This window comes from Pantherophis guttatus, chromosome 3 (assembly GCF_059756535.1).
Source record: "Pantherophis guttatus breed Tessera chromosome 3, ASM5975653v1, whole genome shotgun sequence".
Lineage (NCBI taxonomy): Eukaryota > Metazoa > Chordata > Lepidosauria > Squamata > Colubridae > Pantherophis > Pantherophis guttatus.
This window is the reverse complement of record NC_142065.1, coordinates 124970325-125114503: the sequence shown is the minus strand read 5'-3', so window position 1 is coordinate 125114503 and position 144179 is coordinate 124970325. Positions and strand designations below refer to the sequence as shown.

The 144179-nt window shown below is 38.2% G+C and overlaps 3 protein-coding genes and 1 pseudogene across 4 annotated transcripts; 3 read left to right on the top strand and 1 right to left on the bottom strand.

Annotated features, from left to right (window-relative positions):
* Positions 1-39312: 39312 nt before the first annotated feature.
* On the top strand, positions 39313-58602 carry UBE2QL1 (ubiquitin conjugating enzyme E2 QL1). The gene is made up of 2 exons (XM_034411801.3): positions 39313-41202; positions 57266-58602. Exons 1-2 carry the CDS (start codon positions 40399-40401, stop codon positions 57395-57397), a joined length of 936 nt encoding a protein of 311 aa, XP_034267692.1. The 5' UTR covers positions 39313-40398; the 3' UTR covers positions 57398-58602.
* A 14777-nt stretch (positions 58603-73379) lies between these two features.
* Positions 73380-108254, bottom strand: NSUN2 (NOP2/Sun RNA methyltransferase 2). The gene is made up of 19 exons (XM_034411800.3): positions 108018-108254; positions 107501-107661; positions 106429-106533; positions 103474-103579; positions 102187-102258; positions 101169-101253; positions 99527-99719; positions 97203-97277; positions 94833-94963; positions 92661-92734; positions 91785-91915; positions 90010-90106; positions 86217-86368; positions 84234-84326; positions 82597-82732; positions 78216-78290; positions 74742-74880; positions 74103-74142; positions 73380-73875 (listed from the first exon to the last, which is right to left on the bottom strand). The coding sequence occupies exons 1-19, from the start codon at positions 108186-108188 to the stop codon at positions 73518-73520; spliced, it is 2394 nt and encodes a 797-aa protein (XP_034267691.2). The 5' UTR covers positions 108189-108254; the 3' UTR covers positions 73380-73517.
* Positions 90901-91062, top strand: LOC117662526 (U2 spliceosomal RNA; annotated as a pseudogene).
* A 466-nt stretch (positions 108255-108720) lies between the features above and the next one.
* On the top strand, positions 108721-134082 carry SRD5A1 (steroid 5 alpha-reductase 1). Of its 2 annotated transcripts, XM_034411799.3 has the most exons (7): positions 108721-108751; positions 122068-122167; positions 122436-122789; positions 126075-126241; positions 129016-129117; positions 131474-131624; positions 133834-134082. In XM_034411799.3, exons 2-7 carry the CDS (start codon positions 122124-122126, stop codon positions 133898-133900), a joined length of 885 nt encoding a protein of 294 aa, XP_034267690.2. In that variant the 5' UTR covers positions 108721-108751; positions 122068-122123; the 3' UTR covers positions 133901-134082. The 2 variants fall into 2 exon arrangements, with proteins under 2 accessions (XP_034267690.2, XP_087746342.1); XM_087890216.1 differs by lacking the exons at positions 108721-108751; positions 122068-122167 and having other exon boundaries at positions 122210-122789.
* Positions 134083-144179: the final 10097 nt, after the last annotated feature.

Genomic DNA, 144179 nt, shown 5'->3' with positions numbered 1-144179 from the left:
ATTATAACACTCTAAAGCAAGTAATTCTGCAGCAAGATGATGTAACTCTGTGTAGGTATTGGCAGAAGTTCAGAGAGTGTGTTTAGGACTCTGCAGAAGTATTATAAAATTATAGGGTATATTGTTGGGATTATGTGTCCAATCGCCACAACCTAAGATTTGAGCTTCTGAAGAAATATTGGAGGAAATAGTTTTAAAATAGTTCTTGCAGAATTTCTGGGTTCAGTTAGGTTGTGAGCTCAAGAACACTATAGTTAGTAAAAGGCAAAAGATGTATAGACACACAAAACTCAATGTGTATATACTATATTTAATAATTATTTCTCTCTCACTCACTGACTTTTCTTTTTTAGCATTTATAGATAATAATATAGTGAAGATTTTGGCACTAAACTCAAAGATCTATATTCTTTTTTCAGACCACAAAATAACTCAATGAACTTTTGTCTGATATGGTCAATATTCTATTAATGGTATACTGAGAATTTGTTATATAAATTTAGTAACTTTTTTTGACCACCATTGACATTTCATCTTTTGAAATGAAATAAGTAAATTAAAAAAGAGAGAAAAAGAACCCACTATCCTAACTCTTTTTCATAATTCCCTGATAAAGACCCCAACTTCCAATCTGTGTTGGTAAGTGACTTGTCCCATGCTGCTTTCCTATTCAGCAAACTTCTACTCAAAGAATTGTTTTGGCAATTTGTCCACAAACTAAACAAGGTCAGGTTTATCAGCCCATATTGGATTTATGAAAACCAAAACTCTTCTCAAACAGCCAGAAGTTCATTTCAGTCATCTTTAGCATTAGTCGTTATAACACCTTTTCCTTTCTGCAGAATCATCTTAATAGTGTTTTATTCTACTTCAAATGCCAGTATAGAATCTGATACTGGTATCAGCCCACTCTAACCCCTCCTTGTTTTAGGAAGACTTTTTAATAAGCCTTTTCTTATAAGAATCTAAACCAGTGTTTCTCAACCTTAGCAACTTTAAGACATGTAGACTTCAACACCCCAAATTTCTCTGCCAACATAGAGTTCAACTGAAAGTTGAAGTCCATGTATTTTAAAAATTGCTAAGGTTGAGGAGATTCTGGTCTAAACTAATCCCTCCCCAGCCTCTTATCAGCAGCATTCAACCTGTTTTGAAAAGTGATAGACAAAGAGCCAAATGAGATGCTATTGCTGAGAGTAGGTTCATAATGCAAGTTTATAGCACTCCCACCAGATTTAGAAATTTCCAAAAGGAGCAGATCTTTTTCACAGAATGAAGATCAGACTGAAATAATTTCACATAATGGCTGACAGTAGTTGACAACAAATTCATAAACAACTGGAGTTACTACTAGCTACCTCTTGCTTCAACACTTTGCTAGCTTATATCTTCTCCATGTTCCGCCCAATTATCTTACCTTGTTTCTCAACCTTAATCATTTTAAGAACAGGTAGACTTCAACTCCCAAACTTGCCCTGTTCAAAATGGCCAAAGTTGAGAAACCCTGTCTTAGAAATTAAAGAGTTCTAAACTAGAAAAGGGACCTAATGATGGTTTGAAAACAAAAAGTTAAGAAAAGGATCCCAGAACAAGGAAAGGATGCAACATTGCTTCATATTCCAAGACTACTACAGAGGGTAGATGAGGAAGAGATCACAACGATTCAATACTTCAAAATTAAATTGATTCATGTAGGCAAACAATATGGGAAATAATAGCCTATACAGATAGTCCTTATTTAGCAACTTCTTCAGATAGTGACCATTTGCAATTATGATGGTGGTGAAAAAGTAACTTTGTGACCCACAGCTTCTCTCCATCAATCATCTGTTTGCCATTACAGTCAGTTAGCATGCAATGTGCCCGGTCTGACCTCCTCTTCCTCCCCCTCCTCCTTCCCCTCTTGCAGAGCAGAGAGATTGTCTAAACAAGTGATTTCTTCCTGAGCTGCTTTTCTCTGCAACACAACGTGTCCCTAGAAAGTGCTAACTGCAAGTTAACAAGCACAGCTCTGTGACTTTAATTAGTTGATTGGAACCCTCTGATGGCTCAGACTGCTATCCGACACTGACCTGCATCTTTCCTTTCAATGTGTATTCCTCATTGTGTGCCTTACTCTCTTGTAATATCGTCCTCGCCAATGGATGTAGATACAAACATTAATTCTCAGTTTGCTAATTATCCCAGCACCAGGGCATTCCCAATGTGGTGAGGAGTTGTGGTAAAGGGCTATAATAAGATTTGCTCCTTCATCCAATTTCCTCATGAGTCACGTTCCCTGCCATTTAGGCTTATCCAGCTTTTTGGGGTTGTACACTTCTGACACTGTAAAACAAAGGAAACCTGAAGTAAAATAATAAGCATAGTTGTAGTCATGTTATTTTTCACTTAGCAACTGCTTTGCTTAATAGCCGAGCCCTAATTATAGTCTTACCGACTATAAGTACTAATGTACAAGGACTAATTGTACATTATTTAAAGATAGCTAAAAAGAAAACAGATTTGTAATGTAATATAACAACTTTGAGGGGGACAATGTTAAAAAGATCAGGATAGTATTTACTTAACAGGTAGGATAGTCTTCTTGGAAGAACTACATAAAGTTAGTGAACAGTTGTCAATCATTACAGTTATATGGTTCTGCAAACAGTGCACAGTAGACTTTCACACATCAAGTAGGTGATTATTAAAAAAGGATTCCTTTTTACTTTTCAAAATATAAACAAGATATAGTTATATAAGGTTTAACAACCACACATATTAATGGCAATATACTTACCTATAAAGGTACAAAATTCCTACCTCCAGAAAATGTTTTTTTTAAAAAAAAATGTTTTCAACAGAAACTGTGATAGGGAGAGGCAATATCAACTGGGATTCTATCATGCAAGTCTGCAAGATCTAAACAGATTAAAATAATTCAATTAAAAATTAGGAAAAATTGTAGTTTAATATCATATGGTTTATATGATATTTGGAAAATTCAACATAAAGATGACAAGAGTTCCACTTTTTATTTCAAAAAGCATAATAGATTAATCTGATTTAATTATACTTTGATATTAGCAAAACATAGTGGTATTAAAAATTTTACCCAAGTCTCAACTGGCCTCAATCATTCTCCATTTTCGAATAGTTATCTGCCTCTGTTGAGAAAACTAATGGAAATTAAATCCTATGTTACTATCAAGTAAGCTGTATAGTAAGTACTAAACGAAATATTGAATAATCATTTAATAGACAATCTTGATGAACACCCAAATATACTAGAAGACTTTAAAACAATGTGAAATGTGTATATTAAACAGTTTTGATTATTTTACAAAAGTCAAAACAAAAAGTGTAGTTAAACTAAACAGAGAAAATCAGTGCATGATTAAATATTCTCTTTTTTTCTTTCTCCTCTATCTCTTACACATACACACACACATACACAAAACAGGCTCTTTGACAACATACAACAACTTAAAACAAAGTGAGATCTATGTGATTCAGGTACCACAAATGTTAAATTTAAAACAAATGTTTTCTGAACATAGAAAAAAAGTATTAAAACTCATAATAAATTGGCTGAGAAAATGACAATATCAAAACATAATAACGTTTAAAGCAAGATTATGGAAAGATTTTAAATAAGTCAAAATTTATTACAAAAGAATAAGAAAGATTTTATTTTCAGTTATCCAAATGGAATAAGTGAATTAAGCCAACACTGAGTATATGCAAATACTGGTACCTTCTGTATCTCAACGAAGCAAATCTAGCTAAGACAAAATCATCTGGATAAAAGTTTTATATTTTTAGAGCATATATTTAAATCCCTGCCTTCTTTCATTTCAAAAATACTTGAAAATGACACATGGAATAAATGAAACATGGAAATCAACTATCACATTATCTAAACTCATTATCAGACACTGCATTATTAAATCAAGATTATAAGATTTTTATTTTTATTCTAGCCAATACTGTCAATAACTTTTACTTACCCCTCTCTTTATATACACACACCAAGACACACATGCATAAAAGTCAAATTGATTGCATTAGTTGTCCAATATACATATAACTGATTCAATTTCAAGATTATTTAATAAGAAAATGTAATGGTTAAGTTTCATGAAATTGTTAAATGATTTTGGGGGGAAGGATATTTGTAAAGTTTTCCGTAGACTGAAATGGACATATTAACACTTAGTTTATAAATGGAAGCAGCCAAGAAGGAAAGAAAAAAAAGAAAGAAAGAAAGAGAGAGAGAGAGAGAGAGAGAGAGAGAGAGAGGGAGAGAGGGGGAGAGAAAGAAAGAAAGAAAGAAAGAAAAAGAAAGAAAGAAAGAAAGAAAGAAAGAAAGAAAGAAAGAAAGAAAGAAAGAAAGAAAGATGGGTAAATAAGATGATAGTGTCAGAGTTCTGACCGATGCCCTAATTAAACCATGAGCCTCAAGGCAAGCTTCAAAAGAAATCTAGCTATTTATTAGGAGCTTCATGTCGGCACGGACGAAGTGAAGCCAACTCTGACCTCACTTAATTTACGTCCTGGTTCTGACCCTGTTTCCCCCTCACCCCAAGGTGTATCATCAGTCACATTCTCACATCGTGAGTTGTAGAGGGCCCTCCCTCCGGCCACTGTGGGTCTGCGTGGATATGACCTTGACGTGGCTGGCTGGATGGACAGACAGTTGATTTTGGGGCTTTTATTTTCAGGTCCAGTTGAAAGCCGCTCCTCTCCCCTTTACTTTTATGTTAGCCAAAGAACCATTATTAGTAAATTAACATGAAATAAGCAAATGAACAAAAATTCAAGCATGTTCTGAATGTTTATGCAGATAACATTTTACTTCTCTTATCTAGCTAAAAGTAAGCAATCACAAAAATGCAGTGAGTTAAAAATCATTCAATGTTCCTCTCAATAAACTAAATCTATTTTTAAAAATTGTTTAACTATTTCCCCCCAAAATAGAAAGTCACAAGGCCAACAGGGTTTACAGGCAGGCTGAAGGCACAATTCTCTAAACAGGATTTTACTTTGCGGTGAGTGGCAGTTTCTGCTCCCAGAGCATTCTGTAAGTGCAAAGCACTATTTTTCCTCTACCACCTCCTCCTTCACGAAGTCTTCTACTTTGCTTTCATTGTAGAAAACTTATAAAGCAAAGGAGCAGCTCCTTTTAAAATGCTGTAAACAAATTCTTGGGTTTTGAATTTGTATTCTGCCAGAGTAACTTTCCTAGCAACATGAGTGAGGTTGATTTCTTGGTGTTTCTCCAAATCCCCTTTTTTGGGCAAAATGGAGAATCACTGTATCACTCCTCTGCTACAGCAAATTAGATTAAATTCTCTCTTAAATTCTCTCTAATTTAAGAAGCCATGCTCAGCATGCTTTCCCTGTTTGTTTGTCATTTAGTTACTCTTGCAGAATCCTGAGATACAAATCAGACTCCAGCTTAATTCCTACATTCTAGAAGAGATTCTAGAATTCAATAAATTCTAGAAGAGATGTTAGTGACAGGTCTAATATCCCTTTTATAATTATTCTTCAAATTAATAATTATAATCAATAATTTTGAATTAAGAAACAATTATGCTTTTTGTATCTTTATTTTGTTTGATGTCTGTTAATCTATCAAATCTTATGCAATTTCTAAAAAAGAAAATGGAAAGTAGGAGTAAACAGACATTCCTAGAAATCAAACGTTTGTCATGGAGATGATATTTGCTATCATTTTTTATTAATGTATTTATTAAATGTTGGACCTCAGATTAACAAGTACATACTGTGACTATACCTGACTAATGCCATCAATTCTGCTGAGGTTGTTAAATGAATCGCCTGATGTCACATAACCACTGGATGCTCTGACCACTATATCTTCAAGGACCAGTAATAAGTCTTCTTTTTCAGCACCATAAGTTTAAATTATCACTGAATAAGGCAGTCATTAACTGAGGACTACCTGTAATAGTAATTTCCAATGTAGCTTTCAATTTGCATACTCCCAGTCAATCCCTACATGCAGTTTGCTTCCATTCCATAACTTATATACGGTTTTAATTTCACTTTTTGTTGGTAAACAGCTTTGCAGATAAGTGGCTGTGTTAAATTCTTCTCCCCCAGAATATTCTGAGGACTTTGAATCAAGCAGAAGATACCTATACAGATAACATGACTTTTTCATGACCGGCTCTCATTGTTGCCTTCTGAAGGGGGCTTCGAATAACCAGATTCTGTAACAGCTTTTTTCCGTATAGTATCAATCTTGTTAATTCTCAAGACTCTTTTTTCTGCTATGCATGCAAAATAGATAGTGTTAATATAAGTTTTGGTATCATTTTTGTATAACTTGGCATTTTGGTGCTGCTGCTGTTATTATATTATTATTGTTATCCTTGGGATGGTGACATGATTCAGTGGGTGATGTTCCTTCTTTCAAGGCCAGGGCATTGGAATTTCATTTTAATGTGTGTCTTTGTATATACAAGTAAATGTATGTATGTAATAGTAAAGGTTATCTTATCTGCCTTTGATTTTTTTTCCAATTCTTTTTTGATTATGGTTGTAACAATAGTTTACACATTTATGACATTATTGATCAGATATTTTTCAAATTACCAATTGCATTATTCTCACCTGCTATCTGATCTTCATTTCTTCAACACTTGTTATCTACATCAGTAGGGTACACTTTTAATTTCTTAAAATAATTTATTGTATTTTTCAAAGTATAAGATGCACCTTTTTACCCCCCAAAAGGGAGTGAAAATTTAGGTGCATCTTATACACCGAATGTAGCCCTGCCCACCCACTGCCCCCCCCTTTGGCCTGTGCCTCGCAGCAGTTACCTCCTTTGCTCCTTGCAAGCAAACAGCAAGAAAAAACAGCCCCTTTCAGCTTCAGCATAGGTTAATTAGCACAAGTTGATTAGATCAGCCTCCCGACTCTCAGCTGATTTGCTCTCAGCTGTTTAGCGCAGGGCTCTGTTGCTAGCTGCAAAGAGTGCTGGAGCAGATTTTTTTTCCTCTAGCTATGCTGAAAAAACGAAACTGAAAGTAAAGCAGGCTCTTTCCTGCAATGTGACAAAATGAGGCAGGGAGAGATTTCTTTTTCTTCACCAAAAAATGGGAAATTTAAGGCAAAAGAGGAGAGTTCAAGATTTTAAAACACAAAAGAAAAAAAGCTCTATTTAACTAGGGAATTGTAATAATTGAGATACTATTAATTGTATATTGTGTTGAAAGCAGAAATGGTTAAGTTGTGGTTTGGAGGAATATATGGGGGAAATTATTTGGTTTATTATTATTGGTAAATATAATTAATTGATTTGTAAGAAATTGGATTGCATGGAAATAATTGGAATATTCATGTCCATATTGATTAATATTCAAAAAAGATAATTATAACTAATTGATTTATATAAAAATGTTGAATTTGTATTAAACAATTGTAATATTAAATAATTAACCAATGTGAGGATGGATATAAAAATAGATGACAATGGGAAGGGGTATAATATAGAATAGAAGGGAAAAATTGAATTTGATTAAGATTAGAGATGAGAATGAAGGGTAATACTGTTTTTTTTTTTTAAATAGATGAATAAATATGGCAAAAAGGAAATATAGAAATTGTAAATTTAATTGAAATGACTAAACACTGTTTAAATTTGTGAACCAGCCAAATACTCTGTTCAAAGAAAATACATTGTATGTTTGTATATGTGTTTGTCTAAAAAATTTTTAAAAAACTTAAAAAAAAAACCAACCAAAAAAGGTAGGTGCATCTTATACTCCGGTGCGTCTTATACTCCGAAAAATACGGTACTCTTAATGGTTAAGAGATAAGCACAAATGTATTTGAGTAACAGTCTATAAATGTTAGAAAGTAGTTTTTCCTGCCTTTCACTTGGATTGTCATGGGACCACAAAAGTCTGAAAAAATAATAACTGGCTTGTTGGATTCAGTCCCAGGAAAACTATTTCCTTTTGCTTTCAAACAATCACATTTTTATTCCCTTTCTTTCTTGCAAGAGGAAATAGTCAATCCAATTCATCCTTTATTTTCTTAATAACAGCATCATCTCTGTGACCAAAACTTTCATGCCATTTTGTAGGATTATAATGATGCATGCATCCTGCTACTCTGTTTGCTTTAGGATGAAAAAAGTTCCAACAAATTAGCTGCAATGTGTTTTCATTTCAATATTACATAATAGTCTCCTGTGGCAATGCAAACTTCATTTTTAAGCACAGTTGTACAACCATATCACATAAAACAGAATAAACATATATAATTTGCTTCCAATTCAGGTAAAAAATACATTTCTTGAAACATTCCTTTTTCTATTATGATTTATTAGGCATTCCAGTTTAATCCTACTCTTTCCACATACTCCATTAAATTAGCTAATTTATTTGTCCTTGGTAAGAGTCATCAGGGCTTATGATTGCATTTTTATTGCAGATATATTGACTTGATGAACCACCACCCAAACAAAGATGTTTTTCTGTCCTAAATCAAATTCATGTCCAATTTCAAGTATGCATTTCTTTGCTAAGATAAATATTGTTTGTATGCCTCTTGTTACGTGTGCAATGCTGCAAAGGCTTGATTTTTGTTTAGAATATGTGATCTCTTTAATTCTGTGTTAGATGGGTCTTGGCATTGTAAATTCTCTTTTAATGCATCCCCTTCTGTTACAATAATGACAGAGTGTATTTTTCCCTTTTATCTTATTTAGAGAATTCCTTTAGCTGCATCATTCAAATCATGCTGGCATAACTCCAGTCTGGCAATTACATTCTCACATAAACTCTTCAATTTGATTAACTCTGATATATTTATAGTTTTGTGGTAGCAGACTTAATGACAATTCCTTGATTAAATCATCAAAAAGGTTCACAGCAGTTTGGTTTAGTGTCTTTTGAATAGAAAGATACTCTGATACATATTCCACTAAACTTCCATTCCCTTATAATTTCAGAGTCATGAATTTAATTCTTTCCCATCTTCAGGTATTTCAGTTCCAAAAACTCTATGCTTTCTCTAAAATTTTACACAGGCACTATAGAAATGAAAACAACTGCTACTCAATTAGGATGTTTTAAGTCCTAATGAGTAACCACAATGTGCGAACTGAGTTCAGCTGCATGCTTGACCAAGCATGTGGAAATAAATGGAATGTTTTTAACTAGGGTGCTCTTGGTGAACTGTGTTTAGTTCTGGCTCCCTGCTGAGCCCATGACACTTTTGTTGAAAAATTGCTGTTTAGTTTGCACCCAGCACACACCCAGGTCTCTAGATCCAAATCACACATGCTACTCAGTACAACATAAGATATTTACGGATATTTATTTATTAAACATCAGCAAATATCTAAAATGTTAACTGATCAAAGAGGATAAAAGGCAGCGAGAGAAGCATGAACAAAAGGCAAAAATTTGATAACAACAATTACATTTTCTATATCCATATCTACATAAAAAGGGACAAAAATTTCCAAGTCATTGGAAACAATACTGTGGCTTGGACAGTCCGAAAGGGAGTACCCTTTGATTATTTCAGCATTAGCTCTTTTATGAACAAAGCAGTAGCAGAATAGAAATAGAAAACAGGACACCAAGTGACCCTTCCTCTATTCTGCACTCTAAGGAAAATAATTTGGTAGATGGAGTGATTTATCGAACAAAACAAAGGCAATTAGTTAGGCAATGCTGCAGCATTCTGTTGGTACTGATGTGTATATTGAATAGAAAAGTCTGGTATATATTTCATTATTAAACTTTTGCATTTAGAATTTTCTGTGCATATCTGTTTTAGTTTCAACAGACTAAAGAACTTCAAAAAGAATACTAATAAAAGCTTCAGATCTGAAATGGGTCAAGAACACTTGATTGGTCTGATGGCAACTGAAAGTAAAATTTCTTACTTTGAACACATAAACTGATATTTGCAAGGCAGAAAACAAGGATAAATATAAAGCAGTTGCTTTCTCTTTCAGGGGAAGTATGTTCTTCAAATGAAGAAAAATATTTTTAAATAAAAGTAGAAAGAATTTGGATGTTGTATGGTTCTTTCAGATACATGTTCTATTGGTATTACCATCTTGAATACATAATTTTAACACTGCATGCCCTCTACCCATCTCACCACATGGCACCTGGGAAGATTATATCACCCAGCAAGATTCAACCAAGCATGGGGCTCAAGACAACCTACAAACCCCTGCATGGCCTCATGGGAGTCTGATAACCAATCAGGATACATTACTTGACACAGGAACAGGAAGCAAGTTCAAAGCCCAACAGAGGGTATAAATCTCTCTCTCTCTCTCTCTCTCTCTCTCTCTCTCTCTCTCTCTCTCTCTCTCTCTCTCTCCCATGTGCTCTTTTTGCCCAGGACCTCAGACCATGTGGTCCTGTCCACCATTAAACTATCTTTCCAAGCATTCTCCATGTTTCCAGTGTCTTTCTTCCCACTTGGAACTGAACCCAGATGGACATTTCTTCCAACATCAACATATAAACAAGTTTGAAAAATAAAAATGAAGTTATAAACCATTTCAAGAAGGTGCAAAGGTATTTATAGAAGATATGAACTATCAGAAACAATAATACCAGTAAGGTATAAGAAAGCTGGAAAAATATAATTGAACCCCTCAATCAGAATGCTGCATTTACAATTCAGTATTTTGAGATAGTTAAGCTGTTTACTTAACTAGTTAATGATAGTTAATGAAATATCTATTAGATCATATATATATTGCTTCTTTGTTATTGAAAATTAACAAAGGATACATTTTCAAAAATGAAACCCAAATCATTGTCATCTTGTTAAGCTGAATTTTAACTATTGGTACTACTCTTGCTTGCTATTGCCACAGTCATTCTATTTCTATTCGTAGGCTTTTATATTTTGTAATCTTCTCCAATTCTTTCTCTTCTCTTCTCTTCTACTGTCTCCAGGGACTGACACATTCACTATCAAGATTTTTTTCTTTCCTATTGTTAAGTCTGGGGTGTTATGTGGCAGGTGCCTACCTGTTTGAATTCTAAAGTTCCAGAACAATTTAACTTCTTCATTTTCTATGACTTTTTCTATTTTATGGTCCCAGCAGTTCTTGCTTGCAGGCAAATGATATTTCTTGCAGATTTTCCAACGTGCCATTGTTGTTACCGGTACTTTGTCATGTTGCTGCTTGTAGTCAGTCTGCACAATCTTCTTGCAGCAGCTTACCAGGTGATTCATTGTTTCTTCAGCTTCTTTGTATAGGCGGCACTTATTGTCTTTTCCTGTTTTATCAATTCTGGCTTTGTATGCATTTATATTATTATTATTATTATTATTATTATTATTATTATTATTATTGTCATCGTCATGATGATGATGATGATGATGATCATCATCATCATCATCATCATCGGTACGTACCAAGAATAAAATAAGTGTGAGATACAATAGCAGGTAAAAAGCTAAGTAGAATCCTGATAGGCAATGCTAGTCATAAAGCAGTGCCAGTATAGAGCTAATCCTTCTTACCAAGACAGATGGGAGACTGTGAGTTCTAGTTGCCCTTAGCTTTGGGCCATCAATCTCTCTCAGCTTCACCCTCCTCACAGGGTTGTTGTTGTGGGGAAATAGGAGGAGGAAGATGTGTTGCATATGTTAGTTGCCTTGCGTTATTTGTAGAAGTAATACATGGGGAAAACATAAACAAACAAACAAACAAAGTAATAAATAAATACTGAATGTTGTTTTTCCAATATGGGGAAGGGGGGGTTGTGGTTATTTCTGTTGTTTACATTTCTGCCCTAACCTGCTCTGCAACATACCTGGACACTTGCTGGATAGCGTACGTGAGGGGAAAAGAGTGACAAGAGAATTGAGGAGAAACAGGACTTTTAAATAATTAAACAGAAGAGAAATATCTAGATCAGTGATTCTCATCTTTGGCAATTTTAAGATGTGTGGACCCAGAATTCTGGGAGTTGATGTCTGTTCTTCTTAAAGTTGCCAGTTGAAAGAAACGTATCTAGATTAATAAATGGCAATCTACCATATCCTTAAGCAAAACAACCTCCTGCTCACTTCTTACCAACCAATTAAAATAAACACAAGTCTCTCTCCCCAGTTCAAACTAGCCCTTTTATCTGGGTCTTTTCCAATTTATGTGTAGTCAACAAACTGGCTGTGTTATTTCCAGATGATTTTGATTCCTCAGCACCTATAATTCATTTTAATGAATAATCCAATCTAAAGCCAAAGAGAGTTTATGCATAATAAGTCAGCAAAATAATTTGCTTATGCATTTCCATTATTTTATAAAGGATTATTCAAATTTAGTTAATGCTGCTATTTGATGTACAGTTAGAAGCAAAGCACATGTAAGACTTCAAAATGGCAGTAAAGCTCCCAAGAGCAACATTTATGGATGTAGCTCTTTTGAACTGTAGGATTTTTAACTTAATAGATGTTATAGCTATATTACAAAAAAATCTATGGCATCTTTGTCATTTAAGGTTCCATCGGATAAGAATATTTCTTCAGTACACTCAGCATCTTTTTAATACTGCAACTGTGGAAGTCACTGAAGATGTTTCATTATTAGTTTATTTCAGGGGTGTCAAACTCATGTCGTCACGACGGCATCATATGATGTATCGCAATTTTTTTTCCTTGCGCTAAATGGGGCGTGGATGTGGCCAGTGCATGACGCATCTGGCCCGTGGGCTGCGAGTTTGACACCCCTGGTTTAGTTTGTTCTAATTCCTTTTGCATTTCTTCAATTGTATGTCCTTTACTCTATCACCTTTACACCCCAAGAAATTAGGCATGAACTCTCTGAAATGTTTGCCGTGCCCACATTACTATTGTAAGTTAAACTGCCTCAATTACCCAATCATTCCCCCGATTGTGGCTTTTTCCCCTGCCTCCCAAAATCATTGCCACATACTTAACATGTCTACGGACCGGAGAGCACTGAATAATACTTTGGAGGAAAAGCAGGAGAAATGTTGCCTGGATTCTTAGCAACTAATATAAGAGCAAATAGTATAGTTCATAAGTATTTAGCTTTTCCCATTTGGACGACTTACTGGAAAATTTGTTGGACTCTTGCAAGTGCTGGATTCCCAGAATGGTACCACTTCTGACTGAAAGATTACAACTTTAACACAACTAAGAATGTCTGAGGCGAATACAGTGGTACTCAACTGCTTTGAAACTCATCAAATTTGGTATTCGATGCATTTTGATGCAAAACTTTTGTCCCAATACTCATCATTTGTTTGGTCCTCAACGCACAAGCTAGAACTTGTCTGTTAAGTTGGGTGAATGAGGACGCAGCAAGCCAGGCAGTGAGTGACAACAGCTCTTTATTGTAGGGTGAGAACCCAGCATCTGACCAGGGGAAACAACTCCCTTTATATATCTTGCAGCTGTGGTGGTCAGCCAATCAAACTGCCCGCCCAAAATCTACATACATAACACTCCTCCCCTCCCAGAAGTCACTTGGGGTGGACATTAGCATACATAGTCTGCACCCTAGTTGACCTGCGCAGTTCAGTCGGAGGTGTGGCATCAAGCAGGTCGGAGGAACTCCCTGTTTCTCCCTGCTCCGCCAATGGAACCTCCAAGAATTCGTTGTGGGCGGCGACTTCATCAGCTGGTCGATCTTCCGCGATGGGGCGGCGCTGGATCTTGAGGCCAACAGCTAAGTCCTCCGCTTGACTCGGGCTTGAGTTACGTCAGGAGTTCAGTTGGTAGTTAGGGAGCGGTTTGTCGAAGATGTCTTCTGTGTTGGCGGTTAAACGCTTCCGTAGCTGATCAATGTGCTGCCGCCAAATCCTCCCATCTCCCATGTCTATCCTATAAGACTTGGGCCCGGTGACCTCTGTGATTGTCCCGGTTTCCCAGAGGGGCCCGTTCCCGTAATTTCTAGGGAACACTGGCGTCCCTACTGTGAACTCTCTAAGCCTTTTCTCTGCTCCTCTAAAGTTGTCAGGGGAATAACCGGAGTGCAGCCTGTTTAGAACTCCTCAGAGCTTTCTCCCCATTAGAAGTTCCGCCGGGCTCCTGCCTATGGCGGTGCATGGTGTGGCGTGTTGGGCCGTTAAGAATTTGTCTATCCATTCTTGCCAGTCTCCGGGGCCTAGGCGTGAGATGGCTTCCTTAGCCGTTCTCACAAATCTCTCCGCCAATCCATTGCTAGCGGAGGCGGAGAGTACGTGTCTGATCCCCAACTCTGCTAGGTACCCCTCAAACTGCGTGGCCATGAACTGGGGCCTGTTGTCTGAGACTAAGGTGTCCGGTAGGCCATGGGTGGTGAACAACTGCCTTAGCTCCCTAATGACGGTGTCGGTGGTAGTGGTTTTCATGAGTCTGATCTCCAACCATTTTGAGAAAGCATCCATGACGACCATGAATACCTGCCCATGGAATGGCCCCGCAAAATCTATATGTATCCTGGACCAGGGACCCTGGGGCCATTCCCATTCCCTGACCGGTGCTGTCGGGGGGTCTGGCCTAGACTCCTGGCAGGGCTGGCATTTCCCCACCCACTCAGTGATGTCCTTATCATTAGGGGCCACCAAACGTAATCTCAGCTTGTCCACCCAAACGCTTTGGAAGCAAACAACAACCAGAAGGAAACGAAGCGGTTTGCAGCGTCTTTAATCAGGTTAAGCACAGCAACACAGGCAGGAGCAAGGCACAAGCCGGCATCGACGTTTAAAGTTAGCGCTACACGCAGCCGCTGTGTAGCGCTTTTTATACACTTATTAACAAGCAATTTACCATCTGGCAATCAAACAGTTAACACCACACCCCCTTCCCACTAGCTTGCTCATCGGTAGGGCGCACTTCTGTTACGTCACAAGGAGGTGCCATTCACAAGCTTTATACCCCACCGAGCTCCGATGGAAGCGTTCGTTTCTTTTGTGCTTGAGTGGCAAAGACCCTCCAACAGCTGAGAGCACGCCACCAGAGTTTACAGCTGCTCGGCCCCTTCTCATCACCCTCCCCAACAATGGCGAGACCCATCTGGGGCTCAACAGGCGGCTCCCCTCTACCAGGAGTCCACCTGCAGGAGATAAAACAGAGACATTAGTTACAGAAGATACTCTACCCACTGGGTCCCGGTTTATCTGGATGTTGGCTATGATACCGACGGATTAACCGGCATGGACGTCTGGGGCTGCCACCCAAGATGCTTGTGCTAATGGATAACCTTTCCAACGTACTAAGTACTGCAACCTTCCCCTACGTAGTCGGGAATCTAACACTTTATCTATCTCATACTGGTTGGTATGGCTCGGTCCTGGTGGATCAGGCTGAGTCCTAGCTGTATCCACACTGACGGGCTTTAGGAGGCTGCTATGAAAAACAGGGTGTACTTTTCGTACAGTGAAGGTAATTTGAGCACTACAGTGACGGGGTTGATCATGCGTGTTATAGGGAAAGGACCTATATATTTGGGCCCTAATTTTTTACTAGGCAACCGTAGTTTTAAATATTTGGTTGATAAATAAACTAGATCCCCCACTGAAAACGGTTTTGGATCTGCTCTTTTTTTATCGATATACAGTTTGTATTCACTCGCTGCTTTTTGTAGAGCAGCCTTAACCTCTGGCCACATTTGTCGGATTTTGTCTGCCCAGCCGGAAGGCGTAGCTACACCTGTAGCTGGAGGTTCTACTTCAGGTATGGCAGGGAATTCTCTCCTGTAGATGATTTGGAAAGGAGAAAAACCTGTACTACGATGGCTGATGTTATTGTACGCGACTTCAGCGAACAGGATCAAAGCAGACCAGTCAGTTTGTTGGTAAGAAACGTAACAACGGAGATAACGTTCCACTGCAGCATTAGCCCGTTCTGTGGCCCCGTTTGTACTGGGATGGAAGGCTGAACTTAACCCCTGGGTAGATCCTATCCGATGGATAAAAGATCTCCAGAATTGAGCGGTGAATTGGACACCCGATCTGATATAATTCGCTTCGGGACTCCATGAAGATGTAAATATGTTGGATGAACATGTCTGTCAACCGTCGAGCAGACAGTAAACCTCAACAGGGTATGAAGTGCGCTTGCTTTGAAAATAGATCCACTACCATCTAGATCACAGTATATCCATTGCTAGAAGGGAGGTCCACTATGAAGTCCATCGCCACCTCCTCCCATGGACAACTAGGATCAGCCACTGGCTGCAAACGTCGTATCAGCTTCCCTGACCATGGTTTCACTGCCGCACATGTGGGGCACTCTTTCACATATCGTTCAATTTCACCACGCATCCGTGGCCACCAAAACTGACGTCTGATCAGGTGAAGAGTTTTAAGGAAACCATAGTGACCTGCTGGTTTGGCATCATGACACCATCATAGGACTGTTGCTCGGAGTGGCTCTGGAATGTACAACCAATCCCCACTCCACCCCAATCCGTCTCGTAGGACTACCGATGTCTGGTTTTGGGTTAACCACATGTCCTGTTGGATAGCCGTTCGTAGGTCTGTTAAGAAAGACGATTCTTTTCGTAATGCTGCTGCAACAGGTTGTCCAGTCCCAATGGGCGGTATAAGGGATTCCACTACTTCTTCGCGCTTGCTATTGTATTGCGGCATACGTGATAGCGCGTCAGCGAGGAAATTCTTCCCTGCTGGTAAATATTTGAGTTTAAAGGAAAACCTTCGAAAATATTGTGCCCAGCGTAGCTGTTTTGGAGATAGGCGCCTAGGCGTTTGCAACACTTCTAGATTTTTATGGTCTGTCCACACTTCAAATGGGAGGGTTGCCTCTTCCAGGATGTGACGCCAAGTTATCAACACCCATCGGACGGCGAAAGCTTCTTTTTCCCAAATCGCCCACCCTCTCTCCGTGGTGTTCAATTTGTGTGAGGTATAAGCACAAGGGCGTATTTCATTCTGCTCATCCTTTTGCAGCAACACTGCTCCCACGGTAACGTTGCTGGCGTCAGCCTGAATGATGAACTCACATGACAGATCAGGATGCTTGAGTACTGGTTCTCTGGTGAAGAGATATTTCAACTGCTCGAACGCACTTTGACATTGGGCTGACTATTGCAACACCTGCCTTGGTCTTGGGTTTACCATAGCTGGTTTAGTGCGTAACAGGTCCGTTAATGGTAGAGCTATAGTGGCAAAAGCGGGGACAAACTGGCGATAGAAATTAGCGAAACCAAGGAAACTTTGGAGTTGTTTCCTTGTTTTAGGAGCTTGCCATTCCACAATAGCCTGGACTTTACGCGGATCCATTTCTATACCATCGCTCGATATCCTATAACCAAGGTAATCTATTTTCGACTTATGGAATTCACATTTTGAGAGTTTTACAAACAGTTTAGCAGCCAACAGTTTCTCCAAAACCTGACATACTAATTTAATGTGTTCTTCCAAGTTGTGGATATAGATCAGGATAGCGTCTAAATAAACAAGAACTCCTCTGTAAAGATGCTCATGCAGCACTTCATTAATAAGCTGCATGAACACTGCTGGAGCGCCTTGGAGTCCAAACGGCATAACCCGATACTGGTAACTACCAAGGGGACAATTGAAGGTAGTCTTCCATTCGTCTTCCGGCTTGATCCGAACCCGGTAGTATGCTTCCCGCAAATCAAGCTTTGTGAAGACACGACCAGTTGATAATGCGGCTAAAAGATCCTTCATAAATGGAAGAGGATACAGATGTTCTACGCACACTCCATTCAAACCCCGGAAGTCAACGCACAAACGTACCCCGCCGTCTTTTTTCTCCCTGAAAACTGGGGCAGCCATCCTGGATCTACTAGGGACGATGAAGTCTCTGGCTAGGTTTTTGTCGATATATTGTTGCAACTCAGCTAATTCCGGTTGGGTCATGGAATACATTCGTGGCTTCAGCAATGTAGCTCCAGGCACCAACTCGATGGCACAATCCGTGGGCCTATGGGGGGGTAGTACCTCACATTCCTCCGCACTAAATACAGCTGCAAGGTCTTGATAAACGTTAGGGAATTCCTGTGCATGCGAAACCTCTGTGGATGCACAGCTACTGTCCTGCCCCCCACCTGGCTGTACAACCAGAGGGACGGGGGTTGGAACGGCTGGTCCCAGAGGGATCCTGAGTTTACGGTAACCCCCCTCCCACCAGATGTGTGGTTGCCACTTATTTAACCACGTCAGACCCAGGATCACCGGTTCTATCATTTTCTCGACTACGATGAACCGAATGGACTCCTGATGGTCACCTATTGCCAACAACAAACGTTCTGTTACGTGGGTAGCGGGCGCCCCCCCCAACAACGACCCATCCATCTGTTTGAATTTGACAGGAACTTTTAGCCGCCTTGTCCGTAGACCCAGAGCATCTACCACAGCTTTATGAATCAGGCAATGAGTACATCCAGTGTCTACTAAAGCTCCATACTGAAGACCTGTTGTGCAGTGGGGGTTCCTCAGCACCACAGGTAGCACAAAAGGGTACACAGGTTCGCTCACCATTGGGTCCTCTGGCTCGTCGTCATCACTGTCGCCTAACACCACTGGGAACTTCCCTGCCATTGGTGTTGGTATGACATCCTGGCCTGGGTGTCTATGACAGTCTTTGGTCTTTGGAGCACTTGCGTTCGTTCTTGCGGCTGTCGTGGTCGACCCCTGGTTGGCACCCCCGCAGCCTGTTTCTGGGGTTGTACCCACAGCGGTGGTAAAGGGCACTCGGCTGCCCTGTGGCCCACCTGATTGCACCAGAAACAACGGCAGGCCAGTCTCTGAGATCTGTCAGACGATTGCACCGGGCAGAGGGGTTTGGAGTCACGTGGTTTGAGGCTTCTCCGCTGGCTTCTCCGTGGCGGTCCTTCTCTGTCCCACATTAACCTCCGACCGAGGCCTAAACTCCCGGAGCACTATGTCCAGTTCAATAGCTGCTTTGAACCAGACAGCTAAGCGCGGAGCTAGGCCTCGGTACGCACAGGCTTGCCTCAATTCGTGATCCAACCCCATACGAAACTGCTGGACTAGCATTCATTCTGGCCAGTCCCTTAAGCAACTAGCGAGTTTCCGGAAGTCCCATACATAGTCCTTAGCTGGAAAACCCCTCTGTTTGTGGGCCACAAGATCACCTTCTGCAACTTGCTCAATGGACTCATCCTCAAAAGTAGAACGGAGGGCCTCCAAGAACTTGCCCACGTCTACTAGTTCTCTAGCATGATTGCGGTGTAAACCAGCCACCCAATCTGCAGCATCTCCTGTCAACACGGCCGTAATGGCCACCACCATGGCCCATTGAGACAGATACCAGCGGCCATACTGATCTAGATGACTGATCACCTGGCTTAGGAACAACGCCACACAGTCTGGGCTCCCGTCGAATGTAGTTTGCAGTGCTGGGGGGCCCCAAGTGGGTTGAGGTGCCCACATCCCAGGAACCAGAGGCCACGCTGGAGGCGGAACAGGTGGCCTGTTCTCCCCATCACTCCTTTTGTCTCCAACGGCCCTCCTGTCAGTGGAGAAAAACCGGTCTCCCACAAGACTTTGTGCCCTTTTTCCAGCCCCTACCTCTCTTCTATGCAGTGGTTCTCAGGGCCTCTATTGCTGGACTCCCCCTTGGGCATCCGGTGTTCCCAGGCCCCGGTCTGGCCCTCCGCACGACCTGGTTCTTGTTCCCTTCAAAATGTAGGACTGGCAATGCGGAACCGGACCTCTGACCCAGAAAGTCCATTGTCCTGCCAAGATATGCCCTGTAACGGCTCCGATCCGGTGGCCCAGAGCTGCCAAGAGGGGGCGTCCTGAAAACTCCCCTCCCCAAACCTGTCAGGAAGGGCTTCCATAGCACTGGATTCAGGACCGTAGTTGCAGAACCCAATCCGCTTCCTCGTCATCTGTCCAGCGCCTTTCCCTCCAACCCCTGAAAGACGGACCCAACAGGGGAGGAGGTGGCAGTTTAGACCCAGTGTGGGTGGAACTGGGCCACCAGTCGCCACCGGAAGCCTGTCCAGAAAGCTCAAATCCCTGACTCTGCGTACCAGCCGGGCCACAACAATCCTCCTCACGTAGCTGGCGCAGTTTGGGTCTGACCACCGGCTGTTCAGGGGGTGTGGTTTGCAGCCCCTCTGCTTCCACGAGCACCTCCTCCACGGCTGCCTCTAGCGGTACCTCCAACTCCAAGGCTCCTGGTGCCATCCCCTCTGCCATAACGAAATGCCACCAACACACAGAACGCAGCTAGAAAAGGTGGTTGGGATGGTGATTGCGGGGAGCACTAACTTTCTCTCGGCTTGTCCATCCAACCGCTCTGGAAGCAAACAACAACCAGAAGGAAACGAAGCGGTTTGCAGCGTCTTTAATCAGGTTAAGCACAGCAACACAGGCATGAGCAAGGCACAAGCCGGCATCGACGTTTAAAGTTAGCGCTACACGCAGCCGCTGTGTAGCACTTTTTATACACTTATTAACAAGCAATTTACCATTTGGCAATCAAAAAGTTAACACCACACACCCCTTCCCACTAGCTTGCTCGTCGGTAGGGCGCACTTCTTTAATGTCACAAGGAGGCGTCATTCGCAAGCTTTATGCCCCACCGAGCTCTGATGGAAGCATTCGTTTCTTTTGTGCTTGAGCGGCAAAGACCCTCCAAACAGCTGAGAGCACATCACCGGAGTTTACAGCCGCTCGGCCCCTTCTCATCGTCCTCCCCAACAATGGCAAGACCCATCCGTGGCTCGAGGCGTAACTCCTAGCTAACCCCTTCATCCTCACGATCCCGGGGTACCCCTCATGCAACAGTTTCAAAACTTTTTCCCTTAGGCACAAGGGAACAATGACCCGATCACCCCACAATAGACAACCCCCTTGCATTGTCAGTTCGCCCTTTTTGTTAGTGACATGTTTGAATTCCCCGCCCTCAGTGTTTTCCGGCCACCCCCTCGTGATCCAACTCGTGACTCTCCTAATCACATGGTCTCTGGTTGAAGCCCTCGCCACCTCCGCTGAAGTGATGGGCCCCAAGTTCAAGACGTCAATCAGCAGGACTGGAACTCCGGGCGTGGGGTCCGGTAACGGGCAATGGCTGAGGGCATCGGCGTTGCCCATGCTCACCCCTGGTCGATGTATCAGGCGATAGGAGTATGCTGCCAGGAAAATGGCCCACCGTGTCATCCTGGGAGATAGGGCTGCCGGGGTGGGTCGGTCCCCTGCTATGAGACCCAGAAGGGGGCGATGGTCTGTGATGAGTTTGAAGTCTCTGCCGAACAGGTATTTGTGGAACTTCTTGACTCCTGAGACAGCTGCCAGGGCCTCCTTATCAAGTTGACTGTAGTTCCGTTCGGCGCTCGAATGAATCCAGGAGTAGTAGGCAATGGGCGCCTCTAGACCATTCAGTAGTCTATGGCTCAGGACAGCCCCCACGCCGAAGGGGGATGCGTCACAGACTAGCACTAGGGGAAGCGTAGAGTTGTACTGAATTAGAAAACTCTCGGCCACAGGAGTTTCTTTACAGTAGCAAACGCAGAAGCCTCAGCCTTTCCCCAAACCCATTTGGACTTTTTGGCCAACAGTCTGTGCAGGGGCTCCACTACTGTTGCCTTGTCCCTTAGAAAAATTACGTAAAAGTTCAATAGTCCCAGGAATGCTTGTAGTTCTGCCTTGTCTTTGGGGGTGGGGGCCTCTTGGATCGCCCTAATCTTGCTCTTGTTGGGGTGTATGCTGGTTCCGTCTACCCAATACCCCAAGAATTCCACAGAAGGGACTGTGATCATGCACTTGTTGCGTTTGACCCTGAGTCCTGCACTTCTGAACTTCCCTAGCACATGTCTCAGCCTCTCCCCTAGTTGCTGTTTGTCTTCTGCGGTGACGAGCACATCATCAAAATATGGGACCACCCCGGGGATCCCCTGTAACAGTCGCTCCATGGTGCTCTGGAACAGTCCTGGAGCTATGCTTACTCCGAATTGAAGTCTGGTACACTTGAAAGCACTTCTCTGCGTTACTATAGTCTGTGCCTGTGCGGTAGCGCCATCTACCAGCAACTGCTGATATGCCTGCGCAAGATCAAGTTTAGCAAGATCTTGCCAGGCCCTAGGGAATGCAGCAGATGGTGTACGATCGGAACCAGGTAAGCGCTCTGTTGGAGAGCCTTATTGATCATACGCTTATAGTCCGTGCAGATGCGCACAGACCTGTCAGGCTTAATGGAGGCCACAATTGGGGTCTCCCATCGGGCATGATTGACTGGCACTAACACCCCCTACTTTATCAATTTGTCCAGTTCCACATCGATCTTGGGTTTTAGGGCAAAGGGCACCCTCCTGGGTTTCAGCCGGATGGGGGCAATATTGGGGTCAAGGTTGAATGAAATAGGGGTCCCCACATACTTACCGAGCCACTCATCGAACACGTCCTGGAATTCCCGCATTAGGTCGTCCTTCAGGGTACTTCGCACGTTGTGGATTCCGGTGAATCCCATGCCCAGGGCTCTGAACCAGTCCATTCCCAGGAGGCTTGGGAGATTTCTGCTGACCATGGTGAGAGAAAGCTTCTCCCGGAATTCCCGTACTCTACCTGGAACTCGCCGATTCCTTCCACGGGGATGCGGTTCCCCTAGTAATCGTGCAATCCCAGCTGCTGGTGCCATAGTTGCCGTCTCTGGATGCTGGGGACGGCCTTCTTTAGCTTGTCCCAGGACATGATGGTAATTGGGGATCCAGTGTCTATCTCCATTACACACTCATGCCCCTCAATGTCGACCGTCGTGTAGGTCTTCTCCCCGGGGGATGTGCAGGTCCAACCGATTCGAATGGTGCAGGCCTCGAGATCCTCAGATTTCGCGCTCTTCCTGTAGCCACCCTTCGGATTGGTTCTCATCTGCTGCGCCGTCTCTGATTGGCTAGCGTTGCTCTGCGGCTTGTAATGGGGGTTCTGCTTGGCTCTGCAGACTCTAGCAATGTGCCCCTTCCACTTGCATTGCCTGCAAATGGCATCTCAGAACTTGCAGGTCTGGCACGGATGGGGTCCCCCACAACTCGCTCAGGCATCTCAGTGGCCTCGCCAGTCCTGCCGGTCCTGTTCAGTCCGGCAGACCTCCTCGTCCGACTCTTCATCGCTCCCCATGCCAATGGTTTCGTGGTGAACCGGGGCTGGCTTCTGTGCCGTTCTGCTCTGCGTCGTCCCCTGTAGTCTCTCGGCTGCCTTGGAGGAGGATTCGTGAGCCCTCACCTCATCCAGTGCGATGTGTAGTGTGAGATTTGTCTTCGCGAGCAACCTTCTCTGCAAGCGAATATCTCTCACTCCACAGATTAGTTGCTCTAGCAGCATCTCATTGAGGTCTCGGTACTCGCACTGGTTTGCGGCCTTGCGCAGGGCAGCGATGTACTCGCTGATCGATTCTCCCTCATGCTGCAGCCGTTGCCGGAAGTTGAACCGCTGCACGTACTTCGATGGCGTTGGGGCGTAGTGATCCTTCAGCAGTGTCTGAAGCGTTTGCCATGAGATGGTGCGGACTGAGTTCAGTTCCGACAGGGCCTTGGCCATATCGAACACCTTGGGTCCACAATGGCTCAGGAACAGGGCTTTCTTCCACACGTTGGGTAGCCCCTGTAGGTCGCTGGCCACCAGGAAGCATTCAAAGTGGGACATGTAGAATCCCCACTTTTCTTCCGCCTTCTGGTTGAAAGGCGCTGGCGGTACGTAGGCAGACATCGTCAGTAGATTCTCCAAGTACTTCGCTCGCTCGCCTGGCTGGATTCGGGTTTGCAGCTCTCTTGTCAGCTCGTGGCTTCAGCTCTTTCCATGGCTTCTGGCCTCAAAATCCCACCTTCGTCGCCAATGTTAAGTTGGGTGAATGAGGACGCAGCAAGCCAGTCAGTGAGTGACAACAGCTCTTTATTGTACAGTGAGAACCCAGCAACTGACCAGGGGAAACAGCTACCTTTATATACCTTGCAGCTGTGGTGGTCAACCAATCAGCTGATGGTCAGTTAATTCAAACTGCCTGCCCAAAATCTACATACATAACATTGTCAGTGTCAGCTGCCTTGTGACTCTCTACATGATTCCTTGTGGCAAAAAAATGTTTGGTACTCCTTGTCATCGGGTCTCCTGGAACCAATTAACGATGAGTACTGAGGTACCACTGTAATATGAAAACATAAATCAAACTTTTGCAATCTGAATACCTCTAGACCATCCCAGTTATAGGTTAAAACATCTGGAAGGACCCAGGCTGGAGAAGTGGATTTTGCAGGCTTATAGGGAAAGCATCATTCTAAATAGATCCGTCTGTCACTTAGCAACCAGTTTGGCTATCTGTATGCAGTTATGAATGTTTCTTCTTTTTGTCTTTTATAACAGTAATTGTGCACACTAGGTATTTCCCAGTGCATTACCAAAACAAAACACACTTCCCGCACATTTACGTGCATGCCATTTTAGTGTTTTAAAAGAAATACTATAATTCTTTACCTATTTTAATACAAAGTAGTGGTTAAAAGGCTGAGCTGTGAGTTCTTAGGTTAGTCCTGACTTTAATAATGAATTTGGTGGGCAGCTTAAGACAAAACACTAACTGATTCACTTTGTCTCCTGTTACAACATGACAATAATACAATTCGGTTAAGTTACCACAAAAGTGTGAACTCTGCTGAATATTGTAAAGCATTTTATACTTGCTCTGCATTATTTGATGATGAGAAGTGATTTGACAACACACTTCTTGCCATTTTGGCTGTGGTTGCTGCTTTTGATTACTTGTGGATTCAAGAGAATTTGGAATCCAACCATTGCCAACTGTAGAACAGTTAAAGCATCTGTCATTTATACTATAATGAGAAGGCCAACTCTTGAATTTTCATTTATACCGAGGCTTAATTAGATTATCTTAATTTGTTGCATAAATTTTCTTTGGTACTATGCTTTGAAATTGAAAACACAATATGTATCTGCATAATACAAAGTACAGCTTCCCAGCTTTTCCTTCTTTTAAATTAAACTTGGAAGCACATTTTTTTTAGAACGCTTCAAAATAAAAATTATCCACTGGAAGGACATGAGCCTATACATTGATTTATGAGAAGATAAACTTTATATTTTACTATAATGTTTCATTTCAATTCAGAAGGTTCTGCTTATACAAATAAAAATAGTAATTCAACAGTTTTGGTTAAATCTTTAGTAAATTTGAACTTATTTTTTTTCTATCCTGGAAACTTGTCTTAAACACAAATAAAAAAGGAATCAATTGGTTTAAAAAAGGAATTTGGGTACCTACCAAATATGAACTTGAGAATTTCTCTCCAGACAATAAAGAAAATAATTTTCTAACCTCTATTTCATCCTAACGCAGAGTGCTGACTTTCAGGAGCCTCAATCTTAAACTTTTGTCTATGCTGCCTAGAAATAATGGGAATCAAGTCCAAAATATCTGAAAGGCAATATCTCCAAGCATTTTTATGAAAGCTCACACAGCCTAAGATCTTACTATACAATGAAAAACATCTTTTAAAAAAATATTTATAAACTTCTAAGTCTAATTGAAGCTTTTACCTTACAGTGATTCCATTTCATTTTTGAACTGACAGCTTGCTCATAAAATGAAATATATGTTTTGATAGGCTAAGAACATAAGGGCAATTCAGGAACTGGAGAAATGATTTCACCAATAAATTCCATTTGAATCTATGAGATTTATTTTTAGGTAAATATATTTATGCAACATGATTATGTCGAAGGCTGAATTTCTATTAGCCATTTCATTATGAATAATAAAGAACATTATTTCACTTTGAAAGTATGCATGCTGTGGCCAAGTATTCATGGAGTCAAATGAACAAGTGTGATCCTGCCTGTGATATGCATAATCTACCAGGAAGAACACTGCCACAAAGCACATTGAAGTGAATCAAAGTTCACTTCATAGTCATACATTAGAGCACAAGAGCAAACTTGCATTCTTCTTTATAGGGCTAGTATGGAAACCATCTGGGGTGTTCTTTCTCCTAATAGTCAAAGTAGTGTGAACTTTAGATCTAAACAGATTTCTCCAAGAGAAATACAATTAAATTTAATTATAATAAGTAATGCAGTTAACACATTTTTGTCATTTACCGGTATTTGTAGATTGCCTCAAAGAGTTTAACAGATCTCAAAAATATTTTACTTTAATTTCAAACCTGTCTTTAGCCTTCTGTACATTTTAGGACGGAAGGATGATGGCTAAACAGATAAATATCAAACAGATCAGGTTAAACATGACTTGATTATTTTCAACTAAACCTGAAGATCATTTTTATTTTTTTTGCTGCTGTCTTGTTTTTTCAGAACATTATTTTTTTCTGGTATAACTTTCTGCAAATGTTTCATTAATATAGATTTTTTTTAAAAAAAATACTTTTTATTGCTTTTAAAATAATAACAAAGAAACAGAAAAAACCCATAAAAATAAAAATACATGAACTGACAAAGAAAAGGAAAAAAAAAAACACATTTAAGTGAAAAAATACAGCAAAATAAAAAGGTGTATCACTTTAGCTGTAACTTGTTTCAATTCTATATATATCTATCTAATGCAATTATTATTCAAGTACATATATGTATATCTTTAAAAAATGATATTTACATAAATGCATGTTTCATGATTATAAACAAATTACTGGTGCTTCTTTTCATAAAGCATCAGCTTGGGAGTGCTGTACTTTGTGAAAAGTAAACCAAATCCAGGAAATGAGATTGAATACAAAAAACTGTATTACATGTCTGATTTATAGTGTTTTTCCAACTACATGCCAATTGCTGCAGATTTTAATAAGGTTCTCAAAAAGACTATTATGAATTCTTTATATTATCAGCCCTGAATTTGTCACTCAATTTTCCTGTTAAAGCCTTTTTAGTTTACTAAATAGTCTTAGAAACTAAATTTAACTTTTCTCCTATCTCTGTCACTAGTTAAGCTTTATTTTATTTAAAGGACACAAAATTGATTTTGTGGTAACAGCCTAGTGTGGTTGTGGTTTAAAAACCTCACCCTAGAGATCTGCTAAATTTTAAAGATTGAATCTGATGGAATTTTTGTCCTACTGCATCAGTTGATATGCCAATACTTCAGGGGAAAGTCCAAAAAAGACAAGTTAGAATTGAGGAAAGCATAGATGTAGCTGGGAAATATACATGCAGACAACCAAAAACAGTCACCTTATTGACTGCATGGGAAAAGAAAATGTAGGTGCTACCCAAAAGCAATTATTGTGAAATGTTTTTTTTTCCCCACTGAGAACAGCTCTGTGGAGAAGGATGACAAGTTTTTCCAGTATTCAGTTAGGATTCATTTATTGGATATGTCTCCAGTAAACTATGCAAATGCCAAACATTTTGCAGAGGCCTTTGAAAAATGTCTCCTGATTAAGGACCCAGCACAATCTATTTAATCAGCCAAGGCCCTTGTATGATTGACAAGTTCAAATGGGGTGCTGAAACTTTTACAGAAGAAAGGAAACATAGGCAAATGTATGGTGTTTGCTATACATGACTTTTAATCAAGAAGCAGGAAACATAAAATGGAGTTCCTGTGTATCAAAGTTGCTATGTGGATTAAGCAGTTTTGGCATCAGCTATACAAGATGCAAAATTCAGCTGCTAAGTAATTTTTAGAGGGAAGTATATACATTTTTCATTCAGTATCCCACTCTGTAAAGCTTTCTTCAGTCAAATTTTAAGCAAATTAAAATCTTAGCATTTAAACTGAAATCTCCACACAGAATTCAATAGAAGAATGTATTTCAGCCAAAACACATAGAAAATATACTGATATTAGAAACAATCATTGGGTGACCATGGCATCCAAAGTCAAGAAATAACCATGTACCAGTGATGGGTTGCTCCCGGTTCGCACCGGATCGCAAGAACCGGTAGTAAAAAAATGTAATAGTTCGGAGAGCCGGTAATAAGATTGGCTGGCCACGCCTCCAAACCGGTTCCCGCCCGATCGCCGTTCGCTTACCCCGCCCACCCCCAATCTATTGCTGCCTCCTGAGTCCCAGCTGATGGCTAGAGGGAAAAAAACTGTTTAAACTCTTGCCGCAGGGCTTCAAAGGGCCGCCCTACAGCTGATCAGTGTTAAAAGAAAACAAATGAGTAGACTGGTGTCTGCAAAAATAGAAAAAACAGCCCCTTTCATCTTCAGCATAGGTTAATTATCACAAGTTGATTAGATCGGCCTCCCGACTCTCCGCTGATTTGCTCTCAGCTGTTTTGCGCAGGGGTCTGTTCTCTGTTGCTAGCTGCAAAGAGAGCTGGAGCAGATTTTTTCCCCCCAGCTATGCTGAAAAAGCAAAACTGAAAGTAAAGCAGGGTCTTTGCTGCAACGTGACAAAATGAGGCAGAGAGAGATTTCTTTTTTCCTTACCAAAAAAGGTAGGTACAAAACTGTAAACAATGGGAAATTTAGGGCAAAAGAGGAGAGTTCAAGATTTTAAAACACAAAAGAAAAAAAGCTCTATTTAACTAGGGAATTGTAATAATTGAGATACTATTAACTGTATATTGCAATTGCAATATAGAAAGCAGAAATGGTTAAGTTGTGGTTTGGAGGAATATATGAGGGAAATTATTTGTTTTATTATTATTGGTAAATATAATTAATTGATTTGTAAGAAATTGGATTGCATGGAAATAATTGGAATATTCATGTTCATATTGATTAATATACAAAAAAGATAGTTATATAACTAATTTATATTAAAATGTTGAATTTGTATTAAACAACTGTAATATTACATAATTAACCAATGTGAGGATGGATATAAAAATAGATGACAATGGGAAGGGGTATAATATGGAATAGAAGGGAAAAATTGAATTTGATTAAGATTAGAAATGAGGATGAAGGGTAATATTGTTTTTTTAAAAAAATAGATGAGGAATAAATATGGCAAAAAGGAAATATAGAAATTGTAAATTTAATTGAAATGACTAAACACTGTTTAAATTTGTGAACCGGCCAAATACTCTGTTCAAAGAAAATACATTGTATGTTTGTATGTGTGTTTCTAATTATTGCTATTTATTCATATTCATTCTTTATCTTAATATCTTTATATTTGTTTGGGGTTGGCTTTCTTCCCTTTCATCTTTTTTATTGTACAGCAATCTTTCTCCTCAAACCTACCACCTCTCTCTTTTTTTTCCTTCTTACTTTCTCTTTCCCCCCCCTGTTCTTCTCCTCCCTACTTCCTCTTCCTTTCTCCTTCTCCTCCTCTCTTCCTCCCTCTCTTACCCTCACTCCTACTCTAATTTCCCTTCCTTCATCCCTCTCTATTGCTGTATCCTTTTATGCATATGGACTACTCAAAGGGCTGAAAAAGTTATTTTTGACTGGTCCTCGCACTTTTGACCAGTCCTCGAACTTACGACTGTCCCCAGATTTTACGTTTTTGCCCTATCTTGTCACCATGGTGAAGAGAAGCAGTTGTGAAATGAGTGACATGATTGTTAAGAATGCTGCAATGGGCATAAATGATGACCAATCATAAGTGCGAAGACCGGTCAAAAGTGCGAGGACCTGTCAGAAATCACTTTTTTCAGCCCTCTGGGTAGTCCTTTTGTGCATATGGACTACTCAGAGGGCTGAAAAAGTTATTTTTGACTGGTCCTCGCACTTTTGACCAGTCCTCGAACTTACGACTATCCTCACATTTTACGTTTTTTCCCTATCCTGTCACCATGGTGAACTTGTGAAATGAGTGACACGGTTGTTAAGAATGCTACAATGGGAATAAATGTGAGGATGGTCATAAGCGTGAGGACCAGTCAAAAGTGCGAGGACCTGTCAGAAACCACTTTTTTCAGCCCTCTGGGTAGTCCTTTTGTGCATATGGACTACTCAGAGGGCTGAAAAAGTTATTTTTGACTGGTCCTTTTGACGAGTCCTCAAACTTACGACTGGCCTCACATTTTACGGTTTTTGCCCTATCTTATCACCATAGTGAAGAGAAGCAGTTGTGAAATGAGTGATATGGTTGTTAAGAATGCTGCATGGGCATAAATGTGAGAATGGTCATAAGTGTGAGGACCAGTCAAAAGTGCGAGGACCTGTCAGAAATGACTTTTTCAGCCCTCTGAGTAGTCCCTATACACATAGCCACGGCCACCCAGTCACATGACCAGCTAGCCACGCCCACCCAGTCACATGACCTCCAAGCCACGCCCACAAAATAAGCCATGCCCACAGAACCAGTAGTAAAAAAAATTAGAACCCACCCCTGCCATGTACCAAATTATTTTATTTTATTTATTTTATTTTATTAAATTTCTATACCGCCCTTCTCCCGAAGGACTCAGGGCGGTGAACAGCCAGGAGATAAAACACAGAGATACAAAATTTAAAATAAATTAAAACAAATTAAATAATTTGGCTGAATTTTAAAATACCCCATAATTAAACAGATTAAAATTTATGTTTAAAATTTAAATTTAAAAGGAGAAGATTTAGGCCAGGCCAGCTTGATGAAATAAAAACGTTTTAAGCGCGCGACGGAAGGTGCGAAGATCCGGGATCCTCCAATGATCACCAGTTATTGATTTAATCTAAAGCCAAACCTATAACATACAGAAACTCTCAAGCAAAGAAAACCTTCTTAGGAAGGTTGCACTGGTCAGTGACAAGTTCTGTTTTGGCTCCAGGTAATTCTCCTTTTTATCTGATTGGATTTAAAGAACTGGATTTAAGGCAGACTGCTTTCACAGTCCAAACACTGCTTTAGGGCCAATTACTAATGCTTTGTTCTGTTGGAGCTATTCTTTTATGATAGCAAAACACATGGGATGGGTAAGGAGATAAAAGGATGCAAAAATACTTTACGTACTGTGCTATGCACGGCATGTTACAATAGCTTTATTTACTGGTATTTATTTGGGTATTTTTAAATCATTCGTCATTTACAGTAATACCTGAGTTGTAAACAAAATGGCAAAATCTAACAAATTATGTAAAAACTGTAAAATATTACATTAAAATAGAATTAAGAAATAATTTTGGCAAGGAGGTTTTAAAAAGTTAATTAGCAATTAAACATTGTGAATCATTGGAAAGAAGTGTCTTTTAAAAGCACTTGAAGTCAGTGTGGCTGGTTGTCCATACATTGTTCACCATAGGCGAACAAGGCCAACTCCAGAAGGTAACCAAAGGGCCTTCCAAGCTGATCTTTGATGTGTGGTGTGTAGTGAGAATTTTGCAGAAGAAGTTGATCTTTCAGCTTTCCTGGGTATAATTTTTTAGGACTTTAAAAATAATAACTAACTCTTTGTTTCTATTCTGTTTACGTGTTTAAGCATTGTAACTGTATTTCAACCCACTCTGAGAATTTCCTTATAAAAAGTGGAGATATAAACCTGAATCCCAAGCATTCCTCTATCACTTTCTCTTTCAGAGTACTAAGAAATTGTTGCTTAATTGCATCTAAATATGAAAATTTTATGTAACCTGATAATCACCAAGAGCCTTAACATCCAGGAATGTATGTAATAAATTTTTTAAATCAATTTCAATCAGTTGTTCCTTCTTGCAGCAGCAAAGTCCATGTTAATCACACTTTGTAAATAATTTTTGTCAGTTCTAAATCTATCATTTACCTTTTATTTTCAGAGTATTGGCCAATATTATATTTCTCTGATTCTTATAATTTTGTAAAGTAAAAGCAGTATTACTACATACATAGACTCTCCTATTCCTGCACATAATCTTTGCATAAACCTCAGTTAAATTCTGTATTTGAATTTTAGAACAAACAATCCAACAATAAAATATTTCCCACTATTACTTCATATGAAACACACATTAAAATGTGGATCCACAAAACATATTTAAATATCACTGCAGATACCTGAAAATAGTTTCAATAGAAAAAAGCCGGAACCACTTGGTGTGAGGAACTGCAGTCTGAACTTTGGCCCAGCATCTGCTGTTGCCAAGACAACAGCATCCAGAAGTTGCTGATATGGCATAAAAACCCATATGTGGCGTATACAGAAGTCTCCTATACTTTCATAAAGAAGTGTTCTGGTTGGTCCAAAATTAGAGCATATAACCAGCCACACCACTTGCAGATCAGGAAGGCTAGGCTACAAGATTTTTTTCCTCTGACATTTATTTTTTAATACACAAGATTAAAAAGAGACAGAAATAATTGTGTTGGTTCTGTTAGTCTTCATAAATGAAATGAGGTATTATAAAAAGAATAATGAATCTGATAATGAGGAAGAAGGGGGAGAAACCCACCAAATTAGAATGATGTGTAATATTAAAAGCTATAAACTCAAACATACAAGATTCACATTTTGCTTCTGCTACGAAGACAATAATGTGGTATCATGCAAACTCTAATTCTTCACCTGCAATTTGGTGATAAATACCGATCTACTGTTCAGAGATGTATTAGAGAGATAATGTGTTATTAAGCACTCAAGGACTCAATAAAAGTGTTTCAAGTGTTACGTGTGATGATGACTGTGCTGGTAGTAGCAAAAATGATTAGGAAGATTTGGACCTAAAAACAGCCCTAGAAGAACAGAAACAATCCAATATTCTGTTTCAAAAGAAGAAAAGCAGAAACTTAGAAGCAAGACATGAACACATTCACATTTTCCAATTATTAGAACTGAAAGACATTACAGATAGTCCTCAGTTTATGACAGTGGAGACCAGAGTTTCCATTGCTAAGCAAGGTGGTTGTTTTAAATAAGTTGTATCCAATGCTATGATCTATTTTGTTTAAAAGTCTATTTAACAGTTATTAACCAAATCACTGCTGTTGTTAAGTGAATCAGGCAGTTGCTAAGTGAATCTGGCTTTCACTTATTAACTTTGCTTGCCAGGCGACAGCTGGAAGATAATAAATGGCAATCATGTGACTTCAGGATGCTGCAATCGTCATAAATATAAACCAGTTGCCAAGTACCCAAATTTTGATCATGTGACCATAGGATGCTGCAATGCAATGGTGGGTTCCACTTACCTTTGCTACCAGTTCAGAACTGCAAGCACAAGTGCGCACTCGCTTCGCTCACACACGGCACTTCTGCACATGCATAGAACCTTCTGCGCATGCACAGAGCGTCCGTGATGACGTCCAGGCGGGTGGGCCGAGCCTCCCACCACTGCCACTACTGGTTCACCTGAACTGGGGCAAACCGGTAGAAACCCACCACTGCTGCAATAGTTGTTAAGAGTGGAGACCAACTGTAAGCCACTTTTTTTCAGTGCCATCGTAAATTCAAACAGTCACTAAACAAATGGTTGTAAGTCAAGTACTACCCATATATTTCTGATACTGTGAGTAGCATAGAGTCATTGTGACACTGAAATCCTTACCATCCACAGAGTTGATGGTTTTTTGCTTGTTTGTTTTTTGTTCCTTCAAGTCAGTCTTGACTCCTGAAAACTGCCTGGACTAATCCTTGTGGTTTTCTTGGCAAGGTTTTTTGGCAGTACTTTGCTATTTCCTCCTAAGATTGAAAGAAAGTGACTTTATGCCTAAAGTGGGATTAGAATCCACAGTCTCTTGATTTTCCGCTTGATGCCTTAACCCCTAGAGATGGCTATCTCTAGAGTTGTTTAATCATCCTTTAAAATAATCAAACCTGGCAGTTATCATTTCATTTTATGGCATAATTAATGTGTAAGAAAACTTTCTCCTGTTGTATTAGCACTTTCTTCATTACATAACTTCAAATTCTACTACAGAGGGAAAAATGAGGTCTCCCTGTCCATTTATTCCACATCATGCATAATCTTACATACCCATACACATAAGACCAATTCATGTGTCCATCTCTTCCTAAGTTATAAAGCTCTGTATGTATGTATGTATGTATGTGTACAAAATTATTAAGACTTATGGGGGATGAAGTAGACAATATATCTTTGTGTACCATGACTGATAGCTAGTGTCATCCAATTTGCAAAACAACTAGCCCACTATTGAAAACAATTATTGGGATAACAGGAAATGATCGAAATACTGCAGAAAGACGAAGTTTGGGAATAGGCATTTAATGTAATATATGTTCAGTTGAACCAAGGGGATACAAGTACAATGGGCAATGGATGATACCAGAAGAATCCCGGAAATAGCTTCGGCAAAGAGAAAGAAGATGCAACAACTGCAAGGAAGTCCTTGGGGAAAAAATAGAGAAAGATGGACGTTGCCATGGGAACTAGAAAGGATGTGTTCCAGGAGGGAAAAGACTATAGGCAAAAATGAAATGGTAAGCTCTAACAAGGAATGAGAAATGAAAAGTAGAGTAAAGTATGTAACAGCAGCTTTGACTAAATGGCATCAAGTACTGATTGTTCTTTTCTGAACCTAAATTGTAGAAGGCACTGGCCCCATTTTTCTGCACTGTGGCTTACTTTTCCTTTCATCTGGATATCCTAGAGAAGAATAAGTTCAGAAAGTATTTCTCCCATGTCCTGTGGAACCATTTTGATTTCTGCTGCCTTCTGATTGTTATGAGTGAGTAGTTTTTGTCATTTCTCTTGACTGTGTAGATCATGAGCTTCTCTAGTTCAAACATGGTTCCAATTGCCTAAGCATAGTCATATAATCTTTTTATAAATATACTATCAATGCACATGATCTTGAGAGGACAGTCATATCAAAAATCATATCCATGTCCTAGGAAAGATGTGCTCAAGATGTAAGAAGAGGAAAAATAGGATGGGTGTCAGCCCTGGAGACCATCTTTTTCTTTGGATCTTCAGGGCTGCCACACTTAGTGCTGTGGAAAAATGGGAGGGGGGGTTGCATAGAGTTGGTGGAAATATACAGCCATAACAACATTCCTTTCTCTGGGAGTCAAGGACGTTCAGCCTGTACCTGGAGAGACGTGACTGGGGGAACATCTCTGGTTGAAACAGGGAAGGGACTTTGACTTTCCTTTAGGTGGGGAAAACCCGGGGGCTTTTAGATTCGGGTTTTCCTAGATATGCCAATATGACATCTCTAATAAAATGGAACTTTGAGGAACTGCTGGCCTTCAAGTCTTCATTGGTTGGGGGTGTTACTTGGAACCCTGACAATGGGAGAGTCAGAAAAAGGGTGAAAGTCAATTGCAATCATTCCAACTTGGTGCTTTCCAGTTGTAGCCATTATTTCCAATCAGGAATTGTTAAGTGAAATGGTCAGGAAAAAAGCAAGGGAAAATCTGAACTACAGAAAATTCAAAGGTGAGCACAATCATGCCACATATAGGAAGCTAGAAGATTGTCCAAGGAAGGATCTTCTTAGCAGCATTGAAAAACCTTGCCTTGAGGATGATGTGGTAGTACATGTGTATGAGCCAGACTGGTACAGATGATCTAATGCTCAGGATACTAAGCTAGAAAGTGGGAAACCAAAAGTTCTAATCCTACATTACCTATGAAAGTGAACTAAGTGGCCTTGGTTGGGCCAATCACTCTCTTTCAGCTCAATCCACCTCACAGAGTTGTTGCTCTGGGGAAAATTGGAGGAGACTATGTTGAATATGTTTGCTGTCCTGATTTATTTGTAAAATAAAGGCAGGATACAAATAAATAAATATAATGTGAAGTGTTTATAAGACCTTGGTAAGATACACTTGGAATAATGCATTCAGTTTTGGTCATCACAATATAAAAAAGATGTTGAGATGATTAGGGGACTGGAGGCTTAAATATATGAAGAATGGTTTCATGCATTGGGTATATTTAGTCTAGTGAAAAGAAGGCTAAGGATGACATGATAACAGTGTTCCAATATTTGAAGGGCTGCCACAAAGAAGGGTTCAACCTATTTGCCAAAGCACCAGAAGGCAAGAAGCAATGGTTGGAAACTAACCAAGGAGAGAAACAACCTAGAACTAAGGAGAAATTTCCTGACAGTGAGAACAATAAACTAGTGGAATGGCTTGCCTTCAGAAGTAGTAGGTGCTCCATCACTGGAGCTTTTAAAAAGAGATTGGACAGCCATTTGTCTAAAATGGTATAGGGTCTACTGCTTGAGTAGGGGGCTGGATTAGAAGACTTCCCCTTCCAACTCTTGTTATACTGTTATTCTATATATTTGACTGAATGACTAGTTCCTTTTATAAATAGACAATGGTCATCAGAGACCATGCAAGCATACTTCTCTTGAAATTGTTGTGATTTGCTTTTTTCTGACTTTTTCTGACATTAGGAGATCTGATTCCTGGGTTGTAATAACTTTCAAGTGACTCAAGCTAAAGTGATAGGACATTAAGACATAGTTTACGTGCAACCCATCTCAAATAGCAGAATTAAAAAGAATTAAAAATACTTTTTAAAAAAGAGAAGTATTATTTAGTTAAAATTATTTTGCAATATAAAAAAAGGGAAAATATTGACTTCAGAAGCAAACCCAACAAATGAAACAGCACATTATATATTATATGGAGTTTAAGTAAATCAGGGACTATTAAGACAAAATTATTTCAAATCCCATGTGATTGTGATATGCAGAACCCATATTACATTATATGATTCAATTTCACTCCAGTGCTGTTTTCTAATCTATTCCATTCCATTCTATATAATTTATATTATTAACAGATTGTTATTGAAGATGCATGTAATGTAAGAAAAGTCAGGAAGAATTTGCAACTGAATATTTATTCAGTTTGGGGATTATTATGTGTATTGGACCTGGTCTTTGGGTGTTAAGTGAATTACGTTGTATGGGTGTATACACGTACAATGACAATAAAGTTGTTGTTGTTGTTGGTGGTGGTGGTGGTTAATCTTTGGTGAGATTCACAGCCTTTGAGGCTGGTTAATAGCTCAGCAGCTCGAGTCCTAACCAAGGACCTAGGAACTGTTAAGGTATCGTTGGAGGATGTAAGCTATTCCGAGTAAGGTAGTTTTTTGTAGAATCAAAATGTTCAAGTCCGGTAAATTTAGAATTTCTAAATAGCGGGGTAGCCCTTTGGGTATTGCTCCAAGGGCTCCAATTACAATCGGGACAACACACTATTTCTTTTTCCACAGTCGTTCAACTTCAATTTGCAAGTCCCGGTACTTTGTGATTTTTTCTTGCTGCTTATCTTCAATCCGTGCATCACCAGGTATTGCAATGTCAATGAACCATACTTTTTTCTTTTCAACTATTGTTATGTCAGGTGTGTTGTGGACTAAGTGCCTGTCCATCTGAATCTTGAAGTCCCACAAGATCTTGAGTTTCTCATTCTCTAAAACTTTCTCAACCTGATGTTCCCAGTGGTTTTTGCTATACTCAAATCCAAACTTCTGGTACAATTTCCAGTGAATGATCTTAGCAACGCGGTCATGGTGTTGTAAATAGTCAGTTTGTGAAATTTTGCTGCATCCACTGATCAGGTGGTCGACTGTCTCATCTTTCTCATTACAGAGGCGGCATTTGCTGTTGGCGGTAACATGTTGAATTTTTGCCTTCATGCAGTTTGTGGCTAGGGCTTGTTCTTGAGCTGCCAAAATAAAGCTTTCTGTTTCTTTTTTCAGTACTCCTGATCTTAACCAGTTCCAAGTTAGTTTCTGGTCAGCTTTGCCTTCAATACTTTTCAAGTATTAGCCATGCAGAGCTTTGCTTTTCCAATTTTCAGCCTCCTGCTCAATTACTTCTTTCTTATATTCTGCTTTTGTTTTAGTTGTCTTTAAAAAGCCTCCTTTATTTACTTCCTTAATCATTGGTTCTTCACTTTTCTGGATGTAATCATTCAAGCTGCGTTTTTCTTTTTATTATTATTATTATTATTATTATTATTATTATTATTATTATTATTATTATTATTCCAAAGAGGGATGCAAAAGGGATCTATCAACCCTGGACTTTCCTAGAAGAGGGAAAATAAAACCTCCACTGCCTGTAGTTTACAAAAGCAGGAGAAAACTAAAACCTCTAGCACTAGCATTATCTTCACCCCTGCCTACCACTAACTGAAATTAACCCACATGAAAAGAAAAGCAAGCTTAATTTTTCAGGCAGGCAAATGATTCTTGAAACCCAGTTGGAAAGCTATTGGGGTCTTGCTTTGGTATGCCAACAGACAGTTTTTCCCCTTTCCCCTTGACCCCAGAAAATGGAATAGAGGGTCCATCTAGTCATCAGCTGAATGCAAAATTCAGGAGCCTGTAGTACAGTGGACTAAAGCACTGTTAACATCTGCTGCTTGCAATTACTGCAAGTTCAAATCTCACCAGGCTCAAGGTTGACTCAGCCTTCCATCCTTTCAAAGGTAGGTAAAATGAGGACCCAGATTGTGGGGGCAATAAGCTGACTTTGTATAAATATACAAAAGTATGAAGGCTATTGCTTAACGCATTATAAGCCGCCCTGAGTCTCCGGAGAAGAGCAGCATATAAATTAAAGCAAAAAAAAATTTTTTTTGAAATGTTCTTGATTAGTACTACTGTTTAGATACAAAGAGAGAAGACTAAATAGAGTTTGATGTTTAATTAGATCCAAATTTGGCAATACAAGACAGGTGGATTAGAAAATATCTAATTATAAACCTGTGTTTTTAATTATTTGGAAAACTTGCTTAATAAGTGGATGACAATATGAAAAACATGATCTAAGTCTATTATTAAAAGCAGTTACATTTAAGTAATTGTTTATATATATTTGTACTTAGGAGAGAACCATCTGCCACTATCTAGGACTGAACTTTCAACCTTCCTAGTGGGGAGGCTAGTGTCTTCACCACTAGGCCACCACACCACTCTCTTCAAAATTATGTATTTTAGAGAATATTGTAGAGAAATAAACTTAAGTCTTTAAGTTGTCATGGGACCTAAGGGCTATTATTCAAACATAAACACTAAATATAAGACAACTAGTTTTATATTTCTATTTTCTGCTTTAAGGGATTCCATCATGTGTTAAGACAACCTGCAGATACCAGATCTCTTCCCCATCCACCAGAGCCCTGTTTCTCACACATGGATTTGACTTTGGGAAAATAAAAAAAATCTTTTGAAGAAAATTGTTGTAAATTTCTATTATCTCGGCGTCCCAGACGCTCCCTTTTTTTGTCCCTTTTCTTGTTTACCAATAAATACAACCAATCTTCGTTTGAAAGCATGACCATAAGTAAAGAGTGTAATTTTTAGAAGCCCCAGAAGACAGATAACCTGCCGTCTGCCTGGCACCGGTGATTGCGGAAGGGGGTGAAGAAAGCGGGGGGGGGCGGGAATCGACGCTTTGGGGCTAAGAGAAAAGAATCGTGCATCGCTCCCGCATCCTCGCTCACAACATAATCCCTACTTGCTCCCCCTTCACTCCACCCAGGGAGAGCCCGGCCGGCCACCACGTGAGCCTTTGCCTAGGACGTCCTCTTCGTGAGCATACAGAGTAGCGGGGTGGAGTTTAGGCCGCTTTTTCTCCTCCCCGACGCCAGTAATGTCAGATCCGCTGCAGAAGCGCGGCAGACTCTGCAAGGGAGGAGAAGGAGGAGGGGTGCCCGCTGCGCGGCTGACTCGGGTTCCCCCCACTTCTGTTGTCGAAGAGGTGAGCTAAAGGGCAGGACGCCAGGCTCGTTAAAGAAGGTCGCCCTTTTTTTGCGCCAAGAAGAAGTCAGCTCTCCAACCCTTCCCTCAGCTCGCTTTCTTTTTTCTTTTTCTTTTTTTAAATCCCGAGCGTAAACGCCTCCAGTCCAAAACGGTCCCGGCTGCCGGCTTCCAAGCGGGAAAAGCCCCGGGAGGAACAAAGGAGAGGAAGGCAACCAGTGCCGCTTGCTACAAACGCGGTTGAAGAAAGAGCGCCGCTTGCTAGCGGGGACATTTTCCAGCAGACCGACATTGTCGAGCGGCGGAGCGGGGCGGGAGGGAAACTGCCTTGGGATCCCTCCTCTCCCCTCGCTGTGCTCTGCGCCGGTGGGTGGGTGATTTTTGATTCGCGCAAAAAGAAAAGGGAGGGTGTGTGTGTGTGGATGATTCTTGGATAGGATCCCGTTTTTATTTTCGGTCAATAAGACCTGAAGGTTATTGTGAAGGCGAGGGGCCTCCTGCGGTACCAGCAGCGTGCCTGCGCGAGTGGGCGGAGGTAAAGGGGGCTGCTGGGGGGCCTTCCCCTTCTTTTCAACTGGGGAATTCAATGGCCACGGCCGCGGAGCTTTGGTGATTCCGGGAAAGGCGCTTCGAATGCTGCAATGCTGCCGGCGGCGCTGCTGAAAGGAGGGATCTGAGCGGCGGGGAAAGAGGCTGGGGGAGCAACGCGGCCAGAAGTACCATCCAGACCGCATCCCCCCCTCCCTCCGTCCTTCCAGCTTCCTCTGTTTCGATCGGCTTTGGAACTCCGGGGGATTCGAGGTCGCCGGTTTAATTAGCTCGGACAGGTGGCCGAACTGAGGTCCGTCTTCCCCTTCCTGTTTTGCCTAGCCGCGTTTCGCCCTGCCGCTTCGGCGACCCCCCAAAGGCAGTTGGAGAATGGCTACCCTACTCCGGAAAATCGGGCTGATTCGTCTTCACAATAGGGACACGGAGGACCCCAAGCACCACCATCACCGGCGCGGCAGCCTCCAGCAGGGCTCCTCTTTGCGAGGCAAAAGCAACCATAAGAATAAGCAGCAGCTGCAAGCCACGCCGGCTAGCGGCTGCGGCAGCCCCAGCAGAGAGAGCTGCAGCAGCCGAGGCGGTAGCCCCGCTCGCAACAAGCCCAAGAAGGTCTTGGAGCTGGCGAAGCAGCAGCCGGCGGCCCACGACGCCGGGAAAGAAAAAGCGCAGCAACACGGAGGCGGCAAGGAGGCGGGCTCCGGGAAAGAGCAACCTTCAGGAGGGGGCAGCGGCGTTAGCCGCTCCGGCTCGGCCTTGGTTTCCACGTCTTTGGTGCCGGCCAGCCGGCAGGCGCACTGCACACAAGTGCGCACCCGACGGCTAATGAAAGAGCTGCAGGACATCGCCCGCCTGAGCGACCGCTTCATCTCGGTGGAGCTTGTGGACGAGAGCCTCTTCGATTGGAATGTGAAGCTGCACCAGGTGGACAAGGACTCGGTGCTGTGGCAGGACATGAAGGAGACCAACACTGAATACATCCTTCTCAACCTCACCTTCCCAGACAACTTCCCCTTCGCGCCGCCCTTCATGCGGGTGCTCAGCCCGCGCTTGGAGAACGGCTACGTCCTCGATGGCGGAGCCATCTGCATGGAGCTGCTCACTCCCCGAGGATGGTCAAGCGCCTACACCGTTGAGGCTGTCATGCGCCAGTTTGCCGCTAGCCTTGTGAAAGGCCAGGTAAGGAAGTTTCTCCTCGCTCCTGAGGAATACTTGCGGTGCTTGGGGGGGGGGGGAAGGGGGGGTAGGTAGGAGAGAAAGAGAGGTGGCCTTGGTGGAATTGGAATCTGGTCGGATGAAACATGGGAGCTTTCTCTAATGGGTCCTACAAGTAGTGCAAACGTATTCTGGCAACTTAATTCTGTTTGGTTTTCCTGTTTAGTAAGGGAGATTTGCTGGATTGGGAATGGCTTGATCTTTATGAGTGCTTGAGCTGGATTATCTAAAATGCTGCAGCAGCTATTTTACACCATCTCCAGATGTGGCTCAGCTTGCTTCACTGCAGCATTGTAGAGGACGCTCATCACTTCATTAGTAGATATATCAATATTGATGGGCTACAGATAAGCCCGCTGGTGACCTTATATAAGACATTTAATCGGGCTGGGTTCATACAGTGTGTTAAATAGAACCATATAACTGGTTTGGCTTTGACTTTGGCTTAGTGTTTTGTGTAAGACCAACCCTTCAATGTTTATACATTGAAGTTTATGAAGTAGTAAATAGCATGTACCCAACAGGTGGAGTCTATAATCTATAAACTATGCTTGAGGTACTGATAGGTCAGGTCAAAAACAGGCACTATTAGGACAGAAATGGTACCTTATTGTTATAGGATATGAGAACAGATTCTTGAAAGCCTGTCAAAGTTTACCTTCTGTCTCCTCTCATACCAAGCAGAATCAAGGCAGGGTTGTTCTAAGTTTCTTTCTCATGTTGTCCACTTCCCCAAGACTAAATTGTCATTAAGCCTCTCTTAATGGCTCCTGCATATCTTCATCAAGATTATCTTCATACACCTCTACATTCTGGTTTACTTCATGCTGGCTGGCCTTTGCAATTACGGAAGTGGGAAGAAGTGTCTGTTGTGATCCACAGACTTTTGTAAAAGGACAGGTGGATAACCTGTGTAGTTATTTTTTTTTTTTTATACAATGCTTCAAGGATTTTTCTTTTGGTTTAATTAAAAGGAAATTTGTGGCATACAGAAAGAACAAAAATATTGTAGTTATAATTAATCTGACACAAGTAAATAAAGACGAGTTATATACTTATCTCCTTTTACTTTCACTGTGTCTCAAAGCACAAGGATTTAGCAAATAAAGTCTTGATTGATGGAATATAGACTGTAGAAAAATAACTTACACAATTCTTTACCGCAAGGTCACCACTACTGTGGTGGCTAAAAATTGGGGGGGGGGGCACATTCATGTGTACAGTTCTGGGCATAAGAACCAGGATCTTGAAATTAGGTGAACTGATAAGGTGATTAGCTTCATGCAGTAAAGTAGTCATTTAATTGGTTCCTTTTGGAAGGACAGAGCCACAACATCTTTGCTCTAAATCGGGAATCCACAAATGTTTTCCCTAAGGGGCTAAATCTTCTCCCTTGGTTAGTAGGCCAAGGGGCACAGAAGCCACTGAACAGTGCTAGCACATCAGCAAGGAGGCCGCTGGTAAGCCTCTGCCTAGGATGCCCCAGCCCTCAACCCAACCGATTACCTGGGACCTTGGTTGAGGCTCAGATCTAGAGAATTGCCTCTTTATCCATTGAATTTTTTTTAATCCATAACACAGATAAGTTTGTGAATAGGCATTTAGTGTAATATATGTTCAGTTGAACCAAGGGAGTACAAATACAATAGGCAATGAATGATAACCAGAAGAATCCCAGTATAATGAATACTTCAGCTTAAATCCCATTGAAATGGAGGAAATGTCTTGGTGCAATCTTTTGATTTTTTTTTCTGTTACCTTTGTTTTTTACATATTTATTTATTAGACTTATATATCTCTTCAATTCAAGAGCTCACAGTATTTGAATACATAGTGTTTCTTCCTATTCTCTAGAACAGTGGTCCCCAACCCCCGGTCCGCGGACCGGTGCCGGGCCGTGGAGTACCTGGCACCGGGCCGCGCAGCGGCCGGGGGACATGAACGCTGCAGCGCAAAGGCTCCTGGGCCGTGCGCAATGGGCCGTGCGCAAAAGCTCCTGGGCCGTGCCCCCACCCCTGCGCGCGCTCAGCGGGCCGCGGCGATAAAAAGGTTGGGGACCACTGCTCTAGAACAATTACCCTGCAGGTTGAGCTGAGAGGGATTGACTCAGATTCCCCCAATGAGTTTTTATGGCTGAGAGTGGACCACAAATTCAACTCTCCCCTGTGCCGGTCCAATATCTAAAGTGCTATACTAGACATTTAGCATAAGGCTTGGAAGTTTTAACCTTTAAAAACTTCAATCTACTTACAAAATGACTATAAACAGGTGACTACTTTTAAATCGTTTTTTAAAAATTCTTAATTGTTAAATTAGATACTTGTATTTTATTATATCTACTGTGAACTGACCAGAGTCTAAGTGGATTGAGGCAATGTATAAATTTTAGAAATTAAAAAAAACAATTAAAATAAATATTTAAATATGTTAAAAATTAAACTGTGTTAATGCACATTAAGCCTATTAATCTCTTAAGACTAAATCAGTTACTCTTTATTAACCTATTAAATGAAAGGATAGAATCTTAAAATTGCATTGAAATGCAGCTCTGGCTGCAGTCTTGTATTATGTATTATACCACCATGCAAGGAGGAGGTCATTCTTTTTGCCTTCACTCAAGTACCCTACTATGGCAATTTATCCCAAAAGTCCACAAATTCCCTGAAACATCTTTGAAGGCTTTAGTGAGAAGGCTGATTTCTTTGGTCAGCCATGTCTGTTCTGATGGCAGACACTATAGCAATCATCACTAATACTTTGTAATTTGTAATATACAAACATCTATTTATTTATTTATCTCATTAATATCTGCAAGATCTGCAAAAAAAGTTGGCCCTCTGCCAAAGCTACCCTTATTAATACACTAGAGTTAAGGTTTGCATGTTAACTGGTAAGAATAGGATACCCAAACAGATATTTTCTCCTATTCAGTTACTCCTGGTTATTTACAGATATTCATTAGCATCAATCAGTAAATAGTTTTCCCCCCCACTATGGTGCCTATTCTCCTAATGCTTTTTCCACTTACCCCTCATCTCCCCACACAATAAAATAAAGCATGCTGTGATTTGCTGAAAGCATCTCAGGATAATGCTGATGCATTGTTCGTGGTCATTGCTTATATTTGATATGTTTTATCATATTTTATATTATATTTATTTCAAGTTGATGTTTTACACTGAGCAGGATATTTTACATAATAGTAAATATTTAGCTAAAAAATTATAAATTACCTGAAACTCTCTACAATATATAAGATCCAGAGTGGTTATCTGAGGTGTTTTTTTTTCCTTTTTAACTACCTTGAATGACCTCTTTCATTTATGTTAATTTCCAAATGGAGAATTTAGATGATTGTTATAGATCTACATAGTATTTAACAGTTTAAGTTCTGTGTTCCTATGTGTTCCAACCAGTTCGCCGGGAACTTTACAACTAGTATGTTGGGAGTACGGAAGACAGTACTGAAGAGTACTGTCATTAATTCCTATGTGTAGCCAAAAATCTTGCCAGATTATTAAATTCACACCATAGCTCTCAAATTCTTTGTAATAGGGTCATTGTAGTCCACATAAAGGAAAAATCCACTGTATCTTATTACAGGCTTGGGTTATAATGGCAATTGGGACTGGAATTTCGATTGTTAATCAGTACAGTCATAAAGCATGACATCATGTGGTTGTGTTGCTCAGTAATAGCAATTTCAGCAGTCCCAGTTGCCATTTTTAAGTGAGAGCCGCACAGATTGTTAATGTGATCACGACTTCCATCTTCCTGCCAACTTTCCATTGACTTTGCTTGTGAGAAGCTGGCAGGAAACAATGGGAATAGAATAGAATAGAATAGAATAGAATAGAATAGAATAGAATAGAATAGAATAGAATAGAATAGAATAGAATAGAATAGAATAGAATTCTTTATTGGCCAACTGTGATTGGACACACAAGGAATTTGCTCTCAGTGTACATAAGGAGAATAAAATACGTTCATCAAGAATAAAAAGATGCAACACTTAGTGATATTCAAGGTTACTAATAAGCTATTAAATCATAGTAGGAAACAAATAAAAACAATATAATTGAAAGATACAAGCAACATGGTTATAGTAATAGGTGGGAAGAGATAGATACTAGTAAGGAAAAGAATAATAATAGTAATACAGTCTTAGTAAATTATTTGACAATGTTGTAGGAATTAGTTGTTAAGCAGAGTGATGGCATTCGGGAAAAAACTGTCCTTGTGTCTAGTTGTTTTGGTGTGCAGTGCCAAACTGTGATCATATGACTGCAAGAAAACTGCAACAGCTGAAACCCCAAGGACTGATCATAAGTACCATTCATTTAGGACTATCATAACTTTGAACAGTCGCTAAACAGATAGTTGTAACCTGAAGATTATCTGTGTATCAGAGTATCTCCAAGTTGGCCAGCATTACAAACCAATTTAAGCTCTCCTACGCCAGTCCCTTTTATGGCACAGGGGAAGGTAGCCAATTCCCTGTGGTTGTTGAGAACTATAAAGATCAGGTCAGTCTCCCACTTGAAATAATGTTCTTCCATTGAGAGACAATGTCAAATGGTTATTGGTTGCCTTCAGCTTTCTAGTAGGAGGGTTATATAGAATTAAATCCAACTGGAATTAGTCTGTTAAAAGTAAAATATTTTCAAGTAATAACAAGAGAAAACATGGAATAATTGAATAATGACAGATTGCAATTTAATATAAATTCATTATATGTGTATCATTATTAGAAATATATAAGTTGACTGAATGTAATAACTATGATTAATTCTACTAGTTTTATTTGTATTAGAATGTATGACAACCCAGGTGCCACACTGTTCACGCACTGATTTGATAAGTTTGTAAAAAATAAAAATAAAAAACTTGAAAAGTAAAATATTTTAGAAAATAACCTAAAAATTGAAACTAACTAGGCTACCAGGTGAACATACTACATGATAAATTACTAAGTTAACACTCTGAATATATTATTAGTGCACCAATAAACAACATTCCATTAAATAGTGGACTATGCACTATTTTCTAAGATGAGTAAAATTATCAATTCAGTCACCAAGACAATAATTTGTGTATTGATTTAAATCAAGTTTCTATTAAATTATAACTTTTCTGAAACAACTGTATGTATTACTTTAATTGGAACTGTATATCTTCCATACTTAAAAATATGAATACATTTATCTAGTTTTTGTCTGCCAGAACATAATGAAATTATATTCCATTAGTGAGAAAATACTTTTTTTGCCTGGTGAACAATAAACAATATGAGTTTCTTAGATTTCAGAGTGATTGATATTTCATTTATCAAGAACTAAAAATGAAGCAGTGGGGGTTTTTTTGTCTCCCTTTATGAGAAAAACCTTGGGGAAATAGATTTTCAAGTTTTAGAAAATATTGTACGTTTGGTTCATAATATTCCATTCCTGCAATCCTTGATCCTCATCCAAGATTATGATAGATGCAAGCAATCCATGCTCATTTTCCACAAATTGTATGACATTGAATACAATCCTATTTCTCCATTTCCAAAATTCTTCAGTAAAGAATTGTGGATTTTGTTTCCCTGATATAAGTATTATAAATATTTATATTCTGTAAATATTTATTCATTTTGGGGAGAAGTGTTTGTATATTTAATTAAACAAATGTATTGTGTCATATTTCATTACTTGACTAAATTCATATCCCTTTATAATACGTAATGTAAATTGGTTGTGCTTGAGTTTTTTATAGCCCGGCAAATACCGGTAGAAAATAGGCTTCTACTTAATTGCTTTCTGTGACTCAACCATTACTCTTCCAAAAACAGATAATGACTTTTGTGATACCTTAAAGATAAATTAACTTTATCTCCTTAATCTTAGCTTCAGTTCATGGCTTTTATGCTTCTTATTTTAATGAGATTATGCTTTGCACTGTATTGCCCAAAGAGATCAGATTCCATTGAGTCCCTGGGATCAAATAATTAGCTATCACTGAAAAAAGAGACTGAACTAATAAATTTACAATTCCTTAACAATGTAGTGGCTTACTCTTTTGTTCTAGCTTTACTCCATCTTTTAATGGAAGGTTATCTTTCACAAATACATAAATAAAGAATGAGCATTTTAAAAATAAAAATTGAATCGGATGGTGACTTAAATATGCATTTTTAAACATAAGCTTTCAATATTTCTTTAATCATTGGTAGAAGGGAATCGGAAATACTCTAAAGTTTATATGTTGTAACTGAAAAATACTTTCTTTAAATTAAAAATATTACAAACTAAAAACTCCTTAAAGTTGATCTCAACTGCTGACTTTTCATGGCAACAGTAGATAATTGATTGGCCCTTGCCTTCTGGGATATTTTTTTTCAGCATGCCTATATGGAATACAGCTGTGGCCTTTTTTAAGGTCTTCTAAATAGCACAGACTGCTTAGATTTTCAGGATGAGGCAAAGTCTAATAAATAGAAGGCTTTTAAAGTTTATATGCTAAAGATGTTTACTAATGAAAAAGACTGCTTTAAATAAATGGCTCTTCCTTCGGAACAGACCAGAATGGCATATTCAGTTTCTGTTAGTGTTATTCACCCTGCAATATTTCACTAGAGAGTTCAATCACTGGCTTTTATTTCCTATATTTTTAATAGAAAAACCCGGTACCTGTTTTTATACAGTATTATTAAACAACCAAGGAAGACTAATGAAATACATTACTGCAAATAGGTACAAAATATTTTATTCTTACTAAAAATGGTATCAGTATTAAAAGTTCAGGGTGGTCAATGATTTCATGATAATCTGAGTAACTGCTGTCAAGCATTTAGAGCCGCTCTGTGTTATATAATGGAGATCATTTTGTTGCTAAGACAGGCTGTATGTACCAAAGCTCTGATCGGTGTGAGAAACACTGATTCTGTTACAACTCTCTTTTCTCATCTGCCAGGAGAGATGTTGAAATGTACAGTATTGTAGTCATTTTTGTGTTATCTTTGTAAGTTGACATCTTGCATCCCTTTATAGTATCTTTAGAATAATTTATCATCTTAATTAGGCAATGCTGATGGGTTTTTTTAAAAATACATAAGACAAGAAGATCATTTATCCCAGGTTTTGCCAACTAGATACCTTCCTGAGTTTTGTATTTCACCTCTTAAAAGACTTCCCAGCCAGCACCATCATATTGGCTGAGAATTCTGGGTGGGAGCTGATGTCCAGGTCATCTAGACTATAGATTGGGGAGATCAACATGCCCATCCAAAAATGGCCAGGTGTAACTGGGGGAGCTTATTACCAGGGCTCAAAAGAACCTAGTGATCTCCAGAAGTTCCCATCAGCTCTAGTCATCATATCCAATGAAAGAAGATTATTGTAGAAGGATTGTAATCCAGAACATAGGCAGAATATTATATAATTTATGATTGCCTCTTCCATGGAGTGCTCTCTTTGTTTAACAGTCAAACTGTACTTGGAATGTTAAAGTGTCATTTAGTTATCGTGATTAACATTGGCCATGGTCAACAAGCTAATGCCCATGAAATTATCTTGACAGCAGAAGGGTTGCAATGCATGTATATTCAGAATTTCCATTTAAGTATGTTATTTCTGAATAAGTGTATAAAATAAGGAGTAAAATCTGGCAGGAAGTTCTCTGGTACAGGCAGCACTGAAATGAATGGAAATTACATAAAATTTGGTCTCTGGTGTAATATCTCCAGAGACCTCCCATAATACTTTCCAAGCTTCAGAGTCCATTAGATTTTGTTTTAGATTTTTTTAAAAGAAAAATATACTGGGAAGTTATAACATATGGCAAGGCAAAGTGCCAACTTCAAAAATAATCTTTATTTCCAGAATGCTTTTGGGTACTACAAATATCCTGATGGCTTTCTTTAAAAAAATAAAAATGATATAAGCCTGCAGCCCATTCTTTCACTAGGTAACCATTCCAAATCTAATTTTAGGATCAAGTCGTGGTTTGGTTGAATTGCAGGTAAAACTTAATGAGATTGGAGTAATGTCTCAAGGACCAACTTTGTAATAGCAATAGCACTTAGACTTATATACCATTTTATAGAGCTTTACAGCAGTCTCTGAGTGGTTTACAAATGTCATCATATTGCCCCCAACAATCTGGATCCTCATTTTACCAACCTTGGAAAGATGGAAGGCTGTGTTGTAGCCTGTCAGGCGCAGGCCCCTCCAGCAGCCAAATCAGAAGAAGAGGCGGTGTGGGAGTCAGGGCCAGCTTCAAGGCAACCTGAGAGCTCTGAGGGGGAAGAGGGGATGGAGCAGTCAGAGATAGAAATAGAGGCAGAGCCTGGGCCATCCATCAGCCCTCAGATGGAGAGTCAACACCCCCAGGTCTGGAGATGGCTGATGGGGAAGAGGAGGAACAGCTGGGTCCAGTGCCTGACGCGTGGATGTGCAGAAGGCAGAGGAGAAGAGAGCAGTGGAAATCTATGGGCCGATCATTGGGACGGAAGAGCAACTGCTGCTACCGAAGCCTGACCCTAGCTCTGAGGATAAAAGGCAGAGAGCAGAGATGAATAGGTATGGCAGACAACTATTCATCTCCCTGCCAGACAGACTTGTTAGCCTGCTGTGAGAGGGAGAGAGACTTTTTGCTGGGACTGCTGGCACTTCTGATAAAGGAATCATTGATGTAACTACAGAGGGCTTGTTGGGTTTGGGAGCCGGGTCAGAACAGGCTGAGTCAGCCTTGAGCCTGTCAGGATTTATTTATTTGTTTATTTGTTCAACTTGTATGCCGCCTTTCTCCGAAGACTCAAGGATCAAACTCCAGGCTGTGGGGTGGGCAGAGTTAGCCTGAAATACTGCATTCTAACCATTGCACCACCAGCACTCCTGTAGTGTTGTTTTCTGCCTAAAAGGACTGTGTCATAATTATTTTATAAAGCAGAGTACAGAATAGAGGGGAGTAGAATCATTCTTCCTCTACAGAACAAAAAAAGGAATGCAGATAATGGTATTTCAAGAAAGAGCTTCATGGCTCAAGGGAGGGAACTATTTTATTTTTGTTTTGTTTTTTTCTGAATAAAGCTCCAAAAATGAGTAAAACTTCTATAGTAAGAAGGGTTGCAAGGAACAGAGAAAGCTGATCAATTCAATAACATTTGGACATATAAACTATCATTATTATGCTTGGCTGAACCATGCTGAAAATAGCAGGATTTATACACAACTGATTATAGATAGGATTTATTGGAATTAAAAAGAACTTGAAACTGAAAGAACTTGTGTGTCTGTTTGTGAATATACATGCACACACACATAGACATATACACAAACACCAATAAATTCTTCTTACTTTCCTCATTTTCAAGGCCATAAAATTCTACACCATATTCTAGTAAATAATGAGCGTAAGCAAACATTTTTTAATTATTCACATTTTAGTATTCTGATCTTTCGTTATGTAGCTATGATGTAAAGTAAATTTCAGAACAAGATAGATAATTTGGAAAAAAAAAACTACTTGCAGAATCAATGAATCAAACCAGCCAATATATTTCAGGCAAATTGTTGAAATGTCATTGGATATGTGTATTGCTGAATCTAGCAAAGTTTCAGCAGTTTAAAAATGTTTAAATAGTTTGGGGGTCCTGCAGATGCCACACAAACAGAATTTGGGAGTTGTCTGATCTCAAGCTTTTAGCTTCTGAAGATGGGTTTCTGAATAACATGAGTGTGATCAAGAGCCTTTCCAGCATAGGCTTTCTGATTAGGGGAATGTCATATCTTCCCTGTTGTACTTTAGATCAGGGGTCCCCAATTGGGCCGCAGCCCATTTGAAATCGGGCCGCACAAGCGGGACAGAGGAGCACCCATGCATAGCTCCACCGCGTGAACAGTGGGAAACATGCATGCAACTCCACTCATGCACGAGTGACGGGCACTTGTGTTTGCACATGATGCTTCAAATGTGTTGTGGGCACTTGTGTTCATGTGCAAAGCTCCACTCGTGCGAACAGCAGGTACTTGCGTCAGTGCTGATTTGTGTAGGCACGGGCATCTGCTGCTTGCATAAATGAAGCTGTGCACATGTGTTCACGTGCTTACAACTTGCATGGAGCAGTCCCCTTTTCTCCCACACCGTGCTGGGCCGCCAAGCCAGAAAGGTTAGGGATCACTGCTTTAGATTGTCTCTTTACCCTTTGCTTTCCATGTTTTTGTTAAATACCTATGTTTCTAAACCTGGTTTTAAATAGATAGCTCAGATTGTAGCAACAATCACATTTTATGTGTTATCATTTTTTTTAATAATAGTGTGTCAGTCCTTGTTCGTATATGCCTTACCCTATTTTGAACATGTTCAGGTAATTGGGGGTGGGGGTGGGGAATCAAGTTAATGCTGCAATCAAGTCAGAAATCACCAAAAATATAAGATTTACAATTCGCTTTAAATAGCAGGAGAATCAAAGTCTGACAGGACTAAGTAAGCAATTCTGCTTTTATGGAATTCTCCTTTTCAGATAACTTTTAAAAAGTTAACAAAGTTACGATAGAGGAAGCTGTAATATTTTTTTAAAAAATTTAATTATGCATTCAACAGTGCTTAAATATGAATATTCAGCTGTTGTCAGCTATCCTGGAAAATTGCAGGTGGTCTGCTTAATGCATGGGCCTTTATGCAGTAACACTGGGAGTTACTACAAGTCATAACATCCTAGGAATAACCTGCTGAGGAAAGGGAAGTGGGGGGAGAGCGCAGACAGGAACACTTCCAGCTTGTTATTGCAAATTGGATGCAATGGGACTATTTCTGCAGGAACTGCCTTGTCATGTGAGTTCTAGGAATAGACTAATAAGGGGGAAGCAGTGAGAGAGAAATTGCTCCCAGCGAATGCTAGAAGGTATCTGATGGCCTGGAATTTGAGTTTATGAGCAGAATTGCCAAGAGGGTTTCATATTCAAATTAATAAGATTAGGGAAATTAAAAACCAAATTAGTAAATCAAGCCATCTTTATGGTTCCAGTATATATCTAAGTGTATATGTGTGAACTGCTCAAGATGAAAAAGGAAGGGGCTTTTTAAACTGTGCAATATGTCCTTTATTTTCAAGGATTAAATATTGAAGTCCAGGTCTTTTCTTATTCCACATAGTGTTTTATTATCAAAATCTTACTGCTTCATTATGCCTAAATAGAAATCTCATTTAAAAATTCATTTCTTCAGCAGAGAGCAGGGGATTTATAAAACCATAGGTAAAGGTAAAGGTTTCTCCTGTCCAGTTGTGTCCAATTCTAGGGGGCAGTACTCATCTCTGTTTCTTAACCAAGGGAGCCAGCATTGTCCGAAGACCCTTTTCCATAGTCGTGGCCAGCATAATGAGGCGCACAGAACACTGTTACCTTCCCATCAAAGTCGTACCTATTCGTACAGTTGCATGCTTTCGAACTGCTTGATGGGCAGGATATAAAACCATACAGAAAAGCCAACACACATGTCTTTTGTGAAACAAGCACTTTTCCCATAAAGAACTTTATGATGCTAGGGACATATAAGCAGTAAAGTCAGTACATTTAAAATCCTGAACAGTGGTGAGTTCTTCCTCCAGTCAACATGCCTCAAAGTCAGTGCAATCATTGTAGAACCTTCTCCAGGATTTTCATTACAGATTAATTCACAGTTTGGTGAGAATAATACTTTTAGAAAGGTAGAATATTTCCAGTCAATCAAACAGCTCATAAGAATGCAGATCAGTTACTCCAGCCACTGCTTTGAAAAACAAAACTGACATTGAATTTAAGAGATTGAATTTAACATATGTTGGAAATGACTAGTACCAAGAAACAATGGGGAAACACCCTGGAAGAGTATATTTGGAAATAGTGGATTAATAGATAAACATATTGAAAAGGTAATACTTAAAACAAGATATGCTGGTTATCAGCTAAATAAAAGATGGAGATGTGGAGGAGAATAAGATGGAAATCAGCTAAAATAAATGATGCTGGTAAATCAGCTTAATAATTGTTGGGAGTAAGGAGGAGTATATGCTGGATATCAGTCAAAATAAAGCATGCTGGAAATCAGCCAAAACACTGGAAAATGCTGGAAATCAGCCAAATAATAGGAGCGATGGAGGAGAATATGCTGAAAACTCAGCCAAAATAAGTAATGCTGGAAATCAGCCAAATAATAGGTGGAGTTATGGAGGAGAATGCTGAAAATCAGCCAAAATAAAGCATGCTGGAAATCAGCCAAAACACTGGAAAATGCTGGAAATCAGCCAAATAATAGGTGGAGTTATGGAGGAGAATATGCTGAAAACTCAGCCAAAATATGCCATGCTGGAAATCAGCCAAATAATAGGTGGAGTTAGGAAGGAGAATGCTGAAAATCAGCCAAAATAAATTATGCTGGAAATCAGCAAAATAACAGTTCGAGGTATAGAGGAGAATACATTGGAGAACAATTAATAAGGGGTGAAAAAGAAATTGTTGGATGACAACTAAAATGAAATGAAAAATTTTGAGATGTCTGTGTAAAAGTTCAAGATTTAAAGATTGGATGAAATGGTCTAGAAACAAGAAGAATAGAAAGAATTTTGATTAATAAATTGAAATAAAAATTGAATTGTATACATTTGGAAATTAAGATTTGTGGTGATAAAATTGTAAGGTAAATATATAGATTAAGAGATTAGATCATTTTAATGTTGATGTAAAAAGGAGCAATGGAGAAAAATTTAGAAAGCTGTATTGAATTTTGATTTTTTGTTAAAAATATTTGTTTTTATCTGTAAAATCAGTCTACCTATTTGTGACCGGACCAAGACTTCGTTCTTGAAACATTTTTTTTTTTATGTCTATGTTTGAAAAAAAAACATTCCAAAAAAAAAGAAAAGAAAAACCAAACTGACAAATGTGCCATGAACAAGCAATTATCATAAAGTGATTATTTCACACCCACGCCCACACACATGGCAATTCTAAGAGGGATGACAAGTTCTTTGAAGCATTTATCACTTTTGATGAGGTTTGTTTGATTTTGGCCTAATATGAAGTTGGAATTGGATCATTAAGTATTGTTGGTAAAACACAGTGTTTTTAGTCTAGGATTATGTATGAATCTGGCATGGTTTAAATAAGTCGTTTCTGAAAGGTAAACCTTTTTAGGAAGTTCATAGCATTTGTTTATGAGCAGCCAATTTCTCTTCAAAGGTCCCCAAATATAGAGAATGTGAAAGCAACTTTCCATACTACCATCCCTTTTCTCTGATCCCTTCTATATCCAATCAATTCAATCCAATTCTACATCCAACCCATTGTTTGCTTCCTTATTAAGTCTTCTTCTTTTCAGCTAGGAGAGGAGTAGGTAGGAGAGGTGTTAACATTCAAACACCAGTCCTCATTCATTTCACTGCACATTCTGAGTCACTCTTGGGCCATGTCCCTACTTCCATCTACCCACAACACTGACGCTCTTTGGCAACAGAATGTTCTCCCACATTTCCATGATGTCATCTCCAGCCCTTTGGGAAACAGCCTAAGTTATCATAAACTGAACTGTCACTAAACTAGTATTTTTCTCCTTATTCCAAACCTGTCCAACACCTTAAGTCCAACCTTAAGGGGTGTGTATCTATGAGGCTTCATTTCCTGATGAAAGTGGTGGTGCTGGGGGAATGTGCCTGGGAAGAAACGGTACAGATTCACATTGAGGAACAGCAATTTCATGCCTTCTGCCAATTGAAGGATCCGTGGATAATAATTTAATTCAGTAGTTGGAAAAGACCCATAGAGATCATAGAATACAGAGAAGCAAACAGAGACAAAGTGGTTTCATAAATTCAGAGTTTCCTATAGGCTTCTAGACTAAAACTACAGTGCCAGGGAAGGTCAATTTTTGGTTTGGTGGGATTAAGCAGAGATGAACTGGGTTTGACCCTGGTCATAGCCAAAAAGATGGAGCTGGGAGGAATAGCCTCCATTTGTTTGTTCAATTTATTTCTCCATTATACTTCCTGTAGGATATTGCCTCATACAGGTAGTAATTTCGTGTGCATGTGTATGTAACATTTCTAATTTGTTGGTTGAATAAACTGGCTGTCAACTTTGTCTTACACTCTTTATTTCTTTGTTTGTTTACTTGTCCCTTCTCTTTGCCTCTTAACTGTATCCTACCTTTCTGAAATTCATGTCCCTGCACATCTCTCCTTTGTAATAGATTTACTAGGCATGACTGCACCTTAGACCTAAGGGTAAGATTTTCTTGGGGAATTCTGGATACTGTAATCCTCTGATGCCAGGGGTCATTACAAAATTCTTGCATTCTAGCAAACAGCAGTTTGAGGTTTCTTTCAAAGTGGCATAAGACTGAAGTAGTATACATATATTAAACAAAGTGGGCTTTATATAAACCTTGACTCTTGGACTTCATGGACATGCCCAAGAAGCACTTTTCCATTGCCTTTGTCCAGGATGATTGTTTAACTTCTCAGTCTACAACTTTTATATTTTCTGGAAATCTCCCATCCAAGTATTAAACAGACCCTACTGCTGTTTCAGAACCCAAACCAGGTTAGCCAGGTGCTGTTTCCTACTAAGATCTATTTATAATTGTATAGAAAAACAAAAGAAGACTTTAATCAATGTTGTTGGGATTTGCTGAGTCAGTCTAGTGTTTTTAAGATAACCCTCTCTACAGAAAAAGAGTTGTGTATTCTGCATCTCATACTTGGGTGTTCTTAATCTTTATATTCAAGGGTCTTAATGTTTTAGTTGATAACCAAATGGCGGCATCTATCTGATTTTAGTTGATCAAGAATAGTAATCAGGTTGGCTTTCATTAGTAGTGGATAAACCCCATCTGGAAGGTCCAAGGCTGCAGACTTGACTTAACATTTAAAAAATCCTGAAAAAAGGAGGTTGCAAGCCATTGCTATATCATGTGAAGAAAACTTGAAGAAAGTTGATCAAGTTTCAGTTAAAATAGACTTCTTCCTTCACACCGCAAAAAATGGCTTACAAAGATATCAAGGGATGAAGAACGTGCAAAGAATAAAGATTGGGTTTTTTTGTTGCTGTTATCATTCCAACTGTGGGTCTTTTGCATAGAATCTTCCATTTCACAGATAAAACTGTCTTACGCTGCCCTTTAAAAATGACCAACCTTTTAAGAAGCCAACATTACAGTTTAAGAAATTTCACATATACTGCCAGCATTTGCACACAGAATTAGAGGATAGTGTATTTTAAAGAACTTTATCTTTTTCCAAATACAATTTTGAAGGAGCAAGAAGGGGATAATACTTTTATTACGCCTGTTCTTACATTCCAAGGGAGGAATAATGTTGAGTGGGTTACTAGCAGATGTAACATGGGTGTTAGGTGGGCAGAACATAGTGACATTGAAGCAAAGGCATGGAGGCCTGGAGATGACTGTTGGGGGTGTGACGTCTTCTTTTCTCTAAAGACTTTCAGGACAGATGGTAGAACTATGAATTAATGCCTTTTTAGAAATATGGGTGAAATGTTTTTTAAAGTTCTAAATTACTGTGTTGTTTCCTTCTGATTCTTTCCACATAGTCTTTGACAATTGTGCAGTAATAACACAAAACAGTCTACAAAAGGATAGGCAACAGGGTGCATTTCCACCCAATTTCATGTATTTGGACTTCAAAATATGCAAATAAGAAACAGGCATAATACAAAGTAAAATAACAGCCTCCAGCATTCTTTTCTATTTATAATAATAGCTCTCTGGAAGACTTAGAAAGTAAATGTGGTAAATAGTTGCACTCCCATGCATTTTCTGACAGTTTCTCCAGGAAAAAAAAAAAAGGCAGAAGTGAACCAGAATCATAGAAAGTAATGGGTGGGACAACTAGAGAAATTTGTGGGAGGGGAAAAATCATCAATGCGTTTTCTGGTAAAGATAAGTTTTGCAAATAAAAAGCCCCAATATCTAATACATTGTGGTATTATTGCCAATATTTGTGGAATACCAATTCCTAATTTTCTTCTCTTGGTTATTTTCTTTCATTCAGGGCCGCATCTGCAGAAAAGCTGGAAAATCTAAAAAGTCCTTTAGTCGTAAGGAAGCTGAAGCAACTTTTAAGAGCTTGGTGAAGACCCATGAAAAATATGGATGGGTCACTCCTCCCGTGTCTGACGGCTGATACAACTTGCAACCCACTCATCAGACGCTAAACAACACAACTCAACCACAAAAATGAAGTACTTTTTGACATTTTCTCGATGCTGTATACCACATCCATCCTTTTCTACTTCAGCTTCTGTTAAGTATCATGAATGTCATGGAGACATCCAAATTATTTATGAGCAGATCTGTTTACAAAGGAAAGGAAGGGAAATGCTGTAGAAGATTATATTTTGAAACTGGTGAATGATCGATGGATCATCTTACGTCACTTTAGTGCAGATGCTGAGATCACTTGCCCCTATCAACCATGTCCCCCTTCTTCCATCTGAGCCACATTGTCACCTGCTTTTTCCCATGGCACAGCAACAACAACTGGTGGTAGTGGAAATTCCATCCATTGATGCTTAATTCATTTAAATGTGAAATGAAGCCGTTAATATTTAATTAGGGAAACAGTGCATTGAAGATCCATGTTTGCTGTGCTGTTTTTAATCTCTTTTTTCAAGCAGGTCAACCTACCTTGAAGATGTGTTTTCTGTGGAGCTGTGGTCTGCTGTGGCTGAATTTTAGACCTCATTTGTGCTCTGTAACATGAGCTTATGTTCATTTTTTTTTAAAAAAAAAGTCAGGATTCTAGCAAAGACACCAAGACTAGTATTTAAAACAAAAAGCACTCCGTTGGTCAAAATATGCTAGCTACGTGATATGTGGAGTGCAATTGTTCACCAGTAAAATTGGTCTGATCCCATGAAGGTCAGGTAGAAATTAGAAGAGCCCATAAATGGGAGATTGCAAGGAACTGGTGGCCAAATAATTCTCATCTTCCCAGTAGGGTGAGCATATTTTCCTGTTCGCTTCTGCAATGGCCAAAAGTAGATTGCGGAAGGCTTAACCTTAAATGCATGGTATTCAGCTTGAAATGGTAGACCTGTTACAAAAGCTAAGTCAGTTTTTTGTTGTTTTTTTTAATGAGGCATCTTTAGGATTATTTGCATGCCTGGATTTCCTTTTGACAACATAAAAAACAAGTACATTTGAGTCCCGTGACAGAAACGTATATAAATGTCCAGCAGGTACTAAGGATTCACATTCCTTCTTATATTAAACTGATTTTTAAGACTTCCTATAGTGTTCTGAGGAATACAAAGGGTGAATCTGAAATGTGGAACCCAAATGGAAAATTGCATTGGACCCATTCTAAATAAAATCAGTTGAACCATTTGATTGTCTTGATATTTAAATCATTCTACTTTAAATCATTACATTACAGAGTAACGTTGGAAATGTTATAGCTATAATACTCCCTAATGAGTAAATTCCAGGCTGAGGCTTTGGTCTGCAAAAAACTTCATGTTACACAGATTGTAGCAATGTGTATGTAAAAAAAGAAAGCTTATGGCTTAATACCATTGCTGCTTTGATGATATTAATGCTGAATATTATTTCTTTCTGCTTGAACACCTAATTTCTTTTTATACTGGAAAAAGGTCTATAGCAAAGAAATTTAAATTTTTTTTCACTGCTCTAAAAGATATGGAGAGTAATTCGCTGCCTGAAGGGAATTGTATCCTCTTGGCTGATAGCCAGAAATCAAGACTTAACAAGCAAAGTGGGGGCAGGGAAACATCTGAAGAAATACTACCTCTAATCGAGCATGGAAGTAAACAGCATTGTGTGGTTGTGAAAGCTGGGTGACATACATACAAAAAACACTGCACATTACGGCATTTCAATTATACACTTTGATGTGAGCAACTTCAAAAGAAAAGAACAGAGTCTGCACATTACTGCACTCCTTTCTATATCATAGGGTGGGCAACTTATAGCCTCCCCATGATGGTCTCCTCCCTTAAGATCACTCTGCCAATATTTGACTTTAATTTGAAGGGGGGGGAATATGGTTCTTGCTCTGTTTATGGGGTGGCGTGTTTTGCGATAGGCATCAGAACATGAAACAACTGTGAAATATAACACTCTCATCTCTGTTCTTAAATTCTCTCCAAACAAAGCTTGGAAAGACTGAAATGATATATTCAAATGATATTCCTGTATTGCATCACCAGAAAAATTGTTTCCAGTGATACTATGTATCACCTGAAAATCTTGGGTTGTCACCAGACAAAAATCTATCTTGTGGCCTCCAACACAGAATAAATGTAAATATCTAAAATAATATAAGCAAAATCTTTTCTATTTATTATAGACAGAAAATTAGGTATACAAAAACACACAGTATCAACTGTATTCCTCCACAGCACATTAGCTTTTTCATCGGCACCACATTGGAAGCTGGGTTTGGATGAAATTCTATGGTTTTGGCTTGGCTCCAGCCTCGGATTTTGAGCCCCAAGGCAGCATTTCATGTTCTCTGAATAAATTCCTGACTTAGGAAGAGAGAAGAAGGGGAAAACGTGTTGCTCCCTCCCCAGCTGATCCTATTCAGCTGCCCACAACTTCCTCTTGGTGCAGAAGATGAGGAGGAAAGGGAACAGCCTGATAATAATAGCAAAGCAGCAGAGCTGCAATGCTGGGATGTGCTTGTTTAACAGGCAGCACTGCCGTCAGTAAGAAGAGCTATGCCAGATGTTTGTCCATTAACTCCTCTATCTCAGGCCAGCTGCTGCCAGGCAGAGTTACAAAGCAGCAGCTGAACATTCATCTGCCTAACTATATGGAAAGAGGGGGGGGGAGCATCAACATAACCAGTCTGCAAGAGAGCTGGAAGGGCCACAGTGGGTTGAACCATGTGTTGTGCAAGAGAACTGTATGTGCATAGATGGAGGTCAATACAGACTGTATAAAGTTGGACTGGGGTAAGTTTATGGATATTGATTGATTTATTAAAGCAATACCCAGCTCCATCTGGTGTCTCTGGACAGGTTTGTAAGGATGCATTTGCATACAGTGAATAAATAATGGGAATAAACGTAAGCACATATGGCTAAGATCAGGATGACAAGCTTCAGTATAGAATTTACAGAAAAGGAGCCAGAGGCTGTATATGATTGAACTTTTTAATTGTAAGCTTCCCGGACTCATTCAGAAGTCAGGCAGCCTTGAAATTTGATAAATAAATTTGCATTTCACTCAGTTATATTAGAAATCCCCCCATGCAAAACTTGCATAGATACAGAATAAATGCAAAAAATAAATACAGGCAAGATATGTAACTAAGAACTAATATGTGGCACTTCATATCCTACAAAAAAAAAAAAATGCAAGTACAGGAAGCAGTTTTTTCCCATTCATATATACATCCCTCAGTTATGTGCCGGTTTTTCAATAGGCACCTTGTACATCAAGAAATGAGAACACTCCTTCTGAAGATGTCTACAGCTAGCCAAAGGGAACTGGGGCAGAGGTAGGGCAAGCTAGTAGGGCCTTGCACATTTCACTTCATTGTGTGACTAGACGGATTCACAGAACTAGTGTTGCTCATTTGTCATATGCTCCAGTTGGCTCTCTATTCTACTTCATTAAAAATAGTTTGAATTGTTAAAGGCACTGACATTTTACTTCTTTATCCTAAGTTCCTTGAAATAGAATCCTACTATAAAAAGCAGTGACTAATCTCATTTCTGACCCACAGGCATACAAGTGACCACTACAGCGTTGGGCCAGGAACAAGAAATTGCCCTTCCTCTACCTTCTCCCCTGCAGCACTTAGACTTGGGGAAAACCTTTGCCTTGGAGCCAATGGGGAATTTTTTTTTTTTTCATTTCTAATTACTGTTGAAGCTGATGGGGAGTCACAGCTGGAGAGGGAGGTACTCAGCCTGCCAGTTTGCATACTGGCAAGGCTAATTTTGAACTGTTGATTATAAGTGTTGAGCCAAAAGTTTTCAGCAAATCTCAGTGGGCTGGAACAGAGAATAAAGGCAGAGAACCACAATCTCTTTAATAATCAGGAGTAAAATGTAACCCTTTGAGCCTAGATGATGGATTTTTTTTAATGGTTTGTTAAACCCTGAGTCCTCAGGGAGAAGGGCGGTATATAAATTGAAAATAAATAAATAAATAAATAAATAAATAAACAAATAAATAAATAAATAAATAAATACATACATAAATACATAAATAAATAAAAAAAAAAGCTTTTCTCTATATTCTTTACAGGATAGATAACTTTGGAGACAAGCCTTTTTTTAACCTCTCTTTTTTATTCCTTGTGGAGCTGCATCTATACCCGTGATGGCGAACCTATGGCACGCAAGCTGTTGCCCCAGTTCAGCTCCACCATGCATGCACACACGCCTCCCGCCAGCCAGCTGGTCTTTGGATCTGTGCCACGCATGTGCGGGGGTGCATGGTGCATGCAGGGTGTCGTGCGCGCGTGCACGGGGCAAGGCACGTGCAGGGGGCCCACATGCATTGCATTTGGGGGGTTCAGGGGCAAGTGCGCCCTTTCGCATGCATACTAAAAGGTTAGCCATCACTGATCTATACTATTTGTCCTTTTAAGTGTTTTATTTCAAATCAACCCACTATACCAGCCATCCTAGCTGGCAAAGCAATTTAGATGTTCTTTGATTTCTATATATTAGCTCTGCCCAGTTTCTAATCCACATTTCCATCTTCAGTAAGCATTGCATGCAGGTATTTCTACAGTCCTCTGCTCATCCACTATCTCCTGCCCATTATAATATTGTTGTTTCTGGGTCTTATGACAGTAAAAGAAGCTATCATTTGCCATAATATTTTAACAACAAGAATTCGTAAGGACATGAGGGTCCAAAGTTAATATGCTCGATACCGGCATAGAGGAATATTTTTATTCCTGAAATAGATGTAGACAACTTCCAATGCCTCGAGGAATGCCTCTATACCTTTGCACTTCTGATATAAAGAGTTCTATTTCTGTGGATTAGTCCCATTAGAACAAAAGTAGAAATAGAAATTAAACAAGGGGGGATGACATTTTGGATCTATCCCCTCCAGTCAAAATTAGCTGCATGGTCTATGCACACAATATTGTAGAAACAACAAGAAGGAAGGAAGACAAGAAAACTCTTATTCTACTACAGTATTCTCAACGTGGGTGGCTTCCAGATATGTGGGCTCTCAGAATTCTCAGTAGTGGCTATGCTGGCTGGATAATTCTGGGACATCCAGAATTCTGCACATCTGGGAATTGTTAAGGTTGAGGAATCCTATTACTATACATTACAGTATTACAGTACTATAATAAAGAGCCCTCCTTGGAATCCCGGCATTGTCTATTTCTTGACCCTGCCTACCCTGAAGGGCTGTCATCAGTCTTGATAGCCTCTTTATGCATTTCTCTGCCTCATACTAAAGAAAATCAAGGTGGAATTATTTTGAGTTTCTTTTTCACACCGTACTCTTTCTCAGGACTGAGCAATCTTTTCTTAAAATTCCCTCTGAACGGTTCATTCGTTCCTTCTCTAGTCTGAAGGTTAATGTATATTCTTTCACACCAGGACAAGACACACTAAGTTTAAGCAATAGCAGGCAGGTGCTACAATTGCCACTTGAACCAAATCAAATGGTCCCCTTGAAATCTGAAGAGCTGCACAGCTCTAGGGGAAGCATTATCAGTCACAAACTTTATTATCATTAAATATCAAAGAGTTTGCAATTATCTCCACAACTGTAAAACATAAGATCTGAAGGTTGTAAAAAGATTAAGTTTATATAAACAATGGATTGTACCGTCGCAGAAGTATACATGCATACATCAATATTTACATTTTGAAATACTTTGGTTTTAATCATTTTCCACTTTGGAGAACAAATTCTAAGTCAACTCTTAAACAAAAATACAAACAAATAATATCAGCTAAATCCATTATTCATCAGATTTAATTGCCTTTTTATATTTGTCTTTTCCACAACAATTTAAGTGGAACTGGTACAGTTCAGCAGCAACTAATTCACATTTAAAGCCAAATAATGGTTTGTTACATAAAATGCTTTGCTTGCTTCGCTGGAAACCATTTCTGTAACAATAGAAGAGAAAGTATGGTGGATAGAAAAGATATTTTAAGTCCCCCGTTTTCTGTTTTGTTTAGGATCCTCAGGGGTGTTGTATCTAAATCGAAGTTAGTCATTAATCCACCTACATTTTAGGATTTTAAGAGAAGAAAGCTGGAGGAGAAAAAACAATGGAAGAGACTTGCACTAAAAAGAAAGGCACAAATGCATATTAATCCTAGGTTTAAAATCGTTTTTCCAATCTGCTGTGATTATTTCAGCTTGATCTGCTCTCTCACCTCTGCTGCCAACTGATCAGTTCTGATGCTGTGTTCAGATAAAGGGCAAATGGAATAAATGGATTAGCCCTTTATAACTGCAATTCCTCACATCAGTTCTGCAGATCTGAAGCTTTTAAATTAATAAGCTCCTATCCAGCCATTTTCTGTAGGGCAATTTTGAGATATATACATAGGAACCTCTGAATACAACTTCTTGTCTTCATTCACGGTATGGCTCTACACATGTATTTGTTCTGCTGCTTTTATCCATGTGCAGGGAGGCTGTAGTTTAGAGAAAGAATGCACATGTACACAGAATGTAGAACAGTTAGTCAACAAGAAAGCAAGTAGCACTGCCAAATAAATACCTTTGCAGTAAACGACAGGGAAAGCTCTTTAAATCTCAGTTGATTTTGTCATCTGCCCTAGTACAATTCTATACTAACATTGCAATACATTTTATAATAATATGGTGTTCCCTCTCTCCCAAGTCTAAAAGGGTGTCATTGTTGGAGGTTTTCAATTGTTATTCTTTTTTTATTGCCACTACAGTTATATATGTCTTGTATGACTTAACCAGTGATAAGTCTTAAGTTCGGAATGAGTGTGATAAAGGAATTTCATTCTTCTTGTCTACGTGACAGTGTAGAGCTGATTAATTCATTTTTAAAATGTAGGTAAATATGTGGGCATTGCAAATATAAAATATTTTAGATGTCTTTCTAAAAAATATGGAAGAAATTGTACAAGTCCATTCAAAAAGATAAGCTTCAATACTTCATTTAGCTACTATAGCAGAACAAAAGGCAGAGTGTATGGCCTTAATTCCTTATGCCCTTGAATTAAAACCACCTATCCTCATACTGAAAATTGGACGCCTACTGGTTAATTGATGACAACTTTGGCTGATTAATTTATTAAATTAATCCTGCGGCTAAGCTCAATTAATTGTTGTATCTTAGAAGCATTAGAATCTGAAAGAACAGAATGCTTAGAGATGCATTCACATTTAGCTCTGGATGTCTAAGTATGTGTTTGTATCCCTGTGTGTGCAACCAGGCATATACATAACTCTTATTCAATAATACATTTTACTGTTTGAAAGGAAGGGCAGGTTCACTTCCTTTTCCACAGTGGCACAAGATTTGATAAGTGAAATCTTATCTCAACACAGAGGAAAACACTATTTCCTCCTAAACAACTGAGATCACCAAGTCCAGGGTACAGGGTAAGGAACAGGGTACAAGGCAAATACAGCTGAAAGAAAGACATCACAAAGCTTTACATTTAGAAAGCTGTCCTTTATTTTAAAGGAGCTCAATTAGTATAGAAAAGTGTTAAACAGTTGATTAGTCTTTATTAGTCAGTCCTAAGGATTGTCATATCAGAGTTGCAAAAACCCAGGATGCTTCTTAGGGTTTGCAGCAGGGATGAAATCCAGCAGGTTCTGACAGGTTCTGGAGAACTGGTAGCGGAAATTTTGAGCAGTATGGAAAACTGGTAGCAGAAATTTTGAGTAGTTTGGAGAACTGGCAAATATCACCTCTGGCTGGCCCTAGAGTGGGGTGGGAATGGAGATTTTGCAATATCCTTCCCCCAGGAGTGGGGAGGGAATGGGGATTTTGCAATATCCTTCCCCCAGGAGTGGGGAGGGAATGGGGATTTTGCAGTATCCTTTCCCTAGATTGGGGTGGGAATGGAGATTTTGCAGTATCCTTCCCCTGCCACGCCCAGCAAGCCACGCCCACAGAACCGGTAGTAAAAAAAAATTGGATTTCACCACTGGTTCGCAGAATTACTACAGCCCTGATATGCAACCTCGACAATCCTCTCAGTAATTTTCGATTAGCAATTTCAAAATTCATCTTTATCCCACCTCCAATTTTTGGCCTAATTATTATTATTTTTTTTTTGCACAATAAGGTATCTTGCACTGATAAAATCACATAAAGGTGGATGAATGGGTACTGCTTTTTAATTTACAGAATAATTAGAAAACACCATTGCTCACAACAATTGCTCCTCAGCAGTTTAATACTGGAATTTGATTAGTATGAATTTCAGGATCTTTTGAAATAAGGTTCATGAACAAAACCCAAGTCTGCACCCAAATGGATGGAATCACTGAAAGCACCGCCATTTTATTTACCTATTCTGACTCTTTATAAGTGTTGTTTTTTCTTCCAATTTCCTTTACTTCAAAGGAAAAGATTAAGAATACAAGTAGTATACTTTCAAAGATAAATGAAACTAGGGCTTATGAAAGGTGTAATAAGTACATTGATGGCTATATTTTAAGAATACTTGTAACTCTAGAAATGGTATGGTTGCAGGTCAGATATGTACACTTAAAAAATAATAATAAAGACATCTAAGTCTATGTATATCCCAACAGAACCAGCTACATTCTATTAATCTAAGTTTATATTCTTTCAGGACATTTAAAAAATCTTCCAAATACTATATAAGGGTATGGGAGATGGAAAGAAAGAGCAGTTTGAAGGGAAGGTCCTCCTCTGAAGTAGTCCTTCTGCAGCCTAAGAACAGATGAGAAATGTAGGAAACATTTTCCTGACGGGAAAATGTAGGATTGTGAGATGGTGGCATCAGGTGATTTATGTCCAAAGTACACGTTTGGAAATTTTTTTGTCTGACTGGTAAGCATGGATGTTTTTCTTTTCTTTTCCCAGAATAGTATCCACAGAAGAGAATGAGAAGCCCAACAAAGCAAATATTTAAAGATTCATTTATTTTCACTAGCAATAGTAATTCATCAGAGAAACCAATAATAACCTAGTGAGATGGAGAGCTGTCCTGTGTGGCATCTCTTCAAACAAAGTTTAAACAATCAACTCTTGGGGATACACTTATTTGAATTATGTACATTAAAGGTAAGGGCTGGATTTGATGGACCATTCCAATTCTATGATGTTATATACAAATGGTTAAAAATATGCCATTCATTTTATGTTGAAGGCAATCTCTAAAACAAATAGTGGATACTAATATGATCTCAGCCCCCTATGCATACTTAAGCCTTTTGTTCTTTTTTACTTATTTAGCACCATGTTCAGGGATTGCCCTTGTGCTTTTTCATTCTATGGTAAAATAAATATTAATCCCCTGCCAAGGGAGTGAATTTTTGAGAGGAAGAACTTTCACAACAGCCAAGTGATGATTTACTTAGCAATGTATATTTTGCTTTACTTCTCCAAGGATTTCTGCTATTTTTCCTGTGCTGTGCCATGATTAGCAATTTAATTTCAGCTTAGCCCCATGGAACATTTATGCGATCTTTGTTTGCAATAAAATATGTCACTAACATAAATTGCTGAAGCCCTACAAAAAAGATTAGAATGAGGTGATTATTAGTTGAGGGACTCAAAGAAGCTTTTAATGAATTTTTCCTGACCATTCACCCTTACTCATTTACTTACATATTATGCAGATTTATATGGATTCTGGGTGACTAACAATGCATAAAACAGAAACACATAGTATATATCAAAACTATAGAAATAGACTTCTTGGAATGTCACGTTTACATCTTTAACCTCACCCATATTCTGAAGCTCAAGGTCATTTGTTTGCAGGTTCTGGACAACTGAGCAGACAGCCAGTTTTCTTTGGTACATCCTGTGATGGAACACCAAAGCAATTATTTCCTTGGTCCAAAGCCTAGAAATAGGGATTGTGGTTGTTGGAACTGGGGGTGAAATGACTAAATTCTTGCAGGACACCAGACCAGAGCATTTCCTATGCATATCCACTACTGGTAGATAAGAGCATTGGAGAGAAAACATGGATGTAGTTACACTTTGCTCAACTATAAAGCCATAAGGCATGAAGAATAAAATACAAGTTAGCCTCTTTAAGTTGAAAGTGAATCTATCATAGCAGGATATATAAAATGTGTCACTGTGTTGGGGCACATGCATTCATAGGGTTTGGTGGATTGGGGCCTGCAGACCCATTACAAGTCTCTAACCCTGTTACTTATTTTGATCTCTCTTCTGTTATCATGTACATTATTTTCCCTATGTTCCTTAAGAAAATTGCATCAAGACCCCTAGTTCCCAAATATGATCTAGGAATTATCTCCAATATTTTAGGGATGTGCCATAGGATATTTTGTCTAATAATAGTTTGTATCTGACAACAGATAAATTCAAATGGTTACATGAGTATTACTCAACAACTCAGTTACATGAATATTGCCCAGTTACACCATATAGAACAGGGGTGTCAAACTCAAGGCCTGTGGGCTGGATCTGGCCCGCGGGGTGCTGGAAACAGCAAAGAAACAGCCCGTGGTGCCTCTGCCAGTGAAAATGGAGCTCAGGAGCTCTGCCAGCGTGTGCCTCCCCCCCCCACAAGCTCTGAATTCGCTGGCAGAGGGCTACAGGAGGTTGTCATGGCTGAAAATGGAACTCAAGAGCCTGTTTTTGCTGGCAGAGCACTCAGGCCACAACCGGCATCCCTGACATGAGTGACCTCAATCTGGCTATGCCTCCCCAGCCACGCCCCCTGACCTTCCTAGGTCAAACACAACCCTGATGTGGCCTTCAATGAAATTGAGTTTGACACCCCTGATATAGAATGTATTTGAAGATATCCTTGTTGATTACATAATAAACTGGCGAGCAAAAAGGAACAAGAGTTCAAACCAGATCCCATTCAAATTCCTACATCTTGTAGTGTCCATTGTATGCTGTTGACATGAAAGAGGCAAAGAAAAGAAACATAAAAGCAAAACATGTACATATTGGTGAGCACTGCAACTATCACACTATCCACCTTTTTTTCTCTTCAAATTACTTCCTAAACCTTTTTACCTGTAGTGAGGTTGGGACACCATTCCTCAGCACAGAAAGTGGGGAAACAGAAGCACCAGCAGTTTTATTATTAATTGTTCAAGCTAGATTGCCCCATCCATTTGGGCCCTAATTTGTACAGAGGAGGCAGGATCGGATAAAAATATTGAAGAATTATGTTAGATATTCAGTAAGCATGGATTGGCTTGCACATCTCAAAATTACAGATGCCTATGGGCCAAAAACACTATAATAAACCTTCCATTTTGCCCCAAATGGCATCTGGTTCCCTAAGATGCCATCACAACTTCAGGCCAATTTTTCCATGCTTGTGTCCCACAATTGTTTTCATTTAATTACCATTTATAAACAGAATGCAAGAGGAAAAATAATTAAAGACTGTGCTATAATATTTCATGGCAAGATAGATTAGATCAGGGGTGTAAAACTCATGGCCTGTGGGCTGGATCCAGCCCGTGGGGTGCTTAGATCTGGCCGGTGGGGCCGGCCTGGGAACAGCAAAGTACAGGCCCGCAGTGTTTCTGCCAGTGAAAACAGGGTGCGGAAGGCCGCACCCCCTACCCCTGGGCTCCATTTACCCTGCCTATCAAAACAAACCAAAAATAAAACAAAAGGAGAAATGTTTCCTCTTTTGCATTTGAGCATGCAAGAAGGGGCAGGAAAGGGAAAAAGGAAAGAAAAAGAAGGAAGGATGGGAAGAGAGTAAGGAAGGAAAAATAAGGAAAGAGGGAAGAAAAAAGAAGGGAAGGAAGGAAGGATTATAACGAGAGTGAGTGAGAGTCTCAGGGAAGTCCTGCCTTAGCACTTGGCCACCACAGGTGCCCCTGACACAAGTCCCGTGTCACGCCCACCATGGCTACACCCCATGCCCCCCCAGCCTCCAAGGTCAAACACAACCCTGTTGTGGCCCTCAATGAAATTGAGTTTGACACACATGGATTAGATAGACAGATGATAAGACAGACAGATGATAGACTCTTTCACAAAGAAGACTAGGAAGGGTGATCTATTGGGATGGTTTCTCTCCCTGTTTATAAAAAAACTTGAATAACATTATATTGGAATACCGGTATTCAATTAATCATACACTGGTCACATCTGGACAATGAAAATCCCAATTACTGCTAGATGGCAGGAAACAGAATCTTCACTGGTGCCATCGTATGAGGCCTATTTTTGTACCCCTGATATTAGGATCATATTACATATTATTAAACATAAAATATAATTTTGCCGAAAGACATTAACAGAAACCATCTTTCCATAAACAGCCACCAACATACATTTTATTTTTGCATTTATTTCGGTTGTATAATATATTGCATTTATGCATAACCAACTATCCAGTAAAACCAGGGAAGCTTTATATCAGTACGGTATATGCTTCAAATGCAACAGTTCCCAGTTTAAGCCCTCCCTGGTATTTTCAGGTAAAAAAGTATATTTCACGTGCTTGTCAGAGATTTTGAGAATCTTAGTGGATTCAATAGCTGTCACATGGCTTTGCTCTAAAGTGAGGTTTTTCATTTGTATGCTTTCTCCTCCATCACACTTAGTTTACTAATCAACATCTTGTATGTCATGGATTAATGATGTGAAGTTATAAGAAGGCTCATTCTAGTTGAATGGCTCATTTGGTTCGTTTCTGGTTCATTTCCAAATAGTGTAATAACAATGTAGGAAGATGATGAGCTTCATGAAAAGATTGGAGTTTGGACAGTCATTGTTACAGATACTTTCATGTGGATTTCAATCCTGTATGAAGCAACAAGAGGGCTTAGTACCCGGCAAAATCCCCTCCAACTCTGTGATTCTACAAAGAACACAATTCGCTAAACTGAATACCATTTTCTCAGCCAAAATATTTAATGGCAAGATCAAAACACAGCAAAACTGTATGTTCTTGTTAATTACAACTTTCATCCCCAAAGTTGTGATTTGAGTGTTTCTCTCAATTCAGAGCAGCAGCTATATACTTTAAAAAAAATATTCCTGACTTGTGTTGTGCTGCCCTCTGCTGTTCTAATATGTAATACTTGAAATCAAGAATGGTAAAAAAAAAACCCCAAACTCTCCAAAGTTGTTTGTATATAGATGAAACATCCTTCTGAAAAATCCCTGGATGTAGCCAACATTTCATTTCCAAGAGAAGGCTTGCTAGAACTAGAATTTTTAATCATGCTTTCCAATTACTATTTCTTATAGTCCTAGATTACAAAAACTATTTTAATTTGTAAACTGAATTTACAAGAATACTGGCTTGTCATTTTAAAATTATATCCAGATCTCTGATTCATCTATTTACTGTTGGGCAGATTAGCAATAGCAGATATAAATTACGTTTTTCTTATTTTACCCTACCTTCTTTTTACCGAAAATGTATGCCATCAAATGGGCTGTAGGCCAAAAAAAAAAAATCTGTCATAATAAAAATTCCAGTCTTAGATTTTATTTTATATTTACTTTTGTTTGCTTTGCAATAGCAAATAAGTTTGGTAAATAAAAATCAACAGAAAGCAGTTTTATGAAAAATATTACATATCTTTTTGTTGATGCAATAGTGTTAAATTAGTCTACCAATTTAAACAAGTTGGCATAAACATTGATGGGTTTTATCAACGGCAGGATGGTACTGGATTTTACCCACTACAGCAAGGGTGTCAAACTCGATTTCATTGAGGGCCGCATAAGGGTTTGTTTGACCTCGGGGGGGGGGGCGGAGTAGGCAGGCCCAAGCACTCTGCCAGTGAAAACAGGCTTCCAAGCTCTGTTTTAAGCTGTGGTGGCCTCCTGCAACCTTCTGCCAGCGAAAACAGAGCTTAGGAGTGCCACCCGTGGCCCTTGCGAGCTCCATTTTCGGCTGCGACCACCTCCTGCAACCCTCTGTCAGGTGGCCCTCCCAAGCTCCGTTTTCGGCTGTGATGGACTCCTACAACCCTCTGCAGGCAAAAACGGAGCTTGGGACGGCCACACGCAGCCCTCCCGAGCTCCGTTTTTGCTGGCAGAGGTCCCACAGGCCCCTTCACTGTTTCCAGGGCGGACCTGCGGCCCAGATCTCAGTACCCCACGGGCCAGATCTGGCCCCCAGGCCTTGAGTTTGACACCCTTGTACTAGAGAATCATAACCCCTTCTCTGATATTTTTCTCATGCCTAATTCCTGCCTAATCTGAGAATCCCCGCTCCTCCCCATGAAAGAATAAACAATGAATTAATTAAGGCATTGACAGTCACTCGATGTTTGGGGCATTCTGGGATGGGTAGCTGTAAAAAACTTGGGGCAGTGTTACACATGGTCCCAGGTTCGGCTTATGGTCTCTCACTCACAGCCCTGATCAACAGTTACACTGAAATCACTTTCAACCAAACACGGAAGCAAAACCAGTTCTTTGGAATACATGGAGACTCAGTGAATTTAAAGTAACAGCAAAACTTTACTGGTTACTATGTACATTTGCTCTCTCACACACACATGCATACACACAACACACACTCATCCAACTGTGAAGTCCTGATGAGCTATAAAATACCTCAAAGCCAACATGGCCTGACCCCAAATAATCACCTACATTTCATTTGTAGTATTTTTTTTTAACCAAAGCCTTTTGTGTTTGATTCAACTACACTCCCACAAAAGCTTAGCACCAGTAGAGAAATAATTTAATGCAGTGTAAATAGCACTTATTTGTTATCATTTACTTACTGGCAGTTTTGCTGTGATTGAGGATAAATGTGTGAATAGTTTTCCATTCAAATGAAGACACACAAAGAATTGATGACTGTTATTAAAATAAACCAGCAAACATTAAAACCTAAATGTCTAGAATGTCAATGTTAAGATACATAATTATTTGAAATGTACTTTAAACAGCTATTTCCATTAGCAATATCCTAGAAGTCCAATCTGGAGGGAATGGATTTAGAAAATGTGTCTGGTAATGTTGTTTCATTTAATGAACTAAATTGTTCAAGAAATGATAATTCAAGATCTGGGGGGAGGTTATATTGTAGGCTAGAGGGGTTGAGGGTGAAGGAACCCTTAAATCTCAGAAATCAAAAGAACATGAAAAATAAGGTAGTACAGCTATACAAATACAAAGAGGGATAAAAATATTATCAGATTAATCATTATTGTGGCTAAAAGAATTTGCCTGTATGGGCTAAAACCTGTATTTGATGAGGCAATGCAATATTTAACCCTGGCTTAGGTTTTGGGTGAATATAGCAAGATTGGGGTTTTAAGTATATCTTCTGAACAGAGACATTTAATTGTAGTGGTACAAAATCCAGGCAATCATAGCATCTTAAAACCCCAGTACACAACCTTAGCATTAATTTGGGTAAACAGAAACATGTTATTTTAATATAAACTGTATAACTCACTCTGGCAACCCAAAGTTAGTGGACAAATCATTTTAAAAAATTGGCACAAATTTTGGATGAATATAGTGACATCAATTTTTCATATGTTTTTCTGAATCCCAATCTAAAATCAATTATCAGGTGTAAAATCCAGATTTGGGGAAAAGAGAATGGTATAAAACTAATACATAAATTTGGAATGGAAACTGAAGTTTAGGACTTAAAATTACACAGCTCAAATCTAGGCTACTGTATACTGTCAACATAGTTCATTTTTATTGCATGAATTCAGAGGAACAATAACAATTACTAAGAGTGTATGAAAGATAAAATTCTCTCCCAAAGATAGAAGAAAATCATAATCATATTTATAAATTATATCAATATCTCAATAAAGCTATTTAATTTCTAGAATGACACATATCATTTTATGATTCAAAATCGATTGATAGAAACAAATTCACTGAAGTGATTGCAATATGCTGTTCATTTAGTTAAAAAAATTATACTAAAAAGATTGGGGAAAAACTCAAAATAATAATAAAATTATTTTATTATTTTATAATAATAAAATAATTGTGTACCACATTTCTCAACAACTGGAATACTTTCTTTATTACAATTATTTTAAATACTTTGCAGTACATAATTATAAAAATGCACATGAAGTCAATGCAAATTGACTTTTTAGTCTTTTTTCCCCATAATGTCAAAATTAGTTTTGCTTTACATATTTTTGGTATTTTCATCTTTGTCAGTGGAAGAAAGGTTTTCTACTGTGCTGGCTTCCAATAATATTTTTTCATGCTGTCCATTCAATTCATCTTCTATTATTGTTGGTAATTGATTGGTGTTTTTGGTTTTACATTCAAGTTCCATTTCTTCTAGCACTTGCCCCGAAGTATCTATAGATGCTGCTTCCAACTGACCTTCTAAATTTTCTTCTTTCCTTTTTGCTTTGAATACCTCAAGTCCCATCATTCTCAGGTAATGCAATCTCTCATTCTTGGGCACGAAGGCACGAAGGGATGTCTTACCAAGCCAACCACATAGCAAAACAGAGCATTGATGGGTATCTTCTTTGCTACAAATAGACAAATGCACACTCTGTTAATGCTTCAGTTTTACTTTCTTCAAAGGATTCATTAGTAATTTTAAACAATACTACCGGCTTATTTGTTCTAGGATCCTAGAAATCAGTTTCTTGAAAGCATTAAATTAATCCTTTTATGATTTCTGTTCAGTTTCTATTCAAAAGGATCTGTACATCCACACGCACATTTGCATAAACAGAACACAGAGGTCACTTACCTTTGGTCTGGTTCATATTTCAAGACTATGCTCCCCATAGCTGAAACAAAGAGAGTATAATGTTTTAAAGCAACAGATTATTATAATACAAATAATATTAACCCTTAGCAATCCAACCTATGACCCACAGTTATTCTCCATACAGTTTGTTGAACACAACCATCTTTTCTATCAAAGCAGATGTTGTTAGGAAATTATTAATATTCTTGAGCTACTATTAAAAATGTTGGGATAGTGATCTTCACCAGATAGAGGAATCTTTACATTTCACTAGCTCTTATTCCTACAGTGAACTTGATTACTGGGTTATTTTTAGTCCCAAAAGTAAGTTTGGGCCCAACATCAGTCTCTGAGGCATTCTTAGAAAATAAAAATTATGGATGGTAACAATCTAAAAGTCATTTAGGTCAAGTGAAAACACGAACAGTAATGATGGGATAGCAAAAAGGATTCCAGAGAGGTTCAAGAGTTACCTTCTGACAAATGGGCATTTATGAATAGTAGCCATCAGCTTTGACCATTAATATAACAAAAGGTAACCAGCTAGAAATCAACTTCTCTAAAACTAAATAAACAATGTAAATCAAATCTTGAATCTCAAATAACTACTGGTACTAGTTAGCAAGAATGCTCACTTACCCATTCCATTCAGCTGACTGCGTGATTCATTACTGAACCTGCTTAAGAATGGATTTTCTTCAGTTAACAAAATTTTAATATCTTCTATGCCAGCCTTAATACTTCTGGCACTGATGAAAGGATGCAATGTATATATGCCCTGGAAGTGAAAGATATGATTTTTAAAATGCAGCCATTTCTTTCAAAATTCAAAACAGAAATCTATTTTTAATAAAAGTTTTTCAGCACTGAATGGAATATAATAAGAGACTGGAACTTTCTGGCTCTGTAATACAATAGTATGAAACAAAATATACAGGCAATTAATCAAATACATCAACAGTACAGTCTTTTAACTATACAGTGTGAATTAAAACATCCTCAAACTTGTTATTACTTTCATGTTAAAAATATACATACATACATATGTGCACGAACATATGCATAAATTTGCCTAGACAAGTTCCGGCAGTTTCCTGTCAAAGTTTTTTTTCAGAAGTGGTTTGGCACTGCTTTCTTCCTAGGGCTGAAAGACAGTGATAGCCTAATGTCACCCAGTTAGCTTCACATCTAAGTTGGGACTACAATTCACAGTCTCCTGGTTTCTAGCCTAATGCCATAAATGAAATGAAGATACTTTAAAAAATCTAACACAGAAACCTCAAGAGATTGCCATTCCATTCCATCAATCCTACTACCCCAATAAAAATATACAGCAATTTAGACAGAGATGGTATTCTCAGTTAGCATGTACAGGTAATCCTTGACTTACAACAATTTGTTTGATGACTGTTCAAAGTTACAAAGGCACTGAAAAAAATGACATACAACTATTTTTCACAAAATCATTGCAAACATCCTTTTCGTCACGTGATCAAAATTAAACAGCTTAGCAACTGACTCATATTTATGAAAGTTGCAGTGTCCCAGGATCATGTGATCACCTTTTGCGATCTTTGACAAGCAATGTTGGGGAAACCGGAAGCGTCGCAGTGAGACCGGCTGGAAAAATAGCAGGCTCCGAACAGCTCTGCAAAAATCCAACTAGACAAACCACTGTTGGGGGGTCTTCAGACCAGAACCGCCCTGTACGAATGGTGAAGAAGGAGAGGTGCCTCGGATGACCAAGAGGAACAGGCAAGTTCCTCGAAAGGTTGGAAGCTGCCCTTTGAACTGGCGGTGGGGGTGGTGGCCATTGAAAAATGACCACTCTGAAGCTGGGGCAACCGGACTAAGTTTTTTGTGCAGGAGTGGTGTCTGAACAGAGTTCTGGTACTGGATGAATGATTGGCCAACTCACAGGTAAAAAAGAAAATTTTTAATAACTTTAAAAGGTGTCCCGGAGCGGAAATGAGCGGCTAATTGGCACTTGGGAAAGTTAATGGAGGGAGAAGAACAAAGAGGAGGTTAAAATACCAAAGCCCAAGAAAGAACTTTTTACAGCTGGATTTAAAATTGGATTTGGAAAATTAATAAAAGAAAAAGAAACCAGAGGGAAAGTACTTTTTATGTGGATTAAAAATATTTTTGATTGTTTTGACATTTGAAGGAGAGGAACAAAGAGGAAGTTAAAATACCAAAGCCCAAGAAAGAAAATTTTATACATGGATTTAAAATTGAATTTGTTGAAACAAAAAATAATAATAAAAAAAGAGACCCGAGGAAAAGTACTCTTTATGTGGATTCAAAATATTTTTGATAGTTTTGATACTTGGTCTGAGAATATTGTGGATTTAAGAGAGACATCTGCTGACGGAAAGAGAGAACTGCATTCTTCGTTGGAAAAGAGAAGAGAAAATAGCAGCTGTGACCTTGACTAATAAAAGATAATTCAGAAACTGTGAGAACTTTTAAGGAGTATTTGTTTTTCTGAACTACTTGGTTTTGACTTTCAACAGTTATGGAAGACAATAAAGCTTTAACTTGGAGTGGATTGGATAAATATTCGAATTGGATACTATTTGGAATTAAAAAGAGACTATATGGACTTTAAAATGTTAATTAAGTTTTAACAATTTTTTAAAATTGACAATATGGAGTCTTGGATGTGTGAGGAATTAATTAAGATGTTTAAAAACATGCGTGAATCACTAAAGAGTAATAAAAAGTCAGAAATTTTGCTGGAACACACAGAACAGGAAAAAGAGAGCATGAATGAGGAGCAAGAAAAAAATATTGAAGGAAAAGGAATTGAATGCAAAAAGCAGTTAGATGATTTCACTGGGATTAACCGTGGCAAAAAAAGAGTGGATAGGGGGAATATCCTCCCAAAAAGAATAAATCAAAGGGAAAAGAAGGAAAGAGTGGAAAGAGATTAGGAGAAAGCTTGGGGAGAATTACTTGAGTAATATATCTAAAAGTGAGATATTTTTCAGGAGAAAAGATATAAATAAATACAAAAAGAAAAAAAGAAAAAGAAGTTAAAAGAATGTGATAAAAGGAGGAAATTATTAAGAAGTGGAATTTTGGAGAGACTAAGAGAAAATGGTTAAAGAGGGGAAGAATAGTGGAAAGGAGGAAGGGAAATAAGATATATATTAGTAGATTAAGGGAACTGTATTAATACTATTAATTGTGGGTCAAATAAGTTAAAGGGTTTCAATGTAAGAAGTGAATATGATGATGTATATTGCTTATAGCAAAACAGAATAGCAGATGAAATATGAAATGGCAATGGGGTTTAATTAAGTAGACAAGTTAAATTAAGAGATAAAATTGAAATGTTAAAAAGTGGGATGGGGATTTTGAAAAATATATACTGTAAATGAAGAAATAAGAATTAATTGATGTTATTGTAAGAAATTAGGAATTAAGGACGGATAGTGATACTGTTTATGTATTATATATTAAGAAGAGATTAAGATGTGGATGGTTAATTAAGTTAAATGGTTTCAATGTAAGAATTGAATATGATGATATTTATTGTGTATAGTTAAAAGTGGGATTGGGATTTTGAGAAATATATTTTGCAAATAGAGAAATAAGATAATTAATTGATGTTATTGTAAGAAATTAGGAATTAAAGGGGGGATAGTGATACTGTTTATGTATTATGTACTAAGAAGAGATTAAGATAAAATAAAGAAATATGGACAAAGAATATTATGGCCGAAATTGGAAATATGTAAAATGTACTTTGGGGGGTGGGGGGGAGATGAAATAACAAGATATGGTGAAAAATGATGAATTTGTGTTAAAGAATTATATAAAAGGGATGAGTTTGGGAAGATTGGAATAGATTTTAAAAATTAAGATATATAAGATGTATAAGATGTGACCCGGTCAACACTCTGTTCATAAAATATGTATGATGAAAGAAAATTTTTAATAAAACTTGTTTACAAAAAAATATATATATAGTAAAAACAATCCTAATGAAGTGAATATAAAAGCATATGCAGCAATAACAAAGGAGAAATCTAAATACTGCAAGTTGTTGATGTTGTTTCAGGAGGAATATGAAAAAATATAATGTAATAATACATTCATTCTTACCTCTTGTGCTAATCTGAAGGCACAACCATCTCCATCATTATTGCGGCACCACACTTTAATTCCTGTATTAATAACCTATATGGGGTTTTAAAAAGTAGGATATTTCAGCATACCTAAGCATTATAATACCAATTAGTAATTTGAAGCAGTTTGGCAGGAGTCAGCACCAACAATGATGGAACAATATACCAATATATATTGATAAAGTGAGATATGAGGTAGAACAGGCATTTAATAGAGTTCCATTAATCACATGAGGATTATATTCAATATGTATTCAATACTATATTAAATATAATAAATACTGAAATGCACAGAGAAAGGTATGATGCCTCAAAGTAAAAACTCAAAGGAGCATAATTTACTGAAAGATCTCATGAGGAAATTGGTACTAATGATCCATTTAGGGTCTAGATCTAGGAAGCTACTCAGAGGAAAAAGGACTCAGTGAAGACATGCAAACTAAATGCAAGCAGCTGCCCTCAAGAAATGTAAATCAAAAGCTCCAACAGGAGAAAGGGCTGCTGGGAGAAAAACTGCTCAAGTTTATTGCAAAGACTAGTTAGTCTGAGTGGAGTTCTTGTTGTCATCTTCCATTTTACTGAGGAGGAAATGGACATTTTCAAATACTGTAAGCCTATTCTCCCACCACCCACTGGTGGGATTCAGCCGGTTCTCACCAGTCGGGGAAAACCATTAGCTAACTTTCTGAGCAGTTCGGTGAACCGGCTGTTGAAAGAAACAGCCTTTTGTTTTTCCCACCTTACAGAGTTAATCCTGGTAGGAAGGGGACATTCTGGTGTGCCTCCGTGTGTTGTTTCTAGCCTAATCCTCATCTTTATTGCCCTGCTTAAGTGTTTTCCGAAACTGCCTCTGTGGTTAAGCCTTGTGGTTAAGGCTTGTGCCTCTGTGGTTAAGCCTTGTTACATTGTAGCAATGTATTGGTTCTTGGCAGTACGCCCAGACTTTCTGTAGCCTGAGCTGTTTCTCTGGAGTTTTTTTTTCCTTTGCTGGTACTTTTATTAGGGGCTTGACTTTCTTAAAGGAGAATGGTTGTTTTAAGCTTTTTACACTGCTTTACTGGTTCCGGGCACAGTCCTTTTGGGGTGTATTTCTAAGAGGCAGGATGCAAGCTTGGCATTCCGTCTGATTTTTACTGCCTTTCTGGGGGCATGTGATCTTTCCTTAAATGTGGATGATTTCCTTAGGATACCTTGTGAGGTGAGTGAGACCAGCCGGTATCTTTAAGTGGTGCAAATGGATCTAAGGATTGCTTCTCCTGGGTGGGAAAGGATGCTTTGTCAGTTCACTGAGAACAGGAGTCTTTTTTGTCTATGGAGATTTGTCAGTCATCCAGGTCATGATTGTCCCAAAGGTGCTTTTTTCAAGAGGCAACTGGACTTTCTTGGTTTCCAGAAAGTCGTTGCCTCTTGAAAAAGAACCTTTGGGATAAGAATTCCTTGCATTTGTTCGGAGTGGCCATGGTACATGATTGCTCACTGATAGTAAGATTTTTAAAAAATAGGAGGTAGGGGTGTGGATCCTCCCTACAATTCGTTTTAGTTTTCTCTCATGATAATAAGGCTTAGTAATATGGCATCAGGCTTGAAGTTTATTTAGATATCTGTAGCATGTACTAATTTTATTATGATCCTGACAAACTTGAGAGGGCAGAGACTTGAACCTGGGTCCCCTATATACTTTGTTAATTTGTCTCTTTAGCTCGGCATTTTGTAGCTGAAGTGTGCTCACCCACTTTCTGGAGAGCTTAAATGAACTCTTTGCTAAAGGGTTTCATTTTATGAGCAAGAGTTGGCTGCTGATAGTTATCGTTGCATTTTAACTATTTTAATTCCTCAAGATGCTTTGATACCCTGCCTGATTTGTAACTCCGGGTTGTAGGTATTGCTGATGAAAAGGAAGGTATCAAGACAGAATGGTTTAGGCTTTCATAATGGCTGTGACTGTCATTGATCTTCAATGTGTATTATCCCATTTCTAATCTAATGATTGGTATTTAGGGCAGCTTTTTGCAAGCAAAGAAGCTTACAGGTGATCCTTGACTTACAATAGTTGATTTAGTGACCATTCAAAGTTACAATGGTACTGAAAAAAGTGACTTATGACCGTTTCTCACACTTACAACTGTTGCAGCATCCCCATGGTCACATGATCAAAATTCAGATGGTTGACAACTGTCTCATATTTATGACAGTTGTAATCTCCCAGGGTGACTACAACTGCAGTGATTCACTTAACAAATGTGGCAAGAAAAGTCATGAAATGGGGCAAAATTCACTTAATAAATTTCTTACTTAGCAACATAAATTTTGAGCTCAATTGTAGTCGTTAAGGCAAGGCAAGGCAGGGCGAGGCAAGGCTGGGTGTGACAAGGAGTGGCTGGGAGGGGAGGGGTGAGGCGGGGCCAGGTGCCCCTCAGTGTGTGATGTCAAGTTGGCCATGCCCACCCGGTCACATGCCCACCCAGCGAAGCCTACCCAGCCAGTCATTAGGGCAGAGAACCAGTTGTTAAATTATTTGAATCCCACCACTGCCACCACTCCATATTGGTTTTGTGTCCTGGCAAGAAATGTGTCTGCAAACTATTCATACATAGCTGGGGGTGGGGGGGGGAGTGGGCATGATTGTATCTTATGCACATGGTATAATTAATTAGTTAAGTTATACTCTTAAGTTTATTCATCAGTAACTTGTGGCAATCCTGATAGAGAACAGTTTTTACCAGATGCTATTTATTTCTTCCTTGGTACCTTTGCTCATTGGCAATTCCTGACTGGAAGTGAATTGCTGGGAGAAAGCAGCATCTTCTTGAAGGGCCAATTACAACTTGAAATGAGTAAAGAGTGATTTAGCAAGGTGGCAAAAAACTGTAATGGCACCACTGCTGGGTTCTCACATTCTTACACCGCATAAAATTTTCTTCCTTTATATAATGTGAGAATATATCTCTTTATGTAGAATCTATCTGGGACTATTAGCAGTAGAGTGGGGGAAACTACTTCAAGATTGAAATTGTTGATAACAGTGCAACCGATGGCACTGATTAATACAAATTAATCAAGTCAATGGCTGATGTTATTATCACAAAAGATATCAAAACTGTGGGAAATGTTAAATACCTAAAACATGCTACCTGAATATGCCTATGTACAGCCTTAACTGGTATTGATATTGCAACTTAAGATACTTGAAAAGCCTGTTCCCAAACCAGAAATCAAAGCTGAGAGGAACTGAAGTGCGTCTATATGTGATAACATTTTAATAACAACAAAACATCCTCCAAAGCACAAAAGAGACAGCATCTGATTCAAAGGGGAAGTTTATTCCTGCATTTGACACATTTTTCTAGCCTTCAAAATCATGACTATATGCCCAAAGCGCATGAAACACTGTTACCTTCCCACTGAAGTGATATATGTATTTACCTACTCACATCTGCATGCTTCCGAACTGCTAGGCTGACAGGAGCTGGGGCAGGAACGGGAGCTTACCCCGTCACACAATACTCAGGTCTCAAACTAGGGCTTTCAGTGTTGCAGCTGACAAGCTCAGCATCTTTAACTGCTGAGCCATCACACCTCCCAAAATACCCAAAGGCATGCTAAATATATAGCACTAAGATAACAGCATAGTTTTTAATGTAAACTCTAGCACAAAACAAAATAATGAAATATGCATACAAATATAGACTCTATCTCAACAGAGGTTGTTTGAGATTCTATGCCATTTGACATAAATTGCATTAAGTCCTACTTATTTACTGTACCTATAACCTACTCCAAACCCAAACAACTGGATAACATATAAGAGTAAACAAAAATAAATATGCAACAATAAATAACTAAATACAAATCAATATCGAAATAAAAAAATAACACAAAAGAAAGGCTAAGGTAAGTGCCCACATTCAGTCAGCTGGGACTGACAAGTTAGAATAAAGCAGATTTAACCTGATTATGAAATTCCAGCCAGATGGGGTTACATACACTTCTCTGGAAAGTTTATAGAGTTTATAGGTGGAGAAACTGAGAAGACCTGCCCTCTGTTGAGCATGCAGAGCAGAGAAGGCATTCTATGTGCTCATTAATAAGTAATTCAACCTTAAAAAATATAGAGATACCTGCAGATACACATACAAAAACTATATCAGTAGTGTACAGACAACACAAGAAAAAATTGTCAGGACATGCCTAGTTTTGAGAAAAACCTTTCTATACAACAGCATTAAAATAGATAGGGAAAGTGCATCTTTGGAATCAAGTTGTAACAAAGGACAGCAATTTTCAAGAGAAGATTCTCAAGTCCTCTTAATAGCATTTTGAATAAGAATTTTTACTGAAAACATAAATACAAATCAAACCTTTAGCTTTTCACTGTTGTTCAACAGTACATCCCGTATCTCCTTGGAAACCATATACACCTGTCTTTTCTTTCCTTCTTGAGTACGAGTTAACAAATTCATCTTAGGAAATGAAGGATCCAGTGCGTAAAAGTTCCTGAAAATAGTTACAAGTATTAAATACAATCATCCTATTGTAATTTTACATAACACAGACAATTCTGTGGGGGTTTTTTTCAGAAAAGATTTTAATGGAACTTACTCAACTGTAATTGAATGAGTAAATGCAGTATATTTAAAATAAGCTCTAAAATACATTCTACTTTATTGGGACTCATTTTCTTTCTTTTCAAAATGACATTATTTGGATTCAGTGAACACGAAGTACAGCATCCTATTATATGAAACAAACGTGCAGTACCATGAAAACTGGAAATGATGGGAGGTCATTGTACCTACATACCTGTATTGTAAAACTGTATTTTACAATATACTGTAAAATATGGAGACCAAATCGTCATGAAAGCTGCATAACAGATGTTGCAGTCTTACATACATGGAATGCAATAGAGAAAGGGTACTTTTGATGGCTAGAGAAATCTAGCAATAGGTTTGCCCAAATAGAAACTCTTATCTGATACATATTCTCCATGCTTTTTCTCAGAACAAATAATGCTTTTTTATTAGCAGAAAGGCATCTCTGGACACAGAGCTATGATCAAATAAAAAAAAATCCTTTCAGAAATATTGACTTAGATGTTTAAAATTTTGTATCATCCTTTAGGATTAAAAGCACAAATTATATATTTTAAAAATATTGGCTTATGGCATTTCATTTGTATATTTGTCCCTTATTATGTTTTTTACTTTCAATGTTTTATTGATGCTCTGTTTATTTAAAAAAAAATCCTCCTAGAATCACCCAGTCAACAGGCTGAATCTTATATGAAATAATTAAAAATAGTAGGACTATGGGGAGATTTTGATTTAATATATATTAAAAGACAATCAAGCCATCTTTAGATTTCAACCATATCTCCACAGCATACATCTTTAGAATTTACTTTCAGTTTCCAACAGATTATCCACCTATTTATTAGATTTCTACTTGCCTTTCATTCAAGGAGTTCAAGAAGGCATATACTGTACATTATGCCTTCCTATTTTTTCCAACCATCATCTTGTGAGATAGGTTTGACTGGTCTAAGATCACCCAATTAACACACTTCATATAGAAATATTTACCGTATTTTTCAGAGTATAAAATGCAGCTTAGTTTTTGGGGAGGAAAATAGGGGGGAAAAAATCTGCCTACCAGGTATTCATCTGGATAGTGTCCTTAGTCTGGTCAGCTTCAGCACATTAGTTTGCTGGTTTTTATTCCCTGCTTCGGGATAAAAAATCAGCTTCTAAAGCACAACTGATCTTTGGAGACAGAAGCAATGAGAAAAGCAGGCAAACCACAAAAAAGCTACATTCAGAGTATAAGACGCACCCAAATTTTCAGCCTCTTTTAGGAGGGAAAAAAGTGTGTTTTATACTCCGAAAAATACGTTATGTTCCATTCCACTTTATTTTCCTCAATATGTTAAATGACATTCATAAGCTCTAGAATTTAGTAAGCAAACTATTATAGAGAAAATAAAAATATATCTTACTGAATAGGAGGAAACAAAGGATCTTCTTCGGGAAGAAAAACAAATGGATCTTCTTTGTATCCAAAAAGCTTCATTTTTTTAGATGGTGGAGGACTGCAAGAAAAAACCAAAATGTCCATAGCTTACCATTGTTCTGGTATTGTTAAATAACTTTCTTCCCCACCTCTGCAATTCCCAAACATTATCACTTATTTCAATCAATAGAGGATAGCCTGTATACTCCATAGTAAACATTCATGGAAAAACCTTAGTATATTGAAGTTGCTTGATTCAAGCAGGTTTAATTGTAATATTTTTGTTATTATTTCTATTCCGAGTGGTAACTGCCAATAATATATAGTATCAACAACGTTAACTACATCTTTTTTCATGCTCAGCAGTCTATTACCATGGAATTTCCTAGGAATTCCTAGGAAATACAGAACAAAACAGTCTTTTAACATAGAGATTAGTTAGTATTGCTACAGATTTTCCTATTTCACATAACACTGAGTATTTAAATACATTACACAAGATCTGTTTACTCAATTTGTGTGAGTCACTTCATCCAAAGTTCTTTGAACTATATGGTCAACTATGTATTTTCCAATGGATTACTTGCAGAAATCGGAGGATATATATATATGTGTGTGTGTGTGTGTGTGTGTGTGTGTGCGCGCGCGCGCGCGCGCATGAACAAGAAGACTTATGGATGGTCCTTGTAGTTGCAGCCATTGCAGCACAGCAAGCATCCTGCTGCCCATTGGGAGACTAAGGAAACTAAGATCTATTTCAGACTTATTAGTCCTCATCAATTAGCCACACCCTCATCCCATGTATTCTCCCTGTAAAGGTACAGTATTTGTTTTCTTTTCTTTTCGTAGGCCTTTATGTGTATTTCTCTTTAGCCAGGTTCTTCCTACGTAAACCAAGATTTTTATGCAGCCCTAGCAGGGTGCTTGCTGGCTGCCTGAAACAGATAGAAGGAGCACCTATGGGATCACCCCTCTCACCCGTCATCGCAAACCTATACATGGAACACTTTGAAAACAACGCTTTAGATAAATCTGAACACAAACCCAAACTCTGGCTTAGATATGTAGATGACGCTTTCGTAATTTGGCCACATGGAAAAGAAAAACTGGACAACTTCCTCACACATCTCAACAGCCTACACCCCAAAATACAATTTACTATGGAAATAGAAGCTAACAACCAACTCCCCTTTCTGGATGTCCTAATCTACAAAAAACCCAACAGCTCCCTACGACACACCATCTACTGGAAAAAAACACACACCAATCGCTACTTAAACGCACAATCACATCACCATCCTGCACAGATCAACTCCGTAGCCAAGACTCTCATCTCCAGAACCAAACACCTAGCCGACAAAGACCACTTGAAAACTGAATTACACACTCTCACAAACGTATTAATCTCTAAGGGAGATTAAGGAGACAGGGAGCTTCACCTTTACCTTATGATATGAAGTAGTGGGTGGAAAGAGGATGGTTGCCAGGGTAACTGAAGAGAGGGGTTTTAGACTGAAGAATGGTGACTTTCTTAATTCCAAGTTCTGCTTTATTTTGGAGTGGGCAAGAGACTAACAAATAAGGAATCAGCCAGAATATGGTTCAGACATCCAGGTAAAACAAATCGTGGTTCAATGTGGTAAGTAAAGTGTATTCACTGTTTGTTTGGCTAAATCATTCCAATTATTATGGTATGTGATTTTAATGCCATTATTCTCAGACATATAGCATGTATTGCACCATCAAGGGAATTTAAAATATGCTTCATTTTCTTAGCAGAAAACCACATTCTTTTCAAAAGGCTAGACATTAAGAACGTATCAATAATTCTATGAAATCTATTGTGATCTCAGAGTTTTCCTTAGATGTCTCAGCTATCCAACAGTTTTCCTACCCTGAATGGTTAGAGTACCAGTATAGATCAGCATACTTCTGTCAATAACAACAGCTTTAGTTTCCAATTTCTTACCCACAAACTCCATCCTTCTTGTTCTCCACACTCTCAGTTACTGATGTCTCTCCATCTTTTGCATCTTGCATTATAGGACCTTCACTTTCTAAAGAATCCTGTTCTGCATCTACAGGCATTAAATTTCCAGTCTTCTGAGGCTTATTCTGAACCTGTTCCAAAAAGGAACAATGTTTTAATTCCAGAAAAATCATCTCTATTTGTTATTTCCAAAATACATTTGAAAATTGATACAACCTCAGAAAGGATAAAAATAAATGGACTTATAAATACTGTTAAAAAGATCAGACCTTACTTCTTTATAGGGGTTTTTTGTGCTTTATTTCTTTTTCACTTTATTATTACTTTTCCCTATTCTTATTTTCAGTTCAAAATTTATATTTTTATTCTATTGAAAACTTTTTAAATAAACAAGACAAAAGCCATTTGAAAATTAATAGCAACTGATAGCATTGGTGAATGTTAAACATTTAAACATTGGTAAATGTTTACCTGCCCATTTAAGCATGCAATAATTTTAATAAAATGCTAAGAACATCATTCAAGTAGGAATAATAATAACTTGAAAATGATCACATTGGTGCTATATTCTAGGGTTTGCTTGCTTTCCTTCAATCATCTATTCTTAGTGAAAACAGTCTATTCTCCGGTGTAAATATTAGAATACAGTTTGTTAAAAAATCTCAATGATTTAAAAGAATTACTATAGGAACAGCTTTCAGAGATTACATTCCACTTCACTGAATGCATTTTATTTGCAACACTGCATAAAAGGTGCATCTGAAAATTTCTTCTAGTTGCTTGGTGCCACCTGTTTTATTGGATCTTTCATTATCAGACAACTTTTGCTAGATGTTAACCAATCTCCAACTTCATCTCCTTGAACTATATTGCTAAAGTGCTTGGCAACCAGTCAGATGTTTCAACCAAAAACCATGCAGTTCATTTTTACCCAATATTGACCAGTTTTTAATCTTCCTTGCCTTTTTTTTTTTTTTTTTTAGCCAGGCTGCTTTCTACTTGAATTTCTTTGGATTGCCCCATTAGTGCGCCTACAGATACACTGTTTCTTCTTATCAGAACAGTGTCTCCACTGATGGATTGCTAGAAACAGTTCTGATCTGACTGAAATTGGAGATTCTGCCTATAATATGCAATTTGACCTTTTTATCTGTTGATCTTGGATATAGCTGTTATTTATGATTCTATTATTATTATTTATAATCTAACAATAAGGTAAAATACTATAGCTGCCTACACCCATCGATTCTGGCATGAGTTCTGCTGCTTGATTTATTTTTCATATATTTATCAAATTTAGAAACTGCCCATCTCACTCTTCTAAGGAAAGGTTCAATTTTCTGAATAAACATTCTTGTTTATTTATTTATTTATTTATCAAATGTATATATATAAATTTATATTTATATAGCCTCCCATTTCACTGAAAATAACTCTGGGCAGGATGCCTAAAGGGTAAAACCACATATAAAAAACACAAATATAAAAGATATAAAAATCGCATTAACAGTAAAGAGGGGAAAGAGGGAATAAATCTAGCCAACTGATCAATGGAGCTATCTAAGCATGTCTCGAGTTCATTGAAAGCCCAAGATCGGATAACATAACTAAGTTTTGAGGCCCCTCTGAAATATCAAGAGATGGAGCTAATCTAATTTTGGGGTGGAAGAATGCTTCATACAGCAAATGCCATAGCAGAGAAGGCATATCTCCTGGAAATAATCAAATGTAGGCCCGTAGCTGATGGCATCTGCAGCATTTTTTTTTTTTTTTTGGCCAGATCTAATTGGGTGGGCTGATGTAACCAGGGAGAGTCGGTCAATCCTAAGGCATGTAAGACTTAATAGTTCAAACCAGCATCTTGAATTGGAATTGGAAGTAAACTGGAAACCAATCAGCTTACAGATGGGTAACGTACTGTTCTAGGCGTGTACATTACTGTCCATGCTGCTGCAGTCTGTACCAGCTGAAGCTTCCAAATACTTTTCAAGGGCTGCCTCATGTAAAGTGCACTGCAATAGTCCAATCCAATAGTCCAAGGCATAAGTGATTGTAAGCAGGACCTGCTGATCCAGGAACGGGGCCACATTCTTGCATTGTTGTTTCTTATGCCCAAAGGAATTTGAGTTGAGCAAAGATTCAGTCAACACACCAAAGTCAGTGACAAAGACTGACTTTTTCTATGTGTGATCTGAAGACAAATTATTCATACGTCTATTCCCAACACACAATAGGCCACACATTTCTGCAACATTTACATCTGTTTCCTTTTCCTATTGTACACATCAAGAGCACCTCTCCCAAATACTATCAGGAAGAGTGATAATTTATGTTTGGTACCCTCTTTATGGCATCCAGTTGCTCTCAAGCACAGAATAAATGCTTTGTTGAAAGGGCTGCCTTTGGCCTTCCACAGTGCCAGTTATGCTTCTGCTCTGATGGAAGCTTCAAAGCAGCCTTTCTTTCTCTGCAGCTGTCACTAGTCGGCTAACACCAAAGAGGGCATATTCTCTAATGGTAGCTCAGTACTACTACAATTGACTTGTGGTTTGACTGTGCAGTAATAGTCAGATGTACTTCTTTTAATAAGCTAACAGGAGAGTTTTGTTTTGGTGGGTCAAATCTGAGTCTTCAGCATATCATGACTACTGCACAGAAATTCAGATTCACTTCTAACACTATGTGTTGTTCATTTATCAGAAGAGAAGACCTGATTATAGTTATTAAGATCAGCTTAAACTCAACTCTGACCTGTAACAAAAAAGTATTTGGCATGCAGCTTTTGCAGTATTTGCAAAGACCAGACCATTTCTCTCCCTAACATAGGTAAGATTCCACTTTTAATATATAGCAATGTCTTCATACTAAACAATGGTTTAATTATGGTGAAATGTATGCAAAACTAGTACAAGAAATCCTTCCAAACAATAGAGTACCAATTCTTGATAAGACAATAATCAGCACCGCTACTGTGAAGACATATTCTGCACACATTCAAGCCCGCAATTGTCTGGATATTGTTTTTTTCAAACTTAAGACCATTTCCATTTCCTTGTTACTTTACTGTTTACATTGCAACTTCAACCTTTCCCCGAAACCCATTTTTTTCCTGAAATTGACAACTATCTGATGAAATGAACTCAGACCTGCAAAAGTCTAGGTCATAATTAGCCTCTTAGCCTTTAAGATGCCATAAGTTCCTTTGCTCTTTTGCTGTAACACAAGCCTCCCCGCCCCTCAAAAAAAAAACCCCTTGACAAATTATTGTTTAGAAACAGCACTTACAGATAAAACCACACATTTATTACAATAAAGGAAAGGAGAAAGTATGAACCAGGGACCCTCCATGAGGAAAAATACTCTACACAGGGCTATGTTTTTTCTGCATGAAGAAGAAAAACACTATGAAGTACTAGTTTCTTTTCTGGAAACAGAATCCCCGTTTTTTAAGCCCTATTTCTTGTCTAAGGCTTAAAAATCTAGCCTCAGTAGACAAGGGAATCATATTTGGTTCTGGATTAAATCTGTCTATTTTTGCTTAAATATATATCCAAGGGCTCAGAATGTCCAATGGATTTCTTTGAGGTTAATTTTCCATAGATGGTTTCTCATCTCTCTCCATCACAAACTTCAATATTCAGCTGTGATCTGGTTTCCAAAGCAGTTTCCTGTAAAGCATGCTATTTGAAATTCATAATTACTTCATGGTATTTCTACACTCTTATCCTTTTAAAACATACTAGAAAATGTTTTTAATAATACCAAACATTACCTTGGGCTGACGCCTGTTCCATGGCATAGGTGATTTTTTAATTAATACAGCAATGAAGAAACCTCCAGTATTCTGATGATGTGGTAAAATTCTAAAACTAGATAAACAACATGGTGTTTGTATCAATAGGCATATTCTTGAGCTCTACTTAAATCTGCGATCAGAAAATGATTTTTTTTTAAAAAACTTTAGTTAAATTTCAATCAGTCAATTTATTACAGCCTTAGACCAGAGACCAGAACAAATAAAAATGCTCAGTAAATATATAATTAAAAATTCTGGTATAAAATAAGAAATAACAACTAAAATCTATAATAAAATCCAGTCTGTCAATTATGCATGGTCTAAGTGTACTAAAATTACGATCCATAAACTGTGTGGCCCATTGTAGTTTCAACGCTAAAAGGGAAAAGACTAAACAATGCAAAGGGGTTGCCACATTTGTTATATAACATAACTATGGTGGAGAAGACATGTGTTTGCGACGAATCCCCAGTGCTGCTGTGCAGAATCTGACCACCTGCGCTGCAGTTATGGACTGTTCATCCTTAAGCAGCCAATGAACACAGGTAGTGTCGGAATAGCTAGGATACCTAGCAGTTATTGCAGAATATGTTTTTTCCTAATCTCTGTATAAAAGGAACATCTAAGGAGCATGTGACCCACAGTCTCCACCTCTCCTGAGCCACAGAAACAGAGTCTTTCCGTCAATGGTATCCTTTTATACTTGCCATACAGGACAGCCGATGGAAGCACATGGCACTGTGCGAGCAAAAATGCTTTCCAGTGGTTTGCTGACTCCAACTGACTAAGATAGCTGGTAGGAGCAACAACACATCTAATGTCATCTGGAGCCAGAGACAGCGGAGCTTTCCTTAAATCCTCCTGCCTCTAGCTTCTCAGCCTTTTGGCTAAGATCAAGTGTAGTGTAGTTCAATTAAATATTATAATTTTTTTTGCATGATTTTGCTTGCTTTAGCTATGTATCTTATTAAAGAGGACTCAGGATCTGAAACTTAGTAATTACAGCTGACCTGTGGCCTCTTCCAGCCCAGAACAGCTTCATTCAGTAACATGGCCCCTGTATGTCCTTGGAATAGCACAACCTAAGTTTCAAGGGCACTGTGAGTGCTGATCAAATAATTAAACATCTCTCATTTACCCTAAACAGACGAAGGACCTTTGGGTATGGCATAATGAATTACCATCAATTCCACTGAGGAGATACCTCAAAATTCCCTGATCTGAATGAGTTTGCTCTTATGGTTTAGAGGAGAGAGAAACAACTGATCATGTACAACTTCTCGTATTTTGTATTTTGCTTCAATCAGAAAGACTAGGAGACCAAACTACTATTACATCAACCTTTTTACCAATTTTAACATTATTACTACTATTGCTAAATTCTGTATTGCCAAGGCTAAAATATGCTATTAAGTATTGTATCTTTGATTATCAGTTTGTTAAGCAGTTTAATGTGGATAATTGTTTGCAGTACTAATAAAGAATTTGGAAATTGCTGAAGAAAAGTAGTATGTAAAATATTGCACTCTACTCCACCCAACTTGTAAAAAGAATTTGCATTCTTTTTGGCGAAACATCTCAGTGCGTATCTTCGAAGGAGGATACTGCAGGGTTCATTAAACTCTTAAAATGTATCTCTAGATCTTAATTTTTTTAATTGTATATGTCTCCCAGTTGGACACATACTTGGCAACGTTAAAGTGAGCTTGAATTCAACATCATCTTACAAATATGATGACGACTTTACATACCAGCGCTCTAAATGTAATGCTTTAAGTTTTTGTTCGTCTTTTAAAGGGAACATTGTGGGGCGGATCTGTGTATGCCTGCTGGGAGGTACTTCTTTCCAGTCTTCAAACCAATTACCATCTTTGGTCATTACCTAGGTGGGAAAATACAATGTTTTTCAAATCTTACTATTAATATGCTCATCAAAGCAGCACTTCTTCCCTTTCTCACATGAAATTTAATGCTGAAATGTAACAAGGGCCAAATTATACAGAAATTGGTTGCCTTGTAATATGGTTAAACAGGTCTGGGAAAAGATATCTTGAGAAAATGTATCTTCTTGGTGGTATTATTGCTAAAAGATCTCCAGCCAAGAGGTGCTTCCCACTCGCTCCTCCCACCACAGTATTTATATAAATGACCAAAGGCCTTCCCTATCCCCCCTCCTTTTTGGGGGCAATTCACAATTTTTAAAAAAAATTGGTTCCCACCTGTGTCATTTTCACAAATATCTCAAAGCAGCGAGCATGTCCAACACACCTTCCTCCTCTTATTTTCCTCACATCAACCTTGTGAGGTAAGTTTGGCTGAGAGGAAATGACTGGCCCAAAGTCCCAGCTGGCTTTCATGACCAAGGCAGGACTTGAACTCATGGTGTCCTGCTTTTTAGCCTGCTGCCTTATCCACTAGACCAAACTGGCTCCCCTAAGCAGAAGCATTAATGCATCACTGTTTACAGCATGTTTAAGCAGCAAAGAAACCTTGATGAGACTTGAAAAGGGCAATTCATACCAATTATTTCATTCTGGATAACTAATGAACCTATTTACTTTTGGAAATTTAATCTGTTCACATCTGATATGAATCCCTTAATACAACAGATATTTCTATAAAATTACCTTCCATTTTGTAATGCCTGGCAACCTTTTCAACCCTGGCAACTCGGAAGAGACATCAGCAAGTTCTAAGGCACCTTCAAAAAAACAAAACAAAAACGAATCAACATTATATGCATTTTACTGGAAAAGTCATTTGACTGTTTCAAGCTGTGAAAGTTATTTTTTCAATATCTAGAATAACTTCATATCTTAAAAGTACTGTAAATCTGATATGAATTTAATTTGTATTGTAAACAATCCTAGGTTACAGTTTAATACATGGATTTCAGTAAAGATTAGCCATAATCCTACCAGTTGGTCAACTCAAGAGAGAGCTGCTTATAAGAGCCCCCAAGAGCATATTTTGTCACTGTTAAATTTGCAAGTAAGTTTGAAAATAACTATGCCCTGGTAGCCATTATATTACTTAAAGTTAAAGTTCTGATCATGATTATGGCTGCACATCTATTAAGACCTTAGAAGTCATTCAATCGAAATTTTAAAAAATTATAACATTCGCCCATCAATCAAAATTTTATACTTTAATATAGTTAGTTGCATCCCCTTTGGGGCTCAATTAAGATTCTGTTGACCCAATTCTGCCAGAAGCAAGTCTTTGGGGAAACTTCCCTTCTCCACTTCATCTTGCTGAACAGGCATAGTTCTTTCCTAAAGCGATAAATTAACAATGATTTAACATATTGAGGCCTTTCCTCAATGCCATTTTCTCCGTTGGTTAGATAAACTGGCTGAACTGAAACAGAGAATTGGGTCTTAATTGTTCAGGCTAAGGACTTCTCATGATTTCTCTAGCGCAATTGCCCCCCCCCCAAACCCAATCCACCGATATCTATTCATATCCTACATGCTCCTTGTAGGAGGCTCTTTACTCTGACATATACAGGGAACTACCTATTAGAAGAATAATTAGCAGAGGCACTAACGTTCTGTAAAAGCCACACTTTCCTGTGCAAAGATGAAGAAGCACACGAATGTGCTGTTAAAATGCCCACTAACTACTCAATGATGATCAACATTCATAACTGTAATTGTCAGTAATTTTAACTGCTCTTGTGGGTATGAGATTAGTGCTCTTCTTTTATGTGATCAAGTCTCAGAAGGTGAACTGCAAAATTCCCATCAATAGCTAGGGGTTTTAGAAGCCACTGGTGCTTCCTCTACTTTATTTTATCAGGGATTTTTCTGCTTTTTTTCTCTTTTATTCACCATATTTGCTGAATTTTGCTTTTACAATTGGTCTTTAATTACTCATGGATTGTACCATCTACAATATTTGTATTATTGATGCTTACTCAGTTTCAATTTTACAGATTTTTAAAATCAGAATCTACCTTTAATAATATGGATAGAATTTACTGTAGTTCATAATCTAATTCAGTGATTCATATTGTTTTGATCCTGGTTGCTGAAATGCATACTTCGTCTAGATTTTGTAATGATATTTTTGTCTTTTAAAATGATAGAATACATTCAGTTAGAGTTAATTAACAATACATTGGAAAATTAAAACCGCTGTGGATTTATAAATCCCTTGCTTATTTGAACTTTCTTATACACCTTCTTTCCTGATTCTTTTTCTTGATTGTTTATACGTCCGGTTCAAATCTTTAGTATGCCTTGAAAAGTTAAACACTTCTGACAAAGTTGTCAAGAAGAGAACATATTGAAATTATTAAGGTTCCTCAAACACACCCATGAAGCAAGCAAGCACTGTGGACTGGCAACTATCCTTGGTACGTATGTTATCTCAACTATAGGGTGAGGCAGAAAATGAATATGATATAAGGTTTTCACACCTAATCTATATGGCTTCTTTAATAACACATTTGAATAGCATTCAAACAGCGAAGATCAGCTATCAACTATGATAGGTTATGTTCTGACATTTAAAAGCATCCGTGATGAAAAAAAATCAAGTAAATCACTTCCTACAGAGGCAGCATGGTTCATTTGTGATTAGAATCAGAAAAGAAACATCATACCAGCTGTATTAATTTCTAGAAAGATGACCTAGGAGCAGCTAGATTAAAATTAGAATTCCAACATAACAAATATTAAACTAACCCAGATTTCCAATCAACACACTGCCCTACAAGTTCAGGCAAAAGAGTATGCTTTACTTTCTTTTTGACCTAACTAAAATACAATTTTCCCCTTTTAAACTATACACACCTTCACTTTTTTCCAGCAGAGAACTAATGACAGCTTCATTTTCAATAGGATTCAATGAACAGGTAGAGTACACCATTCTACCTCTTTCCGCCAGCTGTTCGGCTCCACGAGTTGCAATCCTCAGTTGTAGTCTGCATAGAAAATATTGTTCAAAACTTAATTATCCAAGGCATGAAATCTGAAATTAGGAATTAATTATATTGTTTGTGTCCTTGGAACTACAGATGTCTTATTAATGTTCTGGGCAGGTAAGAACTGAACCAAGTTGTTCACTCTGAAATCAATGCATGGAAAGATTCTAGAGCAGATAAAAAAAAAACATCAGGCTGTAAGTACATTGAACACACTGTCTTAACTACATGAAAAAAAAAAGACTTATCAGGAAACTAACCTTGCTAAAATGATCTCATTTTTAACATGTAGGTAGCTTTTGTAGTAAATATAAATATAATTGTATGTGTTGATTTCAATAAAGCATTTCACAAAATAAAATTATGAAATTGTAATCAAGTAAATAACTGCTGTTGGATAGCATGAACTTTTAAATACACAGCATTGTCAATAATTGTATTTGAAGAATGCTCATAAAACAGTTGCTTAACGAACTAGAAAGAGCAGGTGCCACAAGGCTTAGTTCTAGACCTGTTCTTTCCAGTGCGGAATGTTAATGACCTTAATAGAATATCTCCCAAATCTGTAAGTGGCATGCAATTGGGTAGGAGAGCTAATACCATAGAAGATAGAAATAATCTTACTAGATTACAGCATAGTTAACAAACGACTGAGTGGTTAGAGCCCACAACTTTGTCCTCCTGACCTTTTGGAGTTTCAGGAATCTATCTGGCTTGATTTTTCTATCTTTTGATGTTGGATGGGACGATTGAAAGGGTGGGAATAGAAAAGGGAAGTTTCTTGGACAGAAGCCACATTCATTCCACTCATGACTCCAAATCACGCCACTAAAATTAACTAAATTTGTTAAACTGCTGCTGAAATTAAACCATTGTTCTGCAACGTAATATAAGGGTCACATACAGCCATTCAGAATGTCCATCCTACACTTAGACAAAGGGGCTAGAATATCAAAATTAAAAATATGAAATATAATGGATACATAAAATTATTCACTTAGGAAACAGAAATCAAATGCACAGGTAAACAGTGGAGAATACCTGTAAAGCATGTAAAAAATCTTGGAACAACATATTACAAACAGAATCTAAGTGTAATATGGTTAGACAGAATAAGACAAAAGTAGTTTTAGATGTATCAACAGAAGCAAAGGTATAAATAATCAGAAGTAAAATGTTCCACTTTGTGTTGGTCAGTAATCTGTCCAGTTCCTGGCACCATGCTAAGAAGAGTTCAGCCAAAGTGGAAGAAATAAGAGCATGAAAGCCAAGAAACAGATCTCTAAAGAAAGACTGAAGACTGGCATTTTTAGTCTTGAGAGAAAAAAAAATAAGGAATGATAGCACTCTTTAAATACCCAAAAGTATGTATGTCATGCAGAAAATGATCAAGAGTATGGGACATTGTACACTGGATTTAAATTTTAAAAAACCAAAACTTCTAGCAATAAGGGAAGTTTGGGGGCACAACTAATTAACTAGAGAATAGCAATAGCACTTCGACTTACATACTGCTTCACGGTGCTTTACAGCCCACTCTAAGAGGTTTACAAAGTCAGCATATTGCCCCCAATAATCTGGTCCTCATTTTACCCACCTCGGAAGGATGGAAGGCTGAGTCAACCTTGAGCTAGTGAGACTCGAACTGCCAAACTGCAGCCAGCAGTCAACAGAAGTAGCTTGCAGTAGTGCATTCTAACCACTGCGCCACCACAGCTCAATAGAAGTGGCAGCCTTCCCTTAGCTGGATACATCAAAGCAAAGGCTGGAGAGTAATCTGCCAAAAATGCAAATAGGCTCTAATTTGGATTGCTGCACTGAACAGCAGATTGGATTCAATAGCTTAAATGGGCATTTCCCACATTAGAAATATTAGAATAAACTGTCTGGCTTTTGGGGTGGAATGGGAAATCAGAAAAATAAAAAGAAATTGAAATCTATCCAAAATACCGGTATACACTTTGGAATATACGTATATGTTTTTTAAAGGGGGTCTGGCAATTCATACAACTGAGGCATAATTTTATGTCAACTTACTTATGGAGACCAGGACATTAAAAATTTCTATACATGGGGAGAACTGGGAACAATGCAGTCCGTAGGCTGGAGTTTTCCATACAGAATAGAGTAATATCAAAAACCCAAGTTTTTATTCTTGTATATAGAAAAAAAGTCAAGACATTAATCAAATTCTTAATTTCATTCCACAAGTTGAAAGAAATATATAATATTTTCCTACCCATGTAGTTGCAAACTATTATGTGTACTCCACTTTTTCCATATATCAATGTTTTTTCTCAGGGTTCCATCTCCACTAAAAGAAACATTTACACATTAATTCCAAGACAGCATGAAAGTTATGCATTCTGAGCAAGTTGCAATATAACATTTTTATACAAATAGGTTGAAATTACAGTAGTACATTTTTAAGTAGTTGCATTTTTCAAAGTTAATATTTAATTATATTAGTGTAAAACACAAGTGATATTGTGTACAATAGTATTTATACAGCAATTAGGGGTTATTAAAACTCTGATGATATATAACTTACTTTTAAAGAGATAAAATTCATGACAATATTAACTGTAATTTCTAACATTTAGAATACCATTCTCCATGATGTAAAAGTTAAGCACCTAATGCTTATCAAGATTTCTATCTTTCCCCTTTTTCATTCCTTAAGCAGTTTGTAGTGTATATAAGTGTTTAGGCTTCGTTAGAAACATATGTGCATTTTAACTGACACAATATAAATGAAATAGAATTAGCCCTAGTGTTGATTAACTAACTTGTTTATAACTTGGATTTCAATGGCCAGCGCTCTATGCAATTCTGGGTGGCTTACAGGAGTTAAAAACAGTGATATAAGAAAGCTTTCTTGAAGGCAAGCGGGTTCAGAGGAAAAATATTACTGAGAAGCAAATCTTCTAATCCAACAAGATGACATTGTTAACAGAGGAGATGCAAACCATGTCACAATCTTACTGTAGGAGACAGGCAGTCCTACAAACATTTGTAGATGATAACTAGCATCTTGATTAAAGCATCTAGCATCTTAATTGTATAGAGTAAAAAACTTAAAAGACTCAAGTTATAATTATTTGTGCAGCTGCAGTTTGGACTATCTATAACTTCCAAAAACCCTTCAAAGGTAGGCCTACATAGAATATACAGCTGTGATACTCATCCGTTTGGTGTAGTCACTATTTTCTTTTTATTCATAGTATATTCTTTCCCAGTCACTTTAGCACAATGAAAGTCTTGCTAAACAACTTGTTTAATGATGGCAACTGAGGCTGCCAGAATTGCCATTGCTAAGTAAGGAGATCATGACACATCACACTTTATGACTGCATCAGTTTCCCCGAAAATAAGATCAGGCCTTATATTATTTTTTGCATCCAAAAGACGCATTAGAGCTTATTTTTAGGTGAGGTCTTATTTTTTCATGTACAACAAACATGTTGAACACAAGGCTCACAAGTCGGATTGGCCCATATCTGGCCCACGGAGCCACCCCGGAGATGAAGAGGTATCAGCCTCTGCTGCCCTGGCCCCAGCTCAGCCTGGCACACACACACACACACCCGCATGTGCACAGGAGGCAGCACATGTGTGGGAGCCAATAGTGTCCAGAAGCAGCCCAAGGCCTTTGGCCAGTGCACTCTGGGGCTGCACAATCTGCACAGCACAGGTGAATCCAAACACTGCGACCTCAGGGCTGGCCCTCCAAGCAGCAGGCAGAGGCAAAGGCATAGGCATAGGCAAAGGCAAAGGCATAGGGCTAAGCACACAATCCAGCCTGTCAGACGCACTGCATGGCCCACTCCGTCCTGTTTGTCTTTGTTTGTCCACGGCTGCAACAGGGCAGGCAGTTTCATAGTGCGTCCGGTGGGCCAGATCACATGCCTCCCCGAGCTTCTGCTTCTTGGTGCTGCCGCAAGGGAATACAAGGCAGATGGCAGGGTGGGGGATAGCACCATGTCAGTCTCTGTATGCTCAGCCCTCGCTGTTCAACCTCATCCTCTAGCTCCGCTGCACACACAAGGCAAGCCTCCCGGCAGCCGCCTCACCCATAACAGCCCCCGCGAACTTGTGTGTTGCAACAGACATACTAAATGTGTCCAGCTGGCTGATGATCTTAACTGGGGCTTATTTTGGGGGTAGGGCTTATATTACGAGTATCCTGAAAAATCATGCAAGGGCTTGTTTTCTAGTTGGGTCTTATTTTTGGGGAAGCACAATAGCAAAATAAATTTCAGTTCCAATTACCTCATTAAGCTATGACTACCTGTAGTAGCTGAACTGCTGGTTCCAATAAGGGTTGTTAAATGAGGATTGCCTGTATAATCTGTAGAACATTTTGTACCAATTTTCCTTTAAGTTATAACTTGATGTAAATTTCATATATTTATTCCATAATTCTTCCTATTGTTGTGTTGCAACAGTTTATTTCTAGTGTTTACATCCATATTTGTTCATATTTGCTGTCTTAACAACTAGCATTAGTAAAGTATGCCACAAACAGCATATTGGCTTAAAATTTAACATAGTTTAATTTACCTGCAAGGAACATCACATAATATTCTGTCATAGAAGAGGATCTCTTTTTTCCCATTTGTATTGATCTGTATATTAGGGATACTTGAGGCATCATGATTTATAACCATAATACAAGGACTGTTCAACCGCTTTGCCTGATGAACTAGCAGATAACAACGCTTGTTATCTACATCATTTGCGATTACAAATCCCTCTAGGAAAAAAAATAGAAAATCTTCTGGTTAAAAGAGAATCATCACTTGGGACGTGGGAGAATTACTTTTTTCAATTACTATTAGTCCAAATAAGATCAAAATATTAACTACATGGAATCAAGAAAACATAATTATTTTATACAGTTATCTTTAATTTATAACATTTTGTATTATCTTTTCAGAGGATCCAGGACACAAAATAATTAGCACAGAACAAAATTTGGCAACTTCAGTTATGAAACAAATTTAAAGCACAACTGATGCTCATCCAATATTCAAAACTAGATGTGAAACACCAGGCTAAAAAGTATAGTTTCTAATGTTTTCCTGAAAGCCAGCCAAGTTAAGGCCAAACACACCTAAATGTACAACATATCTCACAGAATGAAGACTTCTGGCCATATCCAAACATTTAGGACCATTTTATTCCATAGGATATATAACTGCTAGCAGTGATACAGCTGCCATTTTTCCCTGTTGTTCTGTAAACTGCCTTCAATCCAAAGAAATAGACAGTATAAAAACGTCGTATAACTGGTAAAACATGAGAGCATTAATATAGTAATATGGATAGAAAAAATGGATGGGACCAGGAAATCATAAAAGGAATTTACACCCACAATTTACAGAAAAAATTGTATGTACAGAAAATGGTGACAAATTGGAAAATACCAAAAATTTATCAACAAAAATTCTAAATCTTGTCCTTTCATGCGGACAAACCATCCATAAAAAAGACATTCTCTCAAATGACAAATTAGATCTAGCACAAACAAGTAATGAAAACAATGAACACATGTACACACTCTTATCTTATTAAAATGTATATGACAGGATCAGTGGTGGGTTGCTCCTAGTTCTGTTTGGTTCTTGAGAACCGGTAGTAAAAACGGCAGGAGGCTCCGCCCACCCGCCCTGACATCATATTTGGTGAACTGCACATGCGCATAAGCGCATGCGCTCCCATTGCAAACCAGTAGTAAAGATAAGTAGAATCCACCCCTGAACAGGATGCCCAATGATCAGTATGAATAACAGGTGAATTCCATGAATAAACAGCAATTGGATGGTGGTCTCATAAGTAAGTCTTTTATTACAGAAAAAGACAGCCACAACATTTATCATCTAACATTATGTGGTTTTTAAATCTCCCTTTATGTCACCCTAACACAAACCTGTCTTTAGTAGTGTGAGTAAATATTATTAAAATGTTGTTTACTTACATTAGTGGCTAGTAAACCACCTACTCACATGGTGATTACTGGGGAAACAAAAGCTCCAGTGCAAGATCAATATTGAAATACGAAGGGATTTTAAGAGGAAGTCAATAGCCAATTCAGTAATCCTAACTACATTTCATCAAAACACCATAATTAAAATTTATTTATTATAGCTACTTTTATGCTGCTTCAATCTGGATTACTGAATTAAATTTTTCCTTCACTTACCTGGAAAAGGAACACTCATGTCTGCATGAAGCATCTCAATAAGTTGGGCAGTCTTGGACCCAGGTGCAGCACACATATCTAGAATCTATCAAGATTAAGATATTTAACAGAAAGAGAGATTGATATTATTTAGCAAAATTAAAGCATGTATGTTTATATGTAACAGTATTTGTAGAGAGATTTGGGAAGGAAACTTACAGAATTAAGGGTCTTGCATCCAGCAAGTCAGTATTACATTCGTCAAGACATTATCATTTTTCAGTTACAGTACAGGCATTCTAATTCTGATTTAGTCATTATAGCTGAAAATAATTATCTCCAAGAAAAAAACCACAGAAATTCAAGTATGTTTTAAAAGGCACCTACTGTACCTACATGTTTGTGGAATCCACAATTATATATTTTCAAGTTTAAAATTAATAAAATACTGTGAGACCACCCAATAATTTGACCAAATAGAATTATAAGTGTCTGAAACCTCCTAGTTTAGAAACTATATGGAACACTGGTTTTTTTTCCTTCTATGATCTCATCCTAACCCTAACCCAGAAAAAGCCAGGAATAAGAAAGAATGTGAGAAGAATGGGGGAAAGTCTGGGGCACATTTTTTCTGTCTTTTGGAACATAAAGCAAAATAGGAAGGTAGCAATAGGTGTACTGGAAAACTCCAGCCCTCTAAGGCATTATATTTTTTAAAAAATTGAATGTGAAATAGTGCTTTACATTAAAGGTTGGAGAAAAGACAGATGGAAGGTGTTTCAACACATGGATAATACAAACATAAAAATGAAACATATCAATGAATTGTTAAATCAGGGAAAAGATAAGTGTAAAATTTTATTTTTAGATATTTAAAGCACAGAGAAGGCTACATTGCATTCTATTCTTTTACATTGAATTTTGAGTAACCAAATTAAAAAAGATATTCAATACTAATGTGTAGTATTAAGTATCAATGTGTTATGTTCCTTTATGCTTTTTCCACAAAATAATTTCAGAGATCATAATACAAGAATACCTTATGATGAGGCTGAATATTAAGAAGCAATGGAGGGATCATACTGACAGCTTCCTGACGACTAATATTTCCCTAAAACAAAATAAATACAGTGTACAATTCCACTTTCATCTTATATTTATATACACGGAAGAAAACATAAACCGCATCTACCCAAAAGACATCTTTATTTACTTAATTATCTTAAATTTAGATAATCCCCTGAATGAGGAACTTCCGAAGTTATAGACTAGACTTGTCAATTTTAAAAAACCTCTAAGAGGTTAAAAGTTCCATATACTTCTAAGAAAACTATACAGATGTTTCCAAAAAATGACTAAGAGATGAGTTCGACTTGTTGAGATGATAAAATAAAAATGATCAGAAATGAAATTTTATGCAATATTTTAGATACAATATGATCTTTTTTCATTGTAATATTCACACATAACAACCCCCATAAACAATAAATTTATAAGGTCTTCAATCCACTGAGTAACTGGTGCCATTAATTTGTATTTTCAATGCTGAAGGGCTAGTCTTTGAATAATAGGGTGTCGAAAATTCATTTCCAATGTCTCAGTTTGCATGCAATACATATGTTTGTTCATTTCTTATTTATTTATATTGCACCTTTTATTATTTTTACAAATAACTCAAGGTGGTAAACATTTCAAACACACCTTCCTCCTATTTTTCTCACAACATCCTGTGAGGTGAATTGGGCTAAGACAGAGTGACTAGCCCAAGGTCACACAGCTGGCTTTCATGGTTAAGCTGGGACTTGAACTCATGCTCTCCCACTTTCTAGTCTAATGCCTTAACCACTAGACCAAACTGGCTCTATGTAGTATATAGAAATAGTAGTTCAAAAGACTATGCGTGTTCCCAATATTAAACCGTATCTCAAAGTCAGATTGTTATAATTACTTCTCAAAATAAAACTTTGACATCTCAAAAATGAAATTTAATAAAGCATTATTTACAACAAGGCTATCTCCTATTATGAACGAGCTATATTACTATATAGTCTGGTAGTCAAAAATGTAAGATATTGAAGTACTAATATGAACAAATTTTTTTTTTTTCAAATTTGAAAAAAAATTCAACGGTTAGGATTTAAAAATAATATGCAGGCTTTTTTACTGTTTCTAAAGAAATGATACTTCAGTAGTGTTCCTATTCCAAACTTATTAGAAATATGAAAGGTAGCTTGCCCACAAACTCTGAATAAAACGTTTCTTGAATGCAAGAAGTCATATGAAGCCCATAATGAAAAGTAAAAACAGCAAGTCAGGTAATACTTACACATTCAGTTTCACTAACAAGAAAATGATGAAATTTTTCTAACTGTGGAGATTTCCGCAAGATTTTTCGGTTTAGGTTTGTATGCCATGCCAACTCCTCAGGATACCTAATAAAATAAAACATCTTGAATAAAGTATCTACAGAATCTCTGAACTGGCATAAGAGATTGCAACTGTATTTTAAATTGAATGCATAAAACTCTTCAATGTACTTAATTGTTTAATTTTCCCTACAGATGGGAAAATGAAAAAAAAATTAAGGCAAGCAAATGCCTGCAGCAAAGTAGAAGGTAAGTGCATAGATTGTTGCAAAGAATTTTTTTTTTTAATGATAATTTTACCCACTTAATTTTATGCTTGAGAGATTAGTCTTAGGAGAAGCATAAAAGTAGGTTGAATAAAGTCAGAACAAGTTATCTAAAAGTGTGTATGGTACATCACACATATTCTGCCCCCCCCCCCCAGCCAAGTCCTGCTGTGCAGCCTAAGCATGGTAGAAGGATGAATGCAAGTGTGTATGCCTAGAATATGCATTTTCAGCAGGGTCACTCAAGGAGTTACGGTCATATTAGTTGCCTAGGTAAAACACTTTAATGACTGCCAAAGACAACCACTCACACAATAAATAATAAATTATTTAAAAATGTAAGCTACCCAACTCACAATAGCAATAAAAAAAATTACAACAGTGTATTTTTATCAAGAAAAATACATATTTATAACATAATAAAACTCTTTTACGACCCTGTAATGTCTTAATTTGGGGTAGAGTTGGAGCAACTAGATGGAGCTGAGCATTTACTGGTCGGATGTCCTTCCTGATACCGTGCAGAGTTCACAGATTTTTTTTCTTTGTACCCAGAAAGAGAAGTATCTGCCGCTAAGATTGAGCTCTCAACCTTCCGAGTGGGAGGTGAGCATCTTCACCACTAGACCACCATGCTGTTCTATGCATATAACGTAATATACAATGATTAACAATATTCTACCAGATGATGGACCCCTCAATTGGATGGCACGTAACATAATACTGAGGAAAATGTGAGGATTTTTCAGAGTATTTTCTGGGAAAGCTAGCAGTAAAGGTTGCAGATGATGACCACACAATCATGGAGTGCTTGGCAACTGGTCATAAGTGCAAATGGTTTGTCAAGCACCAGGTTGTGATCACATGACTGTGGGGGCATTGCAACAGTGATAACTTTAGTGACCAGTCATAAGTCGCTTCATTCAGCTCCATCAAACTTTGAACAGTTACTGAACAAATGGTGGTAAGAACCAAAATTGCCAAAGAAGGTAGAACTTAATTATAGCATTAAAGACATGTCCAAGTGCTAACTGGAGTATGAACAAATTCCAAGTTAAACTAAATAAGAAAAAGAAAGCCAATCAGTTTCCATGATCTGATCTTGAATGTACACTATTATCAAGGAGAACATGAAGTATCACTTTAAAGCCCTGAACCTCATTGATAGAAAACCACAGGAATTTTGCAATGAATTGAAGAAGATACTAAGTACGATTGTGAAAAGAAAATGCCAAAGATGAAGAAACAGAAAAACACAAGCTAGATATCAGAACAAACTGTGAACATTGTCAAGAAGACAAGAGATGCCAAAATCAAGAAAGATAAAAATTTCAAGGAGGAACTTAGCAAAGCTTTTCAGAGAGTTTTTAGAAGAGACAAGAAAAGCAGTATTATATTTGCAAACACAATGATGGAAACAGCACAGAAAATCAATGAAAGTTTTCCAAAAGATTTCTAAATTCAGGAGGCGATTCCAACTTCAAATTAGTATGTTAAAGATCACAATGGACAAATAACTGAATCAAAAGAGATCAAATAAAGATAAATGGACTATACTGAACTACAGTACATCTAAGAGTCCAATTCCTTAGAAGATATTCCTTAATTACTAGAGCTTCTAGTACAAGAACAGATAGAATACCCACAAAAAATATGGCAACAGAAGCAAAATCAGCAAAGATTCTAATCAAGAATGCCAGCAAATCTGAAGAACAACATAGTGGCCATCATTTGAATACCAACAAAGGAGACTTAATAAAATGTGCAAGCTATTGCACAAGATCCTTAATTTTATATGCTACCAAAATAAGGTTTAGGATAATCCAATACAGATTAGAGCCCTACATGGAAAAAGAGATGTCAGATGTTCAAGCTGGCTTTAGAAAAGGCCAAGGAACATGAGATAGTATTGATGATGCTTGCTGTGTAATTGAAAAATCAAATACCAAAAAGAAGCCACTATGTGTTTTTAAGGTGATGAGAGCAAAGATGGTCTGCAAGGTTACAAAGTATCAAGATATAGTAAACAATATCAACTAGCTCTAGTTAGATTTCCTGTCTTTCTTAATTATCTTTAATGCATTTTGTTTACTCCTTAATTATTTTCCGAGCTTGATATGATCTTTTCTAACGTGATGTGAATAAGTACAAGGAGTACTTGTACTCCTTGTGATGTGATGTGACGTGATGTGAATAAGTACAAGGAACACAACATGTATATTAAAGCCGGATTTTTTTCTACCATAGAATGGGAATTGCCATTGTACTTGTCATTAGTTAATGATCGGTTTTTCATGTAATTTGGTTTTGATTGTAATAATAACTGACTAAATTTGGGACACTTCATCTTGTGGATAATTGTAGATATGTTCTTTCTTTTCTTTCTTAGTATTCCTAAAGAACTTAAATCTATCCACAAATTCAAAAAAACAATAAAGTAGAAATAAGGACATTTTGGAAATCTTTCATTACTCATTATTTAAGCAGAAAGGATAAACCAACATTTTGCCCATGAACAATTGTCCAGAAATGTCATTATTTTTAACATATTGCTACTTCCAAATACCTTACATAAAATCTATACAAAATTAATACTCAAGCCATATTACTAATAATTATGCTAGTCAATAATTAGATATACAAACTTACCAGCTTAATGGCTGCGGCATTTCAATTTTCTGACCATCTACCACCAGATTCTCCATTTCCTTGAAATACTTCTCTTTTAAACAACGGAGAATTTCGTTGGCATGGCTGCACAATGAAAAGAAACCCAATCAGAGCAAGGTGAATCACAGTCTAACCAAATTACTTTTTAACTTTACCAAATTCTTAATCTTATCTAGTTTCAGCTGCAATATTATGAAAAGCACATCATTTCAGTGGCTGCCCAAAATTCAATTTGAATTCCAAATTACCACAACATTTAATAATCATCAAATTTCTTATTTTTGTTACAATTCTGCGCTATTGATCTCTGCATTTGAGATCCTTTCCCTGCATATACAGTAGGCTCTTCCAGCTGCCTCCTGTTTTTTGTGTTGATCACAATCTCGTAAAATTGTCAAGTGCAGTTTGTTCCAGCTAACTTCCCTTAAATAATAAGTTCCCTTTTATATTTTTCAAAACAAGTGTACTCACCCCCAAAAAACAAACAGATCTTACTTTGTAAAGTCATGTTTTTTATTTATTTTACAATTTTGAAACACACAACTGTAATTTTTAAAAATACTTATACATATAGTTTGATTGAAAGTTCCTTCTACCTTTGAATTCTACATACTGCATAAAGAGATATAAACTAACAAAGTACACTTTTAGGTGAAAAGCCAAGTACAGTCTGGAAAAAAAAATCAAACCCCAATTCCCTTTAAGCCTCCTCAAATATTTAAAACATACACACGCACACGCACACACAAACATACATGGCATTTTCCCAAATCTGCAAGAGAACTAACCTCATTCCAGTTGAACTGAAATTATGTATATATTTCATTTTTATCTCCAGCCATCTCACGGGAACCCCCTCCCTCCCTCCCTCCCAAAACATAGGAAAGCAATTTGCCATTGGTTTCTTCAGAGGCGTTTCAAGTCTATTCTGGAAATTCTTACAGCCCTTATATGGCCCAATGGTGCCCCTGCTAGATGTCAACCAGGTCTCACCCATCAACGGGGCTGAACTTAGTGCCTGTCTCCTCACTGGTAAGAGACAGCTGCTCACCTCTTATAGCCTGTGATCCGCAGGGTGGCTGGCAGAGGCTCCCGCAGAGTGGCCAGGAAGCTCTCCCATTCCTCCTGAGGCACGATGCCAAGCTGCCCATAGTAGTGTTCAAACGACGCATTCTCCTTCACGATGTCCGGATACCCACCATCGGACCAGCCCTAGGGGGGGGAAAGCAAGCGAAGAAGGAAGCCTCAAACCGAGTCCCATTCTCACGACCGGGATTCCTCATCGGCGCAGAGCGGTGGCACACGCAGGTGTCGGCCTCGCAGAAGCGGAGAAAACAAGGATGCTCACTTAGCCTTTCTTGGCCAAGACCAGAAGGTCTTCAAACTGGGCCGCTTTAAGACTTGTGGACTTCAACTCCAGCATAGCTGGCTGGAGAATTCTGGGAGTTGAAGTCCACAAGTCTTAAAGCGGCCCAGTTTGAAGACCTCTGCAGACCATCAGAATCAGACTCTGAGGAAAAACCGTGCACTTTTACCCGCCGGGAAGGGCCAAAAAGGCCGCAACTCACCCGGGAGCCTCCCTCGAGGCTCTGTTGCTGTCTTCGGCGTTGCCTTCGGCCCATCACAAGCCCCGGACGCTGCCGCCACAAGGCTTGGGGCCGAAATAGGCCCAAGCCCGAAGTCAGAATTCTCACCGCACGCCCAATGTGCTGAAACCGTTGCTTCAGCAAACTCCCCATTCAGTGATGGGTCGCTCGCGTGACGTGCGTGCGTGCAGATCCCGCGCAGGCGCTTAGCCGTTTCCTGTTCCTCAAACTCACTGATAGACGTATACACAGTCTCCAACGACCTCCAGATTCCGAGTTTCCTTTCAGAAATTAATCTTGCGCTCCTAAATCAAACCAATCCAATCCGATTTCGCGTGTATCGGTAAATGGAATAGAATAGAATTTTTTATTGGCCAAGTGTGATTGGAAACACAAGGAATTTGTCTTTGGTGCATACGCTCCCAGTGCACATAGAATAAAAGATACATTCATCAAGAATCATAAGGTACAATACTTAATGATGTTAAGTAACAAACACTTAATAAATTAATGTCTATATAGATATTATCAATCCTTTAGGTCATCCTTTAGGTTTAATGTCTATATAGATATTATCAATCCTTTAGGTCCCAAAGGTGCTTTTCCAAAAGGCGACTGGGTTTTCTTGATTTTTTTTTCTTCTTTAAAAAAACTTTCTCTTTTCCTCCAAGAACTTTCTTCTGTTCTAACGGACTGGTAGGGAAAGGAAGGGATCGGTAGGTGACTTTTCCTTCTTCGACTTTATACTTTTTCTAGATAAACTTGCAGAGTGAACATCGTGGTCTTTGTGAACTTTGTTAATCCAAGTTAAAGTATTGTCAATGTAATCTTTCGGAGTAATACATTCCATTGCCACCTTTTTGTTAGAAGGGTTTTTGCTTCATTTTAGGGATATTTTGCATCTTGTAACATAAAACATGGTTTTGTTTCCTGAGCTTTGGGATGATACAAAACTTTCTTTAGCATGACATCCTTCAATTTATCTGAAGGATGTGGAAGACAAAAAATACAAGTACATGAATGAGATTATAATAATTATAAAACATTTTTCATCAGTATTTGCCAAAATATGGCATGGATCTATGTATTGAAATTATATTAAATAATATAGGCACTATTAATCAGCCAACATACATGTATTAAATATATAATTAAAAATAGTTACATTGCTATATATTATATTTTATTTATTTATTTATTTATTTATTTATTTATTTATTTATTTATTTATTTATTTATTTATTATATTTCTATACCGCCTTTCTCCCGTAGGACTCAAGGCGGTGTACAGTCAAGAAAAATATAGACACACAAACATCATAAAATTGCTAATTAAAATTATTACTTAGTTTGGTCAATTAAATAAAACCCAGAATTAGATAACATTTAAAAAATCATTCACATGTTTGTATGTTTAGCCCCGCCTGTTGGAACATCAGGGTCTTGAGGGCACGGCGGAAAGTACGGAGATCAGGGATATTCCGTATCTCCGGGGGCAGTTCATTCCAAAGGGTTGGAGCCCCCACAGAGAAGGCCCTCCCCCTGGGAGTCGCCAGTCAACATAATTTGACTGACGGTACCCTGAGTAGTCCCTCCCTGTGAGAACGAACTGGTCGGTGGGAGGCTATTGGTGGCAAAAGACGGTCTCGTAGGTACCCAGGTCCTAAGCCATGGAGCGCTTTAAAGGTGATAACTAACACCTTGAATCGCACCTGGAAGACCACCGGGAGCCAGTGCAGCTCGCGTAGGAGAGGTGTTACATGGGCGTAACGAGCTGCGTCCATAATCACCCGCGCGGCTACGTTCTGGACCAGTTGGAGCCTCCGGGTGCTTTTCAAGGGGAGCCCCATGTAGAGAGCATTACAGTAGTCCATACGGGAGGTAACTAGGGCATGAGTGACCGTGCGCAAGGCGTCCCGATCCAGAAAGGGACGCAACTGGCAGATCAGGCGAACCTGATAAAAGGCACCCCTGGCCACGGCCGTCAAATGATCTTCTAAAGATAACCGTGAATCCAGGAGGACACCCAAGTTGCGGGCCCTCTCTGTGGGGAGCAAGATCTCATCCCCTATTGTCAGTGATGGTACTAGCTGACTATACCGGGACGCCAGAAGCCACAGCCACTCGGTCTTGGAGGGGTTGAGTCTGAGCTTGTTTCTCCCCATCCAGATCCGCACGGCCTCCAGGCAACGGGACATCACAGCAAGGGCATCATTGGGGTGGTCTGGGGTGGAGATGTATAGCTGTGTGTCATCAGCATACTGATGAACACTCACCCCAAAACCACGGATGATCTCGCCTAGCGGTTTTACATAAATGTTGAACAGAAGGGGTGAGAGGACTGACCCTTGCGGCACCCCACAAATAAGGTGCCTCGAGGTCGACCTCTGCCCCCCTGCCAACACAAACTGCGAACGGTCAGAGAGGAAGGAGGAGAACCACCTAAGCACGGTGCCCCCTATTCCTAACCCCTCCAGCCGGTGCAGTAAGATACCATAGTCGATGGTATCAAAAGCCGCTGAGAGATCTAATAGGACCAGGATAGAGGAGCAACCTCTGTCCCGAGTCCTCCAGAGATCATCCACCAATGCGACCAATGCCGTTTCCGTGCTGTATCGTAACCTGAAGCCTGACTGGAACGGATCCAGATAGACAACTTCATCCAGGTATCGGGGTAGTTTTTGCGCCACCACACTCTCAACAACCTTCGCAACAAAGCGAAGATTGGAGACTGGACGATAATTTGATAATATAGCCGGGTCCAGGGAAGGCTTCTTGAGGAGGGGCTTCACAACCGCCTCTTTCAAGGCGGCGGGAAAGACACCCTCACTCAGAGAAGCATTTATAATCCCCTGGAGCCAGCCTCGTGTAACCTCCCGGGAGGCCAGTACCAACCAGGAGGGACACGGGTCCAATAAACATGTGGCAGCGTTAAGCTTGCCCAGAATCCTGTCCACGTCCTCAGGAGCCACAGAGTCAAACTCTTCCCAGATAACGCTCTCAAGACCTGCCCCCGTCTCCTCCCCTGGATCTACCCAATCGGAGTCCAGGCCTTCCCGAATCTGAGCAACTTTATCATGCAGGAATTGTACAAAATCCTCAGCTCGACCCTTTAAGGGATCTTCCCATACCCCCACCTGAAGTAGGGAGCGGATCACCCTAAACAGCGCAGCTGGGTGGTTCTCTGCAGATGCAATAAGAGCGGAGAAGTAGCTAGACTTCGCCGCTCTTATCGCCACTAAGTAGATCTTAATATAAGATCTCACCTGTGTTCGGTCAGATTCAGATCGGCTTGTCCTCCAATTGCTCTCCAGGCGTCTTTTCCGACGCTTCATCTCTCTCAGCTCCTCGGAAAACCAAGGAGCTAGACGAGATCGGCATCGGATCAGAGGCTGTAAAGGCACAACACGGTCCAAGGCCCCAGTAGCCGCCCTGTCCCAGGCGACCACCAGGTCCTCAGTCGACTTGTGAGCCAAAGTCTCAGGAAATGGCCCAAGCTCCATCAGGAACCTTTCGGGGTCCATCAGGCGCCTGGGACGGAAACATTTGGTTGGTTCCGTTTCCCTGTGGTGGGTGGAAGTGACTTGAAAGTCCATGTGAAGGAGAGAATGATCAGACCATGACAAGGGCTTGATGTCTATATCCCCTATTCTTAGATCATTCAGCCACTGATCAGAGACAAAAATCAAGTCCAGAGTGTGATTCCCCAAGTGGGTGGGGCCTTGAACTACCTGGGTCAGGTCCATGGCCGTCATGGAAGCCATGAACTCCCGAGCCATCTCCGACATCTCACCAGCAGATGGCAGGTTAAAATCCCCCATAACAATAAGTCTGGGGGTTTCCACCGCCACCCCGGCTATAATGTCGAGCAGCTCAGGCAGGACCACTGTTACGTGGCAGGGAGCCAGGTACGCAATCAGTAGGCCCATCTGAATCCCCCGACCCCACTTCACAAGGAGGGACTCACGTCCGGCTATCTGAGGAACAGTGGCCTCCCTTGGGCAAAGACTTTCTCTAATGATTGCTGCCACTCCCCCACCCCTTCCCTGAGTCCTTGGCTGATGGAATGCACGGAAACCTGGCGGGCACATTTCCACAAGGGGAACTCCTCCCTCCTGGCCTAACCAGGTCTCCGTAATCCCTGCCAGGTCAGCACCCCCCTCTGAAATAAGATCATGAATGAGGGGGGCTTTATTTACCACTGACCTGGCATTACATAACATCAGCTGTAGACCCAGGGTCTGAGACTCTGAACAACCCGGGAAACGAGCAGTGCTTTGGGGGTCGGAGTGGGCAATCGCTCGTAAACAACGAGTGCGCACTCCCGAAACATAATATGGCCCCCTGCAGCCGTCATATCTGCCCCTCCCACTTACTATACTAATGCCCATCGCTTCATCCCCCTGCATCTCATTCTCATTTTGTGAGAAATATAAGAATTATTCCTGTAAAAGCATAACCTGAGTTACGCCATTTTAAAATCATGTTAAGGCTTTATTTTACCTTGTATAACCTGATTATATAATTTAGCTGACATTTAAGAACATGAGAAAGGAACTGTGTAATTCCTGTGTTCTTGAGAATATGTTTATCTTGCAGGAAATATGCTCTTGGGTCAACTTGCCCTCATTAATTAAAGGGAAGTACGCAATTGATGTTTTTGAGGGGTATTTCTGTTGGGAATTGGGGAATTTCCAGGGTGGATCATGTACTGCATATGTTATATAAGATGTTATGTAAGATCTGAAACTGATTCCCAAGGGACTTTATTGACGTGTATTCTGATGTTCCTGAAGACTATAAAAACTCATGTAATCTGTTGTTTTTTCGTCTTTCATCTCCTTCCGAGAGAAAGGCCCTTTGCAAAGAATAAACTCTGTCCCAGGATTATTTTAGTCTCTGTCTCTTTAAAACGGTAATGGGGTTTTCCTGTTGATCACATATTTCTTTTAAGAACATTGCTCTGGAATGACTTGCATCATTTATAAACAACTAATCAGTCTGGAAATATATCTTGCAATTAAAGAATATAAGAATCACTAGACTTATAATTTCTTAGCCTAGCTGTCATCTCATGTTTGTACCAATTATTGATTAGAATGCTATCTTTCCTTACTGGATCTTCCCCTCCCACAATTCCTAATAGTCAAAGGATCTTTGGAGAATATATCTGTCACTGTAATCATCCCATCTTGGCTGTATTTAATGCTATTTCTGTATAGCAAGACTCCAGCACACAAATTTCTTGTATTGGATTTTCTGGACAGTAGTGATATCAACACCGCAAGATCAATTCTATTGTAACTCCACAGATAATGGCATAATGAGTGTCTTGGCCAGATCAAAACTGATTCAACATCACACACTTGGTCAGGAACACCATCTTGGTTGATGCTGCTTCTATTAAATCTGTCCCCAATGCCTCTATCTGAGACATCACTAACATGACATACATAGTTGTTCAAAAAGCTAGCAACCCTACAAATTAGTTAAGAGCTTTTTTCAATTGTTCAAATGCACTTGGCACTCATTCATTCATACCACCACAATGGAGCTGTTCATCCAGGTTAGACCTGACAAAGATCCTGCAATTTGTCCCTACTTAGGCATGAACATCTGGTAGTAATAGGCTGGCACCTAAGTGTTTATCTTGTAGTGATGGGCCAGGCTTTGGAAGAAATGTAGCTTGTCTTCTAAAGGTAATAGTTCTATAATCCATCTAATATCCAGATAAATTACCTTATTCAAGCCAATATAAGACTTTTTTTACCTTAATAGTGAGTCTAACACCCCAGATGGATTGAAACCCAATTTCAGATGTTCCAGATCCTTCTCAAATGATTAAAAAAAAAAATGGCCATGTCATTCACCCATCCATCCAATTTAGAAGCCATACAACTTCAGAATGATCCTGGGCAGCTTACATTCAAAAGAGAAAAATAATAAAACAGCATCTGGATAAACTACACCAACGACCATCAAGGGTTCCACAAATAACACCCCAAAACATGGAAGAACGGCCAACTATTAAAGACCTTTAGAACATCAATAGGTAAAGATAAAGGTTCCCCTGCACATATGTGCTAGTCATTTCCAGCTCTAGGGGGCGGTGCTCATCTCCGTTTCTAAGCCGAAGAGCCAGCGCTGTCCAAAGATGTCTACGTGGTCATGTGGCTGGCATGACTCAACGCCAAAGGCACACAGAGCGCTGTTACCTTTCCACAAAAGTGGTCCCTATTTTTCTACTTGCATTTTTTATGTGCTTTCAAACTGCTAGGTTGGCAGAAGCTGGGACAAGTAACGGGAGCTCACCCCATTAGGCGGCGTTAGGGATTCAAACCGCTGAACTGCCGATCTTCTGTTGGACAAGTTCAGTGTCTTGCCCACTGAGCCACCACATCCCATTAGAACATCAATAGGGTGGGTCTAAAGAGATCTCCAGGTTAGGGGGACACTATCATTCTAAAGGGAAGGTACTGTGATAGAAAAGGCATGTTAGATATTATTGTTTAATCAAGGGGTCTTGAAGCACACCAACTCTCCTTGATCTTACCAGTCATGCAGAAAGCATGGGAGATAGACAGTCCCTCAGATAACTTGACCCTAAACCATGAAAGGTTTTATAGGTGATCATCCTGTCTGGGACAGGATGAACAGGGACTTTGATGAGAAATTCATTCAAGGAATCAAGTAGATTTCTACATCTCAGCAAATGAACATGTTATCAATGGAGATTTCACTAAACTATGTGAGTTTCAAAAGGTGTAAGACAACCATTTTCCACTTATCTTCATTGCTTTTTATTTTAATCTTGTAAATTTTGAATAGAGATATTAGAAAAAATGAAAAAATAGTTGGTATTAAAAAATTAAAAATTAAATATATAAACTGATTTTGCTGATGATTTAGTTTTGTTTCTACAAGACTGAAAAACGTTATATGGAATATTTAATGAAGAAACTAAAAGACTTGGAACCAGGGGTGAAATGCTCCCGGTTCAGACCGGACCACCCAATCCGGTAGCGATGGAGGCGGGTGGTTCGGAGAACCGGTAGCAAAAATCCCCCCCCCACGCCCAGCTGAGCTGTGCGATCATCAGAGGATTTTTTTTTTTACTTTTAAAAGCATTTTTTCTACAACTTTGGCCGAAAAAATGTTTTTAAAAGTAAAAAAAAATAAAAAAGCCTCTGATGATCGTGCAGCTCGTCAGGCATTTAAAAGAAAAAAAACCCTTTTTTTCTTTTAAATGCTCTGACGATCCAAGCTGAGTTCCCTGATCGGAGAGGCTTTTTAAAAAAGCCTCAGCCGATCAGGGAACTCAGTTTGGATCGTCAGAGCATTTAAAAGAAAAAAAGGGGGTTTTTTCTTTTAAATGCTCTGATGATCCCAGCTAAGTTGATCGTCAGATCGTCAGAGCATTTAAAAGAAAAACCCTTTTTTTTCTTTTAAATGCTCTGACGATCCAAGCATCTCTGATGATCAGGGAACTCAGCTTGGATCGTCAGAGCCTTTTGAAAGCATTTTTTTACAATCTCTTAGCCGAAGAGGTTGTAGAAAAAATGGTTTTAAAAGTAAAAAAAAAAGGCCACGCCCACATTCCCCCCAAGCCACGCCCACAGAACCAGTAGTAACAAATTTTAGATTTCACCCCTGCTTGGAACCCTAGCTGATTTTAAAATAAATTAACAAAAAAGATGCTAGTTAAGAATATGACTTTCCAAGACCATGAAACTTTGGTGAGAAAATCATGTTTGAAGGTGAAAAAAATATGCTGATTGCAGCAAGAATTTTATATGTGCAAAAATGGAACGATATGGCAATTCCCCCGATGGAAGGATGGATGGAAGAAATGATGGAGCTGGCAGAGGTGGCAAAATTAACTGTGTTAATTAAAGGAAAGAATGATCTAGCTTTGTTTCTACTTGGAAACCACTTCTAGACTTTATTTTTGAAACAGAAACAAATGAAACTTTAATTAATTTGTTGTTATCGAAATGTCTATCCAGTTATATACTAAATATGTAAAGTAAAAAGCTGAGACTGTAACTGCACCAAGAAAAGTTGGAAGTCATTTTTCTCGTTCCAAAGATCAAATGGGACTGTGTTAAATTCAAACAAATCAAAATGTGTGATGAAAGCTGACTTCTCCTTATCACTGTCTACCGAAGACATCTTTCAATAACCTTTGATCAAGTCTGGTGTGAAAATGTTCCTGACTCTCAGTGGTGGGTTGCTCCCGGTTCTGTCCGGTTCTATAGAACCGGTAGTAAAACCAGCAGGAGGCTCTGCCAACCCACCCCAATGTCATCAAGGGTGATCCGTGCATGTGCAGAAGCATGCACGCGTGCATGAGCTCCTGTTGAGAACTGGTAGTAAAGGTAAGTAGAATTCACCCCTGCTGACTTTCCTAGGTGCTTGAGCCAGTCATCAATGCAAGATGTAGGAAACAAGTCTGTTTTTATTTTCTTCTGATTTTCTCCAAAGTCTGTGCAGAAATATTATTTTCCCCTAGGAATGGGAATCCGGACAATTGGGAAGGTCTAATACCCTCATTGCATGCATCTCCTCTGTCTGTTTTTTGATGGCATTACACTGCTAGGTGGGGCTGTTGAATGAATACTTTTGACATATTGGCTTACTCACCCCTATGTTTAGAGTGTGGGTTGCAAGATTTGTAACTCCAAGTTGTGCTGTTAATTACTGAGCATATTTCTAGCACACCTACCAGGCATCATCCTTTTGCCTAGATATCAAGGTTGTTGATGGGATTTCTTCTCTGTTCCTCTATGGAAAATTCCCAAATGTGGATCAGAAACTTACCTACCCTGTACCTTATCCCAGATGAGGCTAAATATCATAAATTATAGGTTTGAACCTGGTTTCTGGGAAATTGAGTTGCTTGTAAAAACAATAAAGGTGAGATATAAATAAATGAACAAATTCAATAATGTAGTTCAGTTCTCCCAAGTTCTGTCTAATTTAATAATCACTTGACTAGGCTGCTTGACCTTTGCTAGCATATACAGTTCTGAGAACTAATTCCTGATCTAACTCTATGAAGGGGTATTTTGGGACATATGTATCATAGTTATGTTTTTGTCCACTGTAATCAATGAAATCTTTTATTGCCATGGTCAGTCTTTATATCACTACACAGTTTGATCTGATTTCTTTAATATGCATCAAAATTTCTCCTATAAAATGCCAAATTTAATTTTTTGCTTTAAAAAATAGAATAGAGGAAGAGGATGTACGTTAAATAATTATAATTCTTTATTATAGAACTACAATGAAATTACCATATTTCGGTACCAAATTTAGAGGATGTACTGAGCCACCTTATAACAAGAAAGCTGTTCACAATTTGGATGAGAAATTGTGACTATTCGCAAGGACAAAGAATGAATCAAATTGTGTACTTGACAATGAATCAGTAAAATTGTATACTTCATTCTGAAGTAGGCGTTGTTTTAATCATGAGCCATTGTGGTATAATTCAGCTAATGAGATATTTCAGCATTTCTGGTTGTTTAGTGACATCCAAGGATTTTACTGAGAATAGAATCGTACTGCATTTGCAATTCAGGAGCATTAGCAGATTCTGAAATAGGAGTAGGAAAGGATTCATGAGTTAAGCTTAACAGTAATGAAGAACCATTTTTGGTGTTGGCGTAAGATAATATGGGGCATATCATCTCTAAATATGGAGTTGGTTCAGAAGCTGCTGTAGGACAATTTACCAAAGAAGTCCAGCACCCGTGGATTAAAAAGGTATTCAGACCCTTTTGAAAATGCTACAAGATTTTTTAAAAAGTATATAACCAATAGATCAGTGCTAGCAGAACCTCCTAAAACAGGAGTATCCATCCCATAATGTGGCCCCACAAGAGTGTAAACTGTTAAAGAAAATTTGTTATTTATATACCTTAACTATATTACATATTGTATGACTGACCCAATAAAATCCTTCTTCATTCAATGTAGCGCAGGCAAGCCAAAAGATTGGACACCTATGTCTTAGAACAAGGGTAAGGATCTTTTATGACTTGTGGACTTCAACTCTCAGAATTCTGGGAGTTGAAGTCCACAAGTCTTTTTTTTTTTTGAAAATAATTTTTTATTTTGAAACAAAAACAAAACATAAAATCATCATCATTCCAAACAATTACAGACAATGTATCGATCCATTAACATTCTTTTGTGCTTAATCCCATTTCCAATTTGTGACAAAAGCTTATTTCTCATAAGAAAGAAATTCACATATTTTATCTTTACATCAACCTCATATTTCATATTTCATCTCCATGTTTTATTGTCTATCCATTGATAAAACAAATCCCATATCAAATAATATTGTTTATCTTCCTGTTCCCTAATTTCAAATGTCAATTTACTCATTTCAGCACATTCCATAATTTTCTTAATAACCTCTTCCTCAGTAGGTAACTTCTCTCCTTTCCAATTTTTAGCAAATACAATACTAGCCGCTGTTAGAACATTCACAATTAAATATTGCAATTCTCTATTATTTGTTTCTGGTAAAATCCCTAATAAAAATATCTCTGGTTTAAAGTCAATGTGTTTCTTTATCATTTTTTCCAACCACGTGTATATCTTAGTCCAATATCTCTTAGCTTCTACACATGTCCACCACATATGGTAGTATGATCCTGGAGTTTGATGACATTTCCAACATTTCTCCGATTTATTCTTGAACATTCTGGCTATCCTCGTTGGGGGTAGATGCCACCTGTAAAACATCTTATACAAATTCTCCTTGTATGCTGTAGACATTGTCATTTTATAATTTTGCGACCACAATTTTTGCCATTTCTCTAAATCAATACTATGACCAAAATTTTTCCCCCATGCTATCATTGGTTCTCTTGTTCTTTCAATTTTACCTCTAGCAAATATCCATATAATTTTTTAATTACATAGCTATTAGAACCCATTAAAATCTTATCTAAGTTAGTCATAACATTGTAAAAACCTTTTTGCTTAAGATCTTCATGTCTAGAACGTATTTGCCAGTAAGAAAACCAATCCATCTTAAAACCTTGTTCTTCCAATTCTTGTTTCGATTTAAGTTCACCCTTTTCATCCATTAATTCATTATATCTAACAATTTGTTCCCTTCTAAATACTACTGAATATGAAAATGCTTCTATTGTAGATACCCAGACTGGAATTTTCAAATAATGTTGCTTTTTAATCTCCTCCCAATTCAGGAACAAAGCTTCACGTAACTGATGTCTTCTAAAATACCCCTGTATTTTTGTTCCTTTATACCATAAGAAAGCATGCCACCCCATCAACAAATCATGCCCTTCTAAATTCAATAATCTAGTATTTCTCAAAGTTATCCATTCTTTAATCCACATCAAATTGTTGCTTGATAGTAAAGTTCCCAATTAGGTAAACCAAAGCCTCCCCTCATTCTAGCATCTTGTAGCAACTTCTTGTATCCTCACTTCTTTCTCTGCCAATATATTTCAACACCATTCTATTAAAGCAGGGGTGGGTTCTAAATTTTTTTACTACCGGTTCTGTGGGCATGGTTTATTTTGTGGGTGTGGCTTGGAGGTCATGTGACTAGGTGGGCGTGGCTAGCTGTTCAGTCATTTCTGGAAGGTCCTCGCACTTACGACCAAGTCCTCGCACATACGACCTGACTCATTTGTTTGCTTTTAACACTGATCAGCTGTAGGACAGCCCTTTGAAGCCGCCCCCACAAGAGTTTAAACAGTTTTTTTCCCCTCTAGTCATCAGCTGGGACTCAGGAGGCAGCAATAGATTGGGGGTGGGACCAAATAAAAGGTAAGAATAACGTGGGTGGGTGGGTGGGAGGGCGGGGGGGGAGAACCGGTTCGGTGACGTCATATCGTCACCGCTGCCGGCTCAGCCGAACCGGAACAAACCGGGAGGAACCCACCACTGTATTAAAGTCTTCAAAAAAGTCTTTCCCCAGTTTAATTGGAATTGTCTGGAATAAATATAAAAGTCTAGGCAAAATATTCATCTTAATAGTTGATATCCTACCAATCAAAGAAAGCTGCAAATTTCCCTATTTCGCCAAATCAGTCCCTATTTGTTGCTTAAGTTTATTATAATTATTTTCTTTAAATGTAGTGCATCTCGCTGTCAAATATATCCCCAAATATTTAATCTTATTTGTAACTTGCATCTTGTATATCTCCATCAGTTCATCTTTTTGCTTTGTCAACATATTTTTAGTCAAAATCTTCACTTTATCTTTATTAATTTTCAAACCAGGTACTTTCCCAAATTCTCCAATATTCTCTATCAATTTATTTATTGATGTTAGTGGTTCTTCAATAATAAATACCAGGTCATCAGCAAATGCTTGCAGTTTGTATTCTTCTCTTTGAATTCTCATGCTTTTTATATCTTTTTCTTCCCTAATATTTCTATTTAAGACTTCTAATGTCAATATAAACAACAATGGGGACAGTGGGCATCCTTGTCTAGTACCTTTTTCTATCTCAATAGAATCAGTCAGTTCTCCATTTATCATTACTTTTGCCGTTTGCTTATAGTATATAGCTTCTATTGCCTGTATAAATTTTCTGCCAAAGCCCATCTGTTCCATTTAAAGCAACATAAATCACCAGTTCATGTTGTCAAAGGCTTTTTGTGCGTCTAAAAATATCAAAGCCATCTGTTTTTTGGGATGAGCTTCATAGTATTCCAAAGTATCCAAAATTATTCTAATATTATCTCTAATCTGTCTTTTTGGAAGAAATCCAATTTTATCCATGTATAAAATTATTTAAATATCTTTTAAGTCTTTCTGCCAATATTGAAGCAAAAATTTTGTAATCTGAATTCAGCAGGGATATAGGTCTATAGTTTTTGATTTGTTGTGAGTCAGTATCTTCTTTATGGATCAATGTAATATATGCCTCAGTCCATGACTTGGGTATTTTCTTCTTCGTCATCACTTTATTCATAACTTAAAGATTCTTGTAATGTCCTATAACATTCTACAGGCAAACCATCTGGCCCAGGTGCCTTCCCATTCTTTTGTTTCTTAATTGCTTCTATTAACTCCATCATCTTTATATTTCCCTCTAACATCTCCTCAATATCTTTGGGAATTTGAGGCAAGTTTGCTTTTTGTAAGTATCTTGTCACATTTTCCTCCTCTATCTTTTCTCTCTCATAAAGTTGTCTGTAATATTCCTGTATTATCTTTCCCATCTCTTTGTTTCCAAATTTACTTAGCCCTTGATCATCAATTAATTGTGTTATTTTTCTTGATTCTCTTTCTTTTTTCAGTTTATATGCTAACCATCTTCCTGGTTTGTTCGCATTCTCAAAATAGTTTTGTTTAGTGCTTCTAATTTTTTGGGCTAATTCTTCTTTCTCCAGTAAGTCCATTTTATGCTTTATAGTATCCATTTTCACTTTAACATCTTTTATATGTGGACATTTCTGGAGTTCCTTTTCAAATTTCTTATAATCATCTTCCAATATTTTGTATGTTTGCCTTTTCTTCAAATTTCTCTTCCTTGTATAGTCCATTATTAAACCTCTTGCATAGGCCTTCATCATATACCAAAGGTTTTGTGTCGGTGTATCTTCCACAAGTCCACAAGCCTTAAAGGAGCCAACGGATGCATCTTGGTACTGGGATCTCCACAGCAAGACGCATTAAATATCTTACAGGCTGTAATTGTTCAGGTATGGCATTCAGGTGTGGCCTTATTTTGACCCCATTTGTCTTTTGACATTCTTGTAGTAATGGCTAATTTAGATTTTGCAAGATCCTCCCTCAGTGGATCCTATCCACACTACTTTCCTATTAAGAGGCAGAAACAAGGTAAGTGCGGCTTCAGTGAATGATCGCACAACTGAACCGGAACATTAAGCAAGCCAAAAGAGAGAGCTGCTTATGGTTCGCTTCTGGGTAGCACCAAGGGTTAAAAATCTTCCCTTCTTGTAGAGCCGGAGCAACAACAGCGAGTGGATAATAATGCGAGGTGTTGGGTGTCTTGCTTTCTCGTAGGTACGGCAGAACTCGAAGCGGCATCACCAACCGTGAAAGGGGAACGAAGGGAAGCGATGCTAAACCAACTCTTAAACGGGCTGAGCTGGCCCTTCCTAAGGTTATTATTACTTTTTCACATCCCGGAGATAAGCACCGCCCCTTGAGTCTGACTTTCCCGACTGCCTTTATGACGCTCCCACCCCACCCCACCCCACCTCGAGGATCGCCCCAGATCTTTATGTAACGGCCGGAATGTTTTCTGACCGTCTATCAGCCCAGCCTGGAAAGAGAGAGAGGATAACAGGCGTTCTTGTCTTCCAGAGCAGCCGAGGTGCTGAAGGAAAAGCTGGGCGGCGTTAGCGCTTTCTGCACCCGTTTTCTTTCAGGGCGGCGATGGAGTCGGCGGCGGTGCTCGCGTGTACCTTCCTGTGCTCCGAAGCTTTCTGGCAACGCGTCTCCGGCCCGCAGGAGGAACAGCTGCTGAAACAGATGAGCTACGCCATGGTGGGCTTTCTAATTCTGGCGGTAATGTTCGTTGTCCACCGGGCCGGGGCACCGTACGGCCGCTACGCTTCAAACTCTTACGGCTATCCTGTTCCTGCCACCCTGGCCTGGATGGTGCAAGAATCGCCTGCCTTTCTTTTCCCTGTAATGCTCGTGCTGTGTAGCGATGGTGACCGTCTCAGCTTCTGGCCCAACCGCTTTCTGCTGGGGCTCTTCCTCCTCCACTACTTTTACAGGTTGGCGGGACTATTATTTATTTATTTTTTGCGGCGCGCGGCTTGAAAAACCTGTTTTTTAAAGGAACTTCTTGTTTTTTTAGGAGATTGTCTTCGAATGAGGTTTAAACAGGAACAGGACTGGTTAATTAGGTGCTACAGAGGTCAGTTTTACATAAAAAAAAATCAGCCAGTGTAACCGCAGCCGATGAGGCTCTGGCCAATTATTTATAGACAGAATTTCAAAACGGCACCTTTGACCAGAGAACATAGATGACAACATCTATCATAGGTGGATTTGGTTAGGGTTGAAACTATCAAGCTCAACATCTGAAGTTAAATACTGGCTTTATTTAAATCTTTGTTGATTGGAATAGGATCATGCCTTTTTTTTTCTTGATTAGATTACTGTCCATCTTCATCATTGTCATTTTATTCTTCAAAACTATAAAAAGTACAGTTGAGAGAAGAGCTCAGTCATCAAAAGATGCATATAAAAACTCACATTTTGAGTGGGGGGAACTGACAAAAGAAATTCTGGATGGGTCTATGTATTGCACTAATTCATTGGAGCTTATTTATTGGATGGCCTTTTATGGAGTCTCACAAATGATTTAAAATTTCAAGGCATAATACTATAAGTGCCATTTGCAGTTTATTAGAAGTTTCAGCAACTATATACTTGGCCCTCTGATAAAATTTTAAAACTCAGTTCATTCTTGTATCGTGCATATGAAGATTGATAACTTCATATTATTTATTTGTTTGTTTGATTGATTGATTGATTTCCATAGCCACCCTTTTCAGCAAATGCAGCTAAAAATTAAAAAAATATTATAATTAAAATCTTTTTTTTAAATTAATGTTTGTATTACATGTATTTTTTATCATTCGCTGTTCACCGCCCTGAGTCCCTCAGGGATAGGGCGGTATATAAATTTAATAAATAAATAAATAAATAAATAAATAAATAAATAAATAAATAAATAAATAAATAAAACATTTTAAAACAATAAAAACAGTAAAAACCATTAAAACAATAAAAGGCATTGTTTTAAGCATTTAAATGTTCTTAATTATAAAAGCCCTTTTTATTTTTTTTATTTTTTTTCATCTCATTAAACATACATTTGGAAAAACCTTTCTTAATCACCATCACAGCATGCAATATCTGAATCAGCATTTCCTAATTCCTTTTTGAAATCTATGATAAAGGTCTCCCTATTCTTTATGATTCTGAGCACACAAAAGATGCAACTTTTGAAGTAAGGTAAAGCAGTTACAGAAAGGAATCTCATCTATAACATTTTCCATCAACACAGATGAATTAAATTCTAGAATAGCTGATTACAAGATCATTTATTTCCAGTACAAAGCACTTTAAAGATAGCATATACAGTAGGGGGGAAAAATAGTTTGCCTGCCAAACCTCTTAGATTTTTCAGATTTATTTGAGAAGAGAAACTACATTCTTGATAGTGATTAAGTAAAAACATTCCTTGGAAGTACCATAATTTACTTCTGAGTAATTATAGTGTTAGGAGCATAGACTGTTGTAATCAATTTTGCACAATTATGCCCAGAGTTAACATACAGTTTTGCCTCTCCTACAGAGGCATGACTGTTCATATTGCAAATTAGGGCATGTCAAAATTTTCAGCTTTCAATTTTCAAACATTAGGGGTGCTCAAAAGTTCTGACATGCCTTGGGGATTGTAAAGGTATTGGTTACTTTAATATAATTTAAATGTGCTTGGTAAATATAACTTTTGAACATTTTGTTGTTTAACTTGCATCATGAGTATATTAGAGTGAGTAATGGTACAAACCCAAACATAAGACCTATACCTGGATTTTGCAACTATACTAAATATGTTATATAGCCAATTGCTCATATGTAAGGTCCTTCTTCAAGATATGGTGGATTTCTCAGATGTCAAGACTTGGGTGAAATTTCCACAGTTCCAAACATCTTTACTAACGTTGCTCAGCTTAGTTTCCTTGTCTAGTTTCCTTTTATGTTGTCTTTTTTTTTTTTTGATCAGCAAATTTTTTAGATTACATGGAATAAACCATGCCCTCTGAGGCCTCAGTAATTCTATTATCTCCTCTTTTTTTGGCAGCCAAAAATGTTTGTTTTGCCTCCCAGCTGACCTATTTCTTTTCATAATTCCTCTATATGTAATTTTATGACATTTTTCTGATTCTAAATTTTCCATGCTCCTCTGTTAGTATTCTAAAATGTTTATACTGAATTTAGAGAAATTATTTATAAATTATCTATAATTGAATAAATATATAATATTAATGATCAGTGATATCTATGATTACAGAAGTTACAATAAATCAAGGAAGCTAACCACCAGATTTCAAAAATATGAACAAGCACTTAAAGGAGGAAATCCGAACTCATTGGTAGACTTACATTGCAATAAAGAAGGACAGACATTCAATTTTAAAGCTACTACAATTGTTGGCTGAGCAGGGACAAAAATAGCCAAAGAAGTGATTGAAGCCAGGGAAACAAGCCCTTGGTCAGTCAATAAGAGTGCTGATTTATTGTTGAAATTTCAGAATAATCTATATACATAATGGAATATAAAACAAAAATATGTATTGTGGATTAGTTTAGATTAATCAGTAAAAGGTAAACATTTTTATTCCCTTTTCCTTTCTATCATTATAATTTATATTTCTTGTATTATTCATTGTTCATATCACAGTGTGAAAATAACTCATTTTCAGGTGAAGTAGCTATGTTAATCTTTTGTATAAAAAATTAGGAAAAGTTCTTGTACCTAAAAACATAGTTTTGTGTTGTTCATTTTATTGATTGTAGTTTTATTGATCAATGACTGAAATAGTTCTGTCAGTCTGGTCTACATGTATCAACATTTTGACGGTAATACTACTATTGTAGTTACTGCTGACAAGTTATTAAGCATGCCATCCCAAACAATACATTCAATCATGAAATTGTAAATTGTGGGTGCTCCATCACTGGAGGTTTTCAAGAAGAAACTGGACAGCCATTTGACTGGAATAGTATAGGGTCTCCTGCTTGTATAATATGCACGATATACTTCAGTAACTTAAATATTAGTGCAAAGTGTGTGTGTGCATGCATGTATGTATGTGTATTTACTATTAATGTTTCATCTTTTGAGTTTTTTTAAATGGAAAGTGAGTGACCTAATAATAGAGTTCTGCTTTTGAAAATATGCCTGTGCATATGTATGGATTATTGTATATTTCTGCAATGTTTAAAATTGTAATTAAATAAAAAATTTATTTTTCATATTTCAGAGCATTCATATTCCCTTTCTTAATCCGTGGAGGAAAATCAGTACCATTTTTTGTATTTGTGTCAGCATTTATATTCTGCTCATATAATGGGTATTTGCAAGGCCGAAGTTTAACTAATTACGCAGAATATTCATCCAACTGGCTAACAGAACTACGTTTCATTCTTGGTAAGCCATTTCAAGTAATATGTATATGTCAGTTTGCCAACAATTGATCTTTGTTTCTTATCCTGAATGGCTTAAATCCTCTTTGTGTTAAGCTATGTTTTTTTTCTTTTGCTCAAGCTGAAATGGTATCTTCTTGAGAACTGCATTCCCACTTACTACTGTAATGAAACAGAAGTCCTGGAGAAAGAAGTGATTCATTATTTTTTTAGCTATTTAAATCAACAGAACATGTAGTCACAACATATTTTCCCAATATTATTTCTTTTTGTGTTTCTGACCTACTCAAAATGGCTTACATGGCACTGAAAATTAAGATACAGTTAAAATTATCTCTAAAACAACCACTGAGCTAGACTTTGTTGAATGAGAACAACTAATTTTAAAAAATTCAGTGAGCGAAGAGAATGGGCAAGCAGTTGTATCTCTTAGCTACTATCTAGGTACTATCTAGTGAAAATTAGCATTGTTTATACAAGATGCCACAAGTAGATCAGTCCTGCTGAAATGTTGAGAAGGGCATTTAGTTGGGTGGATCAATATGGCAATTCTAATCTATAGGGAGACCTTGCTTAAGGACCACAGTTAGGACTAACAACTCTATGGCTAAGTGGTATGGTTGTTAAGAGGGACATCACTAAGTGTGACTTGCAATTTTACTGTAGGCTATTCCTTTTAATCTGCTTGTTGGAAGCTGGCTTGTTAGAACTGTGTGAATGGTGATCGCATGACTGCAGGACATCGCAATGATTGCAAACAGCTGCTGGTTGCAAAATGCCTGAATTTCAATCATGTGACTGCAGGGATGTTGTGAAGTGAAAGATGAAAGGACTGATCATAAAGTGTTTTTTTTTCCCAATGCCATTGTAATTTTGAATGTTGCAAAACTGGGCCACCATTAAGAGATAGTATTTATTGACCAAGGGTGATTGGACACACAAGGAATTTGTGTCCGGTGCGTAAACTCTCAGTGCATGTACAAACAACAAAGTGATAAATCATAGATCATAATCATAAGAATGAAGACAAATATACGGGTCGGTCAAAAATCATAAGCTACAACAACAATTGATAAATCATAATGTACCAATAGGAGAAGGTAGTAGGAAAGATGAGAGGTGAGAAAGATGAGAAGATGAGGAGGATTATGTAGACAGGAGGATTACCAATATTGAAAAGATAATGTGAATGAAGGAAGCAAGAAACCAAAGAATAGAATAGAATTTTTTTATTGGCCAAATATGATTGGACACACAAGGAATTTGTCTTGGTGCATACACTCTCAGTGTACATAAAAGAAAAGATACGTTCATCAAGAATCATAAGGTACAACACTTAATGATAGTCATAGGGTACAAATAAACAGTCAGGAAACAATATCAATATAAACCGTAAGGATACAAATAACAAAGTTACAATCATACAATCATAAGTGGAAGGAGATGAGTGATGGGAACAATGAGAAGATTAATAGTAGTGCAGACTTAGTAAATAGTAAATAGTGTTGAGGGAATTATTTGTTTAGCAGAGTGATGGCGTTTGGGAAAAAACTTTTTTCTCTGGGAGCAACAATCAGTGGGACCTCTTGCCAGGCATGTAGTGCTACAATTCAGAGACAACTCCTCTCAATTATATATGTTAAACAAGTATGGGCAAATGTCAGTTTCAGGACTTTGCTTTAAGTTGCTCAATGAACCAGTCCAATATAAAAAAGGGGAGGAAACGGCTGCAGAAGCTAAAGTTTTCATCTCCAGATTACGGAACCTGAAGCAAAGCTTGCGCTGTTTCATCTTCAGGAGGGTACTGAGATGAAGGTAAGGACAGGCTTGGAATATAGTTAGTGGTCTGTTCTTGCTCTGGGGAAGGAACCTCAGATTTTTTTAATAGCCTGAAACTTCATGCATGCATTCTTATGAAATGAATGGCCTTAAGTCTAAGCCATGACAAATTTGTTTACAAACTATTTGCTTATCTTGTTTCATTACAAAAACTAATCTCTACAAGACTGTTCACTTGGTTGTTTAACTCCTGTAATTCTCATCCACACCCTCAGAGTAACTACTACTTTTCATGTCATTTAGATAGCAATCTGTATTGATTTCTGTGCATGTGATGTACTTATTGTGAAAAGAACCTCACCTACCGAAATCCTGCAGTTTTTGCGTCTCTGCTAAACTGCATGGGAAAACAAGCAAATGGCTCCAGTTTCATCAATATCTGGTAGGATTGGATGAAATTTTCAGGCATATCATCAATTCTGAGTTACTCATAGTCAGTTCTGATTATTAATCGGACGAGAATTTAGAACTGCACAGTAGCATTGTATAGAGAACTCTCCCCAGCCTGGATCTTCAATTGGATTGAGTAGAGCCAATATAGGTACTCGTTGCCTTACAACTATTCATTTAGTGACCATTTGAAGTTACAACAGCATTCCCATGGTCACATGATCAAAATTCAGATGCTTGGTAATTGGCTCATATTTATGATGGTTGCAGTGCCCCAGGATCATGTGATCCCTCTTTGTGACCTTCTGACAGGTAAAGTCAATGAGGAAGCCAGATTCACTTAACAACTGCAGTGTTTCTCTTAACAACTGTGGCAAGAAACATTAGAAAATGACGCAAAACTCACCAACAACTGTTTTTGTTAGCAATGGAAATTTTGGGCTCAATTCAATGAACCACTTTCTCTAGCATATATACATATTGACTACTTACATTATTATTTTTTAAAAAAATAAATTTCAATTCATTGCTTTAAAATGTTTATTCTAGGGATTGCAGCTTGGCTAGGTGGTCTCCTGATTAACATGCACTCTGATTATATTTTGAGAAACCTAAGAAAACCAGGGGAGACTGGATATAAAATCCCAACAGGTAATCGTTGCATATGTTAAATTAAAATATAAATATTTTTGCATTTAAATATTCTAATTATTATTTATTTAATAATTTATTTTTATTGCTTGCCAGAGCTTCAAACCTTGTATCCCAATTTTTTTGTTAATTGTGATTGCTACAGAAGTTGATTAAATAATTAGAAAGTATTATGCTTGCCAAGCAGAATCACCTTTGAGTTAAGCTCTGTCCCTTGTGACCTAGATAGATACATCCGTGTTGTTTTTCTGGTATGATTGCTGCTTCCAGAATGGGCTCGCAATTTGGGTGTCCTCCTAGACTCACAGCTAAGATTAGAGCAACATCTGACAGCTGTGGCTAGGGGGACCTTTGCACAGGTTCGCCTGGTGCACCAATTGTGGCCCTACTTGGATCGGGAGGCTCTCCTCACAGTCACTCATGCCCTTGTCACCTCACGGTTGGACTATTGCAACGCGCTCTACATGGGGCTACCCTTGAAAAGTGTTCGGAGACTACAGTTGGTCCAGAATGCAGCCGCACGAGCTATCATGGGTGCACCTAGATACACCCACATTACACCAATTCTCCGTGAGCTGCACTGGCTCCCTATTGGTCTCCGGGCACAATTCAAGGTGTTGGTTATTACCTTTAAAGCCCTTCATGGCTCAGGGCCAGGTTACTTTCGAGACGCCTTCTACCACATAGCTCCCAGCAACTGGTAAGATCCCACAGAGTTGGTCTCCTCTGGGTCCTGTCAGCTAAACAATGTCGGCTGCCGGGCCCGTGGGGGAGGGCCTTCTCTGTGGCTGCCCCAGCTCTCTGGAACCAGTTACCTCCTGAGGTCTGGATCACCCTCACCCTATTGGCCTTCTGAAAAGCGGTGAAGACTTGGCTTTTCCAGTAGACCTGGGGCCATTGATCTCGATGTTGCGATCTTGTGAGATCTGGCCATGAATGGTGCGAATGGGTTTTAATGTTTTAATTTTTAAATGTTTTTATAATGGTTTTTTAAATGCATTGTAAGCCACCCTGAGTCTTCGGAGAAAGGCGGCATATAAATTGAACTAATAATAATAATAATAATATTACAATTTTCTTATTTCTGGCTACCTTGTCCCATAGGATAATGAGTTCACAATATAACCCTGAAAAAAAGAGTTGAAATCTCTCTTGAGTTCATTATAATCACACCAGTATTTTCAATATAATGTAGATACAGATAGTCCTCATCTTATAACAGTTTGCTTAGTGCCTGTTCAAAGTTAAATGGATCTCCCAAAAAACATTTATGATGTGGATTCAAAGTTTTGACAGCTGAGCTCCCGTAGTCATGTGATCACATTTTGGGCAATCAGCAGCCAGCCTGCATTTATAACTGTTTGTAGCATTTAATGGTCAATTGGCAGGGATTTACAATGCATTATAGCTGTTTGTAGTAAAAAAAAAAAAAAGGCCATTGCAGAAAAACAATTTGCTTAATGACTACCACAAAATGTCATAAAATCGGGTTGGTCACATAATGTCCCCCCCCCCAACCACCAGCTTAACATATGACCATAATTTCAGGCTTAATTGTGGTTGTAAGTTGAGGACTACCTGTAAGGCTACACATGTAATAGATAATGTTACACGTTTTCCAAAAATTTACCCATAACAAAGATCGGTGAATATTTGATCATCTTTGGTCTATAACTCCAGTTTCTTCCAAAATGTATGCTGTAAGTTTATTTGGACTCTTCTTAAAGAGATACAAGGTGCATTCAATGTACTGTATTTTCAGCTGCCTATTTTTCCACCAGTTTAGGCCAAACTGAATGAAGTTCAGGGTTTTATTAGAGCAGGTTTGGTAAAGAATGATGCAGCAGATAGGAAAAAAGCAGATACAACAAACCCAAAATAATATGAACTACAGTATGTCTCCTAACCGCATTGCTCTTTGTCCAAGGGCTTGGTTTTTATCCCATTAAAATAGTGCAGAATTATGTTTCTTGGAGACAGAGGATGAAGCCAAAAAGGGGGCAGGGGGAGCCTTCTTCCCCAAACCAAAATACAGTTATAATTGGCAAAACTATCTGCTAACAGAATTTAATCTAATGCATTTTAAAAGGGAAGTACCACAAAACTAGGGAGAATTAGGATCTTGAATGTTTGGAATACAAATGATAATCGTATGGTTATTTCTTTTGTTTTAAAGGAATGGTTCCCACTCCTTTAATGCTTGAAAATGGTAGTGTGACTAATTTCCTTGATTTATTTATTTCATATTCATTACAGACGTGGTTGAAAAATATTCAAGACAATTCCAGTTTGCCTTTGTTGAAATATATAAAACTTTATTTGCAAAGTCAATAATTGCAACTTTTTTTTTCTGTAGGAGGAATGTTTGAATATGTAAGTGGAGCTAACTTCTTTGGAGAGATTGTTGAGTGGTCTGGATTTGCTCTTGCATGCAACACGCTAGAAAGTACAGCTTTTGCCACCAGTACATTACTGGTATTAGGAAGCCGAGCGTATGCCCATCACCAGTGAGTTTCCCAAAATCTTAATTTCTCTTGAATGTTCATTTGAGTTTATATGGTGATTGTTGCAAATATCTGCTGCCTATATATCCTGAATTTATTGTAGACATTAATGGCTGCATTTATTTTACAATTTGTTAAAGAAAAAATGGTTAAATCTAAATACTGGGTTCATCTAAGTTTGTTGATTGGTTTTTTGAAAATTGTATTTTTTATTAAAAGTACATTTGAATAAAGATCAGTCATTATGTTAAAAATCCAGCTATATAAAACCAGCTATATAAAATCCAGCTATATAAAAACAGAATAAATCATTGTATAAAACCTGAAACATCACTAGAAGCCAGAACGACAAGGCTCGGTCTGATTTACTTTGTCTATGTCATGCGTGCAAATTCACTGGATAAATCAATGTTGCTAAGAATGGTTAGTGGATCAAGGAAAAGGGGCAAGCAAAGAACTTGCTGACTTGATACCATCAAAGTTGATACAAAGATGAACATCTAACTACTGAAAGAAGCTGTGCTTGACAGGGCAGCATGGAGAGCATTTCCCTATAAAGTCGTCAAGAGTTGGACACAACTGAACAGTTAAAACTACTACTAATTACCTTAAGAACACCATGTAATTTAAGTAGATCATTTGCAAGAAAGTTCTTATTAATATTCCAAAGTGAACCTGCCTGATTTCATACACTTTTAAACTTTGAGATACATACCACAATCACAACATACCACAATCACAAAATACTCCTGGAAACAGTGGGACATGGATGTGCCCTGCCCCTTCCGTGGGTATTGTACGGGGGAAATCAGTAAACATTTATCCAGAAAATGTCCCTTGAAGCAGTAGAAATGATGTTTTATTGATGGATTTGTGTGGACATATTTCCAAGTAAACAAGCTTGTCAAACAACCAGACTTTTGGTTTTGCTATAAATATTTTTAAAATAATTAAAAGCCAGCCATTGACTTCCCTTGTGAATTTGTTATGTTCTGTGCATTTAATGTGGAGGGAATGGACTTATATAGAAACATATGAAAGAAATGTGAACTAGATTTATAATGATCTTTTCTGAAATTTAAAAATTTTAAATTTTAAAATTTCAGAAATATCTACTTTAAATTGATGTTCCAACTTTCTATGTTAGATTATATTCTATAATTTCAGATGCCTGAGAACTGAGTAAACATTTTCTGGTTAACATTAAAAATACTTTTACAAATCTTTGCAAATATATAATACACCAGTTGTAACATATTTTAAATCAGCTATCACAGTTGCCTGTATTATTTTAGTTTTATTTGATTATTTTAACTGTTTTCATTTATACCTTCTATCTCTGTTCTTTGGCTATAATAAGTATTCATTCATTCATCTATCTCTGTTTTATTTACTTTTTTAATATTTGAACTTTCGAGGCAACTTATAATATTTTCCTGATACAAGAAGCTTTTTAAATGACACTGGAAGGATTTTATAAACTTCATAAATAATTTGGAAGAAACACTTTGGATTTTGGCTAAACTAATATCTTTCTGCTAGTAATATCTTCTGTTTAATGAGTTGAACCTTTAAAGAAGCACATCATCAATTGAACTCTTAAAAGCAGATGCATCTTTTTCCAGTTCTTATAAAAATCTGAAAAGAAGCGTTCTTTTCAGATTTTTATAAGAACTGGAATGATGTGCTTTTTTAAAGGTTCAACTCATTAAACCAACCATATCCTTTTTTTCAAAAGTCAAAAAATCAGGCTTCTTAAAAATAATAGTTTTGGCGATTTATACTATTTTTTATTTGACTGTTAGCTCTTTTGAATGCCATATAGACAGAAAGATGTAAACTGAAAATCATAATAATTTGTATTTAAAAAATAACTGATTTTTGTTATTGGTAAGAAACAGGGCCGGATTTAGATGAAAAGAGGCCCTAAGCTATTCCATTTATGAGACCCTTTCACCTATAGTGAAAGTGTAATTTTAATTTTGTTAACAATTTGAATGTAGGCCCCTCTTGATCTTGAGGCCCCCTCTTGATCTTGAGGCCCTAGGCTGAAGCCTAGTTAGCCTACAGGAAAATCCGGCCCTGGTAAGAAACATTATACCTTAATGTTATACACATAACATGAAAAAAATAGACTTATTTACATTTCTTAAGAATTTGACATGTTTGAGTCAAACCATGTGTTCACTTACTTTTTCTTCTTCTTCTTCAGATGGTATCTCAACAAGTTTGAAGACTATCCATGTTCCAGGAAAATCTTAATTCCATTTGTATTCTGAATTCTCTGTCAGACTCTGCGCTTTGATTCTGTATAATGCACTACAATTGCAGGGGGCCAGGGAGCTAAAACAGGGTTTTAATAGATGTTTTTAGGTAAATTCATCACAATGATAACATGGCATTGAGTGATGAGATGATTAATTCTCCTTTTTTAATATTAAACTCTAAAACCAGCAGAAAACTCTCCTGTTGATTATTACTGAATTTTGATAAGCTCATGTTGTTATAAACATGATTTAGAAAGCCATATCTGATATCAGAACATAGATTTTAAGATGGAATGTTTATTGGAATGGATAGTTATATTAAATCTAAATAAAAATAATAATATTTTGCAAACAGTTAATAATGAATATGCACAGTACCATGCTTCTTCAGTTTGGTAAACTGCATGGAAAATCCAGGAACAAAACCCAGTTTTCACTTTTAGCAATGTGTAAGCAAAATATCATAGCCCAGTATTATCTGTAATGGTCTCTACAATATATATATTTTCATTTCACAAAAAAAACACACCACCCAGTATATATTCACTCTTAAGTGAATCAATATATCTAATCACCTTTACTATTCCACTCTGCAAAATGCTGCTAAACCAAATATCACAAAAGGTACCAGTCTGGTTCAGAGATGATATCCTGATTTCAAGTTGTTGGAATCTGCAGGAGGAAAAGCTGCAGTTATAGTGATGAAAATGTTAGAGCAGCATTTCTATAAATGCTTATAGTATAAGCATTGAGCAAATTGATCATGTATTGCTCATAGCATCTGAATTCAATAATAGTTCTCTAGCCAAGACAATATATTCTAATTTATTATTGTATGTTTATGACCAGTGTCCCAAAGGTGCTTTTACTAAAAGGCACTCTGGACTTTCTTGGAATTCATATAAGAAACTCCACTGCCCTGTACCTTATCCCAATGAGGTTAAACAACATAAACACTAGGTTTCAACATGGTTTCTGGGAACTTGACATATTTGTAAAAACAATAAAAGTGGGCATATACAATAAATGCAAACAAACTCAATAAAGGTAAAAGATCCAGTCCCTGTCCAGTCTTGTCCGACTCTAGGGCACAGTGCTCATCTTAATTTCTTGGTAAGGGAGCCAGCATTGTCCGAAGACATTGTTCATGGCCACATGGTTAGCATGGCTATATGCCAAAGGTACACAGAACACTATTACCTTCCAACCAAAGTGATACCTATTAATCTACTCACATTTGCATGCTTTCAGGCTGCTAGGTGGGCAGGAGCTGGTGCAAGGAACAAGAGCTCACCCCATTGCATGGGTCTCAGATCTGGAACCCGGACTGCCAATTTTCCAGCTCATAAGCTCAGTGTCTATAATCACCAAACCATCATGCCTCCTCTAGATTTCAACCTGCTTTCTAACCCCCTTATTTGTAAAAACAATAAAGGTAGGATATACATACATACATACATACATTCAATAATATAATTCAATTCTCCTAAGCTCTGCCTAATTTATACTTGACTAGGCTGCTTGGCTTTTGCTGGCATGCACAGTTCTGAGAACTAATTCCTGATCTCACTGTATAAAGGTGTATTCTCCTATCATAGTTTGTCCCCTGAAATTAATAAAAAAAAGTTATTGTCATGACCAATCTTCATATCATTACACACTTTATATAATTTCTTTAATGTGCATCATTTTTCCACTATAAATCCCAAATTTAATTTTTTGCTTTAAATCAGCGGTTCTCAACCTGGGGGTCGCGACCCCTTTGGGGGTCAAACGGCCCTTTCACAGGGGTCGCCAAAGCCCTCTCTCGCCCCCCCTGCCTTCACTCACCCTCACTCTCTGCTCTGTTGGATCGCCAGCTGTTCACTTACCCTGCCCACTCCCAATCTATTGCTGCCTCCTGAGTCCCAGCTGATGGCTAGAGGAAAAAAAACTGTTTAAATTCTTGCCACGGGGCTTCAAAGGGCCGCCCTATAGCCAGTGGTGGGATTCTGCTGGTTCCGCCCCGCCCCTCTGCACCACTATTTATTGCCAATAAATAGTGGTGGGCGAGGGGTGGGCGAGCCAGCAATTTAACAAATGGTTCGGTGTTTTTTTGTAATTTTATTGGCCCGCGGAGCTTCAGCATAGGCTAATTAGCCCTGGATTAGATCAGCTCCCGACTCTCAGCTGATGTGCTCTCAGCTGTTTTGCTCAGGGCTCTGCTGCTTGTTTGCAAAGAGTGCTGGAGCAATTTTTTTTCCCCTAGCTATGCTGAAAAATGAAACTGAAAGTAAAGCAGCCTGTTGGCTTTGCTGTTGCTACAACGTTGGAAAATTAGGCAGGCAGATTTCTTTTCTTTTTCCTCACCAAAAAAGGTAGGTGCAAACAATGGGAAATTTAGGGAAAAAGTGGAGAGTTCAAGATTTTAAAACACAAAAGAAAAAAAGCTCTATTTAACTAGGGAATTGTAATAATTGAGATACTATTAATTGTATATTGTGTTGAAAGCAGAAATGGTTAAGTTGTGGTTTGGAGGAATATATGGGGGAAATTATTTGGTTTATTATTATTGGTAAATATAATTAACTGATTTGTAAAAAATTGGATTGCATGGAAATAATTGGAATATTCATGTTCATATTGATTAATATACAAAAAAGGTAGTTATATAACTAATTGATTTATATTAAAATGTTGAATTTATATTAAACAACTGTAATATTACATAATTAACCAATGTGAGGATGGATATAAAAATAGATGACAATGGGAAGGGGTATAATATAGAATAGAAGGGAAAAATTGAATTTGATTAAGATTAGAAATTAGGATGAAGGGTAATATTGGTTTTTTAGAAAAATAGATGAGGAATAAATATGGCAAAAAGGAAATATAGAAATTTTAAATTTAATTGAAATGACTAAACACTGGTTAAATTTGTGAACCGGCCAAATATTCTGTTTAAAGAAAATACATTGTATGTTTGTATGTGTGTTTCTAATTATTGTTATTTATTCATATTTATTCTCTTTTATTCTTTAAAGTTTAACAATTCATTCTTTATCTTAATATCTTTATATTTGTTTGGGGTTGGCTTTCTTCCCTTTCATCTTCTTTATTGTACAGCAATCTTTCTCCTCAAACCTACCACCTCTCTCTTTTCTTTCCTTCTTACTTTCTCTTTCTTCCCCTCTTATTCTCCTCCCTACTTCCTCTTCCTTTCTCCTTCTCCTCCTCTCTTCCTCCCTCTCTTACCCTCACTCCAACTCTAATTTCCCTTCCCTTCCTTCATCTCTCTCTATTGCTGTATCCTTTTATGCATATGGTCTACTCAGAGGGCTGAAAAAGTTATTTCTGACTGGTCCTCGCACTTTTGACCAGTCCTCGAACTTACGACTGTCCTCACATTTTACGTTTTTGCCCTATCTTGTCACCATGGTGAAGAGAAGCAGTTGTGAAATGAGTGACATAGTTGCTAAGAATGCTACAATGGGCATAAATGATGACCAGTCATAAGTGCGAAGACCGGTCAAAAGTGCAAGGACCTGTCAGAAATCACTTTTTTCAGCCCTCTGGGTAGTCCTTTTGTGCATATGGACTACTCAGAGGGCTGAAAAAGTTATTTTTGACTGGTCCTCACACTTTTGACCAGATCTCAAATTTACGACTATCCTCACATTTTACGTTTTTGCCCTATCTTATCACCATGGTGAAAAGAAGCAGTTGTGAAATGAGTGACATGGTTGTTAAGAATGCTGCACGGGCATAAATGTGAGGATGGTCATAAGTGTGAGGACCGTCAAAAGTGCGAGGACCTGTCAGAAATGACTTTTTTCAGCCCCCTGAGTAGTCCCTATACACATAGCCATGGCCACCCGGTCACATGACCAGCTAGCCACGCCTACCCAATCACATGACCTCCAAGCCACTCCCACAAAATAAGCCATGCCCACAGAACCAGTAGTAAAAAATTTTAGAACCCACCCCTGGTTGGGGGTCACTGCAACATGAGGAACTGTATTAAAGGGTCGCGGCATTAGGAAGGTTGAGAACCACTGCTTTAAATATTCATCAGAATAGAGAAAGATAATGTATATCAAATAATTACGATTATTTATTATAGAACTATAATGAAACAGCATATTACGATACCAAAGTTAGAGGATGTTATAGCAAGAAAGCTGTTCACAATTTGGATGAGACAGATGACTATTTGCAAGGACAATGAATCAGTAAAATTGTGTGCTTTTACTTCATTCAGAAGTAAGCTTTATTTTAATCATGGGCCTTGTGGTATAATGTCAGCTAATGAGATATTCATTGTTTGGCGACCTCTAAGGGGTTCACTGAAAATACAATCATAGGTGCATTTGCAGTTCAGGAGCAAGGGCAGGTTCTCAGACAGGAGTAGGAAAGGATTCATGAATTAAGTTTAACAGTAATGAAGTGCTGTTTTTGGTGCTAGTGTAGGCAATATAGGACATATTTCTCTAAATATAGAATTAGCTCAGAAGCTGCTGTAGGACAACTGATCAAGGAAATGCCAGCATCCATGGATTGGAAAAGTATTTAGGCCCTTTTGAAAATGCTACAAGATTCAAAAAAAGTACATAACCAATAGGCCAACGCTAGCAGGACCTCTTAGAACAGGAGTGTCCATCCCATAATGTGGCCCCACAAGATTGTAAACTTTTAAAGGACATTTGTTATTTATATACCTTAACTATATTACATCTTGTATGAGCAGCCAAGACAATCCTTCTTCACTCAGTGTAACCCACACAAGCCAAAAGTTGGACACTCATGGCTTAGAAGTTTGTTAACTTAAGAAGTTTGAGTCCTTCGGGAGTAGGGCGGTATAGAAATTCGATAAATAAATAAATAAATAAATAAATCTCCTACACCTGTCTCCGGCTCTAGCTCCCCCTCCTACCTCTGGTGATTTTAGAAAACAATGTGCGGACCTCTTTCATAGACAAAAGATCAGAAAAGCACCAGGCCAGGGGTGAAATGCTCCCAGTTCGGACCGGATCGGCCAATCCAGTAGCGATGGCGGCAGGTGGTTCAGAGAACCAGTAGCAAAAATCCCTCTACCTTGCTCATACCCACCCAATTGCCTGCTTGCCGCTTCTTTTTAAAAATGCTTTTAAAAGGTAAAAAAAAGCTCTGATGATCCTAGCTGAGCTGCCTGATCGTCAGAGCCTTTTTTTTAACTTTTAAAAGCATTTTTTAAACAACCTATTCGGCTGAGCACACATGCACAGCCAGTGAATAATATCATGTTCATGTAAGGTCAAGTTGTTGGAATCAGGTAAAGCAGCAATTATAGTAATGAAGATGTTAAAGCAGCATTTCTTTTTACAGTTTGATCATGTATTGATCATAGCATCTAAATTTGATAATAGCTCTTATCTAACCAAGATAATATATTCTACATTGTTAATTGTATATTTATGACCAGTGTCCCAAAGGTGCTTTTTCCAAAAGGCACCTGGACTTTCTTGGAATTAAAAGAAAAAAAAAAACCAAGGAAGTCCAGCTGCCTTTTGGAAAAAGCATCTTTGAGACAACCATGGCCTGGATGATTGAGAATCTCCATAGACTTTTATGACCAGTATTACAAAGATTTGTCCTCCAGGGTCAGAACTAAATCACCTGATAGCAGGCTTACCAAAATAGGAGACAGACAGAAACTAAACCTACCGGCCAGAAGAGCATCTAATCAACTGTATCACTTGGGAGGGGAACAGAGGTACAAAAATTAAACTCAAATTCACTATGAATCGGGCTCACATTTGATACAAAACAACCACTGGGATTATTTTATAATGATGTTACCACTTTTCTATAATAAACCTAGTCATCTGAATTTTTATGTCCTTTGAAAACTATTCCTGAGGGGATTTTTTGCAATGACAGCTGATGAAAGCCTGAGAAGTATATTGAAAAGTTAAATAAATGATATTCCAAAAACAGCATGTTTTCATGGATATGAATGACAGATGTTTTTTTTTCTGTTGCCTCAGGTGCCTAGTGTTTGTTGCTACTTTTGTATTATTCAGTAACACAAATCTCTTCTGTTGTACAATAATTTTAAAAGAATCTATAAAAGTATGGAAGCAGTGCTATTTAAAGAATAATGAATAATAATTTGACATAGAAGTGTTGAACATTGTTCAACTCTCTAAATGGAATATTACAATATAATGTGATTGATTTCGCTACATTTAATCATTTAATCAGGGATGGCATATATATTTGTAGTTTAGATATTTCACAGATATTTAAACCATCACAAAATGGCTACCTTGGATGTGTGGCCAATTACAAGCCACCTGTTTCCAGAAAGGCAAATTAAGACTAAAAGACAAATGAACTAAGAACCTGCCTATAAGATAGAGGCCTAAACCTCAAAATAGAAACCCACAACTTTTTCTTTCAGATTATTTTCTTCTTTATGAGAACACACACAATTGTATATATAAGCAAAAAAATCTTCCTTATTCACTCACCCCTACCATCATGTCCCTTTGCAACCTCCTTCACATCTCCCATTGCTCTCAAATTCTCCTCTACTTCCCATATTTTTCAGATTCTGCTTTTCACCATATTATGTTGTGCGTTTCCAACTTGGATGTGTTATTTTTTCCTCACTAACATTGAACAGGCTTCAATTCTTTTCTGGTGTATTTCTAAAGCCTTTCCTGCTAATATCTCTCTGCAGGAAGAGCATTGGAATTAGTCACTGCTCTTTCCATTGGTGTGGGTGGGATGCTGACTTGTTCCAGTCCAACATCTTTATCTCCTAACAAGGTTTAAAATTCACATTAAGCCCAAAGTAATTCTGTGAATAAAGTCAGCAACAGCTGAAGGATTTGAAGCACTTCGGAATTATTTAAGAAAAAAAATAGGGGCCAACAGGAAATGTTCAAGTGCAGGAGAAGAAGCCTTTATGTGCATGGTATCTATCCCAAATCTAAATTCTGCATGATTTTATAATCAATTATAGGGGAGAGCCAGTTGGTGATATGGTTAAGGCACCAGGCTAGAGGCCAGGAGTTTTGGTCTTGCCTTAGGCCAAAACCAATTGGATGGCCTTGGCCTTGGGCAAGTCCCTTTCTCTTAATCCTAGGAAGCAGACAATGGCAAACAACTTCCAACCCCTCCGCCCCTCAAAAAAAAAAAAAAAAAAAAAAAAAAAAAACCTTGTCAGGAAAACAGCAGTGGCTAGTCAAGAAGTCAAAAACTGATTCAAAGAAACAACTTAGGAAAGTGTCAAATTGTTTCTGACTGTAAGTGTAGATTTTTTTCATAGATGCAGTATTTTTCAGATAGGTTATTCTATTGCAGTAAAAACATCAACAAGACTAAACAAGATTCTTCTGGGAGTTTAAAGGCAAATATTTATTAAGGCATTAGCTTTTATGCAACAGACTAGCCCTTAAATACTTTTGCCACAATAAATCTGTCAACGTTTTAAGTAGGAACTTAAATTTTGTTTCTAAATATTTCTTGGTTACTGTTACATCAATTGCAGGAAAATTTTCTCTCAAAATTTCCCTAGAGTTAATTTAAATCAGAGATGAGCACACAAATCCATTGAAGCATAGATTCCTTATTGCACCATTGGAAGCATCCAAACAAATTCTAAAAGGGACAGAGATGAAAACTCTCTGTAGTTATGCAAGTTAGGCTTATACCTGTAATCTGTACAGGACAATAATTTATTTGGTGTAATAATAATGCTAAGGTAAGGCTGGGGAGGTAATGATGGAGGTTTATATTGCAAAAAACAATACTGGGCAAAAGTTGTGTTCTTTGAATAAAAGTTACCATTGGCATGATAGTTTCTTTAAGTGTTTTATTTTAGAGGTCTGGCGATATTTCTATTCCTGATCAACATACCAGGAGCTCCTGTCTTGGAATTCTATTGCGTGGTTTCTGTATATTTCCCATTTCCTTGCAGGTGATTTCCTATATATATCATCCACATGGAATACCTAAGAGTATTCAGAATAAATCAAGATTAGTGCTACAAATTCCTGCAGAATTCCACTCTCCCCCCAAGTGTCTAAATTAGAAAACAGGGATATGAGCCAGAACCAATCCCAAAATCTATTAGAAGTGGTGGTATATTCTTCCTGGAAAAAAAATTAATACCAGTGTTTAGAATCAGTGCATTCTGTTCTAGGTTTCAGGTTTTATCTACATAAAAACAACAGCTCTTATGACAGGGAGATACTTTCCCTTGGACTACCATCATTAAATCCAGAGCTCTGTGATTTTGTAATATCATTCAAATGATATCTCTGACACACTCCTATCGAGACTGAGTGGCTGTGGGTACAGGTGTTTGAACTGCCCAGATTTGGGGGGTACTCTTTGATCTTGGATGATGTAGCAGCTCCCCCTTCAAGGTCTGTAGACATTCTGTAGGTCTTCCTGGACTTGTAACACCTGCTTGAAGAACAGGTGACAGCTGTGGTTAGGAAGGCCTTTGCAATTCCATTTGGCAGGCCAGTTGTGCCCTTTCTTAGATTAGGGGGCCATTCAGACAGACACATTCTAGTGATTTTGTGACTTGGCTACTGCAATGCTGTCTACATGGTGCTATCCTTGAAGGCTTCAAGTGGTCCAGAATACAATGGTTTGAGCAGCAACAGACATGCCTCAGTATGCCCGTGTAAGATCTCTGCTTCATGAGATGCTTTGGTTGCCAGTTTATTTCTGGGTACAATTTAAGGTGCTAATCATTACATATAAAGCTCTAAATGATATAGGGCCTGGATCAGTGGTGAAATGTAAAATTTGTTACTACCGGTTCTGTAGGCGTGGCTTGGTGGATGGGTGGGTAATGTGACTGGGTGGACGTGGTCACATTTTTTTTTTTTTACTTTTAAAAGCATTTTTTCTACCATCTTAAGAGGTTGCAGGAAAAAAATGCTTTTAAAAGCCTCTGACAATCCCAGCTGAGCCATGCGATCATCAGAGACTTTTTTTTTTACTTTTAAAAGCATTTTTTTGGCTGAAGAGATTGTGGGGGGGCAGGGATTTTTGCTACCGGTTCTCCGAACCACCCACCACCATCGCTACCGGATCAGGTGATCCAATCTGAACCAGGAGCATTTCACCCCTGGCCTGGTTGCTTTAGAGACTGCCTGTCTCCCATAACATCTGCTCAGCCAATTTGATCTTATAGGCTTGATGCTCCCTGGGTTCCATCAATTAAATAATGTCATCTATCAGGACCCTGAAAGCATGCCTCCTTGGAAGCAGTGCCTACCCTCTGGAAAGCAGTTCCCCCTGTGATCCAGATGGGCTCCTTTCTGCTGTTGTTTAAAACCTGGCTCTTCACCCAGGCCTTTGAGAAATGAAAGTAAGACACCTTGCTTCTTTCCATCTGGCTTGTTGTTCTTGCCATCTTTTATTAGCTTTCTTGCAATCGCTTGTTTGATTGCTGTGAGCTTCTCAGTCATTGGGCATTGAGTGGCATACAAGTTTAATAAGTCATCATCTTTTTATATAGCTGGCTGACAATTTATTTTTCTTGGGAAAGCAGATTTAGGGAGGGGGTTGTTGACTTGCCATATCAAACATTATTTTCTTTTTTCTCAAATAGAAAAGGTGAGCCAGAGAGATGAAAACAAAGGTGGTGGGGTATTTGTGATACATAATACCATGTTCTTATGAAAACACTTCTGTTTTATTGGCTTGGGACGAGCTATTAAAGCAGAGGAAGAAGCAAAAGGATTGTACTTTTTTGCTACATCTCCAGTAAATGTTTTCTTTCTTTAATTAATTAAAAAACTATTCCCAGCCCACATTCTGACGTGGTTTGTACATTATATTAACAGCTTTCTTGCATGAATAATATATAGCATCTCTTAAGGGCTTAATTGCCCCACCTCCCCTGGATATTTGCATGCCATTTACATGATGTAGTCCTTCATGTGTGTGTAAACTGGCTTTTCCATTTCCACTTACTGAAGTTAAAGAAACAGCATTTTTCCAGAAAACCACACATCTATAGTATTATTCAAAGACTCAGTGATTTAAAAATATTTTTATTTTCTTAGAAGGCAGTATCTGGGGTCAGATATAATAAGATCAGTTTTAAAGCACATTGTAATCCCTTCCCTTCCCTTCCCTTCCCTTCCCTTCCCTTCCCTTCCCTTCCCTTCCCCTACAACGTTCTCCAAGAAATCTAAGTTCTCCTCCCATCACACTCACACAAAAACTCACCCTTCTTTCTCTTTCAATCCCTTTCAGAGTTTAACTGAGCCAAATGTCAAAGTCTGCTGTCCATTTT

What these genes read in the sequence shown, in the direction of transcription:
- UBE2QL1 (XM_034411801.3), top strand. Translation starts at nt 40,399, where the DNA reads ATGGCTACCCTACTCCGGAAAATCGGGCTGATTCGTCTTCACAATAGG. An exon ending in CTAGCCTTGTGAAAGGCCAG is followed by an intron (nt 41,203 to 57,265) that starts GTAAGGAAGTTT and finishes TCTTTCATTCAG; the next exon opens with GGCCGCATCTGCAGAAAAGC.
- NSUN2 (XM_034411800.3), bottom strand. Translation starts at nt 108,188, where the DNA reads ATGGGGAGTTTGCTGAAGCAACGGTTTCAGCACATTGGGCGTGCGGTG. An exon ending in TTATGTGATGTTCCTTGCAG is followed by an intron (nt 97,278 to 99,526) that starts GTAAATTAAACT and finishes TGTTTCTTTTAG; the next exon opens with TGGAGATGGAACCCTGAGAA. An exon ending in TCTGCTGGAAAAAAGTGAAG is followed by an intron (nt 92,735 to 94,832) that starts GTGTGTATAGTT and finishes GTTTTTTTGAAG; the next exon opens with GTGCCTTAGAACTTGCTGAT.
- SRD5A1 (XM_034411799.3), top strand. Translation starts at nt 122,124, where the DNA reads ATGCTAAACCAACTCTTAAACGGGCTGAGCTGGCCCTTCCTAAG. An exon ending in CTGAGCTGGCCCTTCCTAAG is followed by an intron (nt 122,168 to 122,435) that starts GTTATTATTACT and finishes GTTTTCTTTCAG; the next exon opens with GGCGGCGATGGAGTCGGCGG. An exon ending in TGGATATAAAATCCCAACAG is followed by an intron (nt 129,118 to 131,473) that starts GTAATCGTTGCA and finishes TTTTTTCTGTAG; the next exon opens with GAGGAATGTTTGAATATGTA.